At 41.7% G+C, this 135,923-nt stretch overlaps 3 protein-coding genes across 6 annotated transcripts; 2 read left to right on the top strand and 1 right to left on the bottom strand.

The window, feature by feature from the left end:
- Window positions 1–17,434: 17,434 nt before the first annotated feature.
- On the top strand, window positions 17,435–39,986 carry CA5B (carbonic anhydrase 5B). The gene is made up of 7 exons (XM_049766805.1): window positions 17,435–17,625; window positions 22,112–22,309; window positions 29,923–30,041; window positions 31,754–31,849; window positions 32,707–32,769; window positions 33,529–33,684; window positions 37,927–39,986. Exons 1-7 carry the CDS (start codon window positions 17,478–17,480, stop codon window positions 38,104–38,106), a joined length of 960 nt encoding a protein of 319 aa, XP_049622762.1. The 5' UTR covers window positions 17,435–17,477; the 3' UTR covers window positions 38,107–39,986.
- Window positions 39,987–51,408: 11,422 nt separating this feature from the next.
- On the top strand, window positions 51,409–91,446 carry ZRSR2 (zinc finger CCCH-type, RNA binding motif and serine/arginine rich 2). The gene is made up of 10 exons (XM_049767455.1): window positions 51,409–51,421; window positions 54,966–55,047; window positions 63,693–63,801; window positions 64,035–64,121; window positions 67,452–67,490; window positions 68,026–68,144; window positions 74,958–75,171; window positions 87,008–87,063; window positions 87,757–87,866; window positions 90,917–91,446. The coding sequence occupies exons 1-10, from the start codon at window positions 51,409–51,411 to the stop codon at window positions 91,444–91,446; spliced, it is 1,359 nt and encodes a 452-aa protein (XP_049623412.1).
- A 3,465-nt stretch (window positions 91,447–94,911) lies between these two features.
- On the bottom strand, window positions 94,912–126,117 carry AP1S2 (adaptor related protein complex 1 subunit sigma 2). 4 transcript variants are annotated; one of them, XR_007492090.1, is made up of 6 exons: window positions 125,977–126,117; window positions 123,594–123,772; window positions 115,176–115,284; window positions 114,413–114,550; window positions 109,566–109,667; window positions 94,912–96,373 (listed from the first exon to the last, which is right to left on the bottom strand). XR_007492090.1 is itself a non-coding variant. In XM_049766814.1 (6 exons), exons 2-6 carry the CDS (start codon window positions 123,770–123,772, stop codon window positions 96,324–96,326), a joined length of 576 nt encoding a protein of 191 aa, XP_049622771.1. In that variant the 5' UTR covers window positions 125,977–126,117; the 3' UTR covers window positions 94,912–96,323. The 4 variants fall into 4 exon arrangements, 3 of the variants coding, with proteins under 3 accessions (XP_049622771.1, XP_049622773.1, XP_049622772.1); XM_049766814.1 differs by lacking the exon at window positions 109,566–109,667 and adding an exon at window positions 97,301–97,402 and having other exon boundaries at window positions 94,912–96,371; XM_049766816.1 differs by lacking the exons at window positions 94,912–96,373; window positions 109,566–109,667 and adding an exon at window positions 100,723–101,158.
- Window positions 126,118–135,923: the final 9,806 nt, after the last annotated feature.

Below are 135,923 nucleotides of genomic sequence, written 5' to 3'. Positions count from 1 at the left end.
GAGCCACCGATGTGCATGCAGGGCAAACACCTTATACACCTTGCTATCTCTCCTGCTCCAACATTTATTTTTCAATTTGAGTAAGTTACGGGCTAGAGTGAAAATAAAGAATTTACCACTGGGCAGAACTCAGAAAATAAAATCATGCAATGTCCTGATAGAACAGGAGTTGAGGTGCTTTGCTTGCATGTTGCTACGTGGGTTTGTTCCCTGACACAGACTTTGGTTCCCTGAGTACATTCATGGGAGAGCCCCATTGGATATGTCCCAAGTAATCCCCTCCAAAATTTATGGAACTGGCTATAAAGTATGGTGCTTAAAAGCTAATGAGTCATGTCAAATGACAAATACATGTTTCTGAGGCTTTAATCATATGTATTTCAATATTTCTTACAAATAACATTTTAACTTAGTGGGGTTTGTTTAAAGTCATTTATGATTTTTCTCATTAAGCTGATGTTTATTTCTTTTGATCATGCTATTCTGCTTTATTTCCAGAGTGAAATAAAACGTTACTTGGTATTAAAGAATCTACTTGAATAGCGAAACTTTTTCTTCAAGTAAATGGAAACTTTGAAACATTTCAAAGGCTCAGGCCAGAGAGATGACACAGCAGATATGAAGCTTACCTTGCACAATGCCTGCCCAGATTTTATTCAGGGTATCCCATAGCCCTCTGGGAGGAATTCCTGAGTACAGAACCAGTAGAAACCCATTAGCACTACCAGGTATGTTCCAGAATCAAACATTTCAAAGGCTCCTAGTATGTGAGCCCCTATGATTCAAACTCAAAGTGTCAAGGCAGTTCTAATTTGGTTGCATGGCCTCAGACAGGAAGGCTCAGGACCCATGACAAAATTACATTCCTGGCCTAAAATAGTATTGAGTAGTGAGGTTGTGTTTTTGTGCTCCATCTGATTGTGCTCAGGACGGACTCTTGGATCTGTGCTCCTGGATCACTCTTGGTGGTGCTTGGGAGACCCTATGTAGTTCCACAGACGAGTCAAACCAGGGTGTGCCATTTTGCAAGGTTCCTTACACCTTACCTCTTAAGTATCCTACAGAGATTATTAATTTAATCTAATCTAATTTTAGCCACACCCACCAATGCTCAGGAATTTCTCTTGCCTCTACACTCCTGTGGGCTCTGGAGACCTTATGGAATGCTGGCGATGAAACCCAGGTCAGCCACTGTACTCTCATTCTGGCCCTTAATGTTGAGTTTTAGGAAGACATTGTGCTTTCACTATAGACTTCTCAAATACAGTGAATTATCCTTCAAAATAAAATAAAATCAACCCTCGACCCCTGAGTATACTTAGGAGAAGGAAAGAAATTAATAGAGGAGGAGAAATACAAATAAGAAAGGTTGGTCTTCTGAGAATTCTGTTTATGGGTGATTGTCTTCCCACTGTAAATTTACCTTGTCCTCTTTCTTTGCATCTTTGATCTTATAATAAAAAAATATTAAAAAAGAAATGAAAAGGATACACAGGAAAGAAAGAAAGGTTGGGGACAGGGACAACTGGGGCATTGGTAGTGTTAAAGAGTAAAGTTCTAAATATCCAAGCCAAAAGCAACACCAATGGAATTAAGAGACACAAATTTTAACAATTTAAACTTAAAATGGGCCTGTTCTACTGGCAGACTGGCACAGGTTGGGTGATATGGGAAGCCCTTGGGGAATATTGATGGAGGGATATCTATACTAGTGTTAAGATTGGCCCTGATTCCTAGCATTGGCTAGTACAGTGGAGGGCAACCTTGATTTTCAACTGAGCCAAATCTTCCCAAAACAACAGTTGAAATTTATTTTGTGAGCCACATTTTTAAAACCGAAAATACGTGGGATGGCCCACTGTTTTTTGTGTCATTCATTTTTATTGAGAATATTCTGCATGCAAGTACCCACATAGGTCGGGAGGATTCAAGTAACACAACTAATAAAACAAAAACTTTAGAAAGATATTATTTATCTGGGGTCCGGGCGGTGGCATTAAAGGTAAGGTGCCTGCCTTGCCTGCGCTAGCCTTGGACGGACCGCGGTTCGATCCCCCGGTGTCCCATATGGTCCCCCAAGCCAGGAGCAACTTCTGAGCGCATAGCCAGGAGTAACCCCTGAGCGTTACCGGGTGTGGCCCAAAAACCAAAAAAAAAAAAAAGATATTATTTATCGATAACTTTAAAGTCCGTAAAATTTGCCTTACACTGTAGAGAAAATTACATCCTGACAATGACTGACAAAGTCACAAACACTGATGTGAACATTGGCCTTGGTTCTGATCAGAGCTGTGTGGAGCCGGCTACTGGGGCTGCACCCAGGGTGTGCACTGACAGAGGCTAGGAGCATAGGATGGAGCTCGGGCCACGGCTTGCCGACCACTGGGCTAGCTCTTCAAGCTGTACCTTGCTTGTCTCTATGTTTTGTTTTGTTTTCTTTTCCATTTTTTTTAAAATTTTTGGACCCCCCCAGGGAAGCTAAGGGGTTACTACTCGTAGGTATGCACTGAGAAAGCGGTGCTGGATTGGGGGCCATAAGGGTCCCTGGGGATGGACCAACAGTCTGTCCTGGGTCTGCCACATGCAAGGACAATGGCCTATAGCTGCGCCGTCTTTTTGATGTACTTTGAATTCAAACTCCCTTTCTACGCACACACACACACAGACACACACACACACACACAGACAGACACACACACACTAATTAGGTGGACATAACAGCCCTGGGCAGGGATATAATAAACTCTGAGTGATTCTGGAGAAGCCCATCCACTCCTCAGTAATCCCATAAAACCTAAAACACAGAGAAAGAAACAACTGGATGTATCATGATGGCTGAATAAGGAAAGAATATCCACCTTAAGATAGAAAGAGATAACTATTAGATAGTGACCAAAATGGGTTCATTTCTATTTTCTGACACTTAGATGTCGAGCTTTACTCCTCATAAAGCTTTCTTTATGAGTGGTAAAGCTCTCCAAAAATTAGACCCTGCTGAAAGTGCAAAGCAGCTGTGTCCTGAAGCCTAGAGCTTCTAACAGGTTGTCTGGAATGCTGGAGACCAAGGAACGGGAACCCCCAGTACACTTAGGGTGACTTTGACTTTGGACAGTTTTTCAGTCATCGGGTAGAGAAAGTTTCTCCTTCCATGAGAGTATGATTTTTAAGGAAACTGGTACATTGGGACTGAAAAAAAAAAGATCAATTGAGAGCAGAACATTCTGGGTTATGCAAATGACCTTAGGGCATTGCCTACTGGAAAAGCGGAAGTCCCAGTCTCCGTAGTCGGGAGTCTTTCCGCCATTCCTGCCCTAGAGACTGGACAGTGTTTCAGTCAACGGGTAGAGAAAGTTTCTCTGTAAGTGAGAAAGTACGATTTTAAGGACGCCTGTCCATTTCGACTCAAAAGATCAATGGGGAGCAGAGCATTCTGCGTTATGCAAATGACCTCAGGGCATTGCCAGTAGGGAAACCGGAAGTGGTGGTCTCCATAGTCAACGAGTCCTTCCACCAATCCTGCTCGTCTTCCTGCGATGGAAGATGTGCATGGAATATCGATGACAAACTACAAACACAGATGTAAAATTGTTGGTTACCCCTCTTCTTCCAAAAGAGCATTCGGTCTAGGACCATCTCTCACCAGGCTGAGCCCTGGAGGGAGGGCTCCTCGGTTCAACTGCTGGAACCCCAAGGTCCCCTGTGCACGGACATAAATGCCCTTTAAGAAGAGAACATGAAATAAACCCAAGCATGAGAAGACGTTGATTGTTTCGTCCATTGTTAGCTCTTGGGCCACACCAACCAGCACACAGAGGCTACTCGAGCTCTTGATCAGGAATCTCTCCCGGAATGCTCAGTAGACCATAGGACATGCCAGGGATCAAAGCTGATTGACTGTGTGCAAGGCAAAGGCGTCCCTGCTGTACTATGGCTCTGACACCAAGAAATTTATTCTATTGAAGAGACATTGAGAAAAATATCTATGTGATGAGCAAGAGTGGCGAAAGGACGCATAGACTATGGAGACCATGACTTCCGGTTTCCCAGCAGGCAATGCCCTGAGGTCATTTGCATAAGGCAGAACGTTCTATTAAAAGCTGGTGTTTTTCCATCCCAATGTACCGGTTTCCTTAAAATTCGTACTCTCTCATAGATGGAGAAACTTTCTCTACGCATTGACTGAAAAACTGTCCAGTTTCTAGGGCTATGGTCAAATCACCCTAAGTGTACTGTGGGTCTGTCCCTTGGTCTAGGGAATTCCAGAGTTCCATGCCTAAGCTTCATCTATGGGAAAGAAAGATAGAAAGAAATCTTTCTTATAGATAAGGCTTGACATCAAGTGTCAAAGGATAGACCTTAAGCTGCTCTGATTAACGATGACACAGACTGTCACGAGGACATGAACGCAAGAGGAAAAAGGGCCAATCAATACTGGAAGGGTTCTTGCCTAGCAAGCCTCTAGTGTCTCATCTGGTTACTCGAGCACGTCCAGGCATAATTTCTGAGTGAACACTGTTGCCTGTGCACTGCTAGGTGTGGCCCAGAAACAGAAAAGAAGAGGCCAGAGCTATGGCACAGCAGTAGGGCATTTGCCCTGAGCATGGCTGACCCAGCACCGACTGAGATCAGATCCCTAGGCACCCAATAGGATCTCCCAAGCCAAGGGAGACATCTGAGCACATAGCTAGGAGTAACCCCTGAGCATCACGAGGTGTGGTCCAAATATAAAACAAAACAAAACACAGAGAAAAGCAAGATACAGCTTGCTTGCTTTGGCTTTTGATTTTTGAGTAAACCCACGGTACTATACCTCTGGCCCCCAATTAGGAAATGGTTATGAACTGTCTGCAAGGCTGTAACGTTTTTGAATAGTAGAATCTTTCTCACAAACATAAGTTCTGTTCATTCAACGAAGTAACGATGCTAATTTTGGGCAGTGGCATCAAAATAGTGCTCTTGGGCAAGAGAACGTGTTCAATGAGTAGAAAGCATATATTGCAGGCTGCTGGACCAGCTTTTCCCACCAGTACTACAGTGGTCCCAGATGTACAGGGTATGGGGCCACCTGAGAGTCCAGCTTTGTAGCCCTTGAGGACAACTGGGTGCTGCCCAACAGCCAATAAAAGAAAATAGCGGCGGGTGGGGAGGAGTGGTGCTGGTTCAGAATTATAGTGCAGAGGTGAAGGTGGTGTTTGCATGAAGCTGAATTCAGTTATTCGCTAGCACTGTGGTGGTCTCTTGGCACTGTCCAGAGTGATCCCTCCCTTAGTGACTGGTTTGGGTCATAAAATATAATTACAATTAAATAATATGGGGGCCGGAGAGATAGCATGGAGGTAAGGCGTTTGCCTTTCATGCAGGAGGTCATCGGTTCGAATCCCGGCGCCCCATATGGTCCCCCGTGCCTGCCAGGAGCAATTTCTGAGCCTGGAGCCAGGAATAACCCCTGAGCACTGCCGGGTGTGACCCAAAAACCACAAAAAAATAATATAAGAAATGAAAAGATAGTACAGCAGGTATGACACTTGCATGGAACTGACAGCTTTCCTCCCCAGCACTATATATGCTCCCCTCAGCACCACTCAGGACTGATCCCTGAGCACAGAGCTTGGAATAAGTCCTTAGTATTATTCTTTTGACCCCCCCCCAAAGAAAAATAAAAAAATAAAATCATGTGGGTTTTCTACCCGCTGCTCTCCTGAACCCAGATACCCGCCGGCTGGAGGGGATTGGAGAGAAAGACCCCTCCATTCATCCCATCACCATCCAAGCCCATCCAAAGGACTCTGATGGAACATCTGGCTCCATCCAAAGAGCCTCTTAATTATTTAATTCAGCAGGTCTACTGTTCAAAAAGGTTAGAGCATCTGCAGTAATCATTTTCGAATTTGGAGCTAGAGAGATAGTTGAGGGAATATGATTCCAAAACCAAAAGTTAAATAAGAATTGACTAACTCTTCAAGCTGTATCTCGCTGGTTTGTCTCTATGTTTTGTTTTGTCTTCTATTTCTGGGCTATATCCGGTGGTGCTCAGCCAGCAGTGTTCACTCAGAAATAAATCTTGTAGGTGTGTGGGATCATATGGTACCCTGCAGATTTCCAGGAAGCACCCTCCCCACTCTTGATTGGCCTTGTTTTCTCTTGAATGTACTTCTTTCTCTCCCTCACATATTTCTTAACATCTTTTTATAAACACTTTCTTCACAAAAACACTGAATTGGACTGAAATAACTGTCCTGGTAAAGGGATTCCATAAACTCCAGGTCATCTTCTAGAGAAGTCCATGGATCCGCCAAAAATATTCTTCCAAAAACGATCTTTGAGGGCCAGAGCGGTGACTCTAGCAGTAAGGAGTCTGCTTGCCTGCACTAGTCTCCGATGGACCATGGATCGATCCCCAGGCATCCCATATGGTCCCCCAAGCCAGAAGCGATTTCTGAGCATATAGCCAGGAGTAACCCCTGAGCATCACCAGGTGTGGCCAAAAAAATAATGATCTTCCATAATACACCCTAGTACAATGCAGAAAACACTGAAACTATCTTTGTAAACATAGAGAGCAAAAATAGACTTGGCATAAAAAGAGAGATACTGCATACAGCCAAGAATGACTAATTTCTTTCATTAAAAACTTGATAATGAACTTTCCCCTTAGGTAAACCCCTTCAAAAATTGATGAAGTGTCAACAATATTTTGACTCAGAATATTCAATATTGCTATCAGATATTCTGTGAAGACATAATTCCTGTGCCAATTTTTCTGGAATGCCCAACACCAAGTAAGGACCACCCCTAGAACACTCAGGGTGACGATAACCATAGCTCTATAGACTAAAAAAATTTTCAGTCAAGGGGTAAAGAAATTTCTCCCTTCAAGAAAGTAAGATTTTATAGGAACTTTTACTTTAGAGGTAAAGAAATCAATTGGGAACAGAACTTTATGAGTTATGTAAATAAATGGCCTAAGGGCATTGCTCCTGGGCAAAAACCATCTGAACCTGGAAATCCTGGTCTCCATAGTCTGGAAGTACTTCCGCCATTCCTGTTCATTGTCTTTCTGTTTCACAAGTGAAATTGTGCCTGGAATTTTTTGGCAAGACCCAAGTTCAGTGGACCTTTGAGAAACTATGCCAGGTTTCTAAATTCGAACACAGGGAAGTTCACAGTATATGGTAAAGTGAAATATCGATGGAAAATTACATACACAAATGTAAAATGATTAGTCCTTTTCTTCCAAAAGACCATTTTCTGGCTGGAAACCAGCTGAGCACAGGTGAGAGGGCTCCATGGTTCAACTGCTGAAACTGCATGGTCCCCTGCGCACTGACATAAACATATACACCCCCTGAATATAACAGTGATCCTCAAACTATGGCCCATGGGCCACATATTGTATTTGTATCTGTTTTGTTTCTTCATTGCAAAATAAGATATATGCAGTGTGCATAAGAATTCTTTCATAAGTTTTGTTTTTACTATAGTCAGACCCTCCAGTGGTCTGAGGGACAGTGAACTGTCCCCCTGTTTAAAAAGTTTGAGGACCCCTGATAGAGCATGAAGTAAACCCAGCGCCACAGGTGTACCTGAAAAATCCAAACAAAAAGAAAAAGTGTATGGGAGAGGCATGTAAAAGCATAGAGAAATATACCACACAATTGTGGAGGGTGAGTGCTTTTATTTATTTATTTATTTATTCATTTATTTATTTATTTATTTTTGTTTACTTCCTTGGGGGGCACCCAGTGATGCTCTGGGTTAAGAAAGTACTAAGCCTTAGTACTCCTGCCACTGCTCAGGGGACAATACGTAGTGCCAGGATTGAACCTCGGTTAGCTGCATCCAAGGCTAGTGCCCTACTATTTGTACTTTCTCTTCAGCCCCTATTTTAATATTATTTATTTAAAGGATTTTTGGTTGCTTTTTCAGTTCATTTTTAAATTTTCATTTTAGTCACTGTCAGTGATGGATTTATGTGTACTTCAACTAACACCCCATCACCAACCAGAGTGTTGTTTCCGTCCACTGTTGTCTAAGGGTCTCACATCCTCCACTCCAAACAATGGTAACCTGATCTAGACACTTTTACATATTGGGTTTTTTTTTGAGGCCATTTTTCATTGTGCTATTATACTTCTTTACAACTCACAGAGGAGAATTCATACTGTGTCTGTACGTTTCCTTCTCACTTCCTTAACTCGACGTGATACTCTCCAGATCTATCCAAGGGGCAGAAAATTGTATAATTTGGTCTTTTCTTAGAGTGTATTAGAATTCCATTGTACATATATGCCACCGATAGTTTTAAATTTTGGGTAAACTCACTAGTAGATCAATATGAGCCCAGACCTTTACTTGTTGGTGAAGATTGATTTTGGTTCTTACCAAAAGATGTTGAAGGCTTTTTCTTGATTCTGAGGGATCATTCCTGGCAGTGCTTAGGAGACCATATGTGGTTCTATAAATCAAACTTTAGTGGGCCAAGTGTCAGGCATGCTCTGTACCCACTGTACTCTCTCTTCAGCCCCACTGAGGGGTTACTCTTTTTTGTTTCTGTTTATGGGTCACAAGCGGCTGTGCTCAGGGGTTACCCCTGGCTCTGCATTCAGAAATCGCTCTTGCCAGGCACGGGGAACCATATGGGATGCCAGGATTCAAATCACCTTCCATCCTGAATAGGCTGCATGCAAAGCAAACGCCCTGCTGCTGTGCTTTCTCTCTGGCTTCAAGAGGGGTCATACTTAGCAGTACTCAAGGGACTAGGTTTTGCTGGGATCGAACTTGGGTCTCTCCCCTATGAAGCCTGTGCTCAAGCCTGTCTCTCTGGTTCTGTTTCTGCCTTGGGACAGGCTATGATTCTCATCTGTGAATAATTTTCCATTAGCTTCATCACTTTTTGTATGACTCGAAATTGTCAATGACTATTTCATCTAGGAGCCAGGGAGACAGTACAAAGATTCAGGCCTTGCATTTTGTCTTGGCCAGTTTATCTTTGACACCAGATATGGTCCCCTACAAATCACCAGGAAGAATCCCCGTGATAAAAGCCAGATAAATTATAGGTAACACAGTAATCACTCACTGACCTGTATCACTGCACTGAGTTTCAGGCATCAGGCTGAGAGTCACTCCCTCCCATCGCCTCAAAATGACATTGCAGTTTGGGATCCATTGCACTAGAGCAAAATGCGTATTCTCTGATGCACTGCAACCAAATGTGTGCAAACTTGAAAATGAAGTGTGTGCCCCTCAGTGGATACTGTAAGCGAAGATTAATGAGCACTGAACCGAGTGTTCCTTGCCTCCATGCTGCAATTACAGATGAAAGGAAAAAGGAGGGTTGTATACTTTCATTTTAGAATTATTTTTGTTTTTTGAGTCACACCAGGAGACGCTCAGTGGTTACTATGTTCTGTGCTCAGAAATTGCTCCTGCCAGGAACGGAGGACCATATGGGATGCTGGGATTTGAAGCACCTTCCATCCTGAATCGGCTGCATACAAGGCAATACCTTACATCTCTGCTATCACTCTGGCCCAGGATTTTTTTTTGTTTTGGTTTTTGGGCCACACCCGTTGACGTCAGGAGTTACTCCTGGCTATGTGCTCAGAAATCGCTCCTGGATCGGGGGACCATATGGGACGCCGGTGTATTGAATAGTGGTCTGTCCGAGGCTAGCATGCGCAAGCCAGAAACCTCGTGGCTTGTGCTAGCTCTCTGGCCCCCAGGCCCAGGATATTTTTAGTGCCACACTTGCTGATTTTTCGGGTTACTCCTGGCCCTCTGTGCAATGACAACTCTTATTTTGGGGTGACTAAAACTAGTTATACTCAGGGGTAGTTAATCCTGGTTCTGCACTCTGGAATCAGAGCTCAGAGAGAGTTCCTTTTTCTTCATTTTTTTCTTTTTTTGTTGCCTACAATTGAACTCCAGCCTACTGCATGTAACTAGAGAAGCCTAACCACTGTGCAGCTACTATAGATTCTCTTTTAAAGCTTCTTTTCAACCTCCTCTGTTGTATGGAATAGTTATACATTCAGCTTCCTGATCCCTGATTCTGTCTACAACCCTCTTACTCTATTGGAGCTGCTTTCTAGTGAGGTTTTCATTTAACGTACCAAGCTTTTCAGTCCTGTTATTTCAATTTGAAGTTATCTAATTTCTTCTTTCATATCTCCTTGATTCCTATTTGTAGCTCATTCATTTCTTTCCATGATTTCTTTGAGTTCTATGAATATCCCCCATATTTCTTCTCTAAAGTCTATATCTGAGAGGCTATATAGGGAGTTGGCACTTTGGGGTCATCAAAGTTACCATCTTCCTTCCTCTAAGCATGTTGGAGTTTTGCATTTTCCCCATTATCCTGGTTGCAGTGTGGAGTTTTCTAGTGTATTTTATTCTTTGTCTTAACTTTTTTTTTACAGTGGTCTTTCCTGATAGAGATCATGGACTAGGAGGAGAGTGAAAATGTATTCATCTGGTCCTGTTCTTTGGTTGTCTTCCCATATGGAGACCTAGTCCTGAGAAGCCTTAGGATAGGCCCCCTTCACCATTCTAGTCATTACTTTAAGAAAAATTTTCATTCAATTTTAAAATAAAACTTCTAGGAATAGGAGAAAACCATTTATCTGACAAATGGTTAACATCCAAAATATATGAGGCATTGAAAAATATTTCTGAGAATACAATAAAACAAGCCTGTCAACATCTGGAGTATTAAGTAAAATAAAATTCTTTACTGAAGAGATACAGAAAGCCAAAAGGCATATGACAGAATCTCGACATCATCCATCAACAGGGAATTGCCAATCAAACAATATTGAGAAGCCAGAGAATTAGTACAGTGGTGGGGGCGTTTGCCTTTCACATGGGAAACCCAGGTTCAGTCCCGTTCCTTGGTCTCCAGCATTCCAGACAAGCTGTTAGAAGCTCTAGGCTTCAGGACGCAGCTGATTTTTAGCTTCAGCAGGTAACTAATTTTTGGAGAGCTTTATCACTCGTAAAGAAAGCTTTATGGAGGAGTAAAGCTCGACATCAAGTGTCAAAAATAGAAATGAACCCGTTTTGGTCAGTACCGAATAGTTATCTCTTTCTATCTTAAATGTATATTCTTTCTTTATTCAGCCTTCAACGATACATCCAGTTGTTTCTTTCTCTGTGTTTTAGGTTTTATGGGATTACTGAGGAGTGGATGGGCTTCTCCATAATGACTCAGAGGTTATTATATTCCTGGCCAGGGCTGTTATGTCCACCTAATTAGTGTGTGTGTGTCTGTGTGTGTGTGTCTGTGTCTGTGTGTGCGTAGAAAGGGAGTTTGAATTCAAAGTTGATCAAAAAGATAATGCAGCTGTAGGGCAATTTCCTTGCATGTGGCAGACCCAGGACAGACTGTTGTTCGATCCCCAGGGACCCTTGTGGCCCCCAAGCCAGGACTGCTTTCTGAGTGCATACCTAGGAGTAGGAACCCCTTAGCTTCACTGGGGGAGTCCAATAATTAAAAAAATGTAAAAGAAAACAAAATAAAACATAGAGACAAGCAAGGTACAGCTTGAAGAGCTAGCCCAGTGGTCGGCAAACCATGGCCACGAGCCATGTTTGGCTCTTTCCACCTTTTTTTTTTTTTTAGTTTTTGGGCCACACCCCTTTGACGCTCAGGGGTTACTCCTGGCTATGCGCTCAGAAATCATGGTCCATCCTATGTTAGCACTTGCAAGACCTTACCTCTAGCACCACCTTCCCAGACCCCTTTTTCCACTTTTTAATGTGGCTCTTCTGTGTGCCGGGTGGCCGCTCCAGGAGTCAGGACTCTGCTCCGAGCCTCTGTCAGTGCGTGCCCTGGGTGCAGCCCCAGCGGCCGGCTCCACACAGCTCTGATTAGAACCAAGGCCAATGTTCACATTAGTGTTTGTGACTTTGTCAGTCATTGTCAGGATGTAATTTTCTCTACCTTGTAAGGCAAATTTTACGGAATTTAACGTTATCGACAAATAATATCTCTAAAGTTTTTGTTTTATTTGTTATGTTACTTGTATCTTCCCGACCTATGTGGATACTTGCATGGAGAATATTCTCAATAAAAATGATTGAAACTACAAACAGTGAGCCATCCCACGTATTTTCGGTTTTAAAAATGTGGCTCACAAAATAAATTTCAACTGTGGTTTTGGCGAGATTTGGTTCAGTTGAAATCAAGGTTGCCCTCCACTGAGCTAGCCAATGCTTGGTTTAGCTTTTGGTTTTGGAGCAAACCCACTGGACTATCTCTCTGGCCCCCAATTAGGAAATGATTTTGAACTGCCTCAAGGCTGTAATGTTTTTGAATCGTACATCTATTCTCACAAGCATGAGTTCTGTTCATTCAACAAAGTAACGGCGCTAATTCTTGTCAGTGGCATCAAAAGTGTGCTTTTGAGCCAGAGAGCATGTTCAATGAGATGAAGGCATATTTTGCAGGCTGTTCGTCCATGTTTTAACCCCAGTACTAGAGTGGTCCAGATGTACAGGGCTCAGGGCCACCTCAGAGTCCAGAGCTGTAGCCCCTGAGGACTACTGGGCGCTGCCCAACAGCCAATAAAAGAAAAGAGCGGCGATTGGGGAGGAGTGGTGGTGATTCAGAATTATAGTGCAGAGGTGAAGGTGTTGCTTGCATGCCGCTGAATTCACATAGGTGTCTAGCACTGAGGTGTTCTTGGCACTGCCCGGAGTGATCCCTCCCGTAGTCACTGGTTTGGGTCATAAAAACAAACAAATAAACAAACAAAGTACCTCACCTTCCACCATTTTCCAACTGTGTGGTATACTTCTCTATGCATGTGCATGCCTCTTCCACACACATTTTCTTCTTGTTTGGATTTTTGGTCTACACCTGTCGTGCTGGGCTTTATTTCATGTTCTCTGCTCAAAGGGTTTCTATGTCAGTGTGCAGGGGACCTGGGGGTTCCAGCAATTGAACCGTGGAGCCCTCCCTCCTGGGCTCAGCCTGGTGAGTGATGGTCCTAGCCCGAATGCTCTTTTGGAAGAAGAGGGGTAACCAACCATTTCACATTTGTGTTTGTAGTTTTTCATCGACATTTTATGTTAACTCAGACTGTGAACCTGCTCTGTGCTTCAATCAGGAAATTGGCATGGTGTTCTGAACTTGCGAGGAGCCAAGAAATTCCATGCACATCTTCCATCGCAAACCAGGAAGATGGGCAGGAATGGCGGAAGGACTTGTTGACTATGGAGACCACCACTTCCGGTTTCCCTACTGGCAATGCCCTGAGGTCATTTGCATAACGCAGAATGCTCTGCTCCCCATTGATCTTTTGAGTCTAAATGGACAGGCGTCCTTAAAATCGTACTTTCTCACGGACAGAGAAACTTTCTCTACCCGTTGACTGAAACACTGTCCAGTCTCTAGGGCAGGAATGGCGGAAAGACTCCCGACTACGGAGACTGGGACTTCCGGTTTCCCAGTAGGCAATGCCCTGAGGTCATTTGCATAACCCAGAATGCTCTGTTAAAAGCTGGTTTTTTTCCATCCCAAGGTACCGGTTTCCTTAAAAATCGTACTCTCTCATGGATGGAGAAACTTTCTCTACCCATTGACTGAAAAACTGTCCAGTTTCTAGGCCTATGGTCAAATCACCCTAAGTGTACTGTGGGTCTGTCCCTTGGTCTAGGGAATTCCAGAGTTCCATGCCTAAGCTTTGTCTCTATAGGAAAGATTGTTTCTTTATTGTCTTCCCTATAGAGGCAGAGCTTGACATCAAGTGTCAAAGGATAGACCTTAAACTGCTCTGATTTGAGCCCGGAGAGATAGCACAGCGGCGTTTGCCTTGCAATCAGCTGGTCCAGGACCAAAGGTGGTTGGTTCGAATCCCCGGTGTCCCACATGGAAAAAAAAAACTGCTCTGATTGATGATGGCGGTTTATTAAATCCGGGATCCAGGTCTGCTATGTGCATCACACACCGACTGAGGTCCTCCAGGCATCCACTAGGGTCTCCTAAGCCAAGGGAGACATCTGAGCACATAGCCAAGCTTGCTTGCTTTGGCTTTTGGTTTTCCAGCAAACCCCCAGGACGATCCCTCTGGCCCCCAATTAGGAAATGGTTATCAACTGTCTGCAAGGCTGTAACATTTTTGAATAGTAGAATCTTTCTCACAAGCTTGGGTTCTGTTCATTCAACGAAGTAACGAAGCTAATTTTTGGCAGTGGCATCAAAATAGTGCTCTTGGGCAATGAGTAGAAGGCATATATTGCAGGCTGCTGGACCAGCTTTTCCCACCAGTACTACAGTGGTCCCAGATGTACAGGGTACGGGGCCACCTGAGAGTCCAGCTTTGTAGCCCTTGAGGACAACTGTGTGCTTTCCAACCGCCAATAATAGAAAAGAGCTGCAGGTGGGGAGGAGTGGTGCTGGTTCAGAATTATAGTGCAGAGTAGAAGGTGGTGTTTGCATGAAGCTGAGTTCAGATAGGTCTCTAGCACTGAGGTGGCTTCCTTGGCACTGTCCAGAGTGATCCCTCCCTTAGTGACTGGTTTGGGTCATAAACAAATATATAATTACATTTAAATAAAATAAGGAATGGAAAGATAGTACAGCAGATAAGGCTCTTTCATGCGGCTGTGTTTGGGTGATTGTCTTCCCACTGTAACCTTACATCTTTGTTCTCATAATAAAAAATAAAAATTAAAAAAAATGCTCTCTGAACTTCTATGTTCATCAGCTCTATTTGTAATAGCCAGTATCAGGAAACAACCCAGGTGCCCGACAACAGAAAAGTGGCTAAAGGAACTGTGGTACACAGGTGAATAGGATGCAGCTAAGAGAAAAATGATATCATGAAACTTACCTATACATGAATGAACATAAAACTATTATGCTGAGTGAAATAAGCAAGAAGAAGAGAGATAGACACAGAATGGCCTTACTCAGCTGTGGGATCTAAGAAAAATAAAAGACAGTACGACAATATTACCCTGAGACAATAGAGATGAAGGCATGAAGAAGCAGCCCATGAGATGAAGCTTACCACAAAGTGTGCTAGGCTGAGTTAGAGAAACAACAACAGCAACCACTCCCATGACAATGACAGAGAGAAAAATACAATGTCTATCTTGAAGACAGATATTGTGGAGAAGGAGACAAATACCAGGCATTGGTGCTGAGAATGTTGCACTGGTGAAAGGGGCTGTACATTATGTGACTGACACCCAACTACAAACATGTTTGCAAACATGGTGTAAATAAAAAAATTATTAATACTTTTTTTATCATGTCCTTGTGGGTTCCTAAACATGAGTATGTAGTGCATTGTTGTTGCCACACATACCTTAAGGTACTTAATAACTTGTGAACTATTAAGATGACCAAATAGGGCCAAAGAACTTAAATAAAGCACTTTCAGAGCTCTCACTAGCTATTTTCTAAAATTCCACCTGAAAGCCAATAAATCAACTAATTATTTCTGAATTTAATGGTGTAAACCTATCAAATTTGTCAGAGGAATTACCATGCAAAAGGATTTTCCTCTGGTGAGTTTTTCTTGTTTCAATTAATATGTATTGTCACCCCCAAGTTTTACAGTATGAGTTTGTAGAAAGTGGGACCCTTCATCCTTTCAACAGTAATGGCCTTCGGAAACCATTTACAGTCTACAATACACTTGTATAAAACACCAACACAAAATTATGTTGGTTTTTATCTTTCTAAAATCATCTAAACTCTGTAAGATGGTGTTGCTCTAAACACAACTAAACCTATTCTACTGGTATTCTGTGATTTCACTAAGGACTTGGTTTATTTTTGAGTGCTTTGGCTCAGGAGATGGCCTCTAGGTAGAAAAGAAAGTTCTGAGTTCCATCTCTAGCACCAAAGCCAGAAAAGTTAATTATTCTCAGAATAGTCCAAAGGCATTTGCTTCCCAAACTACTGACAGTTTTCAAGGGTCCATTTGTTCTGCTCTTGGCCTAGTAAAGAGTGGTCTGTAGGCTGTGACAGGTAGAGTCCAAAAGGAAGAGAACCAGAGTATGGAGGTCTAAGCCAACTCCAGTTTGTGGCTTGGGCCACGCAGGTGTGAGTGAGCAAGCCCACTCAGCTGTAGTCTGGAGCCCAGGAAACCACTTACCCCTACCCAAATGGAGCCATTTCAGCTTGGGGCGCCTTCAATTGCTGATGACCAAACTCTGGTCTGAAAAATTGGCTGGCAACTAAAATAATGCCATTGCAGAAGGCTTTTGTAGTTTTTAAATAGAGTTTGCTGCAGGAACAGAAATGTGCTCAATGTTTTGTAAGTAGATGAAAATCGTAGGTGCAGACTGTCAGATTAGGACTGCTTGGCTCTCGGTGCACACACCTAAAACTTGGCGATGAATGTGGACTAAAGATGAAAGGCGCAAAGGTCTCCCAGAAGGTTGGAAATCCTTAAAATATCTAATTGTACACGGCCCCATGAAAATCAAATGGTAAAATATGATTTTATACACAGCACAAGGAGTTTTGCTATATTTTTATGACTCCATCAAGATGTAAAATATCTGGCTTTAAAAGTTGTACTGATCACAGAAGTGTCGATTTTTTTTTTTTAACTTTTTTAAGATTGCATATTGGGGGTCTTTTGGTACCACACCTGTTTTTGCTCAGGCGTCACTCCTGGCAGTGCCAGGTGTTAGGTTGGAGTCAGCTACCTGCAGGGGTGTGTACCTTGAGCCCTCTAATATCTCTCAAGCCCCTGAAGTATTCTCAGTTTTTTTCTATAACTAAAAGCTTAATTGGAAAGTAGATGAGAAAGAAAATGAAATTCCCCAGCCAGGCAAAAATTTACTATAGGACTTAGTTCTGAACTATACTTTGAAAGGACAAAGTAATTTGTAATGTGATTGTTGGGGAAGTTGTACATATTTACTACATGCTTGGGAATTACACACCCACAACTGACAAAGAGTTACATATTATATTTAGGCTTTCAAAACCACATGTGACTCTGGGCTGGTCTCTCTTGCTTTTTCTTTTTCCTTACATAATCCAGATGAAGATGAATGTTTTTTTCCTCAATTAGATAGCCTGTAAGGTTTTATCTTTGGCTTCTTATTACATATGATACAACCGAGAGTTCATTAGATTTCAGGCAGTAACTTAGTTTTTGTTGTCTTAAGGAACTGCAATGTAAACAGTCTTTTCTTTTTGGTGCAGAAAAGAAATCATTTCTCTGGATTCCCAATATTTGTCAACCTCAAGACCAAGTCAAGCACCTCAGTCCCTGCCAACGAGGTGTGGATAGATTAAAAGAACATGCTAAATAATTTAGTGACTTTTATTAGTGTCTTCTCCAACTCCACTCCAGTGTCCTAGGAGTCTAAATGTTGTTGACTTGCTTAATGGAGTGTTCCTCCTGATTTGCAATCTCTTCTTTATAGCTTTTTCTCTGCCTTTTTCTACCTCTAGGTTATTAGGTTCCTGCAAGATATTTAGAAACTACGATTTCAAGCAAGAGATGAAGGTGATGAGTAGCCTGAGAATCCTTCTTCAAGTGAATCCAGTAAAATCACTCTGGAGAAAGTTCCAGGTGCCAAGGTCCATGCCAGTGAGGCCCTGTAGCCTCTATACCTGCACTTACAAGACCCGGAACCGGAACCCAGCGTGTAAGTGCCTGGCTACCTTAAGGCCAGAAAGTGCTTCTTAATAGTTGAATGTGTTAAAAGTGCTACAACATCCATGGCTTATCAGAGTGGACTCATATGCCTTAATAATTGTGAGGCAAGTTGATTGTTTCTCTATGAGTCTTTGCAAATAGATGTGGAAAGTTGTGTTCTTGACCAATTTTTTAAGATGCTAAAAAAAATCTCCACCAGAAATGGAACAAAGAGATGCCCCAGTTTTCAATCCTTTGGAAATGGTTCTTTATTGTTTCTTGTTTACAGTGGGCTTTTTTATTTTTCTTCTCTTTTTTTTATTAGCTAAGACTGATCTGCAGATTGTGAATATTTCTGTAGATCTTTTCTGAAAGCTGCATAGGAACATTCACAAGCATCACACTCTGGAAGACTCTTCCTCGTTCCAAATTATGAGTTAACTGAAGTTGGCCAGTTTGCTCAATATTGTGAATGCAGCATATCAAGAAAGGCAGAAAATGTTCTTTCTATAAAACCGCTGGTATTTCTTTCCTTTCCTTATATCCAAGTCTATGCCCACACTTGGGGTCTAGAGGGTGCTCCACTGAGATTTGATTAGCAGGGTGGTGGGCTGTCTCATGTCCTCTCTCTAAAACAGCTATTCAATTCACTATTGAGTGATTCACTGCATCATTTACTGCCCTTTACCAATTGCATGCCAGTAGAACTGCCCCTAGCTGAATCATCAAAAATGCCTAAGGCATTATGAAATAGACTCTGAAGGACAAAATTTCCCCAGATTAAGCAGCATGGAGATAATCGAAGGATATTTGTTGGAGACTCAAGTTTGAGATGTACAGAGATGAATAGTTATGCTCATTTTCTTTTAAAAGTTGGTCTTTGGGTCACATCCAGAAGTGTTCAGAGTGTACTTCTGGCCAATGGATCACTCCTGGCAGTACTCCAGAGGCCATATGCAGTACCAGGGATCAAATTTGGGTGAGTTATACCTTGCCTTTCTAAGTGGACTCTTAAGGAAAGGTTTTTCATGTTTTCGTTATTTTAAAGGGGATAACACAGACTTTTGAAATATTGCCTGCTTTCTAGGTCTATATTTCTCCATTTTCCTTCTTTGGGTTTTATTTCTTTTGTCCTCAAGGGCACCTACACATTTTTAAAAATAGGTGAAATTGAATGGTTGTACATTACTAAAGTTAGCCTGGCTAACAGTACTTGAACTGTCTTCTCAATATATTCTTATTTTCAGTTTTCTTTTTTCTTTCAATGTGTTGACTATTTACATTGGAATAAATTGACCAGAATCATAATAAATTTCTGGTTGCTAGGTGTGACTTCCTAACAACAAGGCCCACATCCTACCCAGAATGGCTTGTTTTCAACACTGGCACTTTGTGGTTTAAGGCTTGAAATGGAAAAAAGAAGTCATATGCATTTAGTTATTAGTTTTATTTTCAAACCACAAAGTTGGAAGTTAAAGGTTTGACTAAATTCTAATATGGTTTAGAATGATTCACTCCTTTGAATGTGGCAAAAAAAAGTACTGGTTATGGGGAGGTAAGGAGTTATCGTGCTTAATCTGTCATCTCAGATATTCTTATTTGTAAATACTAGAAAAGGGTGGAAATTGTGCTTTGATTTTTCTTTGTGCGTATTTATCTGCACTTCCCTGCTTTTACTGATAGAATTATTATTATTTTTATTTGGTTTTAGTTGGTTTCTAGGCCATGTCCAGCTTTGCTCCGGATTTATTCTTGACTGCACTCAGGGTTCACTCCTGACAAGGATCTTCTTGAAAATACATGTTTTTTTTTGTTTTGTTTTTGGGCCACACCCGGTGGTGCTCAGGAGTTATTCCTAGCTATCTGCTCAGAAATAGCTCCTGGCAGGCACGGGGGACCATATGGGACACCGGGATTCGAACCAACCACCTTAGGTCCTGGATAGGCTGCTTGCAAGGCAAACACCGCTGTGCTATCTCTCTGGGCCCGAAAATACATGTTTAATACCTTCAATAACAACTGTAATACACTTTGAATAATTAGACACTTCATACTAAAATATCTAGATATTTCAGATTGAGTTTTTTATAGCATTCAAACCACCTTGATAAATTCTGTTTTGGTTGAAATCCATGTGGAATTAAAGGCAAAGGGCTTTTTATATACCTGATATTAGAAGATAAAAATCTATAAATAAAATCTATCAATTTGATCAGGAACTAGAGACAGAAATAAAAAGAAAAAACAGTACTGGGCAAGAAACAGGAGAAAAGGCTCATGTGGGTGTAAGTATGGAGTGGAAATTCCTCCCACCATACTTCTTAGGCTGCTCTAGAAGTCAGAGTAACATTGGCCAAATTAGAAAGAGAAAGAAAACATAATTCATTACATACATGTGGTAATTTGATGTACTTATAAGTTCTAAAGTAAATGAGAGGTTTTTTATCTTGAGATAAGAAATGAAATGGAATACTGGTACTTCAAGGAGAAGTCATGGAAACCACCACAATGTATTCCAGAACCGGCTGCTTGCCGTATTGATAGGTTTCTCTAGTAGCAATGCTATTCATGGAGGTCACCGAAAACCCAAGCAGTATATTCAATTTATTTTTTCTAGGTTATTAAGGGAGTGCACAGGGTTTCAGTCAACCTCACTTCAAAATAATCTGCCTGCGACAGTAATAAGTCGTTGGTGGACTTGCCTTGTATGTAGCCAACTTGGACTCAATTCCCAGCACCAGACATGGTCTCTCAAGCACCACCAGGAGTAACTCCTGGTCACAGAGATAGGAATAAGCCCTGAGTAAAACTGAATGTGGCCCCAAACCAAAGGAATAAACCAAGTGACAAGTCATTGGTAGCCTGTTTTCGACAGGTCAGGGAGGTCTGTCTGGCCAACAATGTCCAGATGATATAGAATATGAGCCCCTATATGAATCATGTAGACTTTTCTGAGCATTCTAGTTGCCACATTTTAAATTATTATTGGTTTGGAGCCATACCTGATAGTTCTTGGGGGTGATTCTTGGTAGCGCTTGTGGAACTAGGAGTGTTTGACTTAGTCCTTAGACAACCATATAGTTCCTGGATCAAATTCAGGCCTTCTGCATGCAAAGCCCCTTGCACTATCTCCCTCACCCACACCATGTTTTAAAAGGACAAATGATTTAATTTGTTAATTTTACTAATATAGTGAAGCTATATATGAAATATTTTACAGGTAAAATTAATTTTAGCAATATACTTTATTTTACCCACTACAGCCAAAATGTTATCATTTGAGCCTGAAATGGATATACAATTTATAAGTGAAAATATTTTTACATTCTTTGTGTTTAGCTAAGTCCTCCATGTCCCTCGGTGTTTTACATATGCCCAATATCTCAGTGTAAACTAGCCACTGTGGACACAGGTAGGTATGGAGCATGGTTAGGACAAAACAGGAATAACAGCAGATGAAGGGTATATTTAAAGCTTGTGTTCATCAGAGAAGACTTGCACTGACCTTACACTCTGGGTAAGTCTTTTTCTGGGACAACCTGCTTGCCTGGGTATAAGGCAAAGGTAAAGTCTTTGTATGGACTTGTTTGATTTTCTCTATCACCAGCAGAATAAGTGTTAAGCCTTCTTCGTACCTGGTACAAGTCCAGCCCCAGTTGTAGAGAAAGAACAGGACACAGGTCCCACCAATCAAGAGTTGACTCAGATCCTGAGAGCAGGCAAAGCAAATACACATTATTTAAAGAATGGTCAGGAGCTGACTGGTATGAGCGTGAATGCAGCATAAGTTCAAGAGAAGAAAAGATCTAAGAGACTGGAGAAAATGTCCTCCTCACCAGAGTTTGAGGAGATAGAATGGGCAAAGAGGAGAGAGAAGAAGAAAATCACATAAGAAGGGCCTGAGTGAGCCTGTGTGGTCATGGGCAAGATGAAGAAGAAATAAACTAAAAATAATGTGGATTATTTTTGATGTGGTAGTGTCCAGGGGTACTTCTGGTTCAATGCGCCTGTGGTGCTGGGGATCAAAGCTGGGCTTCCTACATGCAAAACTTGCACACTTGCTTTTTGAGCTCTCCCTGTGACCCTGCTAGGAAGATTGAAATCTTTGATTTCTCTTGGGAAACACATTTTCTGGAAATGTGTTCATTCTTCACTGTGGATATGCATAGGACCCCAGTGTTTTCCTAAGCACGACTGAATGTAAACCTGGGTAGCCTCACCTCTGGGTAGCCTCCCTGCAAAAAAAAAATCACCCCAAATTGGCAAATGGATTCCAGAAAACTATCAGTGAAGAAATTACTGTGACAATATCTGATTTCCACATTGTGCAAATATCCATGCTTTTCACTCTTGTTACAAGGTTGAGGGAGGCAAGGTAAACTGAGGCAATGGAATTGTACGGCAGGGTGATCTTGTGCTGTTAGCCTGGTCGGGCTCTATAGTGTGGGTCTCCATGGTGGATATGGTGCTGTGAGCCTTGATGTGCTTCTTCCTAGTGCACCCACTATGGGAGACCATGGACCTGGTTCCGAGTGGTGACCGCCAGTCACCCATCAACATCCGGTGGAGGGACAGTGTTTACGATCCAGACTTGAAGCCTCTCACCATCTCTTATGACCCAGCCACTTGCCTGCACGTCTGGAATAACGGCTACTCTTTCCTGGTGGAATTTGAAGACTCTTCAGATAAATCAGGTGAGGCCAGACTGGCCGTGGACAGTTTCATGTTAGAACAACCCACCTTGTATGGGCCTCTTGGTGGCCTGGGACTAGGCAGACCTCATTTTTCAATATAAATAAAGTGTCCCTTCTAGTTCGTGATGCATATTTTTCTAACAGTTGAGCTAATCATTTTATTAATAAACAAATATATATCTTATAGAGTAACTCTATAATGAGTGTTAATTTAGGGTATGACAGTAAGTTTTTTCCTGGAATATATTCTTTTTTGTTTTCTTTTGTTTGGTTTTTGGGCTATAACCCATGGCACTTAGGGGTTACTCCTGGCTCTACACTCAGAAATTACTCCTGGCAGGCTCAGGGTGGCATATGGAATGCCAGGGATCGAACCAGGGTCAGCCACATGCAAGACAAATGCCCTCGCTGTTGTACTCTCTTCAGCTCTCTCTGGAGTATATTCTTATGGTAATATTAATGTGGACTCTTCTGGCTTTGCAAGAGGTGCTTGGGAAATACTCCTGGCTTAGTTGCCAGGAATTACTCTCAGGCGCCTGTGGTGCTTGAGGGATCATATATAGTACCAGAGATTCAACCGGAATTGGCTGCATATAAGGCAAGTGCTTTAACCCCTGTACTAGCTTTATAGCCCCAAGACATTTTATATCAAATATTAGTTTCCATTAATAATGTGTAGCCAATCATTTTGCGATGAATTTAATTTTAGCACTTGCAAGTGCTCAGGGGCTACTCCTGAATCAGTGCTCAGGGCTGGGTCCCAGTAGTGTTCCAGGAATATATGCAGTGCCAACCTGAACTTTTTTCATGCAAAACATGCTTTTGGCCCATATTGAGACACAAGTTAAATGGGAGTAAAAAGAAGACTCAAGTGTTTATGAGGTTAGTCCTTTTTATTTCTTATTTTATTTTTTTTACCTTTTTTTTAATTTTTTCTTTTTCTTGTCGGGTTTCAGTCATACTCCATCCTTCACCAGTGCACCGTTCCCGTGACCTATGTCTTCCATTTCCCTCCTGCCCCTGCCTTCCCCTTAGAGTTCTAGATATTAAAATCAGGTCTCGTGCGTGCAGGGCATTCTCCTTTTCTCTAGGCCATATGTATGGCCTTAGACCTGATCTTTTAAACCTTTACCTGGAAGTCTACATCTCTTTAACTCTCCTCAGTGGAGAAGGCAGCTATGTTAATATGCAAACAATCTCACATTTGTTGACTTTCCTGGTAACTTGCTTGTTCCCTCTCCTGATAACGTCCCATAACTGACTAATTTCTCTCCTTTCCCTCAACATGCTTTGTGTCTTTCTCACTCTCTAGCTAACATCATTTAAGGAGGTGAGTTAAACCATTTGGGAGAATTACTCAGTCTTGCTGATTTTCGCCAAGCATAGAGAAGATACACATATTATTGAACTTATTTCCCTCTTTTGTCAGTCTGATGTTAATTTGTTACTTTTCTTACTAAGAAAATTCAAGAGGAGGCCCTGATCAATAGTACAGAGGGGAAGGTGCTTGCCTTGCACACAGGTGACCTGAATTTGATCCCTGACACCCCATATGGTCCCCCAAGCCCTGTCAGGCATGATACCCAAGCAAAGATCCAGGAGTAAACTCTGAATTACCAGGTGTGCTCCCCTAAATAAGAAAAACCAAGAGAGAAGAGGATCATTCCTTTCCCTTACATATAATAATGGTGGTTCTCATCCAGTTCAATCTTGGCACCCCCTTCCTTACAGAGACTAGTTGAAGACCCTTGATGACATCTGTAGGCATTTTGGGTTCCATACCTGGGTGGTTGTCCTGTGACAAGACATCTGTGGAACCAAGCCAATAAAGCTGTCAAAAACCTTAAAGACAAAGAATGTTCTAGCCTTTAATATCACTGCTGATGTTGAAAAACCATGATGTAAAGGGCATTCCTTTTCTTTTCATGAATATGAGGCTGTGTTCCTGTGGAAGAGTTAAGTGCAAAAGTGTCATTTAAAGCATCCGTGTAATTGTTCATGCCACTCTCATTACTGATTCTAGAATTCTCAAGTGTGTCTTGGTTTTCTTTGCATTTTCTAGTGTTGTTTTACTTATACTCGAGCTCCTAGCCACCTGCAAACACAGTGCTCCTTCAATGGGTTAATCTCTAATTCTTTTCCCTCTGACACTCTTTACAGCTGTGTCTTGAGTAGTATTCAATTTCTCTACACAAGGATTGACAGAATCTCCTACCCCATTTTTATTTCTCCCCCATAGTATAACACAGTTCCCCAAATACTGAATATCAATTTAAGAAGAAAGCACTCCTTTTCTTGCCAAATTAATGCATATTTTTCTAAATTTTTATGGAACCCTGGAATGTGCTTCCATCAGGAGGCCTGTGAAATTTTCTTGTGTGTAAGGATCCAAGTAACCTTCAGATTCCCAAAGACCTTTTCACAGGGTACTGGGCTCTATTTGTCTCCCTTAGAGCTCTACCATTATTCCTACCAGAACAATCCTAGCACACAGACTCAACCTACTGAACACAAACTGTCTTTAAATGAGTAGCAAGTCTCTCACTTTAGTAACCTCAGTGAGTCTTAGTCTTAGGTAGGCCATTAACAACCTTTTTTTTGTTCTCCTGAGGATCCTAAATGTTGATTAACTTGCTAATAGCCTTGAGAGTCTAGGGAATGTTGTTAATATATTATTATTCCATGAAGTTGATATTTCAGGAAGTATTTAAGTGGGTTTCTTTATTTTTATTTTGGATTTTGTGTACTCAGTAGTGTTCCAGGCTTACTCCTGGCTCTATGCCCAGAGATCACTCCTGGATGGCCTTGGGGACCCTATGTAGCACCAGTAATCAAAACCAGGTTAGCCACATGCAAGGCAAGTATCTTATCCACTGTATTCTGGATCCTTGAATGGGTTTCTTTTTTTTTTAAATAATTTTTATTTTGACCAAAGTGGATTACAAATAATTCACAGTAGTATTTCAGGTACATAGTGACATTGAATCGGGGCATTCCTACCACCAATGTTGTCCTCCTTCCACCCCTGTTCTTGAATGGGTTTCTTAATTGAGTTAATCCCAAGACCATGCAAGACTTTTTTTTTGGTAACTTAACAATTTTGAATAATAACAAAAAATTTTGTACCCATTTGCATGGGCAATAAGGCAGAAAACAACTGCCCACATTTTCCTCAAAGTAGCTCTTTCTATACCTCTAAGTCAGTCATTGATCTTAACTTTCCTAGGTTACAGACTATTCAAACATGTATAGTTTGTACTAGACAAGAAAATTTGTAGAGATTTACCTTTCTGAAAGGGCCAACATTCTAGTCTCTTTTCTTTATGCTTCAATAATTGCTTTCTGTGAAAGGTAACATTTAATATGTATCTAACTTTCTTTATTTCTCCCCACATTTCAGTGACTGTCTCCTACTTCCTGCCTACTCTTCACTGCTATTTTACATGCTCTAATAATCAGTAGCATTTAAGGAGAAAGATCAGGGGAATGAATATTTAAAATAATGAAAATGACAAAGGAAAACCATCCTAGAAATAACGTTCCTAAAATAACGTTCATTCTAGTTCTAGGAAATATCTAATATATTGGTTTCAAAACATTTTTTTCATTCACAACACTCTATGCTGTGCTTTACAAACAACTTGGGGAAGATATGTGAAGAAAGGGGCTGGGAAGGCATGTAACCCAAATTAGACATACCGAACTACCTGGGATGAAGCTAATGAAGTGCTTAGAGGGAACCTTACAGATGAAGATGCCTATATTGAAGAAGAAATTTCTTAAACCAATAGCCTAGCTTTCCATCTTGGGGAACTATCAAGACAAGAGAAAATGAAACTCGACGTAAAAGGCCATAAGGGTCAGAGCAGTAAATTTACAAAATTGTTTCTTGAAACTACCAACAAAACTGATGAGCCTTTTTTAGACAATTAAGAGAATACTCAAATGACTCAAATCAGGAATGAAAGAGGGAATAGAGACACCAGAAATGCCAAGGATAAGAGAAGGTATGTGAGTGTTTTATTTCATGCTGTCTTCTGGGTATTGCTTGGTTGTTTGCATCTGAATCAGACATTTTTATTTTATTTTGTTATCTTATTTAAGTTCAGAAGTCACACAGTGCAATGCTCTGTGGTTATTTCCAGGTTAGTGTTTGCCGATTGCTCAGGGGAAATGCATTGTCGGGAAGTGAACACTGGATTCTGCATGCTGGAAGATAGCACATTAAGCTATCACTCCAAGCATTTTATTTTCTGGTTTGGAGGCCACACCTGGTAGTGCTCAGGATCTACCCCTGGGTCCATGATTGGGGGGTCAACCCTCTGTGGTGCTCAGGATATCAGTAAGGGGTTACGACGTGAGCTTCCCACATATAAAACATACATTCCAACTACTTGAGTTAAATCCACAGTTCCCCCACCACTTGTTGATTTTAATGAATGTATGGGAGAGATTCAGATTTGAGAGGATGGGCACTTACTTATGCCACAGCTAAGTCCCAGATGGTCCTGATACATTTCTACTTCCTCTGAAGTTATTCACACCCATTGCCAGTAGACATTAAAGAGAAGAGATGAATCCTATTGTTTTTCTTTTTTGACCACACTGCACAGTGCTCAAGGCTTATTCTTAGCTATGCGTTCAGGCATCAGTCCTGGCACTTCTTGGGGTGCCAGAGATTGAACCCAAGCCTGCTGTATACAAAGCAAGCATTCTGCCCACTGTACTGTCTCTACCTCACCTATTTTTCTGAATGTGCTTCTTGCCCCATCCTGCCTCACATACTCTACCATAAGTCTAATTTGTATTTTTTTGTTTGTTTTGGGCCTCACCCAGCTGTGCTCAGGGATCACTCTTGGCAGGGAGGGGAGACTATATAAGGTTTCAGGGGTCAAACGTGGGTTGGCCATGTGCAAGTCAAACTCCCTACCCACTGGAATATCTTTCTGGCCCCTCTTTCTTGTCTCTGAGCACAGAAAGAATAAACTACAATTTCAAATCAACGATCATTGATTTCTGTGATGTATTATATGTTGTCTCTCCTTTTTCTGTCTTATGCCTCCTTTTCTTGCCCTATTTCTGAAAGACTGTACTTCCCTCTCTTATCCACTTTTTTGCCCTGCGTGACCACACCCTTTTTCTCCTCCTTGCTGAGTTTACCAGTGGTATTTCAATAAAACCCACAGCCATTTCTCACCTATTTTTTACTTCCTGATGTCATTGAAAATTTACTAAGTGCCAGGCATAATGCCAGTTGCTCTAAATAGAATGAGGAAGAAGGATGGTCCCTGCCTTTAAGGAGCTAATAGTGTGATAGGGAAACAGATCCTTGAAGAGATAGAATTACTCAGTGCTGAATACTGTGAATTGAAGTGTGCACATGGACTTTTGGATGGGAGATGAATCTAGATGGTCCATGCAGGGATGGAGGTATGAAGAGAATGATGCTGTGTGAGGTATATTAGGCATGCAAAGCATAGGAAGTGAAAGAGCAAGAAGTCCTGAGGTAGGCAAGGGAGTTTGTACTGGATGATACTCAGCTGGAGAACATTTCTTTGAGTCTGTCAGTAGGCTGTGATCAATGTATCAGTAGTGGTTGGTGTCATTTTTCTAGTTAGCAAGTGCCCAACTCAGTTGCCTGGGCATCTCCTTTCCCAGAGCTCTTAAATGCATATGTACCCACAGGGTCAGAGTTGTGTGAGAATGAACAAGGCTGGGAGAATTTGAAATGGCCAGGAGTGACCACTTTTTCCTACCAGTAGCCACACATGCACCATGTGGCAGACACTCATTCTCAAGTCAAGTTGGAAATGTGAATTTTATTAGGAAACATTCCGCTTTCAGTTTTGGCAACTAATTTAGAAATATGTTTACTACTGTGTGGGTAAATTCAAACACAGCTGATAACCAGTTCTGTCCCTGCTCCCAGTTGCCATGTCTCCTACTGGCCATGTTGACTCTGCCTTTCTCATCCTCTTAGAAGGAGGCACCCAGCATCCATGAAATGTTGTCAGTGTTGTCTCTGGTGAGGAGACAAATATTATCCCTCCCTGTTGTCCCAGTTACTTCATTTTAATTTCATGCAACAGATTAGATTTAATATGTTAAAGTCACACTCACAATATGAAACTAGCTCAGAAAAATAAAAGTTAAGGATTTGGGGAAGACATTTAATTTTTCTAAATGTTTTAGAAGATTTTTTAAAAAGACCCTATCCTCTTAGTAAGTTAAGTGTGTGGTATTATTCTCCGCATCTCTCTGGTCTGTAGGGGGAAAGGGGTCATAGGTGTATTCATTTACTCCAATAAAACTTTTTTGAAGAGTAAGTAATATATAATATTTTGGAAGTCAATAAGATATATAGCCAACGATTCAATAACATATTTGGTGTAATAGACCCTTGGGATTGCAATACTCAATGACTTGCACATATAAAATTCAATTAATGCTGCAGTAAGCTCTAAAGATCATTGAGATGGATGAGATTAATGGATTTTGTGGTTTTGTATTGGCTGAATCATCATTGGGGCCAGATTAGATGGAAGAAAGGAGGAACTACTATGCTTTAGCAAAGTCAAGCAAATGGGGAAAAGCAATATAACGCAAAGCTTGGGGAGCAATGTAAAACATGTCCTAGCTAAATAAAAAAATAAAACTTGTCTCAGCCCACCATATGTCCATTTCACTGGTTCCAGAAATTCTACTCCTGGAAGTATTTGTTATCCAGCACTATGAGGCCAGTGATGAAACATAAGCTTCACTCACAGGGTTTACTCTATCTAAAGAGAGATGATTGAGCACTGGGGGGGGGCGTTTGCTTGGGGTCCACACCCATCAGTGCTCAGCTCTGTGCAAAGGAATCACTCCTGGTCTCCTGGTGGGCTGGGGAAACCATATGGGATGATAGGGATTGCATGCTAGGCAAGTGCCCCACCTGCTGTAATATTGCTCTGGCCCAGTGGAGAATTTTTTTTTACTTGCAAAGTGCCAGTTCCATTTTATAAGCATCTTCAAAAAAAAAACCTGAAAAGCAAAGTAGCAGTACATTTTTGAAAGCAACAAACTAACTTTAGTCTGTATATTTCAGTTTTATGAAATGGGGGTGGGTGAATATACCACCAGAAATTTGTGTTTTATTGCACTTCAAAATGGCACAGTAAATACAAATTAAAAATAAGTCAAGTATTGTCTTTGAGGGGCCGGAGTGGTGGCACAAGTGGTAGGTAGGATGTTTGCCTTACATGCGCTAACCTAGGAGAGACCACGGTTTGATCCCCTGGCATCCTATATGGTCCCCCAAGCCAGGAGCAATTTCTGAGCACATAGCCGGGAGTAACCCCTGAGCGTCACCAGGTGTGGCCCAAGAAACAAACAAAAAATTGTCCTTGAACCAAAGCATGTGGCTTGAAGTGAGTACACAGGTCTTGATCTTACCTAATACTTCTATTGATCGCATGGAAGTCAAGATGGTAAACGCTCATCTATTATATAGTCTGTCTACTGGAGACAGTTCCTATTGAAGGTCCACCCTTGAATTCTGCCTCCTTCTCTTGCTCCTTACATTCCTCCAAACCATAAACAACTTCCCTGAATTGTTGCATGTACCATTTTAGTGATCAAGGGGGGACCCCTGGAAGACCACTATCGGCTGAAGCAATTCCATTTCCACTGGGGTGCCATTGATGCCTGGGGCTCCGAGCATACCGTGGACAGCAAATGTTACCCGGCAGAGGTATGTTGAGAGCTTCACATGTTAATGGCTCTAAAAAAGTGGGGGAAGCTTCTGGTTTCTATAGTTCTAAGAAATTTCAGGAAGTATCAGGAGATTCCTATGCTGAGTTGCTCTCTGCAGGGTGGGGAAGGGGTAAGAAGGAGTGTTTGATTAGTCTCAGTTTATATGAGTGAAGATGAGAATTCCCCTAATCCCAAATAATAGAGCAGAAATGCACTTTAGGTCCTAAAACAGAATTCTTCCAAATGTCCAAACGAGGATCCGTTGAGTGCTTAAAAGTGTAACCCCAGAACAGTGCAAACCGCCAGGTGGAATTAATCCGATGGGGAGAGGGTGGGAGCCTAAATGAAGGCTGTAGAGATGAAGACAGAAAATGTAAGATTGGGGGGGGGTGGAGAGATAGCATGAAGGTAGCGTGCTTGCCTTGCATGCAGAAGGATGGTTGTTCAAATCCTGGCATCCCATATGGTCTCCTGAGCCTGCCAGGAGCGATTTCTGAGCATAGAGCCAGGAGTAACCCCTGAGCACTGCCAGGTGTGATCCAAAAACAAAAAGGAAGGAAGGAAGGAAGGAAGGAAGGAAGGAAGGAAGGAAGGAAGGAAGGAAGGAAGGAAGGAAGGAAGGAAGGAAGGAAGGAAGGAAGGAAGGAAGGAAGGAAGGAAGGAAGGGAGGAAGGAAGAGAGGGAGGGAGGGAGGGAGGGAGGGAGGGAGGGAGGGAGGGAGGGAGGGAGGGAGGGAGGAAGGAAGGAAGGAAGGAAGGAAGGAAGGAAGGAAGGAAGGGAGGAAGGAAGAGAGGGAGGGAGGGAGGGAGGGAGGGAGGGAGGAGAAAGAGAAGAGAAAATGTAAGATTGATCCCAGAAGGTAGTACAGCAGGCAGAGTGCTTGCCTTGCATGCTGCCAACCCAGGTTCAATCCCCAGCACCATATAGGGTCAGCTGAGCCCTGCTAGGAATCGATCTCAGGACACAGAGACAGAAATAACTCCTGAGCACTTCTGGGTAGGTCCAAGCACACTCTCTCCCCAAGCATAAAATTTAAATGAATTTCTGAATAAATAGCAACGGGTCTCGTAGACTTGTGCTTTTTGGGAGAGGATGAACAGCAGGGGTTAACCATGATCTTGATGGTCTCACAGGAGACTGGCAGATGGTACCTTCTTGAATGATGGATGAAGACTTTCTAGGGAGATCAAAGGATTGTCTAAGGAGGCAGAAACTGTATTTATAGCTTTTCCTGGCTTTGTTTTAAATGTTACCTTAAAAGACACTTTCTGTGTGCCCTTTCTTCCAAGAATTTTTTCTTCAAGTCCTGTCCAATTCCCATAGGGAAGATCTATTTCTGTAACTATGAACATCTCTCCTTGAGCTATAAATAGATTTGGGGACTTGAGTGTTTTGTGCAAACCAGGATAGGAACAGAAAAATAGAATTTCCTCATCAAAAATTTCCTCACTTTCCTATATAGAGTTTTTTTTTCATTTTCTCCCCTGAAAGATCCCTCGCTTCCAGAGGAACATTCACTGCGTCTCCTGCATACATTCCTATTATTGTTTTGGCTTCATTTTGCACCAGCTTGTCCTTTGCCTTTCGAAAGTATCAATGACTTTAACTTGTGGAAACTTGTCAAAATATCACATGTTCAAGAAAGCTGGCTGTTTGTTTGGAGTGATCCCATGTAGACATGTCTCAAGCCCTATTTTATTTGTATTTCAGCTGCACCTGGTGCATTGGAATGCAGTAAAATTTGAAAATTTTGAGGATGCAGCTCTAGAAGAAAATGGTTTGGCTGTGATAGGGGTATTTTTAAAGGTAAAAAAAAGAAGCTGTTACCAACTTCAAATAGTGTATGGTATTCTATTTATTTGTTTGTTTGTTTTGGGACACATCCAGCAGTGCTCAGGGATTACTCCTGGGGTGCTCAAGAGACCATATGGGTCTCAGGAATAGAACCTGGGTTGGCTGCATGCAAGGCAAGCACCCTACCAGCTATTCTAGTATAGCATTCTAGTATATGCTATATTATATATTGTAGCATCATAATATAATATGCTGTTCTATTATAGCATATTAAAGATTACATATTCTATTCTCTCCAGCCTTGTGTGTGGTATTTTACAATGCAAAGCTACAATATGATAATTTTAAATTTTAATAATATTGGATAAAACCAAATAATGTTTATAATACAAGAATGTTTTTTTTTTACAGGAATGTTTTGAACATGCTGTGAATGGCATGAAAATGCTCAGTCATGAGGCCTAGCATAAAGCTCAGCAGCTGAGCTCTTGACTTACATGTTTGAGGCCCTGGGTTTGACTACCACCACCATAAAAAAAATAACCAATAGAGTTGTCACAAGCTCAAACACAAAAATGGCAGATGAGCATTAGAAATATGTTTACTTCAACTGCAGAGCAATTTCTCATATTAGTTTGTGTAATTTTCTATCTAAGAACTGCTAGTTATGTGGAACCATTTCCTACAGGCACCATGACCCCATTAGCAAAAACCTTGCTCATTGGTCCCCATCTAGTTGACTACATTCCACATGACTAGTTTCATCGAACTTTTGTGTGGTTTGTTTCTCAGTAATCACCAGGTGATCAATTTGCATCTAAATTCAGTTATTCTTTGTATAGTGATATGTCACTGGCTTTCTCCTTTAGTTAGGAAAACATCACAGAGAGCTGCAGGACTTGGTGAATGCTTTGCCATCCATTAAACACAAGGTAATATTTATTTCTTCCATCGCCTACACCCTCTTTTCTGTTTCCCTCTCAATGTGGGACCCTACCAAGGCACTTTAGGAAATGATGTAATTCAAGTGGACTGTTTTCTGGATGCTTGAGTTGCCCTCTGCAAGGCCTGTGACACGTGGTAGGAACAATGCCTTTGGTGGGCACCAGCTGCCCTGATCTGGCTGCCATGACACTGAGCCCTGAGGCTGCCGCACTAATGACCTTTGAATAATGGTCAAACCTTAATTATTCTGTGTTCAAAATCCCAAAGGACACACACACACACACACACACACACACACACCCTATATCATGTCTCATCTCTCTTCTTCCCTCTCATCTCCCTCTTTTCACCCCCCCTTTCTTTGAGTCCAGGCTCCTCATGTACATGGCATTGCAATTTAGAAAGTTGAGTTTTGCAAATGTGTCTCAAATAAGGGAAGGCTCCTTATCCAAACACTCTTAATTCTACCTCTTGCCTCCCTCAAGTTTAGGGAAAACTACCCAGTGTCAGCTGACCCTAGTGAGAGCAGCAGAAACCTGTTTGCTTTGCTCCCTGAGGAGTGTGAAACCCACAGTTCACTGTAGGAACTAAGCTCCAAATCGAGGGAGGGTGGATTCCGTCCTAAACTGTTCAGAGGAAGGCTCTTGGGCCCTTAATAGTTCTCAGATAATCCCCAAATCTTGTCTTTCTGTCATGTATTGTTGTTCCCCTTCCATGCTGACCTAATGGCCCCTTCTCCTGTCCAGGATACCCTTGTGGAGTTAAACTCATTCGACCCTTCCTGCCTGATGCCATCATGCCCAGATTACTGGACCTATTCAGGATCCCTGACGACCCCCCCACTCTCTGAGTCTGTCACCTGGATCATTAAGAAGGAGCCTGTAGAGGTTGATCACACCCAGGTGAGTTCTTTCTGCAGTGCCCTCTAAGGACAGTTTAGTCTCAAACTTGGCTGTCAGTTTAATGGAATATGCATTGATTATTATTTAGCTACTCTTTTGGCCATTCTCGGTGGTGCTCAGGTTTACTCCTAGCTCTGTGCTCACTCCTGGCAGGTCTCACAGATGCCTGGTATTGAAGCTAGGTTGGCCAGGTACAAGGCAAGTGCCCTGCCCACTGTACTACCTGTTTGGCCCCTGCTTATCTTTTTTTTGGGGGGGGGTTGGGTCACACCCGGCGGTGCTCAGGGGTTACTCCTGGCTCTGCACTCAGAAATTGCCCCTAGAAGGCTCGGAGGACCATATGGGATGCTGGGAATCTAACTACTGTCTGTCCTGGAGTTAGTTGCAAGGCAAACACCCTACCACTGTGCTATATCTCCGACCCCTGCTTATCTATTTTTATCAAAATGTGCTAACATTGAAATTTAGATATGAATTAGAAAATGGTACAAATGAAAGAGAAGAGTTGAAACTGAGGAACCACAAGCTTTTAATGTTCACATTTGACTATGACCTATTTGTTTTTAAATGTGTAATTGTACATTAATACAATTATATAAATTATATATAATTGTATAGAAACTTGTATACATAAACGTGTACATATAAACTTGTATATATAAAATTGTATATTTAATTGTATAGAAACTATTGAAACAAGACGTATCTTTGGTAAAATTTTTGGGGCTTGGGGCCACAAAAACCTGGTGCTATTCAGGGGTTAGTCCCTATCTCAGTGCTTGGGATCTCTCTCAGAGGTTCTTGAGGAACCATGCAGTGCAGGGCCTCCTACATGCAAAACATGGCACCAGCCTATTCAGCTAACTGCTTTGACTCAAGACCCTTGTGTGTGTGTGATTTGAGGGCCACATTCAAAGGTTTCTTCTCCTCTGTGCTGAATGTCTCTCATCTATACTTTTGCTGAGCTCTTCCTCTCATTGCCCCAAGACCCTTTTTCATTGGAAGAATGGAGACTGCCAGTCAATGTGCTCAAGTTCCTCTATGATCCCTGAAAGAATTTTGCTCTGGAATCCCAGGAAAATGACAGAACCCAATTATGTGTGTTAGAAATTTGAAGACAGTTGTTTTAAACTTGGGGCTTTATTTTCCCTTAGAAAGTACATTTAATCGGTGGTTGCTATGCCATTATACACTATTGTATATAATTCATATTATAACAGAACAATTCTTTATTTTTGTTTCCTTGTTTCTGGGTCACACCCAGTGGTGCTAAGGGGTTATTCTTGGAGATGTGCTCAGAAATTGCTCCTGGCAGGTTTAGGGGATCGAAACCGGGTCAGCTATGTGTGATGTGAAGAATATACCTGATGTGCTATCACTCTTTCCTGAGAACCACAATTCTTGTTTATACTTGCTTTATGGGATTTCGGGTTGGTTTAGGAGATGTACACCCATATTAGTGCTCAAAGGCTACTCCTAGCTTGATGCTCCAGCAGTTCTTGGTGGATCATCTGGTGTTACTTCTAAACTCATGTGGCCAAACCAAACAAGCATAAGTAGCCAAAGAAGATTCTGAAAGAGAAAATGTGGCCTGACAGGATTCACTAAGTTTGAAAGCCTTATACATAAATAATGTAGTACTAGCACACAAAAACATCAAAGGAAAAATAAGTAATATGTCCAATAAAAATGAAAATTGAATATGGTAAAGTAAGAAAAGTGGAGTAAGTGAAATTAGATTAACCATTCAGTCCTTATACAAGTATATATTCTGGGGCCGGAGAGATAGCATGGAGGTAAGGAGTTTGCCTTGCATGCAGAAGGACGGTGGTCTGAATCCCGGCATCCCATATGGTCCCCCTAGCCTGCCAGGAACGATTTCTGAGCGTAGAGCTAGGAGTAACCCCTGAGCACTGCCGGGTGTGACCCAAAAACCAAAAACCAAAACAAACAAACAAACAACAAAAAAACAACCAAAAAACAAAACCAAGTATATATTCCAGAGTTATTGAATCTTTTTTAAAGACATAAATCTACAAGACTAGGGATAAGTAAATATTTTCATATTTCCAAATGGAAAACCAGAAATCATAAGCAGGGGCCAGAGAAATAGTATGGCAGGGGGGCCTTTTCCTTGCATGCAGCCAAAACGGATTTGATCCCTGGTATCCCATATGATTCCCTGAACACTGCCGAGAGTGATATCTGAGTGCAAATCCAAGAGTAACCCTTCAGAATTACAGGGTGTAACTCAACCCCCAGAAGTAATGAGCAAAATAGAAAATAAATTACACTATACTTTTTGATAATCTATGTGATGAAGACCACTAGGCGCAAAGGACAATATGCAGAGTGTGACTGCCCATACGTCCAAACTTGGTTACATATTTGAGTAGTCTACTACTCTCCTTCATAATAAATATTGACATAACATTTTAAAACAAATACAAATAACAAATGGGAACTTTTCACTTGTCAGCACAGAAATGCCTGTAAACCCAGAGAGCTAGTAGAGAGGGTAGGATATTTACCTTGCCTGCCTCCACACCCAAGTTCAATATCCAGCATTCCAAATGATCTTCTGACCCCACTAGGATGATTCCAGAGTGCGGAGCCAGAAATAACCTCTGAGCACCACCAAAGTGTGGCCCAGAAACCAAAACCAAAAAACAAACAAATATGTTAGCTGTAATCTATCATTTTGATCATCTTGCTGATGTGAATCACTGCCCATTTTTTTCTCATTGGCATACATCACTCCTTTTAGCCTTTTATTGATGTGATTATACATTGTTTGGGAGTTAGAGGGGCAGTGCAGAGGGGTTAAGGCACTTGATTTGACTAAAGTTCAATTTCTAGCACTGCATATGGTTCTCTGGCACCACTGGGAGTCAGTGATTCCTAAGCACAGAGCGAGGAATAAGCCCTAAGCACTCCCCAAGTACCCAAATAGGTAAAGGTACATACTTTTTATTTAGCCAAATGGATTGATTCTATACATCTCACCCATTTTGCTACTCTTTGTCACTCAGTGCTCTGTGGAGCATTTTATAGATAATAAAGAATAAATAGTCCCTTCAGTATCATTTTAATGGTTATGCACAAGTCCATTTTAGAGATCTAAAGTAATATGATTAATACTTGGGCTACTTCTATTGCAATGAAACGAATAAAAACCAACTTGGACTACTCAGACACATTCTTCAATAACCAAGGTATGTACATTTTGCATGTTTGAATATGCATGGCATTCAGTACTTGCATCAGCTCCCAGTCCTGCCTCTTTAATTCCACTGACCAAACATCTTTGATCCAAATGCATCTTCACATGCTTGCCTACTTGAACCAGACTGTCCTTTCTGGGATTCCTGGCTCAATGAGAAGGAATATGAAAAGGTTCCCAGCTGCCTTCAAGTCAAATGTTTTATAACATGTTTTCTATGAACGCTATGGAGTATTGATTAATGCTGTTGCCACGTCTTAAGAATCAGCACTTCATCTTGGCTTGCTCCATTTCTGTTGAGCTGCACTGTTCATTCTGCTGGCAACTAGGTACTCATAAGCATTTAAAATTACACAAGAAGACAGGAAAATTCAATCACAATTCAATTCTTTATTTCCAAAAGGGTCCATTTCAATTACTATATGTGACATGAAGCTGCTCTATTGAACAATAATGAGGATTCTATCATGGAAAACTCTCCTGAGTATCATCACACTGCCAGTTAAGATGTTTATATGCATTGCCTTGCCCATAATGTCTAGATGCAGTGAGAAAGCAAGACTATACTGTTTATATAAATAGTTTAAAAAATCTTGGTACTATGGCTGTAGACATGAGGCCTTTGCTTTGTCCTGTAGCTGACTATTATTTTCCCCATATAATGATGAGGTTCCTGAAAATAAAATAAGTAATTTATCCTTTGAAAATGATTAATTTGTGGGTCATAGGTTCTCTCTCTTCCTATCCCCCTCTCACACACATACAAACCCCATTCTCCAGACCCCATTCTCCAGTGTCACCCAGTTTACACCACTTTCTGCTGTTCTCCCCTACCTACAATACCCACATAGTCATGGACATCGTGATTGCTGAAGAGTAGTGAAAGCAGTGAAACCCAGATGTTGTTCCATATTCAATTTCAACCAGTGTTTCGAGTTATAACAATAAAAGTTAACAATTAAAGAGGTCATGTTGTTTTTTTCATGGCATTTACTTATGCTTCCTCTTTGTATTTCTAGCTTGAGCAGTTTCGGACACTGCTTTTCACTTCTAAGGGGGAGCAAGAGAAAAGAATGGTGGACAACTTCCGCCCCCTTCAGCCACTGATGAATCGCACGGTTCGCTCTTCCTTCCGCCATGATTACCTGCTGAATATACAAGCCAAGAAAACGCCCTCAAGCAGCCAAACGACCCCCTAAGAAGCTCATATCTAAGCAGTATTTTGTTTTAATATGTGCAAGCTAAAAAAGATTTTGTAAACACCTGGATAAAATACTAACTTATAGATGGGCATTTCTTGGTATGACAGTGTTCCTTTGACCTGAGGAAATTCTATTTGATAACAATAGTATATTGCATATGGCCCACCCAGATTTGATCCCTAACATACTATATGCTTTCTCAAGCACAGCAACCCCTGAGCATCACTGAGTGTTGCTCCCAAAAAACAAGCTATTTGATAAACAAACTCTTACTTTTATAGATACTGATATTTAATATGAAAGTACAAGCAAACAACACTCCGTTCTCTTATAAAAATCAGTTTATTAATTTTTGCAATATCTTGAACTATCTTTTTGTTTTATCAATAAGTGCTTCTATAGATTTGTTAGTAGGGGAAATGATCAAAACATTTGAAAAGTGATAAGATAAAAGACTGACCATCTCCAATATGTTTTTCAGAACTAGCCTTGGGATTATACTGTTACTGGATGGCCATTGGTACAAAACATGAAGATGGCTTCTTTTATAAGGCTTCCTCAAATATTTGCCTTACTCTTTAAATGCCAGTACTGGTACAAGATATGTTTACTTAGTTACTGTAAATTTATGATACTAAAAAATCATTTTATAGTCTTAGAAAAACAAAGGTTAACTTATAGATAAAAATCTTTTGGCATCTCTTAAGGTCCAATATTTTACTTAAAGGACTGATCAGATTGAAAGCATATATATATATATAATATATATATATATGAGAGAGACTATAATAAAGAAAATGCTTGAAGTGCTTGCACCTAGAAAACACATTTTTGTTTGTGGGCTATGCCCAGAATGCCCAAAGATTACTCTTGACCCTGTGCTCAGAGATCAGTCCTGGCATGGTTTGGGTGAACCTGGAAGTTGAACCCAGGTCAGCTGCATGTGAGGCAAAGGCCCTATCTACTGCACTATTATTCCAGCCCCTGCACCTTAAATTTTTGATAATCTATTTAGAGAAATTTTTCAAAAGACTATCTATAGATTAATCTATAACATATAGAACTATTTTGCATTATTTGTATACTGTTTTGTATTTTCCACATACAGAACTAGCTTGGCTTTTTTAAAAAAATTTTCTGTACTTTATTTTATTACATTAGTTGATATTCTGCATTAGATAGGTGATTAACGTCAATCTTCCAATTTATACAGAGATTTTTGCTACAGTAACAAGGAGAGATACTTGTCAGATTAAGCTAAAATATATCTATATAATCTTGTATATAGAGAAATCCATGCCACTATTGCCCTTGCTAGTATCTTGTAATGTCTTTAATTGCCTATAAATCCATGTTCAGGCTTAGCATTGCATTAAGTACTGGTTATATTTAATTAATAGGTTAGTCACCTGGGAAGCTAGAGTTGGAAGAATGTACTTAACACTACTGAATTATACACTGGGGAGAATTAAGATGGTAAAATATATGTTAAAGGTTTCCCCTCTATCTGTTCCTATTTGATCTGATTTGGTAGATGATTTGTTGGGTTTAGGAAAAGTAGAAAGCTTCCCATATAAATCAATGCTAATAATATTCTCAGATCCCCAAATTAATCTACTAAATCATAAACAAACATAGTGATTTCAGATTGTGGGGGAGTCTGGTAGTGCATTTCACCACAATTAAATATTAATAAAATTTTCAGAAAAATAAGAAAAATAGAGTTAGATTTGTATGGGAAAGTTTAGTGGGTATCTGCTCTATAATTGGGGGTTATGGAAGGGGGGAAGTCTTTTGCTTCTAGAGTTCAAGCTATCCCTGGAAAAGGAATGCATGTATTCCCTAGGAAGCAAATAAAGTCATTTTGAAAAGATAAACGTATGAGTTTATGTTGACTCTGTATAGTTGATCAAACCGCAGGAACTTTTGGAATTGTCAGCACACAGCTTGGCTGTTTCCCAGGGCTACTGGGCATCCTGTCTAGATGTCTGACAGACTCTGAGCGTCAGATTCTAGTCATCGCAGTGAGCCTTTCAAATCTGGGTGAGAACCTGCCTGTAGACTGCCTGAGTTGCCTTTGCTCCTCAGAGATGCCAAGAATCCCTTGAGGGTGTGTTCCAGTCGGCACTTCTGACTGACTGTCCCCTCCGTTTGGATGTCATTACTAATAGCGCCTCTTCCTTCTCAGCCATTGTTCTGATCCTCTCAGATGAATTCCTGCAGAAGTTGTAGAAACTGCCTTGGGACTTTCCTTGATGACTTGGTTATATGATTGAGGAATATGTGAATTTTCTAGCTACCGATGATACACTCTAGCAAGAACCCTTTTATGAATTCTCTGCTGCTAGGTTATTTTGTGGGGGGATGGTTGTGTCTGCACCTAATTGTGCCCAGAGACTTTTCCTATCTCTGTGCTCAGGAGTGGCCATAAGTGGGGCTCAAAGGACCATAAGCAGTGCCAGGGAACAAACCAGTGACTGTTGTTCTAGCCCCAGTGCTATTTTGCTTGTACATTTTCTAGACACAGATGAGGGAAATGCTCTGGAAATATGTGAATGGACTTGAGAAAGATACTTGTACAATTAGATTTATACAGTTATTCATAGTTGAATTTTAAATATACAGTGTTTCAGCACCGATCCTACCACAAATGTTAATTTCCCTAATTTCATTAATGTTTCTATGTTCCCTCCCAAACACACACTGCTTGTCCCCCAGCCCGAATTGTGACAGGCACCCTTTTAAGTTAGGTTGTTAAAGCTTGGGTCTCCTGATTTGAATGTGTTGAATCTGGTTTGGATATTTAACTATTATTTCTTAATATATTGATGTATCTGAATCCCCTTGATCTCTGCCCCCATTACTTCTCATCTGTCTTCTCCCTCTCTCCTGCATTTTCCTTTTCCTCCTTTTACACTGGGGACATGGGTGAACTAGGCAGCCCCCCTTTAAACCATTGCATTCCCTAATCTAGTTGTTCTAAATACCACACATAAGTAATATCATCCTGTGTTTATCCTATCTGTTCTGGTTTACTTGGTGTCATGTAGTAGTAGTAGTAGTGTCATATTCCATTGTGGATTCCATGCACATCATCATGATTCACACATCTGTTGTTGGACATATTGGTTAATTCTAAGTGTTAGCTATTGTACTGAGTGCTGCAATGAATAATGGTGTGTATACATACTTCTGAATGAATATTTTTCTGTCCTGGGGATAGATACCCAGAATCCTGCTTTCCTAATTCTACCATCCTTCAGAATTAGTACTGAGTGCAGAGACCTATTTTGTTATCACTCCTTCTCAAACTACCAACATTTTTGTTGCTATGAACAACACAAGAATCCAGAAATAAGAATTTCAGTATTCCTGTCTTAATTTTTTTATTTTTAATTATTTGTTTGCTTCTGAGTCATATCTAGGGGTGGTGTTCAGGGACTATTTCTAACTCTAAACACAGGAATTTCTCCTGGCTTTGCTTAGGGAACTATATTGTGGTAGAAACTGAATGCAGGCCTCCTGCATATAAACCATGTCCTTCAAGTCCACTAATCTTGATCTATGGCCCTTGAAAGAAATTTTGAATTAGCTGTACACATATTGATTTGTATATATTTTCATATTCATACATATTTAATAAAATCCTTATCTTGCTATTTTGCTATCATTGTAATATAGGAATCATATAAAGCCTTTGGCATATTTACGAAGGTTGGAGATGACTTGAAACCCACCACTACATATTTCTGAATAAATCTGGAGACTGATGCTGATGGCAGTGAGAAATAAAATAATCTTTTTTGCACAGGTCCTGAAATTAATCCTACTACTAAAGCAAGAAATAAAAGGACACTAAAAGGAAGAATACACATCAGGCACTTTCCTTGCTATCCCTTAGGCTTGCAGAAAAATTAAAATGTGTTTATGAATTCTCTGTAGTCATTTTATATTTATGGACTCAAATTTGGTGATGAAATTTTTATTACATTATATAAGTAAACATTTTTCTTTAATTTTTAAAGTTAATTACCTATTTTCTACCAACAGAAATCAGAAGTTGGGTATTTTTTCCACATAAAAAGGAACTGAATATGTGTGTGTGTTTGAAAATAAGTAGATGGTATATTTCAATTACCAAAAATATAAAACATGTTACAGAATAAAGTTACCCATCGTGGGGCTGGCGAAACAGCTAGTTCAAGGGTATGGAATTCATGCCACACATGTACAAGTCTCGAATTTGATCCCCAGGACTGTGTTGGCCCCCTGAACACTGTTGGAGGTAGCCCTGGGGAGACCCTTAACACTACTTTTTTAGGTTTTGGGCCACATCCAGTGGTGTTCATGGGATTCTCCTGACTCTGTGCTCAGGAATTATTTTTGGCAGTGCCCAGTGGACTAGATGGGATGCCTAGGATAGAATCCAGGTCAGCCATGCACAAGGCAAAAACCGTCCTCCCTGATGTGCTATTGTGCCTTGTACTGGCACCCCTAAGCAATTCTTAATATGATCTTTATGGCCACTAGCACCACTGAGCCCAAACTCTGAACTGTCCAACTCAGAGGAACAAGTATTTTCAGAAGTTCCCGAACATCACTTGGAAGATGCCCACCCACACTTGTTTTATTTGTTGGAGTGTAAAATTAGGCTATTTCATATTTAAATTTTAGCTGTTTGGAGGCCACACCCAGAAGTGCTTAGGGCCTACTTGTAACTGTACTCAGGAGCACTGCCGGTGGTGCTTGGGGACCCTATGTAGTGCTGTGTGGATCAAATCAGTGTTGACCATGTGCAAGGCAAGCACCTTAATCTCTATACTATCTCTTCTTGTTCTATATACCTTATTTGTATCTTATGATTTATCAACTTCACAAGATGTTTAACTGTCATTTGGAAATCGAATTGGCTTTTGGAGTAACATCCATAATGAAATACACTTGAACCGTTTTAGCTAGTTCATAAAAATGAATTCAGTAGTTCATTGCTGAAGATTACTGTTTAATTCCTATAAAAGGAGAAGAGATTTAAATTCATTTCTGATCCATCATAAAATAAAATAGAGGCTGGAATAAATAACTCAGAGTGCTGCAACACATGTTTATAATGCTGGAGATCTGGCTTCAATTCTCAGAACCACATAATGCCCCAAGCAACATGCTGGGAGTAGCCATTAGGTGGGCCCCAAACCAAAAAATTTAACTATATAAATATAACTTTTTAAAATTAGGTGTATCACTCTAGAGTAGTCTTATTACCTGGTGTGTAAGTTTTGTGTAAATCATAAGGAATGTTATAATTCAAATGCTGATGCTTTTTGAGTGGCTCACATGATCTAGCAAACCTGATTTGCATAACCATATTTCACTCACTGAGGACATTCTCTAGTTCAGGGTTCTCACTGCTAAATATCCGTTTTAAGAATTTAATATTTCGGGCGGAGCAGTGGCGCAAGTGGTAGGGCTTTTGCCTTGCACGTGCTAACCTAGGCCAGACCATGGACGGTGTATGGTCCCCCAAGCCAGGAGCGATTTCTATTTTGGGGAGGGGTCACACCCGACGGCTGCGCTCAAGGGCCAATCCTGACTGCGCTCAGAAATTGCCCCTGGGCCCGGAGAGATAGCACAGCGGTGGCGTTTGCCTTGCAAGCAGCTGATCCAGGACCAAAGGTGGTTGGTTCGAATCCCGGTGTCCCATATGGTCCCCCATGCCTGCCAGGAGCTATTTCTGAGCAGACAGCCAGGAGAAACCCCTGAGCACTGCCGGGTGTGACCCAAAAACCAAAAAATAAAAAAATAAAAAAAATAAAAAAATTGCCCCTGGCAGGCTCAAGGGACCATAAGGGATGCCGGGATTGGAACCACCGTCTGTCCTGGATTGGCTGCATGCAAGGCAAATGCCCTACCACTGCGCTATCTCTCCGGCCCCCAGGATAGATTTCTGAGTGTATAGCCAGGAGTAAGCCCTGAGCATCACCGGGTGTGGCCCAAAACAAAAACAAAAAAACCCCCAGAATTTAATATTTTGATTTTGTGGGGCTGGAGCCATAGGACAATGGATAGGGTGTTTGCTTTGCACGCGGCTGACTCAGATTCTATTCCCAGCATCCCATATCGTCCTCCAAGCCCTGTCAAGAGTAATTCCTGGGGCCGAAGAGATAGCATGGAGGTAAGGCGTTTGCCTTGCATGCAGAAGGATGGTGGTTCAAATCCCAGCATCCCATATGGTCCCCCGAGCCTGCCAGGAGCCATTTCTGAGCGTAGAGCCAGGAGTAACCCCTGAGCACTGCTGGGTATGACCCCCCCCCAAAAAAAAAGAGAAATTCCTGAGTGCAGTACCAGTAGTAACCTCTGAGCATCTCTGGGTCTGGTCCAACTTCTCCCCCAGCCCCCCAAAACAGGAATTTAAGATTTTGCAAGTACCTTGGAATCAGCTTAACTAAAAAGGTGAAAGACCAAGGCCTGAGTAATAGCACAGCGGTAGGGTATTTGCCTTGCAGGCAGATGATCTGGAATGGACCCAGGTTCGATACCCGGCATCACATATGGTCTTCCTAGCCAGAAAATATTTCTGAGCGCAGAGCCAGGAGTAATCCCTGAGTGCCACTGGGTATGGTCCAAAAACCAAAACCAAAAACAAAACAAAACAAAAAAAGGTGAAAGATCTATACAAAGAAAACTAAAAACACTACATCAAGAAATAAAAGACAACATGAAGAAATGGAGCATCTGCTGAGTGCTGCCAGCTGTGGTCCTAAAATCAAGAAGAAAAAAATATGGCAATACTCAAAGTACTGCAAGATTCAATGTAGTCCCTATAAGGATGCCTATGACAATTTTCCAAGAAATAGATAAAACATTCCTGAAATTCATATATAACTATTAACTTCCCCAAATAGCTAAAGCTATCTTCAGGAAAAAAGATGAGAGGTATCACTTTCCCCAACCTCAAACTGTACTGCATAGTGCTAGTAATTAAAACAGCAAGGTACTGGGATATAGACAGACCCTCAGATCAATGGAAGAGAAACGAATATCCTGAGACAGACTCTCAGGTATATATGATCAGTTAATCTTCAATAAAGGAGAAAAAAGGAAGTGGAACAGGAAAAGCTTCTGGTGCTAGATAAAATGGTCAGCTACATGGAAAAAAAAAAGAACTCAGACTTCTTTCTAATGTCATGCACAAAAGTCAGCCAGAAATGTATTAAAGATCTTGTCTTCAGACCTGAATCCATAAAGTACATAGAGGAAAACTATGTATAGAGGAAAACTAAGCAGACTCCTCCATGACATTGAAGCTAAAGGGATCTTTTTTTCAATTAATTACTTTATTTAAATGCCGTGGTTACAAAATTGTTCATAATTGAGTTTCAGTCAAACAATGAATAACAACTTTTACTAGTGCACATTTCTCACCACCAATATCCTGTTTTACTCCACCATCACCCCCTGCCTACCTCTGGAGCAGGCTTCTCTCTCTCTTTTTCCTTTTTGGCACTGTGGTTTGCAGTATTGTTAATGAAGAGATACCATGTATATCAATTTATCCCCGTTTTGCTCCTGAGTGAACAGCTTCAACAGTCATTGTCATAATGGGTCCTTCTCTGTCCTAACGGTGCTCCTGGCTCTTTGTGGCAAGCTTCCTGCCATGGACTGGTCCTCCTGGTCCTAGTCTTTATTGTCTGTGGATATTATTTTCATACTATCTTTTATTTTTCTTATATCCCACAAATGAGTGCAATTATTCTCTGTCTATCCCACTTCATCTAACTCACTTCACTCAGCATAATAATCACCATATCCGTCCCCCAAGCCAGGAGCGACTTCTGAGCGCATAGCCAGGAGTAACCCCTGAGCGTCACCGGGTGTGGCCCAAAAACCAAAAAAAAAAAAAAAATCACCATATCCATCTATGTATATGCAAATTTCATATCTTTATTTTTCCTAACAGCTGTTTAATGTTCTATTGTGTACATATACCAATTTCTTCAGACATTCATCTGTTCTCAAGCACTTGGGGTTGTTTCCAGATTCTGGCTGTTGTAAATAGTGTTGCGATGAAAATATGAATGCAGAGGGCTTATCAACAGTGTTTTTGGAGTCCTAGGGTATATCCCCAGGAATGTTATTGCTGGATCATATGGAATCTCATTTTCTATTATCTGGGGGAAAGCACACCCAGTGATGCTCAGGGATTCCTTCTGGCTATGCATTCAGAAATCACTCCTGGCTTGGGGGACCATATGGCAGTGGTCCTCAAACTATGGCCTGCGGGCCACATATTGTATTTGTATCTGTTTTGTTTCTTCATTGCAAAATAAGATATATGCAGTGTGCATAAGAATTCGCTCATAAGTTTTGTTTTTACTATAGTCAGACCCTCCAATGGTCTGAGGGACAGTGAACTGGCCCCCTGTTTAAAAAGTTTGAGGATCCCTGCCATATGGGATGCTGGGGATCGAACTGTGGTCCATTCTGGGTCAGCTGCATGCAAGGCAAATGCCCCACCTCTGTGTCATTGCTCCTGCCCTCAATTTCTAGTTGGTTTCTTTTTTTAGGAATCTTCATATTGTTTTCAAAAAAAAGGCTGAACCAGTCTACATTCCCATCAGTAGTGAATGAGAGTTCCATTCTCCCCACCCTGTCAGCATTGGCTGTTCTTGTTCTTTGTGATGTGTACCAAACCTTGTGTTGTGAGACAGTATCTCATTGTTGTTTTGATTCGCATCTCCCTGATGATTAGTGACAAGGAGCAGTTTTCATGTGCTCTTTGGCCATCTGTATTTCGTCTTTAAGGAAATGTCTGTTCATTTCTTCTCCCCATTTTCGAATGGGATTAAATTTTTTTTCTCGCTAAATTCTACCAGTGACTTGTGTATCTTAGATATTCACCTCTTATATAATGAATATTATGTGAATAGTTTCCCCTACTCCGTGGGTAGCCTTTGTTTCCTAATCACCATTTCCTTTGAGGTACAGAAGCTTCTCCGTTTAATGTAATCCCATTTCTTTATCCCTGCTTCCACTTGCTTTGTCAATGGCATTTCATCCTTGAAGATGCCTCTAGCTTGTTCTCAACTGCACTACCCACAGTTGCTAATACTGAGTAACAACCCAAGAGTCCAAGAATAGATGACTGGATAAGGAAACTATAGGATATATACACATTGGAATATTACTGAGTCATAAGAAAAGATAAAGAAATTTTTAGAGGAAATAAGGTAACGTCATGAAATTTGTTGCTACCTGGAGCAGCCTGGGGAGTATCGTGTTGAGTGAAGTTAGAGAGACTGACACAGAGTGATTTCTCTCATATCTAGGATATAAGAAAACATAGTGGAATAATAAATACTCAAAGACAGTGGTATTTAGTAGGAAACACATCACATGAGGGAGCTTGGAGGATAGGTCATCTATGGTGAGGGAAACATCTATGGTGAAGGAAAGCATTTGATTGGGAGGAAGTAGTAAATTGTAATGTATGAAATTCTATAAGCAACATTAATGTAAAACCATGCAAAATTTATATATAAATATAAAGAGCCTCTCCTAGAAGCAGACTGGTTGGTGGGAAGCAAATTATAGGATACTTGTATAGGGAATTGGACACTGGTGAAGGGATTGGTACTGAAATTCTGTATGCCTCAAACCCAATCAGGAATAACATTATCATTTCATGGTGATTAAGTTTAAACAAATTAAATAAAAAGAATAAAAGGAAATAAATGAAATATAAGATTTTGTGCAACACTTTGTGAAGGCAACAAAGTGCTTTAGAGTGTTCTAGGTGATATAAAGGGTGGACTACTTCTGACAACACAGGGCAAAGTCTTCACTTACCCTTTAAGAGTTTGGAGTGATTCTGACACCCATAATGACGATGAGTATGACATAATAATGTTTTTGGAACACTGCTGCTTAATCACCATGCCAACAGATAACACAATACAGAGATCATTGTTACTAGCTTGATTTTTCTACAGATGAGAACATTGAGGTCTTGACAGTAATCTAGTTTGTGGAGATCAGAGTGAATGAAGACTTGGGTTTACAATATACAGACAACCCACCTCTGAACTCTATAGCTCTAATTGCTGATACATCTATGAACTAGGTAAACTTGGGGGTATGGGAAGGAGTATCCATTAAAAGAGACGGGCAAAGTTTTAATGTTGGTTCTGCTTCTGAAGCAGAGGAGTTTAATAGTTGGATATCTTAGAAAATTTGCTTTGGAAGAGAGGAGCAAAGCCAAGTCAGGGTAGTTATTCAGTCATTTTAAAAACAAGGTAGCTCTCAACTGTGTAGGTGCTTCCTTGGTATATCGGCGGCAGGCCGGGGGGGGGGCATACCCAGCAATGCTCAGGGGTTACTCCTGGCTCTACACTCTTGGGTTTTCAGGATACAGAGAATGGAATCCAGATTGGCTGCATGCAAGGCAAGTGACCTATCCACAGTACTATTCCTCCAGCCCCTCCAGCTACTTCCTGTGAAATTTTCACAGCTGTCTTATTTGCAGGCCTGATCCCTACATTCTCAGTCCCTATTGGACTCTATGGATTTTAAATGATCATTATTTACTTTGGGAGTGTGGCTCTCAAGTAGAGCTCAGGAGGTGGGGTGCCTCCCTATGATTCTCAGCCAACCTTGTCTCCAAGACAACTGTTAGGGACTCAGGATTTGTTGCTGCTCAGCTTCTGGAGCCAGGCCAGTGGTGGGTGGTAATAGGGGAGAACAGAGCTAGAACAGAGAGATTGCCCTAATTGTCAGATAAGATTGAGTGGGTAAATATTAAAGAATAACATGAAGACAGTGAGTTTTTTAAATAAAATATACAGGAATAGATGGGCTCAGAAGACATCAGAGATTCATTGGTCCCCATGAAAGGGGGAAGCAAGTGAATATAGAGGGCTTTATAGATTAGCACATCAGAACAAGTAAATTCATTAAGAAATATTAAACTAAATTTCTTCTAGCAAGGCCTTTTTTGGTGGCTGGCATAAGGCTAGGGCAGAAATGCTGCTAAGTCTGCAATCATTTTGCATAGTGAGCACTGATCTTTCTGTTATCTATACAGGGAGGTCCACAGAATGCTTTCTTCTGAAATGTTTCAAGTAACCTTAGGACTCTAGTTAATCTAACTTCTGCCTACATGGATTTTAACCATGAAGATAGCAACCTGGATGGATACTCTATCGTCTCCTGTCTCCAGGGCCACATTAAGATGTTCTCTGGGGGGCTGCAGGGCTGCACCGAGCTTTACTGGGGGAAACACATTCATGATGCTGGAGGAACATAGTGCCAGGGATCTGGTGGCGGCATATGTGTGTGTGTGACAATACAAAGTATGTGCCTTTTTTTTGTTTGTTTTGTTTTTTGGGCCACACCCAGTGACGCTCAAGGGTTACTCCTGACGTTGGACCTGGCTCGGGGGGGACTATATGGGATGCCAGGACATCAAACCATGGTTTGTCGTAGGTTAGCGTGTGCAAGGCAGACGCCCTACCGCTTGTGCCACCGCTCAGGCCCCAAGTATGTGCCTTATAACTACACTGTACTATATCTGGCCCTTCACCACTCATTAGACTGCAATATTTATTTTTTCCATCTTTGATATTGCAAACCACAGTAATGGTCCTATTTGCAAATATCCTACAACCTGCCTCTGCTTAAAAGTTTTCAAAGGTTCCCTGTTGCGCACAGAATGTACTTAAAACTTCTTAGCCACCGATCACTCATGTTTCTGTACTGTCTGATGTCTAGAAATACCCTTTAAATTCTATAGTTACAGTTCTGGGGATTTCTGGCGGATTCCATACTGTTTCTCCTCTCGATGCCAATTACTTAGGCTCAATCAACAGCAATCTCATTCCCACCTTCCACTAAAAAGTTCAAAAAGTAGGTTTCAGCTTTTCTTCACTCCTTGGTGCGCTGACGGTAAGTCATCTTGGGTTTCTGTCCTATATTTCTTAGTGCCCTATTTTTCTATCATTTTCTAGAGTGTCACAGAGACTTGAATATGCATCTACAACCACCCATTTCCCCCCACCACCACCACAGCTGCTTTCACTGGCTGCTTCAGCACCATACAAATTACGGATGGCTGCCTGGCTTTCACTAGGGTGTAAATTTCAGGGGCTTAGCGTTTAGCGCTTAAATCCCACGGACCCGACTTTGCAGCCGCAGGTGTCAGATTCCGGGTCGCAGCGCCAGAGTGGGTGGGGCCAAGAGCTGTGCCCGGTCGGTGATTGGTGGGATTGAGGCCGCGCTGGGCGGATACTTGGCTGGGAAACAGAGTCGATGGGCGTGGAGGAGCTTTCGCGGGTGAACGGGAAGTAGGTGGAGTGTGTCTTTATTATGAGGCGAAAAAGTGAAAGAAGTAGTGACGAGGCGCAAGAGAAGCAGCAGGAGGGAAGAACTATTTTCCCAGCGTGGGAGAAGCCTGGCTGGACTTTATTTTATATATGTTTCCTGTCTAAAAGGAGCGACTTGTGCACGCTGGGAGGAGCTGGGCCAGCGAAAAGAGCCCCGTCGATCGCTATTGGTCAACTTCGGCGGAAGTTCGCAAATGCCCCGCCCTCCACTCGCGCCTGCGCAGAGCCCCGTTTTCCGTTAACCCGCCACTTTCCGTTGCTCCTGGAGGGGGGTGTGGCAGCGCCGGCGAGATGGCGTCGCCGGAGCTAATTCTTCCGGAGAAACTAAGGTAAACTGAGCCGAAGGGGGCGAAACAACTGACCAGAAGAGGGGACGGTTGCTCCTCGGCGTGGAGGATACCTGGGTCGTAAGGGAGACGGGGCTGTCCCAAGCCAACGAGCCATTGCGGCCACGCGATCGCTTTCCCGCTCCCAACCCCAAGTGGTGGGCTGTGTGCGTTGAGGGAGGCGAGGAGGGGAACAGGTGGCGGGAAGGCGAAGAAATGCCGTCGGGCCCGGGGAGGACGAAGCCGGGAAGTCCTGGCAGAGCCTGTTCTGCCTATTCGGATCCGGGAAGCCTCATTTCTCTGGTCCAACTGACTGGGTCCGCTTGTCTCCATCTTCCAGCCACCAGAAGTGCCGGGCGATCGTCAAGAAGGAGACACGCAAGAAACGGCGGCAAGAAGGCCTGAGAGACGCGGGTATCGTGCTTTGGGCCCCCCAAACCCCCGGTACCCTCAGTGCTAAATCTTTGGCCCCGCAGCCCTGTGGCCCTGCGGGAGCCGAGCCCAGTCTCTCCCCGCCCCTCCCCCTCCCTTCCAGAAATTTCTACTGGACTCTGAAAGATTCTAATTACCAAAAGAATCTCCTTACCAAGATCAGTGACATGGCACAGTCAGGTAGATTTAGATTTAGACCTAGCCCTGGATAGGGGAAGCCTGATGGGGAAACAAGAAACGTGCAGCATGCACACAGCACTGATTGGGAGTTTCACCCTTGACCTTCAGTTAAGTGTTCTGGGGCTATTTGTCCCCCTTTTTTGCTTTCTGTTAAAATGGCGTGGCTCCCTGGGGCTATAGTCATACCACAGTGGAAGGGCATTTGCCTTGCCCGCCAGCATCCCCTATGACCCCTTCAGCCTCCCAGGAGTAATTTCTGAGTGCAGAGCCAGGAAGTGACCCCTGACACCACCGGGTGTAGCCCCAAAATAAAACAAAAAAAATGCTGTGGTTCCATCATCTGTGTTGCCCACTGTGTTTGTTGGCCTTCACTGGGCAGAACCCAACATTTCTTATATTAAGCCTGACAATGGAATTTAACACATTGGAATTAGTACTGTTTTGGTTGAAACAATTTACATAGATGGGCAGACAAATAGCCTGTAGTACAATTATAATGATTACATTTTAGGTTATACAGACTATGGTTATTAAAGGATCCTAGACAATATCTAGGGAATTCAACAGTTCATGATCTTAACTTGAGATCATGGTTCCCAGGACTTGAGACACAGGGCCATAGAGGTATTACTTACCTTTGTAGTGGCTCACTAAGTATTTTTGTAGCAGTGGTTGGAATGTTTAGAATAGAAGTAGCATTGTATTTATTTGCATTTCCTTTTTCTTCATTCAGAACTCCTTTGTAGGATGCAGAGTAAGGTAACCAATAAAAGGAAAAATAGGCCTGATTGAAATTACTGATGTTAGTGTGCTCACTGGGGCCCTAAAGTTCTTCACAACCTTACTAGATTTATTTTAACCTGATTTCTTCTAAGATGCTTTTAAAAATTGAATTGAACTGACTTTGTGATGCCGGGGAATCAAACCCAGAGTTTCATGCAGCCATGTTAGGGCTCTACCATTAACTACAACCTTGGCTCATGCTTTAAAACAACACTCAGGGGCTGGAGAGATAGCATGGAGGTAAGGCATTTGCCTTGCATGCAGAAGGACGGTGGTTCAAGTCCCTGCATCCCATATGGTCCCCCGAGCTGCCAGGAGCGATTTCTGAGCATAGAGCCAGGAGTAACCCCTGAGCACTGCCAGGTGTGACCCAAAAGCCAAAAAAATATATATCATTAAAAATTAATAAATAAATAAAACAACCACCACCATCAAAAGTGCTTCTTTTCCTTTGTTTAAAATCTCAGAAATAACGGTGCTTAAAGATATTACTAAAATATAATAAAAATAAAATAAAATCTCAAATACTGTGTTAATTTTCCTGGTGTTTTTACCCAGTGACTTTTAAAGTGCAATGGCTGTGAACCTTTTTTTAGCTCATTTTGTGTCTGAGCAGTTGAAGAATTCAGGTCACTGGTCTGCTCAGGATGGCTGAGCTAATAACCAATCCATAGCAAAACTTCTGGACCACTGTTCTGATTTTGCTGACTTTAACCTGACTTCTTAGGGATATGCTTGATGTATCCTGTCCCACTGAATACTGTGTCACAGTGCCACACAACATCCAGAAAGCCAGACGAGAGATCACTGCTAGAAGATAGAGGAGGCAAATCCTTGGTAGGGTTTTCTAGACTATCAGTCTCTCAATTACATGTAACCTCTTTTGCATCCAGTTCTACTTAAAATCTAAAAGGAGTTGGCTTTTTTTGGAACTCAGTAGGCTAAGTGCATGCTTTGCATATAGGGGGTCTGGGTTTTGTCCCCAGAGCAGTGCTAGGGGTTGCCCTTGAGCACCCCTGGGTATAATCAAAAACAAAAATAAATAAATAAAAGTAACATTAAGTATAAAAAGCAAGTTATGAAACCCTAGCATAATTCCACTTATATTTATATACATGCTATTCATATTGTATGAACACATTCTATATAGTTAGATATATTGTCCTTAAAGCTGTTTTACTATACATGCAGCAAATGTGCCCAGGATTGTTAGCGATGGCTCCTGTTACCTGTCTGAACTGGTTTGAGGGAGGGTGGGGCTGAATCAGGTGACAGATGTTTTTTGAATGTCAGCTGTGTCCAGAGTTTAATATATGGTTCTACCTTCATAAATCAGTTATCTAACCTCTGTCCTATGTACTCTCGACAGCCCTTTCTCTGAATATTTTATTATATGAATATGAATTACAGTTTACCATAAACTAAAAAATATTAAGCATCTCTTTGAATTGTGTTAAAATAATAGTTTACTTTTTTAGGAATCAAAAATTATCGAAATTGTACTGGAGCTGTTTACCCATCACACAGACAACCCTGGTTTGATCCCCGGCATCTCTTAGAATCTCCTGAACACTGTCCGGAGTAATTCCTGAAGGCAGAGCCAGGAGTAAATCCTGAGTACCTCGAGGTGTCCAAAAATCCCAAAACAAACACAAAGTTATTCTGTTTCCACTAAACATTCCTGTGTATAGAAAATTAAGAAAAGGGCGCCATAAATATCTATGAGGTGGCTGGGCAGATAGTCCAGGAGATAAGGTGTGTGGGTGTGGTCCTGGGTACGTAGCCCTCCCCCCAACCATTGCTATCCCAGGCCCTGGAGCCACTAGAGGTTTCTGATAACTTAAGGCCCCAGGAGCACCACATCCTCTCACCTTTGTACTGGCCAAGTATCGCTGGGAATGGCACCTTGAGCACTACTTAGCAGGAAACTTGCCCCTACAAAGTAAATCCACAAACCCTTCAGCTATTTTGTGCCTCAGTTGGTGGTGCTCAGATGCTTCTTCCAGCTCTATGTCTCCATCTGTCTGTCTGTCTGTGTCTCTATTTCTGTCTCTCTCAAATAATTTTACTCTGAACACTGCATTTTCTTTTCCAAAAGCTTTTACCTGATTTTTCCTAGCTTTATCTAAATTAATTCCTTCAGTGGAGATTTAAAAAATGATGCCTTTTCTCTCTCTCTCAAGTGTTTCTACCCTCTTTAGTTGCCTGCTCTTCTAGCCCACGCCTCCACTACCTTTTTGAGCATCACCATGTGGTTAGCAGGGTTGGCTTTTACTTTGGCACAACTGGAGGGGTGTCCTAAGCATTGCTCAGGAGGTCTCAGGTCCCTCAGCCAAAGGAGCCCTGCAGTTAAATATGAATGCTTGAGGGTGCCATACTGTGAGGGCTGTCATGTCAGGGATTGCTTAGGTCACTTTGGGGGTACTCAGGGGGCTTCTAGGACTGCTACCAATAATGCTAAGGGGACCATGTGGTGCCAGGGATATTATGACGTGGTCAGCCACACACAAGCAAGTACCTTAATTCTTGATTTATCCCTGTGGCCTCAATTTTTAAAAATATAACATGTTTTCTACTGCTGAATATGTTGGGGATTTTGTGGGGTTTTGACACTCACATTGTACTATATTGTCAAGTCTTTATAAAACACAGACCATAATTGTAAGAAAGAGTGCATCTAATTTTCCCCCTAATTATTTATCAAGGTTTTGCACTACTCGGATCATTTAATAAAACATGTAAACTTCCTCCCTTAAACCAGCACAAGAGAAGGACAAGGAGAAGGAGCAGACCCTTGAGGAAGAAAAACAACTAGAAGAAAAGAGGCTGCTGGAGATACAGTGGTCAGTGCTGATAAAACACCTCTCTTCATCCCATTTATTCACTTGACTATTGAGAGTCTTGACTAACTAGAACAGGCTTTTCTCATTAAATCCTGTTCAAAATAGGTCTGTAAAATACCCAGAAGAAACTAATTCAGTCGTTAGCTGATAGACTAAACTTAGTTTTTTTTTTAAATAAATGGAGGTATTTTTCCTTTTTCTGATTCAAAACTGTCTTTGAAAAAGAAATTTAAATAAGTGAAGTCGTTTCAACACCCAAAGATAGCTGACTGTTTGGAATGCAAGAAAGTCTTGTTGATAAACTGTACATGTTTATTTTCAAAGGACATGATATTTAGGCTTTTTCTACAAATCTTTTTTTTTGCTTTGTTTGGGGGACTCATCCAGTTATGTTTAGGGGTTACTCCTGGCTCTGCAGTCAGAAATTACTCCTGGTTGGTGCTCAGGGGACCATATAGGATGCCAGGGATATAACCTGGGTAGGTTATGTGCAGGGCAAGTGCCTTATCCCCTCTATGCTATCATTGATCCTCTAAAGTGCTTTTTTTTGATAAAAATTATAAGACATAGAGGCCGGAGAGATAGCATGGAGGTAGGGGATTTGCCTTGCATGCAGAAGGATGATGGTTCAAATCCCGGCATCCCATATGGTCCCCCAACCCTGCCAGGAGCCATTTCTGAGCTCATAGCCAGGAGTAACCCCTGAGCACTGCCGGGTGTGACCCAAAAACAACAAATATATAGGACATATTTCAGTGTTGATATAGAAATCTAATTTAGTCATTGTATTGATGTGGTATCCAATTATCCACTAGAAGTAGCTGAATTCCTCATTCTTAATCTTTATTTTCTCTGATAGTATTCAGGTTATTTATTATTAAATAACATTCCCTTACTTTTATAGTTCTTTTGCTTCTGCAGTGTTTATGGGTTTGAACCCAGGGCTTCCAGTTATTATTCTCTCATTAGTTTACCTTCCATCCAGGTGTTTCACTGTTACACTAAAAGTGGAATGAACCCTTGTCAGAGGTTCCCAGACTTATTCCACCTCCCACCTCTTTCTTTAGGAAAATAGCACTTAGTGTCCTCCAGTTGTTCCCAAGGGTACTATCCTGACCTTTCATTCTGGAGGTGGGGAGACAGTATCACCCACTTAGGAAATACTGATCCATATATATACATACATACATACATACATACATACATACATACATACATACATACATACATACATACACAAAACTGTTACCTCATATGTAAGTCTCCCTGGCAAATGCTCTTTTACTTCCTAAGGAAAATACCTAGGAATGCAGTTGTTGAAACTCAAGGATAAGTACACATGAACTGTAGACGACCAGATCAATGACATTTGGGATAGCAGTTTGTAGCCAGGGTTGTAAAAGTGCCTTCCTTCCTTCCTTCCTTCCTTCCTTCCTTCCTTCCTTCCTTCCTTCCTTCCTTCCTTCCTTCCTTCCTTCCTCCCTCCCTCCCTCCCTCCCTCCCTCCCTCCCTCCCTTCTCTCCTTTCTCCCGGCCTTCCTTCCTCCCTCCCTCCCTCCCTCCCTCCCTCCCTTCCTTTCTTTCTTCCTTCTCTCCTTCCTCCCGGCCTTCCTTCCTCCCTCCCTCCCTTCCTTTCTTCCTTCTCTCTTTCCTCCCGGCCTTCCTCCCTCCCTCCCTCCATCCATCCCTCCCTTCCTTCCTTTCTTCCTTCTCTCCTTCCTCCTGGCCTCTCTTCCTTCCTCCCTCCCTTCCTCCCTCCCTCCCTTCTTCCTTCCTCCCTCCCTCCCTTCCTTTCTTTCTTCCTTCTCTCCTTCCTCCCGGCCTTCCTTCCTCCCTCCCTCCCTCCCTCCCTCCCTTCCTTTCTTTCTTCCTTCTCTCCTTCCTCCCGGCCTTCCTCCCGGCCTTCCTCCCGGCCTTCCTCCCTCCCTCCCTCCCTCCCTCCCTCCCTCCCTCCCTCCCTCCCTTCCTTCCTTCCTTCCTTCCTTCCTTCCTTCCTTCCTTCCTTCCTTCCTTCCTTCCTTCCTTCCTTCCTTCCTTCCTTCCTTCCCTCCCTTTTCTAAATTCCTCTAATTCATTTACATTTCTTAGTAGATTTTGAGTATTGTTTTAGGTATTATATTACATATTTGTAGAATGTTTATGTTTTATACCTTTTGGGGGTGATACAGTTATTTAAAGTTATATAAGCAATGTCACCAATTTTTTTTAAGTTTTTAGTTTATTTTTGTTTTGGGTCCACCCCTTGTGGTGATCAGGGCTTTTTCATAGCTCTCTCTGCTCAGGCTGGGATCACTCCTGGTAGTCTTTGGGTATTGTACTATCTCCAGTCCCTGAGTTTTGCTAATTTTTTGAGGTATTAGTTTCGGGTATTTCATATGATTTAATAGTTATATCACTGATTGGGGCCGGAGAGATAGCATGGAGGTAAGGCGTTTGCCTTTCATGCAGGAGGTCATCGGTTCGAATCCCGGCGCCCCATATGGTCCCCTGAGCCTGCCAGGAGCAATTTCTGAGCCTGGAGCCAGGAATAACCCCTGAGCACTGCCGGGTATGACCCAAAAACCACACACACACACACAAATAATTATATCACTGAATGCCTACCACAGTAAGGCTTGTTAATATCTGTCCCCATATATGTTAACATTTCTTCTAGTATTGAGAACTTTTAATATATATTCTTTTAGAAACTTACAATATGCAGTGTTTCATTACACTGTGTTATACATTATACCCCTGGGGACTAACTTTTTTAACTGGATTTTTTTCCCTTCTGATTCTCTTCATCCTTTTCTCCCATCCACAAATCTGTTCTCTATCTATGATCTTGGTCATTTTGTCAGGTGCCACATTTAAGTGAGGTCATACTTTGACTCTCTTGTCTTATTTCACTTGGCATGATGTCCTCAGGTCCCATCCATTTGTTACAGAGAGCAAGATTGCAAGATTTTGTTCTCATTTTTTATGAGTGGTATTTTGTATATATACCATGTTTTCTCTTTGTCATTTTTGTTTTGGGGGCACATCTGGTGGTGTGTGGAGTCATTCATGGTACATGGGTGTATGCAGTGTAGTATTGGAACTGGGTTTCCAGCATGCAAAGCTTGGGTGTCAGCCCTTGTGACATTTTTCTTCTCCCCACTTCTTTTAGAAACTATGTACCACAATATTTTTATCCATTCACCCAGTGATTGATTTAGGTTGTTTCCATATCTTGGCTACTGGAAATAGTACTGCAGTGATCTTGAGATGCACATAGGCTTTAAAATTAGTTGAGGGGCTGGATCGGTGGCGTAAGTGGTTAAGTCATCTGCCTTTTCCCTGCTAGCCTAGGATGGACCGCGGTTTGATCCCCTGGTGTCCCATATCTTCCCCCAAGCCAGGGGCAATTTCTGAGCGCATAGCCAGGAATAACCCCTGAGTGTCACCAGGTGTGACTCCCTCAAAAATAAATAAAAATAAAATTAGTTGAGGTTTTATGTTTGCCTTTTTTAAATTCCCTCCCCAAAGTCAAATTAGTTTTTATGTATGTATTGTATGGAATGCTAGGCTGTTTGATTCTTTTGTATGACTGTTTGATTATTTTGTATGTCCAGTTTTCTCAATTTTAGCAAAGACTTACCTTTTTTCTCTTATGTTGTTGTATATTGTCATAAGTTAATTGTGAATTTGTGAGTGGGATTATTTTACACTAGATTTCATTGATATATGTGTCTGTTTTATATGCCAGTAAGTATCATACTTTTTTGGTAGCTAGCTTTATTTTGTAGCTTTGATTGTTGGATACTATATGTTTTGTTTTGGGGCCACACTCAGCAGTACTTGGGATTTAACTATTCCTAGTGCACTACTTCAGAGTCAGTCCCAGCTGTACTCATGGGACCATGTCATGCTGCGGGATCAAACCCAGGGCTTCTGCATGTAAAGCATGTGGAGCCGTTGAGCTCCTCAGTGCTGCAGTATAGTTTGAAACCAGAAAGTATGATGACTCCAGCTTTCTTCTTGTTTAAGACAGCTTTGACTGGTGGAACCTTTTTGTGGTTCCACATAAATTTTATTATTTCTTCTCTGCCTTGATTCTTCAGGTTGCTTTGGGTCATTGGAAATTTTAACAGTATTTTTCTAGTCTATGAGCATGGAGTTTCTTTTCTGTCTTCAATTTTGTCTACCATTTTATCATATAAATAAGCATATTGATCCTTCATCTATCACATATGATGCATTTTTTCTCATCTGTCATCAGTTCTTTGCATGTGGCATTACCATAGTTTGATTTTCACATCAATTTAACAGGATATCTGGACTCAGTGTCTGCCTTAGAAAGGCCTCCCCCATTCCAAGCTGATGAAGATGTACTAATAGGGGTGTCTTAAGGACTGTTCAGGGGGTCCAAGCTGATTATTGCTGCTACTCAGCCAGTCAGGCCAACTAGCTGTTAGTTCAGTGTTAGGGTCTGTGGATGTGATGTTGCTTGGCCCTCTGTTTCTGGCAAACACTAGGGCTGCACTTGAAATCCTGTGGAGCCTTACGGTCCCCGGGATTAGAGCCGGGTTCAGTTGATACACCTCAACCCTTGTACTAGCTTCCTAACCCCTTTCATTTTTCTTTTAGTCTTTTTTTTCAGTAGGATAGGTTTTCTTAAGTGGTACACAGTAATGTTAAGTGGCTTAGTGCTATTAAATTGTACATTTTAGAGGGCTAAAATGGTAAATTTTGTAGTATACATAGCCCATCACAGTAAAATTTAATTAAATTTTCAAATAGGAAGGAAACTCTAGACATGCTCTAGCTATTAAAATATACAATGGAAATATTGCTGCTTGCTAGTAATTTCAATTTTGTATGTAAGTTTATAAATAGGTAGAATTACTAAGAAATACAGTTGTGTAATTAGGAACTTGGGTTAGATTCCATCAGTTCTGAGTTCCAATTCTGGCACTGACCTGCATTTAGGTTGTTTCATTTTTCTTGACTTCAGTTGCTTTGTCTTAAAGGAGTTAAAATCAATCATGGTTCCTACCTCAGAGAACAGGGCAAGTTAAATAAGCTGGTAAGACTATAGTGTTTATTTTTGATGCTGGTGGGTTGGGGTTGCTGTGATAACTCTGGTGGTTCTCCTAGTTTTCTATTAAGATGAACTATATGTCGTATTAAATTGGCAGGTGATTTTTGAAATTTCTTTACCCATTTATTTGAAAAGCTTTTTCTAACACGCTACTGCTAGCATGTACCACTTATACGTGACTTAATTTAGGCAAATTGCAGTGCCAGCATCCGTGTGCTAAATACATAATGCATATTGTGTTCCTTTGATTTTTATTCCTATGAGTGGAGTCATTTTTTTTTTTGTTAAAAGGCAGGAGAATTGATGATGTGAAAAATACCATGAAGCTTCACATACTAGTTTAAGCAGATGTATTGTGTTCGAGGCAAACCTCACCAGGCGTTCAAGTGGTGAGAACAGATTTTCTTCAGTAGCTTCTAGCAGTAGCTAGAGCTCAAGTTCATTCTGATTTGTACAGAGGTGCTTTAGATTTTTTAAGGCAGAATTGGAGGTGAGGACTGAGGGGCATGCTGGAGGCCCATTAAGGGGTATGCAAGAGGCGCAGTAGAGTCTGAGAAATGGAAAAAGTATCAGCAGGTTGCCTGGAGTAACTATGACCAGGCCAGTGCTTGGTGGCTTGCAATTGAGGAGGTTGGGACTCTGTGCAGAAGCTGGCAGACACACCTCAACCTTTTATTTTTAATTCTCACTGGAGGAGCATTGGTATGTCCATTATCTAGGTTTCAACATTTAATAGCAGTTCATGTGGTGTGTATGTGTGTGTGAGAGAGAGACAGAGACAGAGACAGAGACAGAGAGAGAGAGAGACAGAGAGGGAAGGGGGAAGAGGAAGTGTGTGTGCTGAGGATGGAGCCCAGAGCCAGACATGAGCCTCTGTTACTGAGCCACCACCTTGCCAAGCCTTGTTCTTCCCCATCACATTTCTGAGGAGTGCTTCCCAGTTTCCTGAGAGCAATGCTTCTGAACACGTCTGCTTGAAGAAAGTGGGGTCGAGCAGAGGCCTAGGTAGGGACTCAAAACCAGTCTGGGGCATTGCCTTCTGCTAGAAGCCATCCTCATAATTCAGGGACTTAGAACTAACAGTTTCAGTATCTTCAAGTTATTAAGTTGTAACATTTTCCTTTTATGGTCTGAAGTTTTTTACACTTTGGCTTCTACATAATTGATGTATACTCTCAGGAGCATCAGTATATCCCCATTGTTAGGGGATTTTAGCCTAATCAGATGAGGAAGAGCCAAGCACTCACTCTTCAAGCTTTAGCAGCAGGATTTCTTTACACTGGCAGACTTGAAGAGCGCATGCTCCATGGACTGGGTCCTAAGCACAGATATAGCATATCACTGATGCCCAGGCTGCATACAGGATGGGCCAACAAAGTGCTTTGGAACAGTTGGGGATCTTAGAAACTCTGTAGAAAAGAGAAGGGAGGTACTCTGTGGCTAGCTAATGGAAACAAGTGAGTGTTCCCCTGTGGGGTTGTGTGAAGTGGGGGGTCTATGAAGAAGACCTACCCAGAAGCTTTTGGCTGTATATCCCAGTGGGAACGCTCTGGCTCACTGTCATCCTCCAGCCCACCGCATCTGAACAGTAGTTTTGCCCGTTTGTGCACCTGAGCACCACCACCTGTCTCTGCATCCATTGCCAAAAACCCAGTCAGTGAAGCTGCAGTAATTCCTTACATAACAGCAGGTACTTTTTTATTGGTTTTGGGGCCACGCCTGGAAATGTTCAGGGGTTACTCCTGGTCTGTGCTCAGAAATTGCTCCTTTCAGGCTTAGGGGACCATATAGGATGCCGGGGATTGAACCTGTGTCCGTCCCAGGTCGGCTGCATGCAAGGCAAAACATCTTACCACTGTACTATCACTCAGGCCCCAACAGTAGTTAATTTCTATGGGCCAGTATTGGAGAGTGGAGTTAAAAGCATTACCAGTATGATATATGCAGTGTGCCAGTTTCTGCCATGCTGAGACATGGTTTTTTAAAATGTGAAGTTAGAGACAGAATGTTTTTCTCATAGGGTATTGAAATTAAGGTTAGGAACACACCCCACCTGTAGTATAAAAACAAAAAACTTATTTGAGCCCAGCTATCACTGAAATGATAGGCAATATTTGCTGATGGTTTGTTTGCTTGTTTTGTTTTGTTTTTTGGTCACTCTCGGCAGCACTCAGGAGTTACTCCTGGCTCTGCGCTTAGAAATTGTTCCTGACAGGCTCAGGGGACCATACGGGATGCTGGGAATTGAACCCATGTTCGTCCTGGATCGGCTGCATGCAAGGCAAATGCCCTACCGCTGTGCTGTCACTCTGGCCTCGGTTTGTTTGCCTTTTATACATTCAGAAGAAATGCAATCTTGTTCTAAGTGCTCACTTTGCTATTGAACTTTTGGAACATGACCCACCTTAACGTAGATTTTATAATATTAGGTGTCTAAGACATTAGTGATTCTAAGGTAATGAAAAATAAACCAGAAGCACACTCTTTTCTTAGAACCTGTAGCTTTGGGCCAGAGAGAGAGCATAGGGCTCAGTCAGGGGTGCAGTCTTAGGACTTGTTTTGATCTCTAGAACCTCAGTGCTCCCCCTTGCTACCAGAGGTGGCCCTGGGGATCCTATACACCTCAAGATGTGATCTTGGTTTGCCCTGGCAGCACAGGGTCTTAACATAGCAGCACTGTGTCTTCAGGCCCTAGTATGGAAATGTTTGGCCTGGTCACCTGGGTATTAATTGGGGGAAGTCCCCAAGTTTCCTGAACACGTCATAGAAGGTTTCTTCCCCTACCCCCATTTAAAAAATGAGAAGGGGCCAGGGAGTTTGCACAAAGAGCTGGAGCGCATATGGTGTGCAGAAGAAACCGGAAGTATCCCTGAATTTTGAGCCTGGAGTAGCCCCTGAGCATCCTCAGATATAGGCCCCCCCCCAAAAAAAAGATCCACTAGGATTACAACTTGCTTTAAGTATATCATTATGCTTATGTACTTGGTGACAAACCCTGGGATTCCCTTAATTGTCCAGAGGAGCAGTGGAAAGGCTTAGAACAGAGGGTGCCAGGTTTTCATGGGGCAACAGTCCCGTGAAAAGTGACTGCTGCTTTGAAAATGCATGGCATGTGGGTGGGTGCCACTCAGATGCACTTCAGCGCATGCCTGGCTTTATGAGGCCTGAGGTTGACTTCGCAGACAGCGGGAAAAATAGGCAGACCATAGAAAGGGCAATACTGAAGACTGAAAACTAGATGCACTTGATGCTTCTTACAGACTTGATTGGCACTTACGCAGCATTATGATCAACCTGAAACTAAAGTTGCGTGTCATACTGTCTGAAGTGACATTGTCGCAGACCATGTAATGTTGATATAGAGATTTTCAGCTGCAACCCTTGAGGAGGGTACTTGCTGAAATGTGATTATCCAGAGTCGCTACCCATATATTCTGTCCCATTAACTCCCACTCAGTTGTTTTCTGGAAAGTAGCTTCCATGCTGACTTCAGTGTTCCCAAATGTGTGACTTTGCTTTGTGTATGTGTGGGTCTTACACATTAACACTCATTTCATTTGGTTACTTCATTCTATAAATAGGCAGGAATTGCATAAGGGATGGTTACTGCGGGAGGAGAAGGCACAAGAAGAATTCAGATTAAAGAAGGAAAGGGAAGAGGCCATTAGAAAACAGCAGGAAGAACAGGAGGTAGGAGAATAAATCAGCCGGTTAACTCATTACCCAAAGCAGCTCTTGGGAAGAGAGAGAGAGAGTAAAATCTAATAATAATAATAATAATAATAATATATATATAATCTTTACAAAATGGGCCCTACCTACTTTACCATTGTTTAATATTTTTGCCTCCTGTGTTAAAATGTCTTCAGCGATTGAATCTGGAAATATTTTTCTCTTTCCTTTTTGTTTTCTGTCCTGTGAAGAGAAAACTAAAAGAAGAATGGGAGGAGCAGTGGAGGAAAGTGAGAGCTGAGGAAGAGCAGAAGCAGCAGAGGAAGCGAGAAAGAGAGGTGACTGCCAGGCCCACTGGAGGATGATAGCACAGTGCATAGCCTCTCAGGGAGTCCAGTAGGCTCCAGGCCTACTAGATTGTGCTCTTTTTTTGCTGCTCTGGAAGAAGGTATATTTGGGTTTGTATGACTTGTCTCGCTGAGGGTTCTCCACATGACCGGCAACCAACCTTCAGACCCCAGCCAGGTATGAGAGTCCCACTTAGAACCGACACTGCCTGAAGAGAGCTAGTGTCAGCTGCTGCAGGATCACAGGTACAGACTCAATGGCCTGGGCTTCCTGTTGACTCGCTGCCCTCTTCTTACTTAGGAAACAGTGCTCCCCCATCACCAGCTTCTGACAGAGTCTAAGTCAGGAAATGATGGGGCACATGTAGAGAAGGCACGGGACTTTCATGCCCTCTTCAGGTGCATCATCTTTCCAAATCTCCAATATGTTCCCCAACTCATGATGCCCTCCCAACCAACTCCTTCCCTTCCCTTTGGGTTGTCAATGGTTGAGTGGTTGAGTCTCCAGCAGCAACCAATCTTGAACCACCAGCCCTTCTTCCCTCCTCAGAGGTGTGGCATGGGATTGACATATCCAAACCCCCCAATCACAGACTCAGTTCTCTTGCCAACCACTCCCCCATTCTCTGATACCTCCACAGTGACTATTTTATTTACTTACAAGACCCTTTTATCACTTAACAATAGGAAAACTCAAGACGTAAGAGCTTGGGCAAGAATTGTAGACAAAGACCGCATACATATATATGAGAAATAGAGCTGAATAAGCAAATGTTTACTTTATTTATAGTTATAATGTTGTACCTTATTATGCTGCTCTTCTATGGGTCTGTGCAGTGGAAGTTAACTTTAAATGGAGGTTTTCTTCCCTTTATTCATCTTGTTCTTTGCACCAGGAACTGGCAAACTTTGTAATGGGCCAGAATATAAACATTTTGTACTCTGTGGTCCCCATGTTCTTGGTTATAAATTTCCAACTCTGCCAGTATCCCGTGCAAGCAGCCTTCACTAATATATTTAAATGAATATTCAATAAATCTTACTTTCAAATTAATTTTTGTTTTATTTTCAAAAGCTTACATTGTGCAACTGTACTCTGGAGCAGTTCATGTTTTTCTGAGGTTCCGGAGTTGCCATATTCAGAGCATACATTTTTTGTTTTCTGGCCAAACCCGGTGGTACAACAAGGGGTTTCTCCCAGCTTTGTACTTAGAGGTCATCCTGGTGGTGCTCAGGAGAGCCATGTGGTACTGGGATTGAACTTGGGCCTTCCTCATGAGTTTTTGCACAGATTCAGCCCTTTGAGCAATCTCTCTAGCCTCTAGGTTTTTGTCTATTTGCTTAGGTAACTACTTATAAAATGTGAGCCAAATTAATTGAAGGAAGTGTGAACTCAAAGCATGAGGAATTAGGGACTGTTTTTATGTTCCTAAATCCTGACTTCCTTTCCAGTTTGGCTTCTAAGGAAAATTGTAGTTAACATGTCATTTGCTCATTAAAAAAGAATCTATAGATTAAATTATGTTTTCTAGAACTTTAGAATGTTTTAGAAAAGGGCAATCGAAGGTAATGTTGACAGTAGTGTTAGATTGATAGTATCGATATAGTTACCCACCTTATCACAACTAAAGTGCACAATATTTTCCGCCACTATCTTTCTGCTAGTTCCCTGCCCCATGCTTCGTGGTCTCCAGTTTATAATCCAGGCTAAGGGTTTGTCATTGTTTTGATGTGTTCCAAGATCCTTTACAAGTTTCTTTGTTTCTTCTAAGCTCTACTTATTTCCTTTAAGGGGAAAGGGCTTTTTCAGTGGTGCAGGGGGCCCAGTAACCCTTCCTGGCAGTACTCAGCCTAGTGGTGTGGCCAACAGGTCACTTGTTGGGCCCAGCAGTACAGCGCTGCTCAGTGCCCCCAAGATGCACCTAGCTGTGCTATGCACTGATACACACACACACACACACACACACCACCACCACCACCACCAACAACAACAACAACAACTACTACAACCACACCACCACCACCACCACCCACACCCCCAATTCAGGGCCGTGACCATGCAAGGTCTGTGCTCCACAACTTGAAACTATTTCCCCATACCCAATCATGTATTTATTTCAAAGGCATCCTAGCTTATCTTCTTTGATTCACCAATGTGTATATTTTGTATAATATTACAAAGCTTCAATAGCATAAAATTGGGGAGTTAATCACTTTCTACTGAGGAAAAGTGCACATCTCTAACATAGTCCTGAAAGGGTAGGAGAGCCGCCTTTCTAGTATGTGGTTCTCAGGCATCAGCTCATTCCAGTGTGTTTTCCACATCTCTACTGAGCACTGCTTTCCAACTGAGGTAAGGTCATGCTAGGTTTTTAGGGGCAGGAAAATGGGAATTTTTCTCTTGTTAGAAATTCTCATTATAAGAATACAGTGTTCTTCACTTGAGGCATCAAAAGGAAAGGTTGCTTGGTGAAAAGCAACATAGGAGCCAGAGAGGCAGGAAAACAGGAAAGGTACTTGCCTAATATGTGGCTCACTGGGGTTTAATCTCTGGCACTCAATATTATTCCCCCCAGGAGTGAACCCTGAGCACTGCTGAGCATGGCCCCAAACCAAAACAAAAAGGGGACATTTTTGGAAGGCAGTCTGGCAAGGCAGCAAGAATAAGTAGATAGGTAAAGATAATGGTCAGCATGTGTGAGGGTACTGCTGTGTCTACCATGGGCTGAGTGCCCTGCTAGGGCATTGGGATGGAGACAGCACCACAGAAAAGACAGTCGCTGCTTGGATTGAGTCCTATCTTTGGTTAATGGGAGTCTAAAAAGGATGCATAAGCAAATAAAGATAATTTTAGTATGATCGAGTAAGATTCAAGTGCCAAAGAAACGTAGGGTCATATGACACGGAGATGGGATAGAGAAGTACTTTGAACCACCTCAGAGGAGAAAAGGCAGCAGACTTCCCTGAGGAGTTTCGATTGACAGCCAAATGTGAAAAGTGCAGGGGGAGGCCAGGGCAGAGGTCTGAGTGAGCAACAGAAGGAGGTAAGTAAAGGGACCTGAACCCCATACCAGGGGCGAGAAGTGTGTGCACTCTTCTCGTGTGAAGCCTTCTGGTGAGGTTTGGTGAGGGGCATAATGATCAAGGAGATGGGTACCTCGATAGTCATCTGCAAAGGGAGCTGGTGTGGCATAGATAGATGACAGTGTCTGATAATGCGAGTGAGTCCAGTGGAGTTCACTAAGGCTGAGTCTGCTGGGGAACTCCTGTGCCTTCCTGACTTCTGGCTGTTGATATGTCTTTTCTTTGCACCATTTGTAGGAAGCTGTTCATAAGATGCTCGAACAAGCTGAAAACCAGGTACTGTCAAGCTCTTTAATTCAGTTTTCAACACGGGGATTCTGGTAGGCATGTTAAAGTAGATCGCGTAGATTACACCCAGCTATCTGGAAATCCTGCATGTGCTGCTGTGATTTCTACCCCCTGTCTACCACAAAAAGTTACTGAGGAACCCAAGCCAGTGGTAGAGTATCCCCTATGAACTAAACTTGGACAAAGTCTGGAAAGTGTGCCATAGGGCATGTTACAGACCTCCATGTGCTCATGTGCTTCATGCAGAGTAACTTCAAGTTCTCCCAGTTGCCCCCTGACCTCACATCCTTCATCACTATTCAGAATGAACGTAAGAAGGAAACTCTGGTAACAGCTAGTATTGATTGCACTGATAGGCAGTGGCTGGAGGCAAGAAAAATGCAGCTTGTGCCACCCACCAGTAACTTGGATTGTCTCAGTCATGCAATCAGACTGAAAGGCATGTCTTTTTATAGAGGCTCTGAAGAGTTGAGTTCTTCCTGGGTTTTAACACCACTAGTAAAGGCATGGTTATTTTCAACAGTTGGAAAATTGTACCATGTGGCAAAACCCAGAACCACCCCCAGGCACAACAGTAATGGAGGAAGATCGAGCTAATTGTCCATTCTACAATAAAACAGGAGCTTGCAGATTTGGAGACAGGTAACTGGTTTTGTTTTATCCTGTCAGAGCTGCATCAGATGAGACTATCGAGTCATCTCTTGGGGAGTGGGAGCACAGGTTGGAATGTAAAATGGTCAAAATCAGGTGCCGGCTGTGTTTTGGTTGTGTCTCTGGTCCCCAGCTATCTACCCTCTGCTGCCCCAGGCCTCTTCCCTTCCACACACAGCATGATTCTCTGACAGAGCTCGATTGACCTTGTAAGCTTTTTGTTTTTTCCCCATGTTTGCTTTGGTTTACCTGGAACAACCTGGATTAGGAGGGAATCTCTAATAGAGACAGAAGAAACCTGGTTTTATTTTCTGAACACAAACACTGCATAAAAAGAGGCTTTAGGATCCCAGAGGAATAGCACAGTAGCTTACAGTTTCTGCTTTGCAGCTTTCCAAGCCTCTGGTCATGAGTCCAACATCCATGGTCTCTCATATTCAGAGAAAGCTAATTGGACAGCTTTGCTCTTTGGCACTGGAAGCTTGAGTCTGTTCTCAGGCACCATAACAGATTTTTAAAAGCAGTTTTAAGAAATAGACTTCCCAAATGACCACTCTGGACAGGAACTGGGTTTTGAGGTCAAGTGATATGTATGAGACACCTTCAATAACAGTATTGCAAACCACAGTGCCTAAAAGGAAACTAAAGGGGTGAGGGAAGAGAGGAGAGAGGGGGAGGGCTGGAGTGAGGGAGGAAGACAGGAGAGAAGGGAAAAGTAGGGTATCTGCCATAGGGATAGGCCAGGGGTAGGTGGAGACAGGAGGGAAAACTGGGGAAATTGGTGGTGGGGAATGAATATTGGTGAAGAGATTGGTATTGGAACATTGTGTATGACTGAAACCTGAAACTTAACCATCAACTCTATCTTGTGTTGATTTAATTAAAAGAAAAGCACATGCCTACAGAGATAATTGAGAGGATCCAACCTGATGGATCGAGGAAAGATTCAAATCCACACATCTTAGTCACTCAGCTTCCACATGTGAATAAACCTGCTTCCAATACAGCCTTTGTTTTCTCATCATTAAGATGGGAATTCAAATAGCATCAACTTTTCCCTTCTTTTCCTCTTTCTCCTTTACTATTTTATGTGTGTACTATCTACCTCTCTTTCCTTCTCTCTTTCTGTCTCTCGTTTTGAAATAGCAGTAGATCCTACCAATTTCCACAGGCCTGACACCCACCATTGTCTCTCACCATTTCTAGGGCTGTGAGCAAGCTTTTCTTAATAGAAACCCTGTCTTTTGCTTCTCGATACCCCATCTGTTAGCAGGGAGCAGACTAGGGAAGCCACTGGCAAGAGATAAAGGATGATCCAGGCCCCACCTGGTGCTTAAACACTGCTCCCAACAGTGATGGGGGGTTGGGGGGACTGTGTGCCAGATACTGACCCTGGGTCCCTGCACCCAAGCATGCCTTCCAGTCCACTAAGCTGGCTCCCTGGCCCTTGATACTTTATTTTTGTTACACTTCATATATTTTCTTATTATCTCTATGTATCTAAAACTGTGAAACAAAAAAGGAAAATAGCATCCAGACTGGAGATATAGCTCGAAGGACTGCAGTGTTTTTTTATGAGGGTGCCTAGGTTTGATCCCTAGTACCTCCTGGTTCCTGAACACTGCTAGCAGTCCTCTTGTAAGGAGTATGGGAGGTTGGCCTGGGCAATACATGGAAGGTCAGTGTGCTGATGACCACCCTCATCATTGCTGCTTTCCTCTCCACAAGCTTCTCCCATGCTCAATTGAGTCCTGGGCCTGGGTCTGTTCTGGAACTAACTGTGCATGTGGAAAACTAAGTGTTAATACCTTACTTCGCAAATACTTAAATACCTCTCACTATGCCATGGTGTGATTTTTATAATTTTCCTGTTTATGAATGAACAACTCCAGGTAGGTAAATAATTTATAATGGTGAATGAATCCATCCGAAGAAAAATCAAATTATTACTGTGCATGCTGCAGAAGAGAAGATCTAATCTCAGAGCGCTATTAAATCCTCCGAAGGGCTATGAATAGGTAAATTCCTATCATTTAATGAGAAACTGTGTGTTGTCTTCATGTTTGTTATATTCATAAAATCATTCATGCTGCAACTTGGATTTTCTTCTTTGAAAATAGGAACTTTATTTGCCTTTTTCTTGTTTTTAATTGAACTCCTCATTACCATTTTCTAATTTTAAGATTTTCTGAAATGGTTCTCAATTCTTGATGCACATTAGAATTATCTAAGAAGCTTTCAAAGTTATGCCCAAAAAATAGTGTGAGGAACAGAGAGATCACATAGGAATGGCAGTGTTTTCCTTGTGTGCTTGTGACCCTAATTTCATCCTCAGAACAACACGTTCAATCTCCAGAATCCCTTAGCACCACTAACAGTTATCCCTGAGCATAGCTAGGTTATCCCAAAAGCCCAGAAAAAAATAGAATGAATGAGGATCTCTTGAGCCTTGACAGACTGTTTTGAAATTTTTGATTCCCCCAGTAGTGAGACCCACTAATACAGGATAGGAGAGTGACATGAGTCTCCTTTGTACCTTTACAAGTATTTCTCAATCTACTTCATTTTTCTCTTTATGAGGACTTTAAAAAAAATTCCTTTGGCAACTTTCAAATGTGCAGCGTAGTATTAGTATTAGTCACCATGCCCAGGACCTATTTATTGAATACTGGGTTTTTGTTTTTGCGCTTAGACCCCTTTCTCCTATCTCTGCCAGCCAACCATCTGTTCTCTGTGTTTATAAATTTGGGGTTGGGTTGGTTTTTGAGAGTTTACATATAAGTGGAGATTTACGGTATTTATCTTCATCATATTTCACTTAACATAATGCCCTCAAGCTCAGATCAATGAAGCTCATGTTTATGTGGGTAGTTCAACCTAATCCTGCTGCTGGATTCCTCATTTGTGGTGTATCTCTAACCTTCCATTGAGTGTTACGACAGATGGCTCTCTGATTCTGGTGTCCTCCTTTTGGACACAAATGAGAAAAGTGAGAAACAACCATGTTTCAAGTGGTTTCATTACTCATTTGTTTTTGAAATGGGGTATGGCACCACTCCTGGAAGATCAAGGAAATACTAGTAGTGGTCAGAGTTGTCAGTGAAGGGACCTGAGTGGGTAGGTCACAGCGGATAGGACACTTGCCTTGCATGTGGCCAACCTGAGTTCCATCCCTCGTACCCCATAAGGTCCCTCAAGCCTGAGGAGTGATCCCTGAGCTCAGAGACAGTAGTAAATCCTGAACTCTGCTGGGTGTGGCCCAAAAATAAGCCCCCCCCAAAAAACACAAAAACATTTGTTTATGAGCATTTCTTTTTTTTATCTTTTTTTTGTTTGTTTTTGGGTCACACCTGGCAGTGCTCAGGGGTTACTCCTGGCTGTCTGCTCAGAAATAGCTCCTGGCAGGCATGGGGGACCATATGGGACACCAGAATTCGAACCAACCACCTTTGGTCCTGGATCGGCTGCTTGCAAGGCAAATGCCGCTGTGCTATCTCTCTGGGACCTATGAGCATTTCTTAATATTTTGCAACTATGAAAAATAGAAAAAACAAGTTGAATATATTGCTTTGTTCAAGGAATGACTTGTAATGTGGCATTTTTTGAAATTAGCCATTACAAAATCCTATTTACTCCTTCAGACCAAGATTTTTGTCCACCTACAGGTGGACTACAGGAGGGCTACAAGAACTTGTTCCAGATGTTACAGTCCTACGAAGGTTTGTTAGATGTCATCACATAAACCCTTCTATATCCCTCCCATTAACCGAAATGTTCTTTGGTAATTGTTTTCTGTTAAGTAATAAGTTCCATTCTGGATCCTTTTTGGAGTAGAGATGTTTTTGAGTCACAGCTTGAGGGGAATTTGACATTTTTTCTTTTAAAAGAACATACACATTGGACTGGAGAGATCAGACTAGAACAGGTAGGGCACTTGCCTTGCATGCAGCTAACCAAGCCTCAATCTTCAGCCTCATATGGTCCCCCAAAAGAGGAGTGGTCCCAGAGTGCAAAGCTAGGAATAAGCCCTGAGTACAGCTCTTATTTTAAGGAAGAATGAATGGGTCTTATTGCAAGTAAGACTGATTTTCCTGATACAACATTTAGAGTATTTAGCTCATGGATTCCTCTACAAAAGAACTGATTGGGAAAGTATGTGATAACTTTGATAAAGTATGTAATAACTTTGATAATGAACTCTGGTTTACTGCGTATAGGGAAAAGAAGGAAAGAAAGGGAGAGTGAAGAAGAGAAAGATGAGAAATAATGTGGAGCAGGAGTCAAGGGGCTTCAGGCACATTGTTAGTATAAATCAATGACAGATTAAGTTCAAATGACAGTCAACACTGACTTCATGAGATCCAAATGTTATAGTCTTGCATGGGGAAGGGAACCTGTTGGGGGGAAGTTGACACTGGTGGTGGGATTGGTGTTGGAACACTGTAAAATTCAACTGTGAATGGCTTTGTAAATTGCAGTGTATTAATAAAATAAGATTAACAAAATAAACTGGCTTATTAGCAGTGGCATGTGTGCTTTCTGTGAGAATACTTCTCATTGAGACTTTCAATAAGCATTTGCAGGTGACTCATATGAAGGGCAGAGGTACTGGGTACCTGGAGTGCTCCTTTAAGAAGAAAGAAGTATGGTCCATTTGCTGTTCCTGACAGGGCATGAGACCCCACCACTCTCCTAGTAAAACAATGTCTAGTGGTTTGCCTTACTAGACTCATGTGTCTGAGAATAATGGTTATTTGCCCTAAAATAGAACTTCTGAAACATGACTAAGTTTCAAGAACAGGTAGGGAATTGCTTTAAAAATACAGATTCTTGGGCTAGAGAGAGAATACAATGGGTAGGGCACTTGCCTTGCATATAGTTGACCAGGTTTTGATCCTTGATACCCCACATGATCCTGAGTCCCACCAGAAGTGGTTTCTGAACACAGAGCCAGGAGTAAGTCCTGATCATTGCTGGTGCTCCTTGTTACCCCTTTCCCACAAAATAACAAGAAAATAAAAATAAAGGTTCTTGTTGTGGCTCAGTGGTAGACCACAATAGGTTTTGCATCTACGGGCCCTGAATTCAATCCCAAATAATAAAAATGCAGGTTCCTGGGCTGGAGAGATAATACTGGGGTTAAGGGATGCAACTGATCCTAGGTTAATTGCTGCCACCACTTGGCCCATCTGACACTACCAGGCATAGCTATGGAAGCCCTGAACAGTGCTGGCATGCTCAGGTGGCCCCTGGCAGCACAGCCTGAGTGGCACTATAAACTCAGGCTCAAGAATTCAGCTGTCTAGCTCAGGTGGCCAGGGATTTCCCTGTGTGTGCCACAGGTTTCCCTGAGTTCTGTGTAGAGGCCCCTCACCAAAAATCATAGAGCAAAACCAGATTCTCTGTTGTTTAAGGGCTGAATCTGGAGCAAGATCTAAGAATTTCAGTTCTTTAGGTGGTCTGAGAATCACAGGCTTTGTAAGCCAGAGTTAGTCTGCCCTGCCCCTGCTGCCAAATCTATTTACCTCAGTTGACTTGTCAGTGGGAGCTGTAGGGCTGGCCTTGAATTCTCTTGGATAAGATGTCTCTCTCCCAGCCAAGTGGGGATTTTCCCAAAGCCACTACTCCATCTCTGTTCCAGAATGGACACTGGAAACACCCATAAACAAGTTCATTCTCTATAGCTTAACTAACAAACTGAGTTGGAATCTTGTTGGTTCCTTGTTTAAGTCTCTATTTCATACTTGTCATATTTCGGTTCGCTGAGCTTTCTGCCACCCAGCTGGAGTCCTCACTCTTAATTCTGTAGTTTTCACTCTTGATTCTGTTGTGCTGGCGAAGATGGACCCTTGGATGAGTCTGAATCATTGGGGCCCTTGGAGAAAAAAACAGTGATCCCATTAGTGAATACCAGCAGCAACCTGTGAGCAAGGGGGCTCTGTGTGGCAGCCTTTCTGGTCATTTTGTTCACAAGGCACAGATATGCGTTGTCAACCTGGAAAGTTAGTGTGATGAGTCATTGAAGCTTTTGCCAGCACTATTCAACTTTTTTCCCCCTTAAGTTCCGCAGTTGTTTTTTTTCCTCCTAGTTTTGTGTTATTTTCTTAAAATTTTGTTTTAACCAATTTAACTAGAAACCTCATCATGAACATGTTCAAAGAATAAATTAGAAACTTATAAAGCATTTACAGATTACTCAGAGTAGCCTAGTTGAAATGGAAAATAGTTTTTCACAAATATCATTCAGTAAATGGAACAGGTTCTAGATTCTTAACTGTGATCTCTTGAGTTTCTGTCATGCCAGCTATTCGACTTGCTTAGAACTTGTTTCTTCAAAACGGTAGCCTCTGCTACCTTAATAGACTCCAAGTGTCAAAGGGAAAAAGTATAAGAATGCCTTGAACATTATGAAATACTGTCCAGCTAGAAGATAGTTATCAATTCTCTGAACTGGAGATTTAGATTACCCCATAGTGAATGAATTGAAAATTGCATAGAACCCTTTCTTATTTTCACCTGCCTCTCAAGGCTAATAAGGTTTAAGGCCAGCTTTATACTTTAATGAGTCAGTAATTGATCCTTCACCGATTAGTTTTTTTCTGTGCTGTACCAGGGATCAAATCCAGTCTCTGGCATGCAAGGGGGTCTACTGCTAAACCACACTCCCAGCCCTTTGAATCATGTTTAGTTTTTGACATTGGCTTTGGAATGAGGTGTGGGGTCTTGTAGTTATGCTGAAACAGCACAGTTACTTGAGTCTTCAGAGTTTAAAGCCGACTTTCGGGGTTTCCCTTTGGTACACAGGTGTTCTCGGAAACACACTCTACCCATCTCAAGCCCCACCCTTCTCATTAAAAGCATGTTCATGACATTCGGCATGGAGCAATGCAGAAGGGATGATTACGACACAGATGCCAACTTGGAGTACAGTGAAGAGGAAACCTACCAGCAGTTCCTAGAGTTCTATAATGATGTCCTCCCCGAGTTCAAGAATGTGGGCAAAGTGATCCAGTTCAAGGTGGGTACATACAGGGCACAAGAAGCAGGACTTGGGGCTTCCCACTAGGGCTGAGAGCTTGGGCACAGGCTGAATGCCTGGTGGGACCTTGTGATCTGGTACAGTACTGGCTGGCACAGCATCCAGGTGCTTAGGTAATGTGCCCTTTCTCTTTCTTCACCACTGAGATAGCGTAGGACATGGAGTGAAAAATGTGTCATTTTCACAAACATGGCATTTTTTTTTTGGTTTTTGGGCCACACCCGGCGTGCTCAGGGGTTACTCCTGGCTCTATGCTCAGAAATAGCTCCTGGCAGGCATGGGGGACCATATGGGACACCGGGATTCGAACCAACCACCTTTGGTCGTGGATCGACTGCTTGCAAGGCAAACGCCACTGTGCTATCTCTCCGGGCCCTTTTTTTTTAAAAAAATATAATTTTTATTTTAATTATAGTGGCTTACATATTGTTCACAGTAATATTCCAGGTACATATTTACATTGAATCGGGAATTCCCACCACCGAATTGTCCTCCCACATCTGCTCCCATCCTGCCTCCCATATCCTCCACTCTCCCCCCAGGGGCTGCTAGAATGCGTGATCCCTTCTGTGTCTAGTTTATTACTTAGTGGTCTTATAACTGTTTGGTCTTGGTGCCTCCATTACTGCCCCCTCTATTTGGGAGGCGGGACTAGAAAGTTCAAGTTATGTGGTTTTGTTTGAGTAAGAGAAAAGTAATATAATGGGATAAAAATCGACTACGCCGACTATGAGCAGAGTCATTCTAGAGGCTCTCATCCTTGGTTTGAGGGATGAAGGGGAAAAAAAGGTGAAACACCACAACAGTTCAAAAAGAGGAATCAAATAAGATATCCAGTGAGCAATGCAGCAATAAAAATATGCACCACATAGTTGCCATGGTCGTGATAGGAAATATGGCCAAGCGCAAAAAGGAAGAAGAGAAAAAAAGAAAGAAAAAGTAAATATATAAATAAAAACTGGAGAACTAATTCAATACCCCAAAACAAAGAAATCAACAAAAACTAGATAAAAAAATAAAAAAGGATTATTTAGTGTTTTTTGTCTCTTCCCCCCCCCCCTGCATAGGCACAGTAAATATTGGGGGTCATCTGAAAGGGGAATCCCCTTGGCCTAAGAGATACAGGGTTTCTCTACCCTTGGAATATATTGTCATGAGATTATCTATAGACTCCTTTCACGTTCATTTACTCTTCCCTTGGTGTTTTTTTGTGACGTATGGAAGACTTCTGCTCCGATCTGGTTGATAAAAACAGACCTCTTAAATCTAGAGGTCTCAGTCTGTGCACAGGTCAAGGAGTGCAACTTATGATGAAGAATTTCTTTGTGATTTTAGAAGTTCTGTTTCCTCGATGTCATTTTAATCTGTTTTCTGTGGTTAGTGGTCTTGGCCCTTGCGCTGAGACTCAGATGGAGCCTGGAATATCGTCTTTTGTTATGTTTCCAGAAGACACATTCAGTTGCAATTGCCTCAGTCAGGACTCTGGAATTAGAGGTCATGATTGTTGTGCAGGACATAGACCAAACCCTAGACTAGGGCTTTCTTGTTGGTCCCAGGATACATACTGCCCGGTCATGGTTCTATCACCAGTCATCTGTAGATCACGTTCTTGGCTTTTGTACGGCCCATAGTGTGATAAGTCTTCTGATTTTGTTTTATCATTAGTTGGTAAGGTAGGATAATCTGTTCTTATGTCCATTTGTTCCCAATTTCCTCGTCAGGATATCATATTAGAACTGGCACAAAACATGGCATTTTCTACACACAAGGGTCCACATGGAAAGTATGTCACCTAGTTACTGCTTTGGGGGTCTCTTTTTCCCCCAAATTTTTATTTATTGATTTATTTTAAATCACCATAAAATACAGAGTTAAAGAGTTGTTGATAGTTGAGTTTTAATTATACAATGTTCCAATGCCCATCCCTTCATCAGTGTTCATTTCCTGCCACCAGTTTCTGCAATTGCCCTCCTGTCCTGCTGTAACCCCAAACCTGCTTTGAAGGCAGACACTTTTCTTCACTCTTTTTTCCTGTTTTTCCTTTTAGACACTGGTTTAACACTGTGACTGAAGGGATATCACAAATTTCTTCTTTTTTTTTAATCCCTGTAATTACCAGATCTGGTCCCTTAACCCTTTCCTATAGCAAAGGTAAACCTGAGAGCCACAATCAAAGCATATGAAAGTATTTTCTTTTTTATTTTATTTAAACACCTTGATTACATACATGATTGTGTTTGGGTTTCAGTCATGTAAAGAACACCACACATCACCAGTGCAACATTCCCATCACCAATGTCCCAAATCTCCCTCCTCCCCACCCGACCCCCGACTGTACTCTAGACAGGCTTTCCATTTCCCTCATACATTCTCATTATTAGGACAGTTCAAAATGTAGTTATTTTTCTAACTAAACTCATCACTCTTTGTGGTGAGCTTCTTGAGGTGAGCTGGAACTTTCAGCTCTTTTCTCTTTTGTGTCTGAAAATTATTATTGCAAGAATGTCTTTCATTTTTCTTAAAACCCATAGATGAGTGAGACCATTCTGCGTTTTTCTCTCTCTCTGACTTATTTTACTCAGCATAATAGATTCCGTGTCCATCCATGTATAGGAAAATTTCATGACTTCATCTCTCCTGACAGCTGCATAATATTCCATTGTGTATATGTACCACAGTTTCCTTAGCCATTCGTCTGTTGAAGGGCATCTTGGTTGTTTCCAGAGTCTTGCTATGGTAAATAGTGCTGCAATGAATATAGGTGTAAGGAAGGGGTTTTTGTATTGTATTTTTGTATTCCTAGGGTATATTCCTAGGAGTGGTATAGCTGGATCATATGGGAGCTCGATTTCCAGTTTTTGGAGGAATCTCCATATCGCTTTCCATAAAGGTTGAACTAGACAGCATTCCCACCAGCAGTGGATAAGAGCTCCTTTCTCTCCACATCCCCGCCAACACTGTTTATTCTCTTTCTTTGTGATGTGTGCCATTCTCTATGGTATGAGGTGGTATCTCATCGTTGTTTTGATTTGCATCTCCCTGATGATTAGTGATGTGGAGCAATTTTTCATGTGCCTTTTGGCCATTTGTATTTCTTCTTTGTCAAAGTGTCTGTTCATTTCTTCTCCCCATTTTTTGATGGGATTAGATGTTTTTTTCTTGTAAATTTCTGTCAGTGCCTTGTATATTTTGGAGATTAGCCCCTTCTCTATGGGTATTGGGTGAATAGTTTCTCCCACTCAGTGGGTGGCTCTTGTATCCTGGGCACTATTTTCTTTGAGGTGCAGAAGCTTCTCAGCTTAATATATTCCCATCTGTTAATCTCTGCTTTCACTTGCTTGGAGAGTGCAGTTTCCTCCTTGAAGATGTCTGTAGTCTCAATGTTCTGGAGTGTTTTGCCTATGTGTTGTTCTATATATCTTATGGTTTTGGGTCTGATATCGAGGTCTTTAATCCATTTGGATTTTACCTTCGTACATGATGTTAGCTGGGGGTCTAATTTCAATTTTTTGCAAGTGGCTAGCCAGCTGTGCCAACACCACTTGTTGAAGAGGCTTTCCCTGCTCTATTTAGGATTTCCTGCTCCTTTATTAAAAATTAGGTGATTGTATGTCTGGGGAACATTTTCTGAGTATTCAAGCCTATTCCACTGATCTGAGGGCCTGTCCTTATTCCAATACCATGCTGTTTTAATAACTATTGCTTTGTAGTAAAGTTTAAAGTTGGGGAAAGTAATTCCTCCCATATTCTTTTTCCCAATGATTGCTTTAGCTATTCTAGGGTATTTATTGTTCCAAACGAATTTCAAAAATGCCTGATCCACTTCTTTGAAGAATGTCATGAGCATCTTTAGAGGGATAGCATTAAATCTGTATATTGCCTTGGGGAGTATTGCCATTTTGATTATGTTAATCCTGCCAATCCATGAGCAGGGTATGTGTTTCCATTTCCGCGTGTCCTCTCTTATTTCTTGGAGCAGAGTTTTATAGTTTTCTTTGTATAGCTCCTTCACATTTTTAGTCAAGTTGATTCCAAGATATTTGAGTTTGTGTGGCACTATTGTGAATGGGGTTGTTTTCTTAATGTCTATTTCTTCCTTATTACTATTGATGTATAGAAAGGCCATTGATTTTTCTGTGTTAATTTTGTAGCTTGCCACCTTGCTATATGAGCCTATTGTTTCTAGAAGCTTTTTGGCCGAGTCTTTAGGGTGTTCTAAGTAGAGTATCATGTCATCTGCAAACAGTGAGAGCTTGACTTCTTCCTTTCCTTTCTGGATTCCCTTGATATCTTTTTCTTGCCTAATTGCTATAGCGAGTACTTCCAGTGCTATGTAGAATAGGAGTGGTGAGAGAGGACAGCCTTTCTTGTGCCAGAATTTAGAGGGAAGGCTTTTAGTTTTTCTCCATTGAGGATAACATTTGCCAGTGGCTTTTGGTAGATGGCCTTAACTATATTGAGAAAGGTTTCTTCCATTCCCATCTTGCTGAGAGTTTTGATCAAGAATGGGTGTTGGACCTTATCAAATGCTTTCTCTGCATCTACTGATATGATCATGTGATTTTTATTTTTCGTGTTGTTGATGTTGTGTATTATGTTGATAGATTTACGGATGTTAAACCATCCTTGCATTCCTGGGATGAAACCTACTTTATCATAGTGGATGATCTTCTTAATGAGGCTTTGAATCCTATTTGCCAGGATTTTGTTGAGGATCTTTGCATCTGCATTCATCAGTGACATTGGTCTGTAATTTTCTTTTTTTCGTAGCATCTCTGTCTGGTTTAGGTATCAAGGTGATGTTGGCTTCATAAAAGCTATTTGGAAGTGTTTCCATTTGTTCAATTTGATGAAAGAGTCTTGCCAGGATTGGTAGTAGTTCCTCTTGGAAAGTTTGAAAGAATTCATTAGTGAATCCATCAGGGCCTGGGCTTTTGTTTTTGGGCAGACATTTGATTACCGTTTAAATTTCATCAATAGTGATGGGGGTGTTTAGATATGCTACATCCTCTTCCTTCAACCATGGAAGATGATAAGAGTTCAAGAATTTATCCATTTCTTCCAGGTTCTCAATTTTAGTGGCGTAGAATTTCTCAAAGTAGTTTCTGATTACCCTTTGAATCTCTGTCATATCAGTAGTGATCTCTCCTTTTTCAATCCTAATACGAGTTATCAAGTTTCTCTCTCTCTTTCTTTGTTAGTTTTGCCAGTGGTCTATCAATCTTGTTTATTTTTTCAAAGAACCAACTTCTGCTTTCGTTGATCTTTCAGATTGTGTTTTGGGTTTCCACTTTGTTGATTTCTGCTTTCAGCTTTGTTATTTCCTTCTGTCTCCCTATTTTTGGGTCCTTTTGTTGAGCACTTTCTAGTTCTATTAGCTGTGTTATTAAGCTACTCAGGTAAGCTCCTTCTTCCTTCCTGATGTGTGCTTGCAAAGCTATAAAATTTCCTCTCAGTACTGCTTTTGCTGTGTCACATAAATTCTGATAGTTTGTGTCTTTATTGTCATTTGTTTCCAGGAACCTTTTTATTTCCTCCTTGATTTCATCTCTGACCCACTGGTTATTCAGTATGAGGCTGTTTAACTTCCAGGTGTTAAAGTTTTTCTTCTGTGTCCCTTTGGAGTTCACAAATAATTTCAGAGCCTTGTGGTCAGCGAAGGTAGTCTGCAAAATTTCTATCCTCTTGATATTATGGAGGTATGTTTTGTGTGCCAGCATGTAGTCTATCCTGGAGAATTTCCCATGTTCTTTGGAGAAGAATGTGTATCCAGGTTTCTGGGGATAGAGTGTCCTATATATATCCACTAGGCCTCTTTCTTCCATTTCTCTTTTCAAGTCTAGTATATTCTTGTTGGGTTTCAGTCTGGTTGACCTATCCAGTGTTGACAAAGCCGTGTTGATTTCTCCCACAATTATTGTGTTGTTATTGATATTATTTTTCAGATTTGTCAACAGTTGTATTAAATATTTTGCTGGCCCCTCATTCGGTGCATATATGTTTAGGAGAGTGATTTCGTCCTGCTCTACATACCCCTTGATTAATATAAAATGTCCATCTTTGTCCCTTACAACTTTCTTGAGTATAAAGTTTGCATTATCTGATATTAGTATGGCCACTCCAGCTTTTTTATGGGTGTTGTTGCTTGGATAATTTTTTTCCAGCCTTTTATTTTGAGTCTATGTTTGTTCTGACTATTTAGGTGCGTTTCTTGTAGGCAGCAGAATGTTGGATTGAGTTTTTTGATCCATTTAGCCACTCTGTGTCTCTTAACTGGTGCATTTAGTCCATTGACATTGAGAGAATGAATTGTCCTGGGATTTAATGTCATCTTTATATTGAAATTTGGTGTGTCTTTTGGTTAGTCTTGTCTTAAATTAGGTCTTTCAGTTTTTCTCTTAAGACTGGTTTTGAGTCTGTAAAGTTTCTGAGCTGTTTTTTGTCTGTGAAACCATGTATTCTTCTGTCAAACCGGAAAGTGAGTTTTGCTGGGTACAGTATTCTAGGTGAAGCATTCATTTCATTCAGTCTTGTTACAATATCCCACCACTGCTTTCTGGCATTGAGTGTTTCTGGTGACTGATCTGCTGTAAATCTCAAGGATGCTTGCTTGAATGTAATTTCCCCTTTTGATCTTACTGTTTTCAGAAATCTGTCTCTATCTGTGGGATTCGTCATTGTGACTAGGATGTGTCTTGGGGTAGTTTTTCTGGGGTCTCTTTTGGTTGGTACTCTTCAAGCATGCAGGATTTGATCACATATATTCTTTAGCTCTGGAAGTTTCTCTTTAATGATGTTCTTGACCGTTGATTCTTCCTGGAAATTTTCTTCCTGGGTCTCTGGGACTCCAATGATTCTTAAGTTGTTTCTGTTGAGCTTATCATAGACTTCTATTTTCATCTGTTCCCATTCTTTGACAAATTTTTCCATTGTCTGTTCATTTGCTTTAAGTTTTTTTTCCAATCTCTCCTGCTGTATGGAATTGTTATGTATCTCATCTTCCACAGCACCAAGTCTATTCTTAGCTTCTGATACCCTGTCCCAGAGCTTATCCATTTTGTCATTCACTTCGTTTACTGACTTTTTCAGGCCTGCTAGTTGACATGTTATTTCAGTTTGGAGTTTTGTGATTTCTGCCTTCATATTTTCTTGGTTCTTATTAGTGTTCTGTTCAACTCGATCTTACTCTTGTTCCACCTATGATTCTTTGACCCCAGGGCTCCTGCAGATGAGCTGCCAAGTACAGAATGGATTTGCTTGTGATGGCAGAAATTGTGTGTAACCCAGTGTTTATTCTACTTCACACTTCACTGAGCTTACTCTTGGCAGTGTGTGAGCACCATCACCTAAGTGTATGCTCTGAGCTACCCAAGCACAGAAAGCACCAGTCTGTTTTTGACTTACGTTGATTTTACTCAGTGCATATTTCCAATCCTCTGCTTAGCGTTCCCACACTGGACTTTTCTAGTGGAGTTCCCACACTGAGATGGAAAGGAGATTCCATTATCCAGAAGAATTTTAGATGTTCCTTAGGCAATAAGAGAGTTAAATGACTGCTGCTCCAGGACCATAACAGATGGATCCCACCATAGTCGGTCTCCTGACTTAAGTTGAGATTTGGCCTGATTGGAACCCAGATGATTCTATTCTATAACTGGCATGAGAAAGAAAGTAGGCCATGGGTCTTAGGTACTAGTGGGGATTGACTAGGCGGAGAGTAGCTGCTGACCAACATGCTCAGGAGAGCGAAGGCTAGACTTCTGGTTGCTGGTTTCCACATATTATTTCTTTCTGTTATATTTTGTTTTTCCTTGTGCATGCCTTCCTATCTCCTCTACACCAGCAGTGGTCACACCCCAACCCCATGGAGTAAACCTTAACTGCACTGCCCTGTGCTCCTCAGCATATCTCTTGACCTCTATGTGCCTTTACCTCTTTCTCGCCACCCCAAACCCCACAGAAAGCCAGAACCTGGCCCACATTGCTGGGCTCCCTGTCGCCCCTGCTCCACACATCCAGGGAGTTGGTGGAGCCACTTCCAAAGCTGCCAACTAGTGAGCAAAAATCCCATCAAGAACCAGCCCGCACAGAACTGTGGGGACTCAGCTCCTGGTCCAAATTTTGTTGGCCAAGCTCAAGCTAATTAATTTCGCAGCTTACATACACACTTATTTGATAAAGTTTTAGTAGGACACTTTTCTAGAATACTAAATTTATCCTGGAAAATGAATAATGAGGCCTAGTGAGTGGTGGAGTTAGTGATCTTGCCGTCCCAGCTCCTCGTGTGACTACCATTGATACCCCAAAGCCTTTCAGTCCCCCTTCTCAGGATGCCATATAAACCCCCTCCTATGAACATCCTGCTTTGTGGGAGATGCTCTCAGTAAATGCAACTTAGTAAGAATTGTTGGAAGTCGAGCCTCACTTTTCAAACGCAAAGGTAAGTATTAGTGTGAATATTTGCAGACCTTTTAATACAGTTATATAAAGCCTTATCACACTTGTCTTATTTGTTTGTTTTGGGGACTTTCCCAGCAGTCCCCAGAGATGGCTATTTGCTCTGTTCTCAGGAATCACTCCCAGTTCTCTAGATATCAGACTGTGCATGCAGCCTTTGAGCTATTTCTGCTCTGTATTTGTTACTTTGGAAAACTAAATGTTTTCAGCATAACTGGTAATGGAGACAGTGCATATTAATATGAGCTACTATTCACCTCTAACAGGGAAATGGTGATAATTGTACTTATCCTAATATGAACTGAGGATGATATAAATTTACAAAGCTGCTTCAAAGAACTGTAAGTTGGTACCTAGTGACCACGAGGTGGGCAGGTCATTCTTCGTGCGCACACTAGAGAAATCCTTCTGCCCACAGAGGCATGCTTCTGACATGGACTACAGCTCTGGCTGGGAAAGCTGGCTGAGAAGTGCCTGGAATATTGATCATTAGCATAGTGCATAAATAAGTTTGGTAATTGGCTCTATCCTGTTGCCGGCTAACTTTGGTCCGCCAGATTTCATGGACTCCCTCTTGGGGTCCGGTTTGAATTACAGGGCTTCTTTGAGTCCTCTTTGATGACAGCGTATACACAGATGGCGAAATATGAAGAAATGATGAGAGCACACATGATACGTGTATAGAGAACAGTGTTCTGAGTTTAATATCCAAACTAGGGGGGTTTATAAGGGGTATATTACATTTTTGTAAAGTACAACAGAAAATTATCAGTGTACATTTTTTTTTGGTTTTTGGGCCACACCCGGTAACGCTCAGGGGTTACTCCTGGCTATGCGCTCAGAAGTTGCTCCTGGCTTGGGGGACCATATGGGACACCGGGGGATCGAACCGCGGTCCATCCAAGGCTAGCGCAGGCAAGGCAGGCGCACCTTACCTTTAGTGCCACTGCCCGGCCCCTAGTGTACATTTTTTGATGTTTAAAACAATACAATAGGCTCTAGGTAGTTTGTGATCTTAGAATAGAATATAGTTCAGTTAGGATCCCAGAGGATAAAAGGAAGGTAAACTTTTACATTTCAAAGTACCATATTTTCAGGCGTATAAGACAACCCCCTACTTTTCTGTTTTTTCTATTATTTTCTTATTTTTCTTCGTTAAAATATAGGGTTTAGGCTATTAGCCATATAAGACTACCTCTCTTTTAATGCACACCAAATGGAAATTAAAAAACGTAAGAGAAAAGGAGTAGAACCCTCAAAGGTTAAAGTATATGTTTAATAAATCTAGATTTTGGATTTCCAACAATTATTTTATATTTGTCATTTGTAATGAGTGACTGTTATTTTTTAATTGTTATCTACATTGAGAGCAGGGAGAGGGGGCTCCTCCAAGAGCAGCTGGCTGGGATGCAGTGACTAATAGGACAGCTAGAGGGAGACAGAGCGCCTCCTCTGTGTCCCATAAAAGCAGCTTCTCGGTGTGCCCTGAAAGATTAATCATAACAAACAGAGGACTGAGTGATGATGCTGCAGTAAAGGGGGGGGGGGCAGATCACTTGTCCCTGAAGCTGGAGTAAGTTTCAGCATGCCATATACTGGCACATAAGATGACTCCCAACTTTTAAGAAGTTTTTCATGGGTTAAAAAGTCATTTTATATGCCGGAAAACACTGTAGTTCCTCTCAGGCCTGGCCCTAGATGTCATACTGATGTAAATTAAGAGATTAGCCAGAAGCCAGCTTTCCTATAACAAATTTCCGAAGGGAACAGATTTCTAGTTTAGGGGCTAAGACTAACTTCCTAAATTCTGGTTTTGAAAGAGATAAACTATTTGAAAGAGGTATAGAATTTCTATCTAGTAAAATTCAATAGCCCAATGCTATACTGGCCAAACCTTTTTGGAATGTAAATTAGTTAGCAGGTATTCAAAGTCACTAGGGAAAGTCCCTGAAGCAAAGCAATCCTTTCTGTTATAAACTGCTATGGTGTTTAAAGAAAAGGAGAGAAGAAATTGTTTTGTTTTGTTTCATTTTGATGCTGAATATTCCAGGTAAAGATAAATTTAATCAGGTATATATTGCCTGTAAAACTCCTTATGTTAGGTGAGAAAGGTTTTACTGTATACACAGCAGAAGGGAATGTGTGTGTATATATATATATGTATATATATACATATCTATATGTATATAAATTAAAAAGAAAGCAGAATTTCAGTTTCATTAAAAGAACGTCTCATTCAATTATCCACACTGAGAGGGAAGACTCAGTTGGCCTATTTGTGAGAGATCTCAGGAATCTTCCAGCCATCCACACTTGAGGGAAAAGACTTTTCAGTGGGCCTGCTGGTAATATTTCCTCAGGAATTTTTGATCAGCTACCCATGCTAAGGTTATGAATTATGAACCTCCTAGCAGGTCTTCTGACTTACTTCCTCTAGATATATTAAGATTCCTATTACGTTAAATCTCTGACACTATCCAGTGCACATCATTAAAATGAGTAATTAAGTTTATGTCATTGCATCTTGAAAAGAATCTGGAATACTATTTATATAAAACTTGAAAATGTAAACAATGTACATGTTTCTTTTGCATATGTATATGTGATCTGTGTTTTTCCAATGTGCATAATAGTTATTGATCTATGTTCTATATACATACTTTAAGACTATGGCATACATAGATAGATGAACATTTTCTGTTGGGTGCATATAGGGTTATGAATATACATATATAAAGAGAGCAATGGACTGGAGAGATAGCATGGAGGTAGGGTGTTTGCCTTGCATACAGAAGGACAGTGGTTCAAATTCCGGCATCCCATATGGTCCCCCGAGCCTGCCAAGGGTTATTTCTGAGCATAGAGCCAGGAGGAACTTCTGGCTGCTGGGTGTGACCCAAAAAAAAAAAAAAACAAAAAGCAACAAAAAAAGAGCATTATGTGTATGTGTGTTTGAAAATGGAGAATGCGCCAACCTTAGGAGATGCCTCCTCTCTCTGAGGGAGGAGAGAGAATAGAATGGAAAGGCTTTAAGTGTCTTCAGTGTTTTATTGACTTAAATATTCTTAATCAAATATGGAAATGTTAGTGTTAAATCTGGGTGAGATATATTTCTATTTCATGCCTGTGTGAAACACTTTACAGTTATGGAAAACAATGAGTCTGTTTAACAGAGATCAGATTGCTGGGCCTTTATGGCTGCTAGTGCTGATGTCTGCTTTCAGTAGACCTGTGCATGGGGTATAGTCACCATATTGGAACATTTGGTGGAAAACTCTCTTTGGTAACAGTAGGATTCGGAGAATGGAGGGTTTCCTGTCCTTGAGTTTTAATAATGGATATCCTCATTGCTCCTTAGGTCAGCTGCAACTTGGTACCTCATCTGAGGGGCAATGTATATGTTCAGTATCAATCGTGAGTATTGTAAACATTACGTCTTCCCACCTTGTCACATGGAGGGTGGTGGCTCTGCTAGCCTTGGAAATGTTTCCTCTGAGTATCTAGCTCCTGTAGGCAGGGTATTTTCACAAGCATTAAGAACTGACGTGGGAATATAGCAGGATCTGGAAATAATGCATTTGTATATCATCTTTGTATACTCAAGTAACAAGGAATCTTTTCCTTGTACACTTTAGTAATTAAAATACAAACTGAAAGGGGGTAAGTAGACTAGAGGATAGAAAAGTGAATTGACAGAGTCAGAAATTAAGCCTGACCTAATCTGAGCATGCCTTTGGTTCCTCCAAGTAAGTACCTCCTTTCTGGCTTTTGGCCTGGGCCAAGCCATGCCATGGCCAGTAGGCTCAATTTCCCATTGTAATTAGAGGCACAGCAGTCATAGCTGGGAAAGAATAGGCTCTGCAGTAGAAAACTTACATTTTTAATGGTTCAGTCTTTTGGTTTTAAGAAGCTTCAATTCAAGGCAATGTTGGGATGGTTGGTAAGAAGGTTCCTGAATGAATTGTGAGCTTCAAGAGCTTGAGTACTCTAATGCTGCCTCCCTAGGCAGTACAAAATAAACTCCTAAGTGTTAGTTATCAGTGGGATGGATGATTTTCCATTTTAGAACCTTAACATGACGTGTATCCTTTTCTTTGTGCTTTAAAGTGAAGAGGAGTGCCAAGCAGCCCTTTCTCTGTTTAATGGACGATGGTATGCAGGCCGCCGGCTTCACTGTGAATTCTGCCCTGTGACCCAATGGAGAATGGCCATTTGCGGTAAAGTTCAGCGTGACTTGTTACTTCTGGTTGTTCCACTACTATACAAAGGGATATTCTCAGAGGGAAACCATTCCTTACAGGGGACCTGGGAAACTTTTTGCCTCATGCAGTAGATGGCAGAAATCTTTATATCACATTGATTGATTGATTGATTGATAAGGTGGCTTTTTTGTTATTATTTGTTTGCAGTACCAGGGATGGAACCCATGACCTCCTATTGGAAATATGTAATAGACCATGTGATCTGGGTCACTTTTTAGCAGGAGGTGACTGAGGTTCTGATGTAGTGATGACACCTTTGCGGCTGCAATGCCTGTCTTCTCTGTCTGTCCTGGGCTCTGACACCACAGGATACCCATGAAGTCGAATCCCTGGGAAACCACTCTTCCTCCATCAATTACCACTTCCATTGGTGTTCCTTCTTGGGTGCTAACTTGTCCTTGCAGTGCTGGGGACTGGACCCAACCCTGAGCTATGGTTTCTCTTTCCTTATCCCTATTGAGTCTTCTGTCACTTTTTCCACCTCAATCATGAGTTAATGGGTCTGGAGACATTTCCTGTTTCACTTCAAGGTGTGCTTTGATGCTGTGGTTGGATTGTAGCATAAGAGCTGCCAAACTGACTCATTGGAAAGAGGTCTCAAGACAGGAAGTGAGTCAACCCCAAGGGGTCAGCACTTCATAAGACGTTTTACTTTCTCCCCTGTAGACTTAAATGAACAGCCTCTTATGAAAAGACCCCAGAAACAAAGAAATGAGGCCAGATTTGGATAGAATGGACACTTTTCTTGCCCTTTTCTGTGCTTTACACTCGGCTACTTAAGTAAGCTCTTAGTAAAATGATTAACCCATCACTTATTAAAGTCTGAATCTCTGATAGCCTCATCTTAATGGATGCTGTCATTCAAAACTCTTGGGCTTAAGGGGGAGAATATTTAGAATTTCTTGCTCTGGGAAAACAAATGAACCATTCTACCTGAAGTTTAAAGGCAGGGGTCTGACAGCAGGAACTCTTGTCTTCATAAAGGTAGTTCAGTTTCTCTCAGTGCAGGAGAAGCCGAAGTGATCGCAGAAAACTGTTTCTGCCTACAAATGACTCTCCACTCCATCCCCAGCAGTAGATAATGCTTTTTATTTAAAAAAAAACAATAGCCATATCTTTTTTCTAGTAACTAATGCTGTTGAACATCTTTTCTTTTTACTTTTTTTTTTTTTTTTTGGTTTTTGGGTCACACCCGGCGGTGCTCAGGGGTTACTCCTGGCTGTCTGCTCAGAATAGCTCCTGGCAGGCACGGGGGACCATATGGGACACCGGGATTCGAACCAACCACCTTTGGTCCTGGATCAGCTGCTTGCAAGGCAAACACCGCTGTGCTATCTCTCCGGGCCCTGAACATCTTTTCATGTCGTGATTGACTACTGTCTAGTGGAGAGATGTTTGTTCAAATACTTTGCCTGTTTTCAGTTATTTTTTCTGATTATTTCTAATTATGGAATGGTATGAATTCTTAATAGTAAACAGTTTCCATTATCACAGATATGATTTACAAGTATGAAGCCCTAGAGTGTTTTGGGATTATGGGACCGCACCCAGCAGTGCTAGGTCAGAGCATACAGTGCTAGCAATAGAACTAGGGGATCTTGTACATGCAAACCATGTGCTCTAGCCCTTTGAGCTGTCTCCTGGCCATTTAACCCAAATATTTTTTTATGTTTAATTTATCTGGTTTATTTTTCACTTATGCTTTTGGTGTCCTATTCGAGAATCAATTGCCTAGCCTCTTGTTAAAAACTTATTTAAAGGAAATTTACTTCTTGTACAGCAGGTAGGGCCCTTACCTTGCAAGTAGCTGATGACTCTGTTTTGATCCTCAGCACCACATATGTCCCATCAAGCACTGCCAGAGTGATCCTAGAGAACAGCTAGTAGTAAGCTCTGAGTACCAACAGATGTAGCCCCAAAAGATTTAGTGATATATTTATGTTTGGAACTCCTTTCTATTTTTATTCTTTTTTTTTAAGTAGTACGTAGTAGGAAGGTATTTCACATTTAAGTAACTTTGCATATTTGGGGAATTTACTATTTAAAGATAAAAGCTTGAAGCTTGAGAAGTGTCCAGGGGTTAAGATGCTTGTCTTACAAGAGCCTAACTGTTTTAATTGATCCCTGGCACCATGTATGATACCCCCATGCACTGCCAGGAGTACTCTTGACATAGCTGTGTGTAACCCAAAAATAAAAAAGTTTGAAAACTCTAAAAAGGGAACTTTAGGGATAATAAAGTGGGTCAGGCACTTGTTTGGCATGCAGTTGACCAGAGTTGGATTTCCAACCATCACATATGTTTTCTAAGAACTACTTAGAAATGATAGAGCATAGAGCCAGGAGTAAGCCCGAGCACAGCCAGATTGGACCTGAAAACCAAAACAAACAAGGATTGATAATCAGATATCAACCTTGTTCAGTGTCTTATTAAAAGCCAGCAGTAAGGTGAAAGCATTCAACCTGTGTCTCTCCATCTTCTTAATATGTAAGAAAATACATAGGAGCCAGACAGATACAGTGGGTAGGATGCTTGCCTTACATTCATTAGACCCAAATTTGATCCCTGGCACCCTACATGGTCTTCCGAACTGCCAGGAGTGATCTTTGAGCTCAGAGACAGGAGTAAGAGTAAGCCCTGAGCACTGTTGAGTATGAATACCCCCTCATTGCCATGCAGAGCAGGGCAGAATAGGGTGCCAGTGTGTATTTCGATCTATATTGTTAGCAGTAATATGGGGAAGCCCTAGAAACAAGCAGCACACTCACCCCTTGTTTTGCTGTGGTCTACACCACAGCCAGAGCAGGAACAGGACTGTGTCCTTAGCACGGACTTCTGCTTCATTCCTTTCCACAAGGCCCTTTGCCAGAATAAATCAGACTGTCACTTCCTAAACTGTGAGCCCCCTTAAAGTAATCCACGCGAGAGGGTTCTAATCCCCTTCCATGCATCAGTGAAGGCCCCTGTGTCAGTCAGTAATGAATGTTCTTTCCTTCCTATGCAGGGTTGTTCGAAACCCAACAGTGTTCAAGAGGGAAACACTGCAACTTCCTTCATGTGTTCCGAAATCCCAACAACGAATTCTGGGAAGCAAACCGAGACATTCACTTGTCTCTGGACCGGACTGGCCCTTTGGGAAAGAACCTAGACAGGAGAGACAGGATGGGCCACCATGATGAGTACCGCAGCCGGTCCAGGAAGAGGAGACCAAATTCTCTCCATGCTTACAAAACATACGGGGAGGCTGAGAAGAAGGGGTGGAGCAGTCACCGGGAAAGATCTCAGAAATCCTCCCAAAGCCATGAGAGGCACAGTTCGCAGTATGGGAAGAGCGAGAGAGCCCATAGCCACAGGGAACCCAGCCGCAATCAGAGGCCCAGTCAAAGCCGTAGCCATAGTTGGAGCCGCAGCCGCAGCCACAGCCAGAGGCAGAAACAGAGCGGGAGCCACAGCCGCAGTTTCTCGCGGCCCAGGAGTCGTGGTAGGAGAAAGTCAAGGAGTAGAGACAGGACTGTTCACAATCCCAAATCCTAATAAAGCGATTCTATTCTCAAATGATGGTATAACTATTTTCTTATGACTGCTGCCTCATTGAATGAGTGAGGGTTTTGAGCTCAAATGGCTTAGCAAGTCTGCTGGAGTCCTTTGTAGAAATCCTTTTCTTTGTACCACCCTTGATTTTGGATAGGCAACCAAAACTGTTTGCTAGTGAGGTGAAAATAACTTGTCATTTTACCTTCCCCTGAAGGAAAACCAGTTACCATCACAGTATTCCTTTGGTCTTTGTTTTTCTTCTTATGGTGTATACACATATTTTTTTACACAAAGATCATATGACTGTAGTTGAATATGCTTACTTTCCCCCATATAAAAAATATTGTCCTGTTTCATCAAGCCTGGTTTTTTGGTAAAGAATTTTCATTTCAAGAGTGTCATTTTCGGGCAGATGAAATCACTCCGAAGGCTGGTATACATGGTTTGCATACTCGAGTTGTGGATTTGATCGTCCACCACCACATAGTCCTGAGCAGGAAGCAGCTCCAGCCACAACTGAAGCACCATCAAGGAGTAGCCAGGTGTGGCCCCCAAATTAATCAAATTTTCCTACACCACGTCTGTAACCAAAGTGCCGTCACCCCTCCATCACAGACCCTTCCCTCCCTCCACCCATAGACCTTGAACACCTCAGTTCTGTTGTTGGGAGTCTAAGGTTTTCTATTCATTGGAATAAACTGTTGTTTATTCCATGTGTCTTACAAGTCTGCTCCCTTCTGACTTCACTAAGCATGATCCCTTCCAGTCCCATCACTGTTGTAGAAAAAGGCAAGATTGCATTTTTCATATAGCTGAGTGGTATTCCATTATATAGATTAACCATACCGCTACTCAGGGTGGGTGTTGCAAATGCCTTTAAATTGTTCTTTAGGCACCATTCAGTTTCAGGCACGCAGGGATCCAGCACTGTAGCCGCCATAGTGTATCAGCATCCTGTGCCAGTGTCTCATGGTCCCCTTCCACACTCCTTCCGCCTTGGCACACTCAGCTCTGTAGTTTGACACTTGACATGTCTTTGTGCTTCTTTTATCTCCCACATCTGAAGTTATTCTGTATCTGCCCTTCCCCTGACTGAACAAGCCTCATTCTTAATGTTATTTTTTCCTTATTTGGTATTGGGGATGTACTAATTTATCCAACTATCTATAGCCCTATTTTAGCTCTTTGTCTCTTTTTTTATTTTTATTTTTTTTTTGTTTTTGGGTCACACCCAGCAGCACTCAGGAGTTCCTCCTGGCTCTAAGCTCAGAAATGGCTCCAAGCAGGCTCAGGGGAACATATGGGATGCCAGGATTCGAACCACCATCCTACTGCATGCCAGGCAAATGGCCTACTTCCATGCTATCTCTCCGGCCCAGCTCTCTGTCATTTTTGTTTACTGTTCGGCATTCTCATGCCATGGACCACCCTTGTGGTTATGAAGTACCTTAAATTCTTCCACAGTTCCTAGGAAAAATCCCCTTGAGATGTGAATAGTAAAATCTTTCCAAATTGGCCCTCAAAAGGATTCAAACCATCCTACTTTGTCAACAAGGACTATTCTTCCCACACCACCTTGAATCCTCTTCAGTTTGGTGGATTATTTCTACATGCATTGACAAAGTCAAACTTTAATCTGCATAGAATGACCATTAAATTTGATTCTCCCATTAAAATCGCTTGTCCCTAAATCTATTGGATTTTTCTCTGTGCACTACTAAATGACCTTGATTCCCTTTCTGTTTTCAAGTACTGAAGAGCAGTCTCCATTTCTCTCCCCGTAGGTTCATTTCCACATTAGCATGTTCATGTTTTTAATGTTGTTGGTGAGTTATTTGCATCTATCTAAAGAAAGCTTATTTCTTTCATTTGCAGGAAAACTGGGGTCAATGCTATTGATGATGACTAATGTTTAAGTATTTCTGGGGGGAAAAAACAAGATTGGCCAGAGAACTTCCAGTCAGGGGCTTAATGAACAACAGCATCCTTAGATTTCAAGTCAAAAAAAAAGGAGCTTTCACACAATATTATTTTATATTTTCACACTAATAATATTTTATATTTTTCTAGTAGCCTCCTTTCCATTAAACATCCCAGGTATCTTGAATTTCAGAGTATGTGGCATTGGCAGTTTGATATTTGGAAGAACTTTGAGATACACACACGCACACACGCACACGCATGCACAATGACAGCCACTGAAAATGAGAGTTCTTTAATATGATGTATATGGCTCAGAATACATTTTACTTATAAGACTCATTTATTCTAGATTTTAATTGCCTATTTTACCTTAAAAATAACCAAATTTTTTCTGTGATTATCTACTACCTTCACTAATGTTGAATCAGTACCACTAAATTGAATATTTTTTTAGTACTTTACTAAATATGGCCAAGATAATACCCAATTAAACATGATATTCAAAGATGAATCGTTTTAATAAATCCTGGAGGAAAAAATTAGATAAACACCAGCTTGTGCTCAAGATAATTAGGAAAAATTGGTGACATTTTCTTCATCTGCCAATGGGCAGTGTGGAATGGAGAGGAGCTGCATTTTTAAACCCCTGGCAAGTTCATAGCTGTGTTGGAGGCTCTTTTAGCCAAAAGGCAGGGTTTTTTTTCTTCCTATGTTTTCCTTTAGGTACCATGGTTTATAATACTGTTAATGACTGTAGCATATGCTGTGCCAACTCCACACTAGTATCTGTCCCTCTACCCGTGTATAGATCCCCTCCCACTGCCCACATCCTTAACAGTCTTTTAAAAACACTTTAATGATTCAAGTTTGTGTCAGATGCTTAGGATTACTATTTATGGATTTGAAATACCATAATCCCATTCCCAGCAAAGTGTCCAAGATCCTCCACCAATGGCCTCCCTAGTCTGTCCTGTCATTCTTCCTCTGCCCTCTCTTGGCTACTTAGCATTCTCAAGTCTGGAATACAGGGCCAACTATTTGTCATCCTGTGCCCTCCATTCCTTGTCCTGTTTCTCCGTACACTACAGATGAGTGAGATCATCCAGTATTTGTCTTTCTCCTTGACTTTGTTAAGCATGACACCCTCTGGTTCTGTCCCAAGTTGCAGCAAACTGCATGATTTCATCTTACAGCTGCATCATATTCCATTGTGCATGTATAAGACATGTGCATGTATAAGACAACTTTATCCATTCATCTGTCAGGTAGGTTTCCTTTTTATAGCAGACTAGCAAATTAATTTTGTTATAATTATTTTCTCCTTAAATAGCCTAGTTTTAGTATGACAACACATCATTTGTAGACAACAGAGTATTCTTTTATCACAATCAAAGCCTTGATTTACTGCTTCTATTGAGCAGTCATTTAAAGATCATCCGATTGGGGGGTTAACAGCAACCCTAGTCAGTGATGGTGAGTATCCAGTTGATTTGGAGTGTCTCTGATAAGCTGGTGTAATTGTGAGCAGAAAAGCCAACTGCATCAGTTTTAAAAGCGGCATTTATTGATTGAAAATAAATGTGTAGATAAAGCTCTCAGTAGCATGGAATCCACATTTTTAATGAGCTGGGAGTACATGAATATCCCTTAAATCTTGCGCCATTTATCTTGTATGTGCTTTTAACAACCACATTCAAATGGAGGTGAATTTTCAACATTTTACTGAACACGAATTCAAAAGTTCTTCTTTCAGCAGCTCCCCACACTCGTACAAATTTTTGGAGGAAGAAACACTACAGTGGTATGTGTTGGACATTTATAACAACCAAATGGCGATGTGATAAGACCATGTTCACATGGTCCAAATGCTGGTCATAATCACAATGAAGCTAAATTCAGCCCAGCAAATACAAATGGAAATGGAAATGATGAAAACATGTTTACAAGAGATTTAAGATCTATGAAAGTGACATGGAAACGATTTGATAGCTTTGAAAATACTGGGCCCACTAATGTCATTTTACCTCATTCCGTCATTCCCATAAATGAAAGGCATTTTTCTCTTTTAATACTTATTAAGACTTTTGATAACTGGGCAGTGTCATGGAAGGAAAGAAGATGCCTTAAAGTGGGCAGCACTTCTAAGTGAAGGGAAGCAGCAAGGCAGCAAAATGAATTTGGCGGTAACTAGCACCCCAGAAGAAAGACTCGTGCTTTAAACAAGGACATAACGCTTGGTGAAGAGAATAATACTTTGCCACAAGATCATTTCACATTTATCTCAAGACCCAAGTATTCCTTGACATTAACTAAAACAGGTGCTTTATTATGAACCATTTGATCTCTAGTTCTTGTCCCTAGTTCTGAACGCCTAAGAAATCTTTGGGGCTTAAAGAGCAGCATTCCCATTTTGTCATTTGTGAATTCCCTTTGAAGGTATGTAGCTTCCAATAAGAGTCTCTGGTATGAATTTGGAGGGTTTTGTTGTTTCAAGAGTTAAAATTGCATTTTATATGTGATATTCTAATTTCTTTCATCTACATATATATTGAAACTACACTAGCATGCTAGCCTTTGGTTTCACAAAACCAGATTTCACTTTATAATTTTAACTGTGTGTCCTTTGCCAAAAGACAGTGGTTAATAAATGTATAATTCCCAATTGTGTCACTTTCACACATAATCAGATTAAGGGAAGCTGGCCTCTAAACTTGAAAAGATCCAGAAAAGGTAATTTTTCAGTATGATTCTAATTTGTATCAAGTCCCTTCAAGTTCTCATTTCAGTAATCAAAGTTCCTTTAAAATAATTGTGTAGGCCTGAATGAAGCAGCTTAGCAAAAACAGTAATACTGACAAGACGCCATCTTACACCGTTAGCTAACATGGACATGGAGGCAGTGACCATCTACAGTGTGTGAAATGCCACAGGAAGTCCTCAACGGGGGGGAAGACTTATGTCAGTCCGATCTCTTCAAGGACACTACGTGGAGTTTCAGCTTCCTGTGGAGGGAAAACGTCACTCATCAGCAAATCCAGGGAGACTTGAGTATGCGAAATTGATAGAAAAGGCCATGCAAACTCAGAGAAAAGCAAGCAGTTCAGGTGCACATTCTACTGGGATTTTGAACCGCCCCCAAATCAGAATATATGGAAATATTTTCCACATGCATTAATTAAATGCCTGCTCATTTACCTACCCACAGTCCTGGGCACTGTCACTGTAAAACCAAAAGCTGTCAAATGCATGCAAATCCCACTGGTATTCCAGGAGACCCACTGACACCAAATTATATAGACATGGCACCATAGTGTCCAATTCAAATGTCCCCCCAGACAAAAAGCATGGGGAAAACCCCAAATTCTTAAGACTTTTTCATTTCGCTTTTGAGTCTTCTATATTTAAAATCATTCCTGCATTCTTACTCAGTTTTGACTTAACAATGCCTGACAGTGGACCTTCAGAAAAAGCTGCCTTCCCAGACCACCTCAAGGCCACTAAAGGCCATGGTAGCAGCAACATACAAAAAATAATGCTCTGAAATAAAGGTATTTTTGTTCTGTGTAACAACTAATACGTAAAATTTGATCATTTTGTATTGGGGTGCACACCCAGCAATGCTCAGGGGCTACTCCTGGCTCTGCTCAGGAGTGACTGGTGGTACCCAGGAGATCATATGTGGTGCTGGGAATCAAACAGTGGTCAGGCCACGTGCAAGCTGCTTATCTCCTGCAGTGTCTCTTAGTCCCTAATACTCTACTAAATGGCAAAGAAAGACAAAGCAAGAAAAGTTTGTAAGATGTTTTTAAATCTTCCAAAATGGCAGACTTGGCACATCACCAAGTGGTTAAAGGTAGCTCAAATTTCAGGTTTATCTAGCAACAATTTGTTGATGAAAAGAAATTATTCTTCAGGGTCCAAGAGAGCGCACCATGGATTGAGTGCATGCTGTGCCTGCTGGAGGCCCAGATTTCATCTCTGGCACCTCACGATCACCCGAGCACCACCAGGAGTGACCCCTGCCAGGTGTGATCTAAAAAATAAACAACAACAAAGGCATATTACATATGGAGGGGCACTTGGAATGGAGACTTGTTTGGAATCGGTTCACACTGATTATAAAAAGGTATTTTTAAGGCAATGAAGAAAAATCAAGACAAGTTATTATGAATTACTGTTTTCAGTATCCAGTAATAAACTTACTTTGGCATCCTAGTTGAGGTACAGCACAAAGCAAGGAAAAAAGAAATTACATTAAGTCATAAATCTATATTTAATTTAATTACATATAATGTGCCATATGGGGTCATTTTAAGAAAAACACATAAAGTTGGATTATGTTTCCTTAAAGTGAAAAAGGAAGATACAGTACTTACCTTTATATGTGAAGATTGTGATGACTGCCTGATTGACTGAAAATGCTCATAAAATGTTAGCTTCATATTGCTACACAACTGGAACCCGAATGAAGGTATTTTGGTAGTCAGTGCTGAATACAGCATTGGAAGCCAATAATATAAATGTTATAGGAGATGGCATTTTTGTATTATACATTTAAAAATTGGTAAAACTTGAATTTTGAGGGAAGGTGCTTTTTTTTTAACACCCTGGACTATGCCAGGGATGAAAACCAGGGCCTCAGATATACAAGGCAAGTGCTCTATCACTGAGTTACATCCCCGGTCAAAATGGACATTTTTTAAAGGACAGTTTTCTAATTCATTTCAAATACTCTTGACCTATCCCCAGATTGCATTTAAGCAAGCTACAGATCTACATGTGGAGGATAACAAATGTTTTAAATTTTTTGAGTCATTAATTCCATCGTAATGGAAATGATGTTTTAAAAAAATCATTCAGCCAAATAGAACAAATTCTACAGTTCTGATGACAAGTAAAAAAAAGTGGCAGAACCAAAAGTTAAAGCACCATTTGTTAGAGATTGAGATTTAGAGACACCAACCAGATACAGTCTAAGGCCTATCTGGAATGTGATTCTAATAACCTGATAATACAAAATGTCTTCTTTTCGGATAACTGAGAAGTGGTGAACTAGGAATAAGATAGTAGCAACAATCATTAGTTTGGAGGGTGTGGGACCCACCCCAGCTGCATGCTGAAGCCTTCGAGATGAAATGGCAGGATGTCCATGAAGGGCTTGCTCTCAAATCAGAGGCGAAATGAGGTGGACTCGATGAAACAAGTACGTGAGGTAATGGGGGCTGAAACTGAGTGAGGTACGTACACATGACGGTTCCTTATGCTATTCTCTTCACGTGCCTGAGCTTTCATGAACACTGTTGTTCGTTATTTGTTAGACCTAGTAGTACTATGTCAGAGTACTCGGGAGCTGCTTTCTGCAGGGCTTGGGAGAAATGTGCAGTAGTGGGGATCAAACTGGGGCTCTTTCCTATAAAGTATGTGCTCCATTGTTCTTTTATCTCCCTGCCCCCAGGGCTAGTTTTTAAGGGGAGTCTAAAGGAAACACGCATCACTGCCAAGAGTGATATGAGTCAGTCTCTGACTAAAACATTTTTGCCTTAAGCAAAATACATTGAACGAATGACAGCTCAATAACATGTTAAATGAAGGAAACCATTATCCTACAATTATTTCCATGTAATGTTAAATGCTTTTCAACAGCCATACAGTCTTTCGTGTCTTTAGCCTGCATTAAATTATATCACTTAACATTCTTAGCTTAGCCATGTAAAAATGTCTTGTCTATTCCCTGGAGCTGGCTCCATTTCCCCTGTGCTAATTCTGCCTGCAATCTCATGTTGCTTATCCAATGCATTCTTTGAAATTTAAGTCCCTTCTAAAAGGCCTAGTTTCAAACTCTCGTGGACATACTTACTTGCTGTTGTACAAATAGTACATTGGAGTATATGAATTGAATATAAAATGAAATTTTTCCATACATTGAAAGTGTGGCTCAGAATGACTTAGAAAAAAACCCCATTATTTAAAGTGGTCAAATTCATAGAAAAAGGAAGTGCAATGACAGTTATTAAGGACTACAAAGTTTCCATTTTGCAAGAGAAAAATTTCAGAGATTTGTCCCACGGCAATGTGAATACACTTAGTACTATTGAATGGTATACTTAAAAATCTTTCAGCTGCTCAATTTGTTATTTTATTAAACCGTCATTTTCAAAAAGTACCTAGAAAGTTAAAATATAAAATACATAATTCCGAAGATTTGGAGAAGAAAATAGTCATTCACATCAAAGTACATGCAATGCTTTTTTTTTTATTTTAGACATGCAAGGAAAGCTATTTCAGAATCTACTAATTTAAAGCAAGCAGCTGTATACAAATAACAAAAGAAGCAACTTTTTGTTACAGCACAGGACATTCGAAGCAAACAGGCATGACACGACATATTTATGCAGTCTTAAAACCAGATGAGTAACACAACGGCAGGGTAGGGAAAGGCAAGGAGGAGGGAAAATGGAAACAAAAGACCAGTATTTTCAAATGCCCTCAATGTATGATGCTTTCTCATTTGATAGCTTGTCTGGGAGCTTCAAATGCAATGTACAGTGAAAATGAGAAGAATGGTAATAAGTGATATGCCTACCTGTCCTAGTAAGTGCTGTTCTAGGCCTTCTGGTCAGCTAATTTGAGCATCTTCTGTATTTGTTTGATGGCTTTAGACTCTCTAGGTGTATGTAGATCATATTTGATACTTTTTCTTGTATAATAAAATATACTGTGTTTTGAGAGTATAATAATGGTCAATATTAAATGTTTTACTATTCTGAAATATATACTCAGTATTTAAATTAAGGCTTTATATATTACGAAAACTGTAACAGTATTCCTAAATAAGCTAAATCTTATCATTTTAACTATATAAACTCAAGTGTTAATACTTTGAAATGGTTACTTGCAATTGAACTTGGATGACTGAAGATGAGATATCGCTGATATAACTTTCTCATATTTCTTAAAGGGTATAACACAAATATGATGCTATAATTGTGACACTTGCAACTTAGTAAGGACTGTGAATGCTTGTTGTACTGAAGTATTATATAATGGTGCAGATGTTATTTTCTTAGATTTTTTCAAATACCCTTTTGTACACATTAGTTCATATGCAGTGGTCCTCAAACTATGGCCCACGGACCACATATTGTATTTGTATCTGTTTTGTTTCTTCATTGCAAAATAAGATATATGCAGTGTGTATAAGAATTCATTCAGAAGTTTTGTTTTTACTATAGTCAGACCCTCCAATGGTCTGAGGGACAGTGAACTGGCCCCTGTTTAAAAAGTTTGAGGACCCCTGAATAGAGTATAATATAACCATATTAAATATAGCATCATTCCCTCCACTTAACCCTATATAGACACTGCTTATTTCAACCTAACAATTCAGCTGTATCTTCTTTGGTAAAATTTTGAAGGCAACTAGGTTTTCTCCTTATAAGATTAATCACAAATAATTCATAAATGATAGCATGTATGTGATTAAGGTGAGATATTATTCAAAGATTCATAGATCGTATTTTTTCAAGAAAATTAAAGCAGTTGCAAGCAGGAATAAGCTATATAAGGAATACATAGAAAACGAAAATCAAACCAAAACGAATGAGAACAAGAAAAGAAGTACAATGGTACAGTTATGATTCTAAAATGATCTAGCATTAGAAGATAACCAGTCACCAAGGTGAGGATATTTCCTTTCATAAGGGTATCAGCTCTATTTCCTCTGTGAAATTCTGCATAGGCGATGAGTAGTCATTTAGTACACAGGGACATTAAAATATTCATGACGTGGCTACAAAAGAAATGCATAAATTCTTACACACAATATACAAACTAGCACAAACAATCAGATTTTTAGAATGGTTAGTGCACAGTAAAGAAAACAGAAAAGTTCTTTTTTGTGGTTTTGTTCTTTGGCTGATGGCTGATTTTTTTTTTTTTTATAATTTTGGGCTATACCTTGTTGTCAGGTTTAGTTCAGGCTCTGCACTAGGTGATCATTCGTGGTGGGGCTCTGAAGCCCATATGTGGTACCAGGGATTGAACCCCGGTTGTCCACATGTGAGACAAGCACCCTAGCCCTGCCCACTCTCTGGCTCCTGAGTGTTTAACTTCAACACAATAACTAGAGCTTGGCCTCATCTCATCCAACTTTACTACATATCGGATAATCAAAATTATGGTCTATATCTTACAAAACCCCAAAGCACTGCTTTTATTAATACTACACTGAAAAGAATTTCACGGAGTCATCTGGGCAATTGAGTTAACTAAAAATTAAAGTCAGAATTTTCTTCTCACTAGAGTTTAGGTTTATCAGGGTAATTTTAGTAAAGCAAAGGAATTTGATGCTTAATAAAAATAATGATATCCTAAGATGACCACAAATCCTTGTAAATGGAGTAGTAACCCCTCTGGTATTTGAAGCACCCAGGAAGGGTTTCTTTCTCCCCTTCAAATTTTGTTTTGGCCCCTGCAATTCATTTTCTACTACGGTCATCAGGAGGCTTTCACAAGGGTTTCATGCATATCCAACACCACACCCTCACTCTGGTGTCAAAGCTTATGAGGACACGAGATGTAGAGAACAAATGGGAATGTCTAGGAAAGTTTCTTGTTTCTGTTTTAGGGTCACACCTGGCAGTGTCCAGGGGTTACTCCTGGCTCAGTTGTCAAGAGTCACCTCTGGTGGACTCGGGACCATCTGGGATTCTAGGGATTAGAACCAGGTCAATTGTGTGCAAAGTAAGCCCCCCTACCCGCCTGTACTACTGCTCCAGCCTCCCAGAAAGGTTTTTAACAGTTCACTCAGCTTTCAAAAAATCCCAACAGTATGCCTGTGACACTCAGGATATTACTTTAAAAATCCCACAAGACAGAAGGTTGACACTGGCAGTGGGCGTGGTGTTGTACCCTGTACGCAAGGAACACTAGCAGGACCAATAGTGTAAATCATGCATGGGGCTGCCCTGAAATTCTCAAGATAGATTCTAAAAGAACTGGCCAAAATATTTGTTAAATGCGTGTGTCAAAAATACGTTTATCACGTCAGGTAGCCTGAGGCGAGGCTTTCCCTTGAGCCAAGTGTCCAGAGTTAGATTTCTAGAGACTGCACCCTCAAAAGTAGGCGAAATGATGTCGATTCTCCTGAGAGAGCCAGTGGTCTTTCAAAGGGGCTAAACAAGAAGCTTGTGACTCAGAAGAGTCTACAATGCATGTTTTTTTAATCCCCTCACTTTCTTATTTATCCATCTTGGCAACCCAATCACGTAAAATGTTTCAATAAAATGTGTACCAAAACCCTTATATAACCAATAGCTACCAAAGCACAGGGAAAGCCACTTAAGTATTCATCCTTAGTAATTCCAAAAACAACTGAAAGAGATAACTTTGCCTTTATTCCCTACTCAAAACAGATAGAGGAATGAGGCAGCAAGTTAAACCAGTGCTTATGAATAATAAATGAACCCCTCCAATGCTTAATTTTCTTAAAGAATCTCTTCTTTTCATAGAGGAATTCTATCTCTGTCGATGGTGTTAAAGATTCATAGTATTTAATAACATTTTTGTCAATGAATCTCTGAAACAATTTTAATATTCTCTCGTGTAAAAATAAAATCACACCCCAAAGATAGATCATTACCACAGCCAAGTGCCCTATGGAAATAACCAATGAAGTAACTAAGACTATCCCTGGAACTTAATGTAATTAAGATATCTCACGCAATGCTAAATTACAAACGAAGGACAAACTGAATCCATAAATCCTACTCCGTTTTGATGCCTGTCAGTGTTCCAGCACATATGCTAGTTTATATCCGATGAGACATTCTCTGTGATACATGTTCTGTTTTCTGGAGAGAGAACAAGAAAAATTTACATCTATCAAGTAGCCTTTCACCTACATAATAGCAGTTCTTTGAGTCTATTTTCGCTCTTAACCTTTTGTCTTCTCAGTTAATCTATTAATTAGCACACGTAATTGCTTCATGTGTGTGAGAGGGAAGCTTGTGCCCATTACAAGCCAAGAGAAAGGCCATTTCCGAGGGGGTGGCTCCTCCCTGCAGACATCTTAGGAACGAGAAGAAAGACATCTACGTGAGCTGTTCTCACACCTACCCACGACGGGCACTTTTCAGACTCTCTAAGGCTTCCAGGAAAGGGCTCATGATAAGCACAATTATTCTTTTATAGTCAGCGATTATTTCATTGTCCTTAAAAGCAAAGAAAATCACATCCCGTAATTGTAGAAAATACTATGCACAGAGGGGGAAAAAAACCCTCACTGGAAAAACTTTCTTCATAAAGAAAAGCATATTGTTTTGCCGCTTTAAGTGGCTAGTTCCAGTTTTAAATATACCCCACTAGTTTAGACTGCTGGAGTATGAAAAGCGATACTCTAAATCAATGCTTTAATGAGCACTTGGCAGTTATGGATGATTTCATTTACATGTTAAGACTTATTTATCTATAATTAAGCAAGTTAATTTTTCCTTATACAAAAAGAACTTCCAGTGGACAACTAAAAACTCCAGTATTCTGGGTGCCAAGACCACTAGCATAGTTTATGAATCACAGAAAAAAAATACATTATGAACTGGAGAGTAAAGTCTATTGTAACTAGGTCTACAAACTTACCAGAAAACCCAGGGGGTGGGGGGCAGTGTACACATGGCAGACCTTAAGAACCACTCCTGGATCAGTGGTCAAGGGCTACACCTGGCAGTGGTGCGCAGAATCACTCCTAGCAAGCTGGGAGGACCATGTGGGATGCTGAGGATCAAACCCAGCTCGGCCTCGAGCTAGGCAATTGCCCTCCTCACTGTGCTATGGCTCCGAACCCAGAAGCCAAGCTTTCCATTTCCTTAACATTCTTCCAATATACTTTTCTTCTATTCCTGCTTTCCATTGCTTTGCATCAGCCTCTTCTCCTTAACAGCCAAGCACATTCATCTTTCTTCCAAAGAGTAACCTTTCTCTCCCCACTTGCAATAAGGGCCAGTGATGGACAGCAGCATTCAAGTCCCGTGCCCAGGCTGCGGGTGGAGAAAGAGGCAAACCACTGGGTTGCCACCTGACTAAAGCCTATCCTCCCCGTGTACTGCTGTGCAAGACAAAACGGGCAGGTCTAGGCTGAAGAAAGCTGAAGGATAGAAGAATAAATCCAGCAGAGAGGAATTCACGTATACCTGCTCTCAAAAGCCTTCTGAAGGCAAGACAAACCCCACTGCGTACACCCCACCTCAGATATTCACCACACTGGGACAGTGTCTCAAAAGTAAAACCAGATGGGAATCTAAGGAAAACTGGTAGAACCTTGCTGGTGTCTTTTATCCTTCATATTCTAGATTCTAGATTCTAGAATATGAAGGACAATAGACACCAGCAAGGTTCTCTAGAATAAACAAACTTCTGAATGCACCTTGCATCTGTGGCAAGATCTGTTTATAGCAGTAATAAAACAGAGGAAAATGGAGCCGAAGAGATAGCACAGCAGTAGGGTGCTTGACTCACACACACACACACACACAGCCAACCCAGGACAAACGGTGGTTCAAATCTTGGCATCCCATATGGTCCCCCGAGTCTGACAGGATCAACTTCTGAGCGCAGTCAGGAGTAACCCCTGAGTGCCGCCAGGTGTGACCCCCCCCAAATGCAAAGTAATTTTATTGGGGATGGGTCACACCCAGTAGAACTTATTCCTAGCTCTGCATTAAGGGGGGCACTCCTGGAAACCTTGGGGGACTATACAGGGGTTCCAGGGATCAAACCATAGTCAGCCAGTGCACAGCAAATGCCCTCTCACCCCGCTCTACTAATGCTCTGACCCCCTGAGAGTGCTTTTCAAGCCCATTTCTAGATGGAAGGACTCCTGGTGTCAGTCCTATTTCATGACCAACTGGGAAGCACAAAGAAAGTGAAGCGACTATTTTTTTGGTTAAATTAGCAAGGCGTGGCAAGAGCAATCTGGCAGCTCCAGATGGTTCATGTCGGAAATGGCCAAGCGCACACGACTATTTAACTTTATGTGCTGAAAATTTATTTTTAGCTAATTCTACTCTAGTTTTCTCTTTTGGAGTAACACAATGTATACTTCTGCATTTGTACAGCAGTAATTTTCTTTTAAAGAAATGTAACAGTGATTGTTAATTCGTTCTAACAAACTTTCACAAATGGGCTGGGGAGGTCTGTGGGTTTTCCTTGAAGATAATACCTTTATGTTAATGTCTGACTCTGGAGCTTGACTCGCTCCATAGACTTGGAGGATATCCCCAGAGCAGTACATATAAATTATTCTCATTTATTTCAGTGGTTTTCTGTATGGCTGTATTGTAATTTCCTTTTCTTATTTCCGAGAGAGAGGGGAGAGAGAGAAGGGGTGGGGGAAGAGAGAGCAACTACGTGTCTTTCCTATATTTTGTTTTTGTTTTTGGGCCACACCCGGCAGTGCTCAGAGGTTACTCCTGGCTATCTGCTCTGAAATAGCCCCTGGCAGGCACCAGGGACCATATGGGACTCCAGGTCCCAGATCAGCTGCTTGCAAGGCAAAGGCCGCTGGCCCCTCGTATATTTTTTGACTTAAAAATTCTCTACATTGTAAACCAATTCTCTTAAGTCTTCTAAAGTTGAAAAATAAGGATGGAATAACTACACTTCATGAATCCTGCTCTTAAAAAACTGTTAGTGATAAAATGTTCTTTTCTGGCAATTATTTGTAACTTAAAAAAGCAAAACTCAGCAAATAAACTAGTTTCAAGGCTATAATCAAGAACTGTATTTTAGTTGCCTTCATTGTTTGGAGATCATGAAATGCCCTAAATTTAACCAGTGTCTTCCAAACACAGAACAATTCTTAAAATGACTGAATTTCAAATAGTCAACTCCATCTTTAAGATGTCAGGCCTAGGTAGGTGGGAGTTTGGGCCCTTGCTGTGCTCACTCAGTGCTGGTTCTGAGAGCCTCCCTTAAGCTCAAATCTTTGAGATATAAAAGCAACTTTTAAGGCAGAAAGAGCCAAGGCCAAAATAGATAGGAAAAGCCTTCTATACACAAAGTTGGGCCACCTAACAGATTCCTCCTTTATAATCAAATCCCTAGAGTAAATGGGGAAATCAAAAAAACTCAACTATGTTTTGACCACCTGCAGGGTAAACTGAATTGTTTCCAGGTGTAAACTCAATTACCTTAGTAGACATTAGAAGGTGTGGGTTGTTTTGGAGGAATTAAATTACAGAGTTGATGTCCTTCCAGCTTTTTTGTTCAGAGTTAGGAGCTAAAGACAACCAGAGCTTATCTCCTCAGGCACTGGTTATCAAGTAAAGATAATTTCAGCGAATGGGGTGATTTTTTTTAATTTGGGGTGTCTCCAGCAGTGCTAGGGGCATGGGGCCCACTTCCTGAGGTCTTGGTCAAATAGGCTAGATAGTTCACTGCTAGGGGACAACCGGGGGGCCACTCTGGGCTGGGGCCCCAGGATCTCCAGGGGTCTCTAGGACCACACCTGGAAGTGCTCAGCGGGTCATGCAGTGCAGGGCTTTGAACTGGGGTCTCTGCATCATGGCCGAAAGCTAGTGCCCCAAGTCAGAAAAGGGATTTTTAATAGTCATTAAGACCTCCGTAAGCACATCTCCTTCCAACACAACTCCAGGTTTCAAATTCCTACCTTGAATTCATTTCATGGTCATTTATAGTTGAAGAGTTGTAGCTGGCTGGAAGTGTAAAATTGAGTCAGGGTTTCTCAACCACAACACTGGCCCTTAGAAGAGATCCTTAGTTCTGGAAGAACTGTGCTGGAACCACAAAACGTTTACCAGGCTCCCTGGTCTTAACTGCTAGAGGCCAGTAACACCTTATGGGGGTCTAATCAACACCCAAAGTCCCCAAAGAAAGCAGAATTGTAATACCAGCACCCCCAAATGAGAATCAGTGAATTAATACCATTTACTCAGGTTGGTGGCTAAGATTAATGTTCTGGTGTACTTTTTCTATAGTGGTATATTGTTCTATTATTTTCTATAGTGGCAAATTTATTTTTCAGAAGGCAAGAGTGGGGCTGGAGTGATACCAGAGGTAAGGAATTTGCCTTGCATGCAGCTGACCTGGACAGACCTGGGTTCAATCCCCAGCATCCCCTCTTGCCTGCCAGGAGCAATTTCTGAGTGCAAAGCCACAATAACCCCTAAGCACTGCTGGGTGTCCCCCCCTAAAAAAGATAACAGTAAAAACAAAGGAACATGAAAAGAAATGTAGGGAGAGGGAAGTTAAACATGACAATTTTCAGAAAGTACGTTTGAAAGGGAAAAGAAATCATCAATGCCTAGGAGTATGTTCTTAGCAAGGCCCAATCCTGTGGCTCCTGCAATCACTATCAATCAGGATCAGGAGTGTAAAGAACTGAATTAAGAATGGGAGACTACAAAAACAAGATAGATATTATCTAACAAATTGTTCTATTTGGTATATGTAATTATTTGATATAACATGTATTTATTATTCTAGTGCAATACTTTTGGACATCAATTTACAGTTAGCAAATATTTAAAGTTATACTCAATTTTTCATTGCAAGTGACCCAGACATCTAAGAGCTGACTAAAAATCAGGTAAAATCAAAGAGTAAAAATTCAGAATTCTGAAAAGCAGACAAAAAAGTTTAAAACACATACAGCAAAATGACAACCTAAAAAAGCACGGGGCAAGGATATCTGGCAAATTGTTTATTGAAAGTGTAAGGCACCCGGAGAGATAGTACAGCGGCATTTGCCTTGCAAGCAGCCGATCCTGGACCTAAGGTGGTTGGTTCGAATGCCAGTGTCCCATATGGTCCCCCCGTGCCTGCCAGGAGCTATTTCTGAGCAGACAGCCAGGAGTAACCCCTGAGCACTGCCGGGTGTGGCCCAAAAACAAAAAACAAACAAACAAAAAAAAGTGTAAGGCAAAATTTGTTCCATATAAGCCTTCTGTATTGCTTATATCTGCCCTTCTGTGTGCTCTGTTTCAGGGATCAATGTAACCAAACTTCACTTATGCAATCAAGTTTACTTATAAAAATGTAAAATATCATGGCATTAAAAAATAGACAGCAGGGCCCGGAGAGATAGCACAGCGGCGTTTGCCTTGCAAGCAGCCGATTCAGGACCAAAGGTGGTTGGTTCGAATCCCGGTGTCCCATATGGTCCCCCGTGCCTGCCAGGAGCTGTTTCTGAGCAGTCAGCCAGGAGTAACCCCTGAGCATTGCCGGGTGTGGCCCAAAAACAAAAACAAAAAAAAAAATAGACAGCCTTAACTAAAAGAGAAAATGTTTAGGCTTAAAGGTTTTAATCTAAACAGTGGTAATTACAAAGGAATTTATAATTTGGGGTTGGTCGTATTAAAGCAAATACAAAGACGGATAGCAAAATACTTTCTGCTGTGCAATGATACTGCAATAGCTTTACACGCATTTGTTTTAAACATAATGTAAGATACCCGACTTTACTAGCATGCCTAAATAATCTTAATTATTGCAAGATTTTAATTGAAAATTGCAAAACTTCATATTAAAAGGCTTTTGTTCAATATGCCAAAGTGTGTATGTACTAAAATAATCGTAAGTTACAAAAAGTTCATTTTTAAAGACATTCCTTTTTCTGCTAAAATTCTTACCTTCCATTTTTATGCAGTCCAACAGATCTATTAATCACTTCCAGAGATGTTGTAAACTCCTAAGACAGAGCATGCAGCGCCAGCTCTTAACACACCCACTGTAGCAGCACTAACTCTCCACAGAGCTCCACTTTCTAGACAAAGCCGGTAAAATTCACAACTATACATACAGAAAAAATCTATTCATAAAGTGGATTGTCTCTAAGTGGAAGCAAACTCACGAGTGTAATGCTTGCTTTTGGTATCTCACCCAGGTTTCATTCCTTCCATTACTTGAGTGAGAAACAATACCAACAGCAAACAAACAAAGCTCCCAAGGGAAGGCCCACCAAACAGATTCCAAAGGATGCTGTTAGTATTAGAAAGAAAGGCGGACACATCTCAAAGCGCTGGGCCACACTGTCATGCAGCTACCGCTGAGGTTAAAGCCCAAGGCCCGGTATTGAAGGGTTGGATCTTGCCTGATCAAGCAAGGAGCTGAAGTCATCTCACGTGCAACGGTATTTGCATAGCACTCCATTTTATCCATGCCACAAAAAAGGGTAAATTTAGTAGTTACCAATAAATAAGTTGGGGGTCAAACGACCTAAAGCCTGAGATTGTGCTTTATCATAAGATATCCTCAGACAAACCTCCCCATTCTTCATTCTGGCTCTATAAAATTAAGGAGCAGAGAAAAACTGTTAAGTGTCTGTCTTTATCCCAAAAATGTGCCGTATATTCCCTCTATTGGTACATATGCATGTTACAAAATCAACCCAACTCTCTCCCTGAGAGAGGGACTACTTAATTGGTGATGGTGGGAAATGTTCCAAAGATTGCAACGAATGTCAATTTAGGAATCTCAGCATGTTGCACTTTAATAAATAATCAAATTAAATACCAGTGGCATGGTAAGAAAATATATTATAAACTCCAACAAACTTTAAAAATGAAACAATGAACTAATTTTCTGGGCTTTCCCCCCAAATCTAATTATGTATTCATACAGCCAAATACCAAAAGGAATAGAAATCTATTCCAAAACCAAACCTTTGTTTACTATGTAATTAAGTAAAAGCATCTTTATTATTTTATACCTGATATTTTTATTATTGAAGTACATGTTATATTCTCAGTATTATAGGAAATCTATAATATCCACTGTTAATAGAAAATCTATAATATTCACTATATCCATTACTCCCTAACTAAGTAGGCACATATTGCTTATACATATTGCTTATACAAAAAGTACAAGAGAGGGGTGTTGTTTTTTTTGGGGGGGTTTTGGGCCACACCTGGTGATGCTTAGGGGTTACTCCTGGCTATGCACTCAGAAATCACTCCTGGCTTGGGGGACCATATGGGATGCCGGGGGATTGAACCGTGGTCCATCCTAGGTCAGCCACGTGCAAGGCAAACACCCTACCGCTGTGTCACTGCTGCAGCCCCTACAAAGGAGATTTTAAAAAGAAATATCTAAAAAAACATTCTGTGGATAGGAATGTATTGTTTTGTCTTGTTTTTAGGCCACAGCTGGTGATCCTCAAAGGTTACTCCCAGCTCTGTACTCAGGAATTACTCCTGGTATTGCTCAGGGGCCATATGGGGTACTGGGGGTTGAACCTGAGTCAATCATATGCAAAGAAAGTGCCCTACTCATTGTATATCTTTCTGACCCCAGCAATGTATTTTTCAGAAAAATTTAAAGACCTAAATCAACAGATATAAAGTCATTGTAGGTGTTAAAAAATAATCGATTCAAAAGATCTGGCACCAAAGTAGAAACCTCACAATACATGGGAACTAGACTGAAAACGATTAATTATGTCTTTTACAAATTGTGTAAGTTCAGAAGCAACACAGAACAGGTGACTAATATAGTCCAAATTCTAAGGTCAAAACAAGCTACCACAGATCCTGACTAATTTAACCCAAAAATGATGTGGAAAATGTTATTTATCCTTATATAGTCAACTTTAAAATTCCAACTCCCAGTCTAAAATGTCAAAGATGTCATCTGTCTGAGGAAATACACTCTGTTTAGTCTGGAAAATGCCATATTTTCTTTACTACAAAAGATGTGGTCTGAAACAAAATGTTTCAAACATCTAGAAACCAAGACAATCCATGAGTGAGAGAACAGAGCAGAGCCCAGTAGACCTGGGCTGGGAATCCTGGCCCTGCCAGCTGTGGGCCAGGTGGCTTTGGAGTACTGGTATCTGTGACAATGGGGGAGGCCCTGTAGACTACATCTTGGGATCTGAGGGCACAGCACTCAATAAGCCTCAGCTACCCTATCATTTTTCTTTCTCTGTCATGTTTCCAGACACCTTCTTTAGTACTTCATGGTATGCTTTTCTTCTCATCTTATTTCACCTTCCTTTTTATAAGCAGGCTAAGGTGCTTGTCTTGCCTGCGTCTATCTGACCTGGGTGTGAACCCTGGCACCCATATGGTCCACCGAGCCCACCAGAAGTGATCCTTAAGAGCAGAGCCAGGAGTGAGTACCGAGAACAGCCAGTGTAGCCAAAGAAAAAGCCAAAAAGAAATATGTAAACATGTACCATACATTGAACTCAAAATAAATTTAGAGTAGGAACAAGCATCTTGTCATCCCTGGATCTCTTGTGACAGTATGCTGATGAACAATGTGAATAACAGGTAAACTCTTCAGCTAAAGAGACTCCCTTGAGGTCTATAGACTTCTAAGGTTGGCTCACCCGGGCTTTAACTTGCAATGGTTTATTAGTACTTCAAAACCCAAAACTGGACACTTTTTGCCTCCTCTAGAACTGAATGACAGAAAAAATGGTTTGTGCAAACTACTGAATAAAGAACTGTCTTAATCTGGGGCCGGAGAGATAGCATGGAGGTAGAGTGTTTGCCTTGCATGCAGAAGGAAGGTGGTTCGAATCCTGGCATCCTATGTGGCATCCCTGAGCCTGCTGGGGCGATTTCTGAGCATAGAGCCAAAAGTAACCCCTGAGCGCTGCTGGGTGTGCCAAAAAAGTCTTAATCTGTAACTCTCTTTGGTTTACTTGCAAAGCTAAGTAAAGAATCAAACAAGAAATAGGACCAAAGTTTTTTATCTGAAGACAAAGAAATGTAAATACAGCTGTCAACATTTTCAACTACAGTGAACTGGGGTAAGAAGTATTTTATTTAAATGAGACCACTGAGATCCTGTGCTTTCTCCTCACTCTTATTTTCCCCAATTAAAACTATAAAAGTATTATTTCAAAAAGAGACAGTGGGTCAAAGAGATAGTACAAAGGCAAGGCATTTGTCTTGTACACAGCAGACCCGGGTTCAATCCCAGGCAGCCCATATAGTCCCCCGAGCCTGCCAATATTAAGCAAGGCATGACCCCAAAACCAAAATCAATGAATATGTTACAATTAAGAGGCTTCAAATACGGGCCAGAATTATAGTATAGCCGGTAGGGCATTTTCTGGGCAAACAGCTGATCTGGGCTTAACCCCCAGGGTCCCATATGGTCCCCTAAGCCCTCCAGGAGTGATCTCTGAGCTCAGAGCCAGGAGTAACCCCTGAGTACTGCTGGGTGTGGCCAAAAAAACCCAAAACACCCAAACTTCAAAAGGGAAGATACATACTGAAAAATAAAGATGGACCTCAACTGCTTTTTAAATCTAAAAACATTATATACTCAATCAATGCATGTTATAGGAAAATTTAGTCTATTTTTTATATTGTAAAATTGGTAGCAATTTCCAAGTTGAAAAAGCAGTCCAGATATATAAGATGTTAGTGCCATAACATTATGGCACTAAATGAATAAATAAATAAATAAATAAATAAATAAATAAATAAATAAATAAATAAATAAATAAATAAAATAAAAAAGAAGTTGAACCTAATAAAGTTAGACATTTTAAAGTGTAATGCAGCAGAAAATATAGGGGAACTTGGAGGAATTTCAGGATCTGGAAGGACACAGCAGAGTTCCATAATATGAATGTGCATGTCACCAGGGGGAGGGTCAAAGAGGGGAAGAAAAAACTGATCACAACTCTGCTTGAATTTCTAGAACAGTCTGATCAGTGAAGAGCAGAATTGCTGACATTTATAACAACAGAAGAAAATGAGCTTGAAGCCAGTGCACTTAATGGGTAGAAATGTAGAAGTCATTCTGAAAGACCTGTTAGGATCATTCAGTGACTGGAGCTAACTGGGCCCCGAGTGGCCACAGGGCAAGCTCAGTTCAGAGCAGCAGCCTGGCTTTGGTGGGCACCTCCACCCTCTTCGATAGCTGCAAAATATATCGGCTCATCTTAATATCTAGAGATGCCAGAGGCTGTCATCCCAGTGGAGAGCAATCCCCACAGCTGCCCCAAGGAGTGAGTGACACAGAGGAAGCTCCCTCTTCTTCTAGAAGCAGAGAGGGAGGCCAAAGGAGAAGGCTATTTTCTCCTCTTTCCTTACAATACTAAACGTAAGCCTTCTTTAGTACTAAAAGAAAAGTCCATTAAAACACACTTTGACATTTACTAGTCCCCCATTTCCTTTTGTTAGGCTAGAAGTGTTCTATTTGATAAAAATTGTAAGTTTCACTAAAGTTTTCAACCTGGTGCATAAATTGAAGTATCAGTACTTTCTTTTTTTTTTAAAAAAAAAGGTAGCTCATCAATAATAAAATGAAATCAATAAGATGAAATATTAAATTTCACAAATTAAGTACAGAAGTATCAACTATAAGTTAAACCAAGTGAACTGTGGGAATTAGAAAGGGGGAAGGACTTATGAATAGTTCTGGAGACATGGAAGCAGGACAGAAATATAGTCTACTGACAGGACATGGTGTGCAACTTAAGAGCCGAAAGAAGTAGAGGTACATTTGGAATCAGTTTTGTTAAATGCAAAGTTAGAGGGTTCTACAAAAACGAATAGAATCCTAATTTGCTTGGCTATATTTGCATTCAGTGGTATGAGGTGAAGAGCTGAACCAATCTGGGATGCAAATGAAAAATGTGGAATGAAAACAAAAATGTGGAATGACAATGAAAAAAATGTCACCGTCAACTTCTGATCAGCCACCCTAATGAGCAAAAGGGTTTCCCATTTACTAGTTCTTTTGAAGACTCTTTCCTCTTCTTCCAGGAGAGTCTGTCCACAAAAAGGCTTAGGAGTCGAGAATTTGGGGGTCCAAAAAGGGTCACTAACATGAAAGCTTACTGACAGACCCCTTCCAATATGAACCCTAACCCCCATGAAGTTGCCATGATTGATGCATGTCCCAGAGAATAAAGTGCCCAAAGACGCTCGGTGCTGAGTATGCTTCAGCCATAAGGGAGGATGACAGTGGGAGAAAGACAGTGGGAGGATGGAAGAGGATGACCCAGCAGGAAGAAAATCTACCAGTGTTGCTCACGATCAAGGGCATGCTGGACACATACCTCCTGCAGCAAGTCGGCTTGCTCGATGGCCTTGAGCACATTTTTCTTGGATGTTTCCTGAACTTCGCCTCCCAAAAGAAACTCATCCAAAATAAAATAAGCCTTCTCGAAATTAAAGATGATGTCAAGCTCACACACCTGAGAGGCAAACACATTCAACAGATGTATCTTATATGTATCCATAGTAAGATAGCTTGAAAATGGAAGAAAAAGACACTTTTCCTTAGCAGATAATGAAACAAACAAAAATCTGGCCCGAGTAAATCAATCTTCATTCTTTCTAAAAATGGCCATCTTGCTAAATAAGCAGCATTGATTTTTCTCAGCTTCATTTTCCATCCTCAGACTCTTAAAAAACACAATGCCAATATGCTAAGGCTTGACTGTGTAAGCTCCCAATCAGGCAACTGAATTATCTCTTCATAAAAAGAGAGCTTTTAAAAAAATCCCTATTTTTCCTGGGTAATGTGATTACAACTGCTAACCAAATCTAAATTCGACGCCAAACATTTCCAGAAAATTAATGCTTATGTTTGTACTCCTTTCTATTTCATGATTTTGAACTTCACACCCAGCACCATAATTCAACGATTAGGTCAAGACTTTGGCAGCTAACTGACTAGGCATTCTGACAAGAAAGCCACTGCTTCCCTTTCACACAGTTTATTTTCAAACAGAATTCTCAAGATGATCAATTCATAATCCTGCAATAGGAGACAAAAAGCAACACAATGGCACTCAATTTCCTCAAAAGACTACTCACGCTGCCAAAATACTTGTCGAGCAATTCCACGTAACGGTGAATGATTTCCAGGGTGATCAGTTCATTGTCCTGATCCTCAATCGCACAGCAGAAATACAGACTAGCATATCTGTGAGCAAGAGAATAAATGAGAGTGAAAAAAACTTTATCATCAGTTATATCGTAGATGCACATTTTCATCCCTTTTTGTCAAAGACATCAGACTTTTGGACTTCATTTCTCCTTTTAGATCTTCCTCCTGGAGCAGGGCTGAAGAACACCCCTCCTGCTGAGGGCCCTTGGCCAGTATCACCTCACTCACGGCCCACATAGTTGAGACAGGAGGGCTGTGGGCAGCTACGGGAAGCATTCGTGTCGATCGTGGCAAGGACCAGGATCTGGCCACAGGATTTTAAGGCCCATGGGGTGAATGGCCCCTTCCCCTTTCTTTCTAAAAAAATGAAAGTCATACTCATCTGTAAGAGAAACTTTGAAAAAGTCTTTCCTTCCTTGAGGCTCCTTCCCATGAATAACTGTGAACAGTTAGTTTAGTGACTTTGTTATCCCCTTGAGGACCAGTGCCCCTCCCAGCAGCAGACCGACAATGCCCAGAGCTCCACTTCAGACCACTGGGGTTCCCCCTTTGTAAGCCCGAGACCGGCATGGATCCAATGACAGGCAGTAGACAACAGCTGTTCTTAACCAGACATGACCCATGGGCCCAGAAAGTGAGTGTGAGGGGCAAGTATTTGCCTAGCAGGTCTGATGCCATGAGCTGGATTCCTGGCAATGTGGGTCTAGAGGGCCCTGAGCAGTGCTGGTGTGGCCACTATTTTTATTTTGTTTCTGAGACACACCCAGCAGCACTACTTGCTCCTGGCAGGCTTGGGGGACCATATGAGATGCAGGGGGATCGAACCTGGGTCTGTCCAATAGCATGCAAAGCAAACACCCTACAGCTGTGCTTTCACTCCAGCCCCAGGTGAAAGAAAAAGGAAAGAAAAATTAAACAGAGAGCTACAGCCAGGCTGCCTGACACTTACAAAATACACCGTGTTGATAAATTCAAATCACAACAGAAGAAAATGAACTCTCCAACTGAAATGCATCCTGAAGCTACTCTTACACAATCAATATTCTTTTAAAAAGTTTTTAGCATATGGGCCGGAGCGATAGCACAGTGGTAGGGTGTTTGCCTTGCACACAGCTGACCTGGGATGGACGCGGATTCAATCCCGGGCATCCCATACAGTTCCCCAAGCCTGCCAGGACCGATTTCTGAGTTCAGAGCCAGGAGTAACCCCAGAGCACTGCCGGGTATGGCCCAAAAACAAAAGCAAAAAAAAGTTTTGAGCATAATATACACAGAAAACACAGTCAATATGTCTTTGGCTTGAATATTTGAAAGGAACAGATCCAGAGGCCGTGTTCTGTTTATATGAGTACTAGTGGGTTTTAACAAAAAATTTACTTTTTTAAACCTAAAACAATTCCAAAGGGGGCCAGAGCAATAGTACAGCAGGTAGGATGCTTGGCTTGCATGTGTCTGACCCGGGTTCAATCCCCAGCACCACAGCTAGTTCCTGAGGCCCACCAGGAGTGATCCCTAACTAAGCACAGTCAGGAAGAAGTCCTGAACACCACATGGTATGGCCCCACACCAAAATAAAGAAAAAGTAAAACAAAAAGAAAAAGCATATTAATCCCTGGAGTCCCTCTCTTACTTCTTCAGCCCCTACCTATAAGCAGCACTCAAAAACAATTTACAGGATTTGGGATAAAAACAAAGAATAAGTAATAATTGTGGAAGTTTAAAAAAAATGAGGACAGGTCTTAGTTTTACTTCGTTTTCTCTCCTTTAAATGTTACTTTAGTCTTGATCAAGAAAGAAGGCTGGAAAACTTACATTCTATTCCAAATGAGGATTCTATCACATTGGACTCAGTTACCCTTGATGTAAGAAAGCCAGACATTAACATACAACCTAGAGGCATAGCAAAAGCTCACTAGATCCTCTGAGGAGATGGTAAGTGTATTTTCAAACGGCTTTCTGTAGAGTCAGTGCTTTGAAGAAGAACCAAAATAGGCTGTGGACACAGCTCAGGAAAGAGCTCACAAGGCACAGGTACTCGGTCCTGGATTTCTAGCACCCAAACACAAAGCCAAAATAATCAAAATCAAAGACCTCTCAGTTGAGACTAATTTTCAGTTAGGAGCATCTTAAGTGATTTTTAGAAAATACAATGTGAGTTTACTGTTCAAAACATTAATATAAAATAGTATATACATGCACAATGCAAGTTTGGGGATCAGTAAATCCCTGCTCTTCAGTGTGAGACTAAGTAGTGTTTGCATAACACTTAATTTCACTATCAAAACATTTCATCTTATTTGACCTTTCCTAAAGCAAGCACCATGAAGGAGGGAGGGAGAGATGCAGGGAGGGAGGAAAGGAGGAAGGAAGGGCAAGAGGGAGAGGGAGGGAGTAAGGAGAAAGAAAGGGAAGAGAGGGATAGAAGGAGTAAGGAAGGGGAGGAGAAAGGAAGGAAGAAGGAAGAGAGAGGGAGGGAGGGATGGAGGGAGGAAGAAGATATTGAGGGAGAAAGAAGGAAAGGAGGGTGAGGAAAGGAGGAAGAAAGAAGGGAGGGAGAGGAAGAAAAGAGGAAGGGAAGAAGGAAGGGAGATAATGGAGGAGGAAGGGAAGGAGGGTGGAAGAATAGAGGGAGAGAGAAGAGAGGGAGAGGAAGGAAAAGGGGAGAGGAAGGATGGAAGGAGAGGAAATAAGGGAGCGAGGAAGGGAGGGAGGAAGAGAGATGGGAAGGATGGAGGAAGGAACGAAGGAAGGAAAGATGGAAGGGGAGGAAAAAAGGAGAGAGAGAAGAGGGAGGAAGGAGGAAGGGAGGTAGGGAGGATGGAAGGAGAGAGGGAACGAAGGAAAAAGGGAAGGAGTAAGTAAGGGCAGGAGGGAGAGAGGGAGGAAGTAATAAAGGAGGAAGGGAGAAGAGTAGGAAGGAAGAAGGGATGAAGAGAGGGAGGAAAGGCAAGAAGGAAGGAAGGAGAAAGGGAGAGAACTTAGGGCATGACAAGTTATACCAGGACAAGCAAAATCTGATCTGACCTGGACCTTTGCTATCTCTCCCCATAATAGACTCGGCATGATTTTGTGCCCATTCTGTCCACCCTATGTTTTTGCTTATTTGTCTAAAAGGTAATGAACCTTTTTAGACAAAAAGAGCTTTAAACCAAACTCTTCATTATCTTTAGTTCATGATCACTACACAGAAGATACTGTATTTCCTGGAGTAAGAATTTAAAAAATCTGGCATAATGCTAAACAAAAACCAACATAAAGAAACATTATAAATAGACTTGCTTGGGCTAAAATTAGATTTCCTCAGGTTTTGGGTGTGCCCAGTGCCAGGATCTCACCATGGCTCAGCCTCAACCTTTGAGGCAAGCTCTGGGCCAGGAAGCCATGTCCAGTTCCCCCTTCACACTCATTTTCAACTTCTGCAGTGCTGTTAATTAACTGCTTGAATTACCCTGGCTTTTTGTTTGTGTTTTCTGTCACACATGGCAATGCTCAGGGGCTACTTCCGGCTCAGGGAACATCGTCACTTCTTTATCAATAGTATTTAAACATTAGTCAAAGATATAAATGATACAAATAATTTGAATATATTCACGTAAATATTCTGTGTCTAGGTACCAAATAGTTTTTTTAAGGCTGCCACACTATCTCAATATTTGCTTTCAGTCAGAAAGAGAAGGGGTATTCAATTGTGATGATTTGGGGAGTATAGGAAAAACATCTAGTCACCATGATTATCAGACACCTCTTCCCCAGAATGCTTATGGAAGAGGCAGAAGCATAAAACATTCATGGTGTCCTCATTCAGTGCGAGGAACTAAATGTTGGCTACCGCTCTGACATATGTTGCCATTTTAATCCCCACAACAACTCTTCCAGAGAGAAATGGTTATTACTTGCATTTATAGGGACCCAAGTTTAATTGAGTCATCTGTCCAGGAACAGTGATTTGACTCCAGAGACAAAATTTTATATTAAATCTACAGGCAGGAACTGTACTAAATCAAGTGTCTTGCAGCTGGCAAAAATGAAAGTACACTCAAAGCAACGTTTCTGTGATTTTTAAAGGAGAGAAGTAGGAACTGTTATACTGACTTAGCCAAAGATTCCTAAGAGAACTTGAAATATATTCCTTTAAAAGAATAGTTTTTAAAAATTCAAGGAGGCCATTTTGTTCTCTTATTGCATATTTGTACTCTAAATCTGAAGCAAAATTAGTAATACACTAGTAAGAAAGGTATGTTTGGTTAATTTTAGCAGGGTGGATTAAGGCTGACTTTAATTGCTGGCACTCAGAACAACTCAAAGTGCCTATTCTTATATTTAAAACACATGACTGTTGCAGTCAGCTAAATATTAGGTGACAGGATGTATGTAACTAAATTGTCCTCAATACTCATGATATGCCATTAAAATTCTTTTGTTAGTAAAGAAAATCAATACAGTAGTCTTCGAGAAATTCTCAAGCTAGTAATTTGGAGCTGTATCATTAAATTCATTTTAAGACTTTAATCTAGTGGCTCTTGCCTAAAATTCTGCACAAAACAGGAATCTCAATAAAGCATAGTTGTTTTATTTTCAAGAGATCTTCCAGAGCATTATTTCAGAAATGAGGAGTCACGGGCAAAGTGACTTTTGTGACAAAGTTACAAAACTTGCCAATGGCACAAACGAAACAGAACTCAAGGTTCCAATTTTTCTATTCTCCTATCTGTAGTTTCATTCCTCTCCTCCCTCAAAAAGAGGGACAATTTGTATCTAAAATAATCTGGATGAAGAATATAGATGAAACCCCTTTGAGGGAAAATATAAAGATAATTTGCTAATATGAGCAGCAAAAGTGCTAGTTTAGAATTTCTCAGGAGTGAAGCTGTAATTATTTGGCTTTACAAGTCTTGTCTTCCAGCTGGCCTAGAGAAAACAAATTGCCAATATCAAAAAAAAACCCACACAACAGTTCTTCTGTGGCTCAATAGATAAGTTTTTCAATATAAGATGAGGGGAGGTATTGAAAAACTAATTATAAATGCTAACTTCCATGTGTGAATGATGCTATCCATGATGTGGCTTTTCTAAATCCACCCTTTATTTTCAGGAACTGTCAGCATCCAAGTCAAGGCAGATTAGCGGTTTAGCCTTTGAAGGAAAAGCAGGGGTCCCTACTTGGATGGGCTTGCAGGCTCACTCTATGCAGGAAAACCTGTGACCTTCCTTTCCTGCAATTGAAAGTTCCTTCCTTCCTTGGGCTACAGGAACCTGGATTCCCTTGCTGGTATTTCCTTCCTCCACACGGGGGACTCCTTCCCCTATCTAGAAACAAGTCCCACGCGTTGGAAACCCAGTTTCATTCCTGTCTATGCACGGCCACCTCCTCTTCAGTTCTTCAGAGCAAAGCTCCCCCAAATAGTCTACACTTGCTAATTGAGTGTTTCTACCTTTTCACACTTCACCCCATTTCTTCACAAGTCCTGCCTCAACTAAGCCACTGAAACTGCTCCAACAAAGGACATGTTATGAAATGCTCAGTGTTTGCATATTTTAATCTAATCAATGCCTTAATTGAATTTTATGTGACATTTTGGCAATGGGATTTTTTTCCTTTCCTTTTTTTTCTTGGTGGTTCCAGGGATCAACCAAGTCAGATGTATGGGAGGCATAAGCTATACCATAGTCCCACCCAGTCCTGGTATTCTTTCTAGGGGCTGGGGGAGTGGGGCTGAAGGTTGAGAGCCAGACCTATAGTGTTCAGGAATCATGTGGTGCTGGGGAGGAAATCCAGGGCTCTGCAGCACCTTAATATTTTTAGGACGCACATTCCCTGAGGATATACCTGACTATACTAGATTTCCTCATCACCAACTACTGTCTGACTGCTTCTGAGCTAACACCATGCCTCAGTTTCCCCCCATTTCCATGCATAAGCTCACCCCCAAGACAACTTAGACCTCTTCAAGTTCATTTGCTTACTAGGCATCGCTCTGTCTGAAACAGAGAATCCTCTCGCTCCACACCCTCTTTCACTACCCTCCCTACATCAAAGACTTCTCAAGACTTCTAGAACTTACCAGGGTCAAGGCTGTCTTTCCGTTCCCTTTGCCAAGCACGTAGCAGCTGCCAGCTTGAAGAACCTCGGACCGAAGCAGTCTTCAAATTGGGGCCTGTACCATTCCTAACATCTACCTCCATTCTCCAATCACAATCTTTATTTGGGGGTAGGGGGGCACACCCAGCAACGCTCAGATGTTACTCCTGGCGGTGCTTGGGGTACCATATGTGATGCCGAGGATTAGACCCAGGTCAGCCACATGCAAGGCAAGTGCCCTCCCCGCTTACCATTTTCCCAGCCCCACCCATGACAACCTTATAAGAAATGCAAATCATATTTTTCCATCTGTTGAAATAGATCTTGGCCTTCCTGCCTATGATTTGAGCTCTAGCTGCTCTGTCACTTATCAAGTAGCCAGGCCCAGAGAGAGGTCTCTTCCCTTACCCCAACTCTTTATTTTTTTTTAGCAAACCTGGTGTTTCAGCAGCAGTGGTTCCTTCTACACCCAGGAACCACTTCCTATTAGAAGGTGAATGCTAAGTTTGCAGGGGGCTAAGGTTCCACTTCACTTGGCACCATTTTAATTTCTATCCTTGGTGCATAATGCTTAAAAATAAATCCCTGGACGGGGCCAGAGAGATAGCATGGAGGTAGGGCATTTGCCTTGCATGCAGAAGGATGGTGGTTCAAATCCCGGCATCCCATATGATCTCCTGAGCCTGCCAGGAGCGATTTCTGAGCATAGAGCCAGGAGTAGCCCCTGAGTGCTGCCGGATGTGACCCCCCAAAAAAAACAAAAAACAAAAAACAAAAAAAAATCCTGGAAGGGCCAGAGCGATAGCACAGCAGTAAGGCATTTGCCTTGCTTGCGGCCGAAACAGGATAGATCCCCGGTTTGAACCCTGACATCCCATATGGTCCCCTGAGCTTACCAGGAGTGACTTCTGAATTCAGAGCCAAAAGTAACCCCTGAGCTTCATTGGCTGTGACCCCAAAACAAACAAACAAACAAAAAATCCCTGGCAGAGCCAGAGAAGTTGCACCGCAGAATAAGTACCTGCTTTGCACAGGGTGAGGTAGGCCAAGGTTAGTGTCCTAAGATACATCTGCTCCACTGAGCACTGCCAGGAGTGACTCTGAGCATAGAGCTGGAAGTAGCCCAAGAGCATCTCCTGGCATGGCACCCAAACCAACGAAGTCTCTTGGCTAGATTATTCTGAGTCACTTCCCAGGTCTACAATGCTATGACCAGGGCCACAGAGATAGTACCCTGGGGAATAAGATGCTTGTTTTTGCATGCTGCCAACTCCAGTTCAGATTCATTAGTACCACATATGGTAGGTATCCCCGAAGACTGCCAGGGATCACTTCTGATAGCAGAGAACCAGTAGTAGTCTGCACAGCCAGGTGTGGACCCCCCAAAATTGGTTTCAACAATAAAACACTGGATATAAAACCAACCCCAAAATTATCCCATTATAAAGAGGAGATTATAATATTTAAGTAATCTCCATTGTATTACTTAAAAAAAAGTCTCTTAAAAAAACATAACTGGAGTGAAAGAAAGGATACTGAGATAAAATTCAGACTCTCCAGAGTCCCACCAGTAGCAATTCCTGAGCACAGAGCCAGGAGCAAGCCCTACAAACTTGGTAGGTTGTGATGACCCCCCTCCCCCAATAAAGCTTAGTGTTCAAACCAACTTGAATCATTTGGCAACATCAACTATTTAAACATCTATTCTTGGGGATATTATCAGATCTATTCTCACCTCCACCACAGCAGAACATGTGCCTGCAATTAATAAATACTACTAAAAAACATATCCTGTATGTTTGTGACATATGACTAATATGGTCCCTGCATCCGAGGTGTTGATGAAAAAAAGATTCTAAAGTAAGATACAAGACATGCCAAATACCAGTCAGTAAAGATTTGGGGGTGTGGGAAAGGAGGAACAAATCATATTGAAATGCAATCAACAAGTCACACAACTTAAGATGCCAACCCTGTTTTCCCTGGCAAAGAAAGGAATTGATTAAATTGTCTTAAATAGATGATTAAGCATGAGAAATCATTAGTCATTAATTAGACAATATTTTTAAGTATTTCCTTGATTCTTATCATTTAAGCCTAGGCAACCAAGGAAAACAATGGAGAAACATAAAGATTTACTTTAAGCCTGTTTCATCTCAATCTTTATTGTTATTTCTAAATGTCATCTCTCCACACGGCAATTTTTACAGTATCGGAGACTGAACGGTAGATTCAGTCTTTCTCCTTTCTGATAAAAAAAAAATACCTTTTGTAAACAATCTTCAGATCACGCCATTCAAGAAAGCTGCACATTTTAGGCTTCCGGGCTAAGACGGTCTGAACAAGTTCTCTTGTAATCTTCTTCTTCTCTTTGTCCGACAGTGGGACATACCATTTCTGTAGGCGAAGCTTCCCCTGACGACTAAAAAGTAACATAAACTGCATCTGTGAAGATAAACAGAACCAAGATCACAGGCAATATTCGGGCAAGTTAAAGAGTGGGATGACTACTGGTTTTCCCAGTGAGGCTCCAGGGCTAGTAGTTTAACGCCACCAATGATGATAATCAGTCATAGCAGCAGGGATTTCTCCTAGAAAGAGTTTCCCATTAAATGCAAATATCCCCACCCTACCTTGTTCCCGGTAAGTTGGGAGAAGTGTGGGAGTGGAAAAAAAAACAACAAACAAGTAATGCAGGTAATAAGTTGGTAAACATTTGGAGGAGAAAATAAAAGAGAATTTTTGCAATTCAGAAACTGTTGTCTACCTGTGCTGTAGAACCTCTGAACCAAGAGAATCATTGACATCAATTGTTTAGGTGCATTTGAAAGCAGGAGATTTTGCCACCTTGCAATCAGAGACTGTTTTAGTCCCAGAATCACTTGTAGACAGACTGCCATCACTGCAAATGGTGTCTTCGGGTTAGGCTTATATATTTTTAGCCGAAGAGCTAAAATATTACCGCCCCCATCCCCTTAAACGCACATTTTCTTTCTGTCTTTTGTTTGACGGGTTTTTTTATGCACGCTTTTCTTGATAAGCCTGATATTTTTAATGTCATCCCTTCTTTAAAAAATTCCAACAGAAATAGGTACAGAAAGCAGAGAGTTAATGCTACTCGTATGGAAAAACAGAAACCTGTAAAGCCAGAATAAGTTACAGTCAGAGACATAACAAGACATTCATCCCATTTAAAACAACCAAACGAGCAACGGGGAAGGCAAAGATGTGGCGCTCTACCGCATCTGGCCCTGAAACTATTTTTAAATAACAGGGATTCGAAATCTGCAAGTCTATAGATCGCACGTTGGGGAGCAAAGCAGCTGGCAACTCAACCGGGCTTCTCAACTGCAGAGAGATCAGCGTTCTTCTACAAAGATACAAATGGGAGGCAGAATCGCGGACCGCTTTTCTTTGCCCTTTTAACTCTTGGAAATTTCTCTTACAGTGCTAACAGGGCCAGTAAGCTGGCCAGCCTGATGCTGAATAGGTACCACACCATCTTGGATTTGAACATGGGGTGGGGGGGAATTTCCCACAAACAGCCGAGCGGCCGAGGGGCCCGAAATTTCGCCAAGAAAGAAAAGAAAAGCCTGTCGCTTTGGGGGGGGGGGGGCAGCCTAAGCCGGCATTGGCGAGGTCTGGAGAAATCTGTGATGCAGCAATCGAAGTTCATGCAAGTTGCAAGAGGCTTCTTCGAGCTCACTTCCAACGCGTCGCTGCCCCGAAATCAACGGCCCAACGGCCAGGGCCATCCCAGTGGGCGCCCGGGCAGGTCCCGCTAAAGGAGCCACATTCCAAAGGCGGGGAGTGGGTGGGGGGGACACAGCAAGCAAGCCCCGGGGAAAGCCGCCGCTCAGCGCCGCTCACTGCAAATCCGTTAGCGGAGAACTTGGCGACTAGAACCGCATTCCGGACTCCCCAGGATCCATCCATCCCCCGCGGCCAGAAGGGCTGCGGGCTGGGGCATCGGCCAAAGGCAGCCGGGGCGCCCGGCACACACCGCAGTGGGGTCCGGGGCGGCCCGCAACATCCCACTTTAACAGGACCCAGCGCGAATTCCGCTCCGGGTTAGTCAATTCTGCGCTACCGCGGGACGCTCCCCGGGCGCCCGACCCCAGCTTCGCTTCCTTCCACTTCCCCCGGTCCCCGCCGCGCCCCCCCCCGATCGGCTTTGATTTTTGCCGCAAATCCCCGGGCACCCCGATTCCTCGAGGGTGGCATCCCAAAAACAAAGGCTGGGCGGCGGAGTGGGCGCGAGGCCAGCGATCCCGGCTCGGCGGCTCCAGCCCCGAGCGAGCTGACAGCCGGGCGCGGGCTGGACAATGGCATCGGCCGCTGCGCCGGGGGGCGCATCGGGGCGCCCCGAGCCCCTGCCGGCAATTCCCGGCCAAAACTTAAGGCGATCCCCGAAACCACAGGTGCCGCGGGGCGGCTGCGGCGCCGGCACCGGCCCCCATCGCCGGGCGCGGAGTGCAGAGAGGGGTGCGGACGCCCAGACAAGTGAGTTGCCCGGCGCGGGATCCCCTCGCCGGCGATCGGGGGTCGGGTAAGGGCGGCGGGGGCGCCCTCGGGGCCGGGGGGGCGCGCCCGACTCTCGCCCCCTGTCCCGATCCCCTCCAGGCGCGATCCCCGGCCCCCGGACTTACGGCGGCCGCGGGCCGCGGGCGCGGCGAGGCTCGGCCGGTGGGCGAGACGGCGGCGGCGGCGGCGGCGCTGGGGAAGCCCGCGTCGCCGGGCTCCAGGAGGGAAGCCGTGGTGCCGGGAGGCGGGGAGCCGCGGGCTGAGTGGAAAGCGGGCGGCGAGGGGAGGGCTAGCCGGCAGACCCCGCCTTGGGGGCCGGGCGAGGGAGGAGCCGCGGCGGCAGCCGGCGCAGGGGCGGGCCGGCCGGCGGGCGGGAAGCCCTTAGGACGTCTTCCTCGGGGGAGGCGGTCGCGCCGGCGAACGCCAGCAGGCGAGCCCGCTGATTGGCCGCCCGCTCCCGCGAGGGGCGGCGCCCACCGGAAGTCTGGCCACGGGACCCGGAAGCGGCTGCCGCGCGGCCGGCGCGCCGGCGCCCTCCGCCCCGCACTTCCTGGATGCCCGCTCCGGGCTCGCGCCCCGGCTGCCCGGTGCCGGGAGGTCAGGGTTCCGCGCGCCCTTTGTCGACCCGGTTGCTGGGTGGGGGCGCGGGAGGAGGCAGAGGCGAGCGAGGGAGGGATCGAGCGGGCTTGGCTGATTCCCGCGCCCTGGATCCCCAAGAGAGCGGTCCGGGGAGATGTCAGAACCGCTCTCTTGATGGTGAGGGACCAGCGTGCGTGCTGCAACTGTCGGCAAACAAATCTGCTCGTGCGTGCAGCTTGCGAAAGCGTTCACAAGGGACTGGATTGGGGGGGCTGTTTTTGCAGTTATTCTGTCGCAAAAGTGTCTGGAATCTGGCCCTTTTCCCCCTTGGGGCCAGTTGCAGCTGCAGCCGCACCCCAGCGCTGCTTTGCCCTAGGCTTCCCTCGCCCACTCTTAGCTGCCGATCTGATGACTTACTGTCCGGTGCTCGGCCCCAAAGGCCAGACTGCCCATCTGCAAGGATTCCGATCCCCTTTCTCAGAGCCTCCCGGGTGTCTCTGGAGTCTTGCAGCGATCTGACTCTGCCGGGCATGCCCTTCCTGTCAAATATCACCGTTTTTGAAGAAAACCTCACCCACAGACCCTGTACAAGCGACTCCCTCTTTCAGCCCACCTGCCCAATTAACCTTCCTTTAGCCGGCTTGCATTTGGTTCATTTTGCATTCCAACCCAGTTCACGGCCGTGCAACACAAATAGATGTGAGTTGACTGATAAGGACTATAGAATGATCAGTTCGTGAAAAGCCATAGTGTTCAGCATTGTGCCTGCCATATAATGGATGTTCTTTTTGGGGGGAATGAAAGAATGGACGGATCATCAGACCGACTCATCTTTTACAGATGAGGAAACGGGAGCCCCATGGGATTAAGTGACCTTGCTTGAACAGCCGCGGGTTTCTCATGTCGAATGCTATTCATTATTACCCCGTCACTGGGTTCTTACAAAGGAAGCTAGAAAATTGCTTTTGTTGAACTGCACCTTTTTTTCTAGAGGATCCCAAACATAATCGACAGAATTTTTTTAGTGGCCCAAAGTAAAAAAGAAATATTAAGTTTTTCTGCTGCTACATTTAAGCAATCTAAAAGGTTTATATTATTTTGTGTGTGTTAAAATGGCTATAAAACTTAGTATTTGTAGACGTTTTAAGTGCTCTTGGAAAATAAAAATGTATAATACACCCCCCTTAAGCACTACTGTGTGACTTGGAAAATTGCCTACAAACATGTATGAATAATATATACTGGAATATTAAAGAAGTGGTTGACACAAAGCTGCCTTGTGGGCTTTGGCCCCCTACCCAAATTTCTCTCTGCCTTTTCACCAAGCATGCCTCAAAGGTATTTGTTAATGGCCCTGTCTCTTTCTGACTACACTAAATTGATATCTTTAGCCAGTTAAGAGACAGATCTAATACTATGCAATGAAAACTCGCCTTCCAAATCTAACTACTGCTCTTCTCTTTTTCTGTAAAAGCCCAGATTTCCTTAAGACTCCCAGGATAACCACCTTCAAATTTTAACTCATTGGTTATGCTCCTGATGTTCATCTGTGATGCAGAAACAGAGGATGGGACTGCTGATGACACAGTAGAAGTCACTGGTGTTTCAGCCCCCCCCCAAAAAAGGTGGCAGTTTGGGGGGTAGGAAAAGGAATTATGGGAAAAATAATTAGCAGCTGAACACAGTTATTACATAATCTTGGCTGCTTATTAATTTAGCAGAAGGAATGGCTTATTAAATTCTAATAGCAACAGCACAACTGCAAACAACCCAGCAATTAACCGTGCACGGCCCATTATTTTGTTAATATGTTCTCTTCTTTTGGCAAGTGTATAAGAACCAAATTTATAGAAGCAGATGGTCTTTTTCAGTAGATTATAGATGGTTTATTCCTCAGTCTTAGTATTAAGTGCTAATTGTGCATTCACCACAGAAGACAAAAGAAGTCCTGTTGTTGTCTTTGTTAGTAATTAACCGTTTCACTTTGATTCCCTCAATTTCCAAATTATGGGCTTTGTTATATGCATGTTTTTTCTCACCTCAGATCTTCATCTGTCGTGTTAATAGACTCTCTTAATAATTGACTTTTTTGACAGGTTCTGGTTTCTTTTGGTGGGGGTGATTCTAATAACTTGATTGTTAGTGGCATCAATATTTTTATGAAGTGAAAAATTAGACTGTGCATTTTTCCTGCCCCCCCCCAACAGTCTAGGGATGTTTTGTTTTCATAGACTGGTCATGCCCTGAATGTTAAAGAGAGAATGAGTTCTGAAGTTCTAGCTCCTTGGTACTCCCCAAGTGTGATTTCCTGTGGGGAGCAGCCTGGCACTTCAGTTGAACCTCAGTGCCTTTCTTCTTGGCTTCCTTCTTCTCTTCTGATCATTTTCCCTTCACACTTTTCAGAAACGGTGTTGGCTTTCAGAATGCTTCATATGTGTGTGCGTTCACTTGTCAAAAAGCTGGCCCTTAAATTGTTTATTTACAACATATGCCAACAGCGTGCTTGGTAGCACTATAAACTCATCTCGTTTTGCCATGGTAACATGTGTGGGGCTGTCCTTTTGGAAAAGAGCCCGGATTTCCTTGCTGTGTCCACTACCATTTTTCTGATATATTCAAATGCCAGTAGCTAAAACACTTAGTGTCTAAGTGCCCTGTATGTTGTGAGGGTTAAATTGTTGAATGACTGGAAAACAGCTAGTTTTGACAGAAAGATACTCGCATCTTCAAAAGTCTTGATTTCCTAGTGTTCATTTACAGAAGGTGACATAAGGATTCTATCTTCTAACCATGAAAGTTTGGGATATAAAAACTCCCAAGATTTCCAAAGTCGTTTTCTTGTTACCTGTGTGATGCCTGTATGCTTTTGTCGCTTCTACCTCTCAAGACATGAAATGAGAAAAAGAGGTCTATTTAAAGCATTTCACCACAAAGACAATAAGAGTGGGGACATTTCCATGAATGAGAGTGTCAATAAGGCTGACATGCACACAGACCCCAATTGTGGATCGCATGCTTCTTCTTGAAGTCGGTTTGATACCTTGGAATTGATGGAAGCTGCACTTTCTAATATTGGATTAAAGCCCTGATTCTCTACCTAGGCAGTTTTGAGCATACCAAAGGACACTTGGCAGTGTTGGGAGACATTTTGGTTGTCACAATGGAGGGGGTAGAAGAGAGGCTGTAGCAATGGGCAATTGCCCTGGGCAGCTCCTACCCCAAAAGATAATCTAGTCCCCAGGGGGCAATAGAGCCAAAATTTATAAATATTATTTGTTGCTGAAAACGGTGAATAAACAGCAGCCGTGATCTTTATAGGCATTTTAAGATATGGAATATCTGCTTTCCTCTCTCTTAGAGAATTTGTAGGCATTATTCTGAATGTTGGGGATATAGGATCCTTTACTGCTGCCCAAACTCTTCACATTACCCAAAACAGCCCATATTCTTTAACAGTGCCTGGAATAACCCATTTAAGGGGTATTTCTTTTGTCTAAGTGAACCTGAATACATGAAATGACTATTCTACTCACGAATTCATTTAATATAAAGGTTTATGATATGTCTCTTCCGTACAGAGCACACTGGAAGATAGTGAGTACACAACAATAATTAAGGGGTCCCCAAACCATTTCTTCCTGACAGATGATTCAGAGTATTTTGAGAGAAAAACTTGGGTCATCATTTGTACATTAAAACATAGTCAAGGTTTATCATACATTTTATTGTAGGGAATACCTAGATATACAAGTCTATGTTTGATGGGGGAGAGTAACAGGATTTGAACCCAGGGCCTCAAGTATGCAAGGCATGCTGTCTGCTGCTGAGTTCTCCCCAGTCTCCTAGAGTGTGTCCACAGGTCTTTAAATTTCCATTGACTGGTACCTTTGGAAACTATTTGCCCTAATAACTTCTGAGGGCTCTCAGCAATCTTTTCATTGTGTGAGTTTTCCACAGAACTCTTTCACTCACAGCAATAAAAAGAGACGTATATTCTGCAAAACAATTTCAAGTAATAGTCTTTTGACCTGGTCCTTGAAATGAAATGTTTTAGCAGTAATCCAACTCCACTCGATGAGTGTGGTTCTAGAATATTCTCTGAAGTGGACCTGTGAAAACCCAGACCACTGGATCCCATTCCCAGAGTTTCTAATTCAGCAGGGCAGAGAATATGTATTTCTAGCAAGTTTTTAGAGCAACTAATGCTGTGGTCCAAGGACCACACTTTGAGAACCACTTTTTTCACCAGCAAAAGCAATGCTGTTTCCCTGGAAAGTTCTCAAAGCATCATGACATAATGCTACAAAATGATAAATGAAATGAGAGAACCAGAATGTTTTTGGTTACTGATATCTTTGTATTTGATAATACTTGAGGAGTAATAGTTCTAGTTATTTCCACAGAACTGAAGCCCAATCTACATCTACAACTTAATGTCAACTGTGATCATTCTGTCTCCCTTGGAAACCAATATACTCAACTAGTATCTGTTAGAAATTAGACTTATATCTCTAGCATCACCTGGTCCCCAATCATTGCTAGCAGCAATCTTCCCAAACCAAAAGGGGAAAAAATGAGAACTCATCAAGAAACTTGAAGTTGCACCATAAGCATCAGATGCCTACCTAACAAACAGTACTACTCTTTAAAATATTTTCAAACTTCTCATAGCAAGTAGGAATCACCTTGGAAGTACTTTATCAACAGTTGCAGACATGAAGTAGAATGGAGATAGGTATGAAGAAAAAGACCTAGACAGAATCAATAAACCTGGATGAGGCAGAAACCACTCAGTTGTAATCAAAATATTGCCCTTTCTCTTCCTTGGCACACAGACCTTGTTTTTCAGCTACCTAATATGTAGCTGAGGGGCCTGGGAATGGGCTGGTGCAATGTTGATGGAAGTGATGATATCAAGCCAGGCCCCCAAAAATCTTCCATAGGAAATACAGAACTTCCTTCAGGTCTCCCATGGAAAGCTTTTGCTCCTCAATTTTGACACAGGATGAACCTTAAACGCTTTGCAGATGGTCAGTGGGTCAGCCTGGGCTCCTGAAGGACTGCATGGATCAGGCACAGACTGAACTCTATTGCCACCTCCATTCTTCCCACCCATGGTACTTTCACTGAATGAGAAAGAGCTTTGGCTTCAGCCACTGATTTTTCAGGTTGTCTGTGATGACTCCTACTGTTTGGAGCCATTCTTTCCAGCCCTTGCATACTTGTTTACAAAGCAAAAGGGCCCTGGCAATAGGGAGAGAGGGGGAATTTTCAAGTGGATAAGCTATTTCTCAACCCTGAACCGGCTTTTGTCTTGTTTTCTATGTCTCCTTCCCCTTGAAATATCAGGAGAATTCTCAAACAATTTGAGCTCAGAATTTAAAACTTGTCATCTCCAAAGGGAAAAAAGAGGGCAATTTTTCTATACATTCCTTTTACAAAGCTTAGCATTTATACTAGGCAGTAGATAAGGAACAAAAAATCAAATCATAAGATTGAAAATGCCCAGTTAAGGGGGGGCAGTTTAATAGTCTGCCAAACTCTCCCTAATAACCAAAAGTAGATTGTAATAGTATTAATCTCTTAGAATTAAGAAAATGAAGTTTACTTATTCAGATTGTTTTCTTGTTAGCTAATTACGATGGGACAAAGTTAAAAAATATTCATCCAAATACAGGGACATTTAAGTTGGTTTATTTGGATAAAAAATAATGCAAGTATTTCAAGTGATATAATGTTAAAGGTCATCTCACTCACAAACATTATTTCACACATGAGGAAATTAAGTTCAGCAAAATTGTTCAAGATCAACTTTAAATTGTTCCAAGTAGGAGCTCAAATCCCTCCATGCTTTATGGCTGGGTGTTGGGTTTGAGTACCACAGTCCACTCATGATAGCCTGCATGACCTTTAGGCAAAAATAAGCAAACAAACTGAGCAACCCAGTACATAAAGTTCCCCCCACCCAAATCACCGCAAGCTTGACAGTTCCACTTGCTTTCTGTGATTGGTAATAAAGTACTTGTGTCTCCACTAGCCAACTGAAACACTGTAGATCTCCATAACACAGATTCTTTTTTTTTTTTTTTTTGGTTTTTGGTTTTTGGTTTTTGGGTCATACCCAACAGCGCGCTCAACGGTTACTCCTGGCTCCATGCTCAGAAATCGCCCCTGGCAGGTACAGGGGACCATATGGTATGCTGGGATTCGAACCACAGGCCTGCATGAAAGGCAAACGCCTTACCTCCATGCTATATCTCTGGCTCCCTATAACACAGATTCTAATAAAATACATCTCATGGAATCGACAATGAAAGTGCTTATTAAATTGGAAAATAAAAGGAGAGTTTTTAATGTTAGCTTCTTCTTTGGCTTGTAATATTAGGAGATTTTTCCTTCTATATCTTTATGTGCTAATGCAACTCTCAGCCACCAGAGTGCCAGTCCCATCCACCGCCAAAAAGACCCCCGTTCTTCTACTCTCTCCCCTTTCTCTTCGGTAGCCATAATAGTTTTTAGTGAATCTAGTAACTAGTTGGGTTGGCTGTTACCAGTTTGTTAACTTTAGTTATTTTTATTCCACATGAGTGGGATCATCCAGTAATTATTGTTCACTTCCTGAATTATTCTACTCAGCACAGTCACATTAAGACCATCCCATTTTGCTCAATGGTACACTTTAATCTTTTTTTTCTTTAACAGAGTAATAATCCATTGAGTGATTAGACTTCTACTTCCTTTCCCAATCTTCTGTAGATAGATATTTTGGTTGAGCCTATGTTTTCACTGCTGTAAATAGTGCTGCATAAACATAGGGGTGAAAATACCTTTTGATGCAGTTTTCATATCTTTCAAATAAATGCTTAAGAGTGGTATTGCTGGGACATATGAAATTTCCATTTTTATTTTTAAAGGAATCTTCATCCTGTTTTCCATAAAGGCTGCATGGATTTACATTCCCACCAATAGCATACCAAAGTTTCTTTCTATGTCCTTGCTAAAGGTTGTTTTTAAGCCTTTTAATATTCTCCTGAGAAAGGAGTCTTTTAATATGTCCTTTAAAAGATATTGAGAATGGATTCTCAAGAGTGTGACGTTCTCATTGTGGATTTCACATACAATTCCCAAAGAGTAAGTACATTGCGTACTTTCAATGTGTCTGTAGACCATGTGTGTGTCTTCTTTAACAAGTGTCTGTCTATTCACCATGACTTTCACTCATTTGAGAAAGAAAACTTCATACACCCTGTCTTACTATTTCTGTGTTAGCAATTTTTCTGCTCAACGACAGCTGCATATGACAACTGCCTAATTTCCAGTCCACTAACATTGCACCAGACCAGATCAGCAAAATGAACAAAAATCTCAGCCTCTTTCCTCCAACTGATCAATACCAGTTGCTTCTGCACTGGCCATCTGAACATTTTTCCCAAAACATAAATCTAATAGGGATTAGGATGTCTGCTTTAAATGTTTCACTTTTCTTTTTTGCTTTTTGGACTTTCTTTTTGGCTATACCTGGTAGTTTTCAGAATTCCTGCCTCTGTGCTCCTGGCAGGGCTTAGGGGACTATATGGAGTACAGGGGATTAAATACTCTAGCTGCTATCCTATGTTTCTGGTCTTTTTTCCCATATTTTTACAACTTTTTCCAATTTGTATACCTAAACATAGGCAAGTCACTCACTGGATATAGGTAATAAAATACAAAAGCAGGCTCTGGAGTGATTGTATAGCAGGGTACTTGCTGTGCAGGCAGAAAAGCCAGATTCTGGGGCTGGAGAGATAGCATGGAGGTAAAGCATTTGCCTTGCATGTAGAGGATGGCAGTTCGAATCCTGGCATCCCATATGGTTCCCCGAGCCTGCCAGGAATGATTTCTGAGCGTAGAGCCAGGAGTAACCCTGAGCACTGCCGGGTGTGACCCCAAAACCAAACAAACAAAAGCTAGATTCTATCCCTGGCACCATATGTGGTCCCCTGAGCTCCTTCATGAGTGAACCATAAGCTCAGAACTAGGAGTAAACCCTGAGCACAGTTGGGTGTGTCCCCCAAGACAAAAATTTAGACATGGAGCCCTCCCTCAGGTTGAAGTGGTAGAAAGAGTGGGATCAGAGGAATGGTTTACTATTGTCAATCCTAGTAGTGGAATAAGTGTCTAGTAAGAAATAAGGTGAAGGCTAGGTGGTTGTGTGAGCTCAAGAGAGCACATAGCCCAGAATTTGTGTGGTAGCGATGGATGGTGTTAGAGAAGGTTTCCTGAAGTCCACAGCCTTTAGGCCAAGCCTTTAAGAGGGAAAGTTAGACTAGAGAAGATGGAAAAGTGTTCCACACAGGGGTAAGGGCAAGTACAATGGAAAAGAGATGTGTGCTGATTACACTAGAGATATGACTGGTTAATCAGTGTGGCCAGAGAGTACCTGGGGAAAGATGACTCTAAAGGTCAGGAAGAACAGATCAGCAGGACCTAGGAAACAAGATGAAAAAATAGGGCTTTATATAAGGACACTGTGGACCACTGAGAGATTTTCAGCAGGAGCAGTGTCATTATTCGGTTGGAAGTTTAGACTTTCAGAAAGATGACACTGGGGATGGGTATTTAGCTTGGCTGCTAAAGATCCTACCTTGACATGAGTTCAATTCTTGATGCTGCCTACATGTGCTCAGCATGTTCCTGACAGCTCTACTGTCTGAGATCCTTTACACTGCAAGTGATTCCCACAAGACCTAGCTACCACTGAAAGGGGTGACCCCGCACCCAGAGAGTACCACAACTAAAAAGATGTGTGAGCACCATGGCCGAGAAGTTGATGCCAGGAGTGCACATATGCAGCCACCACAACTAAGGGAGTGTGAGTGATGGGGAGTGTGTAAGCACCCCAATGAAGCACGTGTGCAATTATCAGTAGAGGGAAGAGAAGAGGAGAATAAGCAAACAAAAATAAGTAAAAGAATAAGTAAGGAAAAGACAGCAAGTTCATTCTGGATTAAAGGTAGTTCATTGCAGTGTATGTTGCAGAGTTTAACGAAATAAAGAACATTCTGATAAAATGGGAATAGTCTGGAAATGAATGGAAATCGAGTTCAGGTCTGTGGTTGGGAACATGTAACCTTCTGTCCTGGTTCTTCCCATGAAATGTGACCAAGACGATCTGCAGGGCTTTCCCTCAGCCTCCTTCCAGGTTTCAGCACCAATCCTGATCATCTGCCTCCTGCAGCCAGTTTAGATATATGTCTGGGTGGGAACAGGGAACCTCTAGTCCCTCCCAACAGACCTCCTTTTCCCAAACCAAGTGATGGGCTAACACATCCCTGTAAAGATATTTCAACTTATATCATATAGTTCCAGGCAGATTAGATATACAACTTCTTTCTCTTAGAAAACATACAGCTCAAAACCAGCTGACCAAACCAATGAACTAGTTTGCAATATTTTTATTTTGGTTATTTTTTGGGGGGGAGGTCACACCCGGTGGCACTTAGGGGTTACTCCT

The sequence above is a fragment of the Suncus etruscus genome, chromosome X (assembly GCF_024139225.1).
Source record: "Suncus etruscus isolate mSunEtr1 chromosome X, mSunEtr1.pri.cur, whole genome shotgun sequence".
In the NCBI taxonomy this organism is placed as follows: domain Eukaryota; kingdom Metazoa; phylum Chordata; class Mammalia; order Eulipotyphla; family Soricidae; genus Suncus; species Suncus etruscus.
The sequence above is the reverse complement of the archived record's forward strand: the minus strand, read 5'-3'. Positions and strand labels throughout refer to the sequence as shown.

Bases quoted from the DNA above. Each gene is read 5' to 3' on its own strand.
- CA5B (XM_049766805.1), top strand. From the start codon at position 17,478: ATGAAGGTGATGAGTAGCCTGAGAATCCTTCTTCAAGTGAATCCAGTA. The intron at 17,626-22,111 runs GTAAGTGCCTGG...GCTTCTTCCTAG, and splicing joins CCGGAACCGGAACCCAGCGT to TGCACCCACTATGGGAGACC. The intron at 32,770-33,528 runs GTAATATTTATT...TCTCCTGTCCAG, and splicing joins TGCCATCCATTAAACACAAG to GATACCCTTGTGGAGTTAAA.
- ZRSR2 (XM_049767455.1), top strand. The intron at 67,491-68,025 runs GTACTGTCAAGC...TATTTTCAACAG, and splicing joins TCGAACAAGCTGAAAACCAG to TTGGAAAATTGTACCATGTG. The intron at 68,145-74,957 runs GTAACTGGTTTT...TTTGGTACACAG, and splicing joins GCTTGCAGATTTGGAGACAG to GTGTTCTCGGAAACACACTC.
- AP1S2 (XM_049766814.1), bottom strand. From the start codon at position 123,772: ATGCAGTTTATGTTACTTTTTAGTCGTCAGGGGAAGCTTCGCCTACAG. The intron at 115,285-123,593 runs GTATTTTTTTTT...TCTTGCTCACAG, and splicing joins CTGAAGATTGTTTACAAAAG to ATATGCTAGTCTGTATTTCT. The intron at 97,403-114,412 runs GTATGTGTCCAG...TTTATTTTTTAG, and splicing joins AAGCCGACTTGCTGCAGGAG to ATCACACCTGGCAGGGGTCA.